This window comes from Coregonus lavaretus, assembly GCF_964263955.1.
Source record: "Coregonus lavaretus genome assembly, chromosome: 5".
Taxonomy (NCBI): domain Eukaryota; kingdom Metazoa; phylum Chordata; class Actinopteri; order Salmoniformes; family Salmonidae; genus Coregonus; species Coregonus lavaretus.
In genome coordinates, this window is record NC_139992.1 from 19,608,578 (window position 1) to 19,750,164 (window position 141,587).

Consider the following 141,587-nt stretch of genomic DNA (forward strand, 5'->3'; position numbering starts at 1 on the left):
GCCAGCATGGAACAAAAGGGGGAGAAGGGTCATTCAAAACTCTGACTCAGTTGTCATGTCAACACATCCGTCAGTGCTGCTGTGAAACACATCCCAAAAGACATGCCAAACGGGAGATATATATATATATATATATATATATATATATATATATATATATATAAATGACATCAATGATGCAATTTCAATGTTGTTTGAGTTGCTTTTTGTGTCACCAAAATTGCTTAAGATGATTTTACTGCAACACTGCTCACTGCATCCATGTTGCTTGACATAGGTGTTTCAAAGAGCTGTCAGTCAAGGCGAACTAATTAATATAAGCTCACCACCCACTCAGCCTGTCTTTTTCAACTTCCTGGTAGTTACCCATGAGAGAAAAAGTACTTTTCAGAATGACTGTTCAGGACCTTTAAAACTCTGTTTTTTTTAAACTGGAGAATTTGCTGTGTGCTTAACCTTTCAGAACAACAAGAAACATAGATATTTGCAGGGCTGCTGTTTCAAAGGATATAATTCCATCAACACCCACCAGAGGTCAGAGTTAAGTCATGACAAAGTGAAGGACCATGTTACTGCCTATAGAGCTGTTCAATTGATACAGTTTAATTCAATCTGTACTTCTAGCTGTCCTCGTACCATGATTGATTGATTGATTGATTAATTAATGGCTGATGAATTATGTTGGTAAAGTCCATGCTACTTACCTCCTACTGCCTTGGCGCTGCCAGTGAGACAGAGGAGTGAGAAGAGTGAGAGCTGCAACATCTGACTCCAATCCATAGCTGAAACAAAGAGACACACAGAATCACTTGTGAGTTTTAGTCAGGCATTGCCATAATAGGCTCAAACAAACTATCAGAATCAAGGGTCACATCACACTATCCAAAATCTTCAGCAAAAGAAATGATCTCACACACACAAACGTATCATGCTTCTTTCTGACCATCCACTGAATCCCTTACTTGTCAACTGAATGTCTGTTTCCCACACAAACACACACCAGAGCTACACAGCAAATTATAGACTGAGAGTTTTAAATTAACACTGAAAGTGTGGACCCCTATAGACACTGGAAAGTGTTCAATTAACACACTGCTTGGTGTAAAGCCTTATTTTTTTCCCAGAGTGCCTTGCCTTTCAAGTGAATTGTAGAGTTACAGTACTATCCATGACTGTATTTGTTAGTGACAGAGACATGGTTGTTGCATTCATCCATTTTCAGTCCTAGGGACTTCACCAAGGGATATCCTGAGCAAAAATGTTATCATAAATGGTTTATTCTTTAACACAATACAATATGTAATTCATATGCTCTAATGTTAAGGGCCTACACTCTGAACATAACAATTAAATGTTGAATTAACACTCAATGTTGGTGTTAATAACCAGAGTTGAACCAAAACCACACCCATCATAATCATATTTCACAGCGTGCTCTATTTCAGGTTGATTTAAAAAACATAAAAGAAATGATATATCTATGTTTTTGCATGTACATTGATTAATTAATGTTATGCATCTCAGATATAAATGTCATACATATTCTAAACTAATCCGATATGTTACTTGGACTTATTTAGCCGTTACTGAAAAGGTTGTTCCAGTTTAGATGTTTTAGGTAGTCTCATATTTCACTTTTCCCAACCCTGGCAGGAATTCTAAATGCAAGTTGTGGGTGATATAAAATTCAAAAGGTTGGATATCCCCATTCCGGCTGGATTTCTATCAGAATTAGACATCACTTTGCAAGCCAGCATAATGTGACAGGTTGCATGAATAACCCAACATGTTGGGTTTTTCCGAGTATCCAAACATGGGTTAATTTAACCATCCATTGGGTTTTTATTCATTTTCTTTCTGGGTTGACCAAGCAGTTCTATCTTTTTTTATGTAATCCATAGCTTATTTTCAGGAGGTGTGGCTTATTATTATTATTAGGTGTGTGGCATTTAGATAGTTATTTTTGGCCATCCGTGAGAGTAAATGTCAGTCCTGTCGATCATGTTAATTTTGTAGACTGCAATGTCAAATTTCCCTTGAAAATTATTGCACGTCACATAATCTAATACAAAAATATGAACATTATTATTTACATATTACACTAAAGTGGTTACTATACCATTGGGGATATCACATTATGATTTGCATAGGCTTTTAAGGAACTCATATACTTTTTTTTTTTTTTTTTGGTATACTTCTGTAGGCTTAATTATAACTACAAATATGTAAGTGTTCAACCGTGACATGTGCTAACAATTAAACAGAACAGATTAACCGGAATTACATTTACTCCCATGGGTGGACAAAAATAACTTCCTGAAAGCCAGGCCCCTACTACGCCAAGCCTCCAGTCTTATTATGATTTGACCCCCTCTGTAAAATCACAATAACCCAGCATCACCAAACCAACCTTGCTCTTTTTAAAAAACAACCAAACTAAGTGACCCAATGCCTGCAACCCAGCAGTTGGGTCATCCAAACAACCCAGGATGTTTTAGAGTGTAAGCCCTCATGAGGCCTTAAGAAATACATATTGTATTGTGTTAAAGGTATTGAACAGTAATTCTGAAAAGTACTTTTTCTGTCATGGCTAACTACCAGGAAGTTTGAAAAGAGGCTGAGTGTGCAGGGAGCTTATATTCATGATCTCGCCTTGACTGACAGCTCTTTGAAACTCCCATGTCAAGCAACTTGGATGCAGTGAGCAGTGTTGCAGCAAAATCATCTCAAGCAAATTTGGTGATACACAAAGCAACTCAAACACTGAAATTGCATCAATGATATCAATTCTTTTTTATACATCTCTTGTTTGGCATGTCACTTGTGACGCAGTTCACAAGAGCACTGATGGATGTGTTGACTTGACAACTGCGTCAGCGTTTTGAATGACCCTTCCCCCCTTTGTTCCATGCTGGCTGAAAACCTAGCTAGCCAGTAGCAAGCTAACACCAGTCACAGATGAAAGGGGAAACATATAAGTATCTTTGCCATAGATAAACAGGGAAAACTTTTATTTATATTTGATGACACCCTAAAGTCAAATTCGGCACCAGTAGAGTAGCTTTCTGGCTATATAAACCACGTCCCTATGCAAACATGCCTTCACTCCGGAGCCAGAGCAATCCGCTTCACTGGGGTCCAGTCCAGCTCCGGTCAGCGGCTCCACTCCGGAGCCAGAGCAGTCCGCTCCACCGGTGCCTGATCCAGCTCCGGTCAGCGGCTCCAGTCCAGACCCAGACGTCAGCCCCTCTCCAGGTTCGGGGTCTCTCACACCAGGGTCCAGACAGGGCTTGGAGTATAGTGGGAGGAAGGAGAGGGGAAGCATGCGCCGAGGTCTAGACCAGACCAGGGGCGCAAATGGGAGGCGAAGAGTGAGAGGTCGTCATGGCCTGAGCCGGATCCGCCTCTGAGGCAGAATGCCCACCCGGCCCCTACCCTGTTATGTTTATGTTGTGCGGTCGGAGTCCGTACCTTTGGGGGGGGGTACTGTCACGCCCTGACTCAGGGGACGCTTATATGTTGAGTCAGGGTGTGTATATTCCTTGTTGTGTTTATTCTATGTTGTAGGATCTAGTATGTCTAGATCTATGTTGGCCGGTGTGGTTCCCAATAAGAGGCAGCTGTCGCTCGTTGTCTCTGATTGGGGACAATACTTAGGCAGCCTATTGGCACTAGTGGGTTGTGGGATCTTGTTCCGTGTGAGGTTTGTTGTGTGTACCGTAGAACGTCACGTATCGTTGGTTTATTGTTTTGTCGTTGTGTTTATTCATTTAATAAACATGTATGCATATCACGCTGCGCCTTGGTCTGACCCGTCTATGAACGAACGTGACATTCCCTCAGGAATTTCCCTGTATTTAGCGCCATTCATCATTCCTTTAATTCTGACCAGTTTCCCAGTCCCTGCCAATGAAAAACATCCCCACAGCATGATGCTGCCACCACCAGGGATGGTGGTCTCGAGGTGATAAGAGGTTTTGGGTTTGCGCCAGACATAGCATTTTCCTTGATGGCCAAAAAGCTCAATTTTAGTCTCATCTGAACAGAGTACCTTCATCCATATGTTTGGGGAGTCTCCCACATGTCTTTTGGTGAACACCAAACATGTTTGCTTATTTTTTTCTTTAAGCAATGGGGTTTTTTTCTGGTCACTCTTCCGTAAAATGGCTTAAAGTGGTCCTATGGACAGATACTCCAATCTCCGCTGTGGAGCTTTGCAGCTCTTTCAGGGTTATCTTTGGTCTCTTTGTTGCCTCTCTGATTAATGCCCTCCTTGCCTGGTCCGTGAGTTTTGGTGGGCGGGCGGCCCTCTCTTGGCAGGTTTGTTGTGGTGCCATATTCTTTAAACATTTTTATAATGGATTTAATGGTGCTCCGTGGGATGTTAAAAGTTTCTGATATTTTTTTATAACCCAACCCTGATCTGTACTTCTCCACAAATGTGTACCTGACCTGTTTGGAGAGCTACTTGGTCTTCATGGTGCCCCTTGCTTGGTGGTGCCCCTTGCTTAGTGGTGTTGCAGACTCTGGGGCCTTTCAGAACAGGTGTATATATACTGAGATCATGTGCCAGATCATGTGACAGATACAGTGAGGGAAAAAAGTATTTGATCCCCTGCTAATTTTGTATGTTTGCCCACTGACAAAGACATGATCAGTCTATAATTTTAATGGTAGGTTTATTTGAACAGTGAGAGACAGAATAACAACAAAAAAATCCAGAAGAACGCATGTCAAAAATGTTATGAATTGATTTGCATTTTAATGAGGGAAATAAGTATTTGACCCCCTCTCAATCAGAAAGATTTCTGGCTCCCATGACCAGCCTTTCAAAGCACTTCATGGCTACAGACGTGAGTGCTATGGGTCGGTAGTCATTTAGGCAGGTTACGTTAGTGTTCTTGGGCACAGTGACTATGGTGGTCTGCTTGAAACATGTTGGTATTACAGACACTTGCCAGTTGGTCAGCGCATGCTCGGAGTACATGTCCTGGTAATCCGTCTGGCCCTGCGGCCTTGTGAATGTTGACCAGTTTAAAAGGTATTACTCACATCGGCTATGGAGAGCGTGATCACACAGTCATTCGGAACAGCTGATGCTCTCATGCATGTTTCAGTGTTGCTTGCCTCGAAGTGAGCATAGAAGTGATTTAGCTCGTCTGGTAGGCTCGTGTCACTGGGCAGCTCGCGGCTGTGCATCCCTTTGTAGTGGAGGGCATAGCGGGATTTCTTATAAGCTTCCGGGTTAGAGTTCTACTCCTTGAAAGCGGCTGCTCTACCCTTTAGCTCAGTGCAGATGTTGCCTGTAATCCATGGCTTCTGATTGGCGTATGTACGTACAGTCACTGTGGGGACGACGTCATCAATGCACTTATTGATGAAGCCAGTGACTGATGTGGTGTACTCCTCAATGCCATCGGAAGAATCCCGGAAGACATTCCAGTCTGTGCTAGCAAAATAGTCCTGTAGCTTAGCATCTGCTTCATCTGACCACTTTTTTATTGACAGAGTCACTGGTGCTTCCTGCTTTAGTTTTTGCTTGTATGCAGGAATCAGGAGGATAGAATTATGGTCAGATTTTCCAAATGGAGGGCGAGGGAGAGCTTTGTACGCGTCTCTGTGTGTGAAGTAAAGGTGGTCTTGAGTGTTTTTCCCTCTGGTTGCACATTTAACATGCTGGTAGAAATTAGGAAAAACTGATTTAAGTTTCCCTGCATTAACGTTCCCAGCCACTAGGAGCGCTGCCTCTGGATGAGCGTTTTCCTGTTTGCTTATGGCCATATACAGTTAATTGAGTGCGGTCTTAGTGCCAGCATCGGTTTGTGGTGGTAAATAGACATCTACGAAGAATATAGATGAAAACTCTCTTGGTAGATAGTGTGGTCTACAGCTTATCATGAGATACTCTACCTCAGGCGAGCAAAACCTCGAGACTTCCTTAGATATCGTGCACCAGCTGTTGTTTACAAATATACATAGACCGCCACCCCTTGTCTTACCAGAGGCTGGTGTTCTATCCTGCCAATACAGTGTATAACACGCCAGCTGTATGTTATTCATGTCTTTGTTCAGCCACGACTTGGTGAAACATAAGATATTACAGTTTTTAATGTCCTGTTGGTAGGATATACGTGCCTGTAGTTCGTCCACTTTATTATCAAGCGATTGTAAATTGGCCAATAGTATCGCCGGCTCCTTACCAAGCACCCTCCTTCCGCGATATCTCCTTTTTTTCCTACTGCGAATGACGGGGATGAGGGCCCTGTCGGGTGTCTGGAGCGAATCCCTCTCAAAGACTCATTAAAGGAAAATTATTCATCCAGTTCAAGGTGAGTAATCGCTGTTCTGATGTCCAGAAGCTCTTTTCGGTCATATTAGATGGTAGCAGCAACATTATGTACAAAATAAGTTACAAACAATGTTGTATTCGGCGCATGTGACAAATAACATTTCATTCGATTTTTTATTCGATATCATTTGAGTTTCAAAAAACACAAAATGTGAACTGACTGAACCCTAGTCAACACTTTACTCTGCAGTCAACCACACACACCACTACACAAGACTGGAAATTCCACTCCTGGGGTTGAAGGTTGACCTTTTAGTAGGTTACTCTTTAGTCATCATGCAAGGCCACAGCTCTGCACACTCTCTCTGTAACACGTGCATGGCCCACGCATTTTACACCATGATCATACAGAGTAGTAACCAGCAATAACTAACACATTCTTAACACTATAACACATGGTAAGACAGAAAACGTTAATATTTCTGTCACTTGCACACATAGCACAACTTCCTGACTGAGGAAAGGAGGAATTAATTTGTGGAGGGTGTCCAAACCTTCAAAACAATGCTCTCTAATTCCTGACTGTCAAACAACTCAATTTCCCCGATAATAAAAAAAAAATATATATATTTGCTTGTAATACAATTCTTCAACCACTAGAAGTTGTGCGTACCCGTGGTCTGAGATTTGCGTGGTGATACGCGTACTTTCCTGTCAAGTTCAAATTTGAGAAACACATTTTTGCGGGAAAAGTGGTGCATGCAATGATTATAATATTTTTTGTGCATATGCACTTTGATAAATGAGGCACCAGGACAGTGAGTTCCTCAAAATCCTGAAACCTCAAAGAATATGGATTTTACAAGAAAATAATGGTTAAAGCTGGAATCCTTAGTTGCTACATCCATTTTTTGATGTATAAATTAATGATATACACCCATTGATTGTTGAAGAATAACTCAAATTAACTTTTAAGAAGGCACACCTGTTAATTGAACTGCATTCCAGGTGACTACCTCATCGAGCTGGTTGAGAGAATGCCAAGAGTGTGCAAAGCTGTCATCAAGGCAAAGGGTGGCTATTTGAATATATTTTGATTTGTTTAGCACTTTTTTGGTAACTACATGATTCCATGTGTGTTATTTCATAGTTTTGATATCTTCACTATTATTCTACAATGTAGAAAATAGTAAAAATAAAGAAAAACTCTGGAATGAGTAGGTGTGTCCAAACTTTTGACTGGTACTGTATATCAGTATATATAAAAAATGTCATCCACGGGCCAAATTCGGCCAGCGGGCCGCCAGTTGGGGAACCATGATAAACACACACACACACACACACTACACTGACACACATAACACACACACACACCTATACCGACAACACAAACACACCTATACCGACACAACACAAACACACACACACACACACTTTCACACTCATTCTATGCTGCTGCTACTCTATTCTTTATTTTACTCTCTATCCTGATGCCTAGCCACTCTACTCTGTCTTCATGTAAATATCTACCTCAATTACCTCATACCCCTGCACATTGATCTGGTACCGGTACTCCCTGTGTATAGCTTCATTGTAGGGACCACAAACCTTACTATTAGCCTGTTACCAACCCTTAGTAAACTATTGGAAAAAAATTGTGTTTGACCGGATACAATTTTACTGTAAACAAATTGACAGCAAACTTTCAGCATGCTTATAGAGAAGGACGTTAGACTTTAGTGCAGCTTTTGACATTATCGATCATAGTCTGCTGCTGGAAAACTTATGGGTTATGGCTGTACACCCCCTGCTATAATGTGGATAAAGAGTTACTTGTCTAACAGAACACAGGAGGGTGTTCTTTAATGGAAGCCTTTCAAACAAAATCCAGGTAGGATCAGGAATTCCCCAGGGCAGCTGTCTAGACCCCTTGCTTTTTTCCATCTTTACTAACGACATGCCACTGGCTTTGAGTAAAGCCAGTGTGTCTATGTATGCGGATGACTGAACACTATACACGTCAGCTACTACAGCAACTGAAATAACTGCAACACTTAACAAAGAGTTGCAGTTAGTTTCGGAATGGGTGGCAAGGAATAAGTTAGTCCTGAATATTTCCAAAACTAAAAGCATTGTATTTGGGTCAAATCATTCACTAAACCCTAAACCTCAACTACATCTCATAATGAATAATGTGGAAATTGAGGTGACTAAACTGCTTGGAGTAACCCTGGATTGTAGACTGTCATGGTCAAAGCATATTGATACAACAGTATTTAAATGGGGAGAAGTATGTCCATAATTAAGCGCTGCTCTGCCTTCTTAACAACATTATCAACAAGGCAGGTCCTACAGGCCCTAGTTTTGTCGCACCTAGACTAATGTTCAGTAGTGTGGTCAGGTGCCACAAAGAGGGACTTGGGAAAATTGCAGTTGGCTCAGAACAGGGCAGCAAGGCTGGCCCTTAAAAGTACATGGAGAGCTAACATTAATGACATGCATGTCAGTCTCTCCTGGCTCAGAGTGGAAGAGAGATTGACTTCATCACTGCTTGTTTTTGTAAGAGGTGTCGACAAGCTGAATGTACCGAGCTGTCTGTTTGGAATACTGGCACACAGCTCGGACACCCATGCATACCCCACAAGACATGCCACCAGAGTTCTCTTCACAGTCCCCAAGTCCAGAACAGACTATGGGAGGTGCACAGTACTGCATAGAGCCATGACTACATGGAACTCTATTCCACACTACATTTTAGCCATTTAGCAGACGCTCTTATATAATTGTTTTCACATCAGGTAACTGATGCAAAAAGTAGAATCCGATTTAAAAAAACAGGTACAAATAAACCTTATGGAACAACGGGGACTGTGAAGAGACACACACAAGGGTAGACACATGCATACGCAAACATTGTGATATTGTTGTATGGTGGTATTAAACATTTTGTATTGTAGATAGGTAGTGGTGTAATAATGTCATATGATGTACTGTTTTATATATAATGTAAATGCTTTAATATGTGTCGACCCCAGGAAGAGTAGGTGCTGCCTTGGCAGCAGCTAATGGGGATCCCTAATAAATACAAATACTACAGACAGTCTGTTGTGGTAGCCAGGTAAGCCTCATGACATAGCTGCTGGACCATTCTGGAAAACGTTTTACTCTATTATCAGAACTAACTTGAAACCTGCTGTTAATCCTTCCTAATGGCTACATACATAATAAGCACAAGTGTACCAACAGTTTGCAGTAACAATTGCAATACTTATATTAATTAATTTACCTTCTTAGAGATGATAAACCCAAGGTGCACCTCTTCACGCCGTGAGTATGGTTTCAGGCTCGCTGAAGTGTGATTTTAAGGAATACTATTCAGGTTGACAAGACAATGCGGTGGGTTGTTTTCTTGAGGTGTGAAACCTCAGCTGGATTTGAGAATCCCCAGTCCTAACCAAGCAGAGGTACAGGAGTGAGTCAGAATATGCATGATACCCCTGCATTCTAGGGGCCCTGCCCTGCTTCTGTTCTGGAGCTAGGAAGTGGCTTCTCCCACAGAGATTCACAGTAACATAAAGGCACTTCTTGGAACCTATCGTGCAGTCACACAACCACAGGTGCACACAAACTCTTGCTCAAACACACAACGGTTAATACTCAGGTGGGGGGGGGTACTATGCAACCACCAACTTTCTCTTATTCGTCTCTCATTTTGGTTTGATTTTAGTCTTGCTGATCTCAAGGGAAATAGGTCAACTTAAATTTATGAAACCAACAATAAATAAGATACTACATGTAATGAATAGTCAGGGAGAAAAAGGGTGTAGATTCACGCGCAGAGCGCGGCAGGTGTTTATTTCGCCTTCACAAAAGGCAGGAATCGTGTTCACAGGCAGGCAATGGTCATACACAGGTAGGCTAACAGGCAGGAGAATCCAAAACTAGGACTGAAGGCTATAACTGGTTGTCACAAACGAACTAGGAAAAGGTTTAGTAGAGTCAAAATGAACAATACCTCACAAGGCACAAACAGAATGAACTGAACTAAATAAGGAGCTAATGAGACCAGGTGAGTAACAAACACAGGTGAAATCAATGAACAAAAATGAAAGACAGGGCTACGTTCAAGAACACAGAGAAACATGGCTACATTCAAGAACAAAAGGTTGACTAAGAAAATAAATACAGAACCTTACACTACACAAATAAAGTTTGTATATGGGTGGTTCTGCAACTACTGGCACTTTTGGCTTTTTTTTTTTTTTTTAGTTTCTTGAAAGAAACTTGTATTTACATAAATAATGTTCTACTTTTGTCAGGAACCATAAACTGGTATTGACTGTGGCCATTTTATTCAACAAGACATGGATTTATGTAACGGAGACGCAGGGAGAGAGGAAGCAGGTGCAGTAGTGAGTTTCATGATTAAGAACATGGACAGATCGAAAACAAGGGAAGCGTATGGACAAGAAAACATAACCAATACTGCCTGACCCGATGAGTGCTACAGTGCTTTGCAAAAGTATTCATCCCCCTTGCCGTTTTTCCTGTTTTGTTGCATTACAACCTGTAATTTAAATGGATTTTTATTTGGATTTCATGTAATGGACATAAGGCTGTAGTGGTCTAAGGCTGTGCCACTAGAGATCCTGGTTCGAATCCAGGCTCTGTCGTAGCCGGCCGTGACCGGGAGACCCATGGGGCGGCGCACAATTGGCCCAGCTTCGTCCAGGGTAGGGGAGGGAATGGCCGGCAGGGATGTAGCTCAGTTGGTAGAGCATGGCGTTTGCAACGCCAGGGTTGTGGGTTCGATTCCCACGGGGGGACAGAGGTGCAGCGCTTTATTGGCTTTGCCAACTACTATCGGAGGTTTATCCGGGGCTTTGGCAAAGTCGCAGCTCCCATTACATCTCTGTTGAAGAGTGGGCCGTCCCGACTCCGCTGGTCTGCTGAGGCTGACAGGGCCTTCAGTAACCTGAGGGTTCTGTTCACCTCAGCCCCGGTACTGGCCCATCCCGAACCATCACTAACGTTGGTAGTGGAGGTGGATGCGTCCGAGGTTGGGATAGGCGCTGTCCTATCTCAACGCTCGGGCACGCCACCCAAGCTCCGCCCCTATGCCTTCTTCTCCAAGAAGCTCAGCCCGGCGGAGCAGAACTACGACGTTGGTGATCGGGAGCTGTTCGCTGTTGTCCGAGCCCTGAACGTGTGGAGGCACTGGCTCAAGGGGAGCGAAACACCCTTTCCTCGTCTGGACGGACCACCATAACCTGGAGTACATCTGGGCAGCGAGGAGGCTGAACCCTAGCCAGGCCAGGTGGGCCCTATTCTTCACCCGGTTTGATTTTACTCTATCATACATTCCGGGTACGAAGAACGTGAAGGCAGACGCACTGTCACGGCTGTACGACACAGAGGAGAGGCCCATAGACAACATCCCCATACTCCCGGCCTCCTGTATTGTGGCGCCGGTAGTATAGGTGATGGACGCGGACATAGAGCGGGCATTACACACAGAGCCATCTCCACCTCAGTGTCCAGCTGGGTTGCAGTACGTGCCTTCTCTTGTCCGTGACCGTCTGATCTATTGGGCACACACTACCCCCTCCTCTGGTCACCCAGGTATCGGTCATACAGTGCGCTGTCTGAACGGAAAGTACTTGTAGCTGTCACGATCGTCTGAAGAAGCGGACCAATACGCAGCGCGTGGAGTGAACATGATGACTTTATTTAATAAAGCAACCACGAAAAACAACAAATGACGATAGTGAAGTCCTCTGTAACACTGACAGAAACATGGAACAAAAACCCACAAACCAAGGAGAAACCACACAGTTTAAATATGGCTCCCAATCAGAGATAACGAGCCGAACAGCTGACACTCGTTACCTCCGATTGGGAGTCATATGACTAATCAAACACAATCACCCAACATAGAAATGAACAACTAGAATCCCCAACATAGAAATACACCCAAACAATGAAAATGAACAACCCTGGCTCAATAATCAAAGTCCATGGAGCCAGAGTGTCACAGTACCCCCCCCTAAAGGTGCGCACTCCGGGCGCACCAGCATACAGTCTAGGGGAGGGTCTGGGTGGGCGTCTGTCCATGGTGGCGGCTCTGGCCCAGGTCGTGGTCCCCACCCCACCTTAGTCACTATCCGCTTCCGTAGCCCCCTCCACCTGACCACCCCCCAACTAAACCCCACTGGATTAAGGGGCGGCACCGGACTAAGGGGCAGCACCGGACTAAGGGGCAGCACCGGACTAAGGGACAGTACCTGACTAAGGGGCAGCACCGGCCTGAGGGGCAGCACCGGACTGAATGGCGGATCCTGGCTGGCTGGCTCTGGCGGATCCTGGCTGGACGGCTCTGGCGGATCCTGGCTGGCGGAAGGCTCTGGCTGATCCTGTCTGGCAGAAGGCTCTGGCAGATCCTGTCTGGCGGAAGGCTCTGGCTGATCCTGTCTGGCGGAAGGCTCTGGCTGATCCTGTCTGGCGGAAGGCTCTGGCTGATCCTGTCTGGCGGAAGGCTCTGGCTGATCCTGTCTGGCGGAAGGCTCTGGCTGCTCCTGTCTGGCGGAAGGCTCTGGCTGATCCTGTCTGGCGGAAGGCTCTGGCTGCTCCTGTCTGGCGGAGAGCTCTAGCGGCTCCGATCTGGCGGACGGCTCTGAAGGCTCATGGCAGACGGGCGGCTTTGCAGGCTCAGTACAGACGGGCAGTTCCTGCGGCGCTTGGCAGACGGACAGTTCAGACGGCGTTGGGCAGACGGGCAGTTCAGACAGCGTTGGGCAGACGGGCAGTTCAGACGGCGTTGGGCAGACGGACAGTTCAGACGGCGTTGGGCAGACGGCAGACTCTGGCCGTCTGAGGCGCATCGTAGGCCTGGTGCGTGGTGCCGGAACAGGAGGTACCGGGCTGAAGACACGCATCTCAGGGCTAGTGCGGGGAGAAGCAACAGGGCATGCTGGACCCTGGGGACGCACCGTAGGCCTGATGCGTGGTGCCGGAACTGGAGGTACCGGGCTGAGGACACGCATCTCAGGGCTAGTGCGGGGAGAAGCAACAGGGCATGCTGGACCCTGGGGACGCACCGTAGGCCTGATGCGTGGTGCCGGAACTGGAGGTACCGGGCTGAGGACACGCATCTCAGGGCTAGTGCGGGGAGAAGCAACAGGGCATGCTGGACCCTGGGAACGCACATAAGGGCTAGTGCGGAGAGCCGGAACAGGGCATGCTGGACCCTGGGGACTCACATTAAGCCTAGTGCGGAGAGCAGCAACAGGACGCACAGAACTCGGGAGACACACAGGAGGCTTGGGGCGTGGTGTAGGCACTGGTGGGAAAGGGCTGGCGACGCGCACCGTATCCCTGGTGCGAGTGGCCGGAACAGGCCGGGCCGGGCTGGCGAAGCGCACCGTATCCCTGGTGCGAGTGGCCGGAACAGGCCGGGCTGGGCTGGCGAAGCGCACCGTATCCCTGGTGCGAGTGGCCGGAACAGGCCGGGCTGGGCTGGCGAAGCGCACCGTATCCCTGGTGCGAGGGGTCGTAACAGGCCGGACCGTACTGGAGGCACACACCACTGGCTCTACCCCGGGAACTGGAACGGGCCGGACCGGACTGGATACACACCTCAGTCTCTCACGCCGTGCCTCTACATCTCCTTTCCCTACTCTGGCCAGTGACCCCCGTAACCTGGTTGCCTCTTGAATTCGCCCCTTCTCTGCCTCCGTCAGCCCTGTGGCAGCCTCCTGCTGCCCAGCCGCCCAAGCCATGTGCCCCCCCCAAAAAACTTTTTGGGGTTGCCTCTCGACCTTCCGACGATGGCCCTGCTGACGCCGTTGCTCCTCTCGCCGTCGCCTCTCCACCGTTTCGCTCCATGGACGGCGATCCATCCCATCCAGGATCTCCTCCCAAGTCCAGGACCCCTTTCCGTCCAAAATCTCCTCCCATGTCCAGGAAGCCTTTGGAGCTGGGTCCTGTTGCCGCTTGACACGCTGCTTGGTCCTTTGATGGTGGGTTTTTCTGTCACGATCGTCTGAAGAAGCGGACCAATACGCAGCGCGTGGAGTGAACATGATGACTTTATTTAATAAAGCAACCACGAAAAACAACAAATGACGATAGTGAAGTCCTCTGTAACACTGACAGAAACATGGAACAAAAACCCACAAACCAAGGAGAAACCACACAGTTTAAATATGGCTCCCAATCAGAGATAACGAGCCGAACAGCTGACACTCGTTACCTCCGATTGGGAGTCATATGACTAATCAAACACAATCACCCAACATAGAAATGAACAACTAGAATCCCCAACATAGAAATACACCCAAACAATGAAAATGAACAACCCTGGCTCAATAATCAAAGTCCATGGAGCCAGAGTGTCACAGTAGCCTACCTTGGCTAAGGACGTGATGGTGTATGTCTCCTCCTGCTCAGTGTGCGCCCAGAGTAAGGCACCTAGGCACCTCCCAGCAGGTAAGTTACAGCCCTTACCAGTTCCACAACGGCCATGGTCACACTTGTGTATTGACTTCCTTACTGATCTTCCCCTCTGTCAAGTTAACACCACCATCCTGGTCGTTGTGGACCGCTTTTCCAAAGCCTGCCGCCTCCATCTGCTGCCCGGTCTCCCCACGGCCCTGCAGACTGCGGAGGCCCTGTTTACACACGTCTATCGGCACTATGGGGTTTCCAGAGGACATAGTGTCTGACCCGGGGTCCCCAGTTCACATCCAGGGTCTGGAAGGCGTTCATGGAACGTCTGGGGGTCTCAGTCAGCCTGACTTCCGGTTTTCACCCCGAGTCTAATGGGCAGGTGGAACGGGTGAACCAGGATGTGGGTAGGTCCTACTGCCTGGAGCGGCCAGGGGAGTGGTCGGTGTTCTTGCCATGGGCCGAATATGCCCAGAACTCTCTCCGTCACTCCTCCACTAACCTAATGCCATTTCAATGTGTTTTAGGTTATCAGCCGGTTCTGGCACCGTGGCATCAGAGCCAGACCGAGGCTCCTGCGGTGGATGACTGGTTTCAGCGCTTTGAGGGGACGTGGAACGCTGCTCATGTCCACCTCCAACGCGCCATGCGTTGCCAGAAGGCCAATGCTGACCGCCACCGCAGTGAGGTCCCGGTCTTTGTACCGGGTGATTGGGTATGGTCTCGACCCGGAATCTACCCCTCCGCCTACCCTGCCAGAAGCTGAGCCCACGGATTGTGGGGCCGTTCAAAGTCTTGAGGAGAATAAACGAGGTTACTTGTATGTCATTACGCCCTCCAGATTACCGTATTAAAATCCATGTGTCTGAGGTGCGGGAGGTCCCTCCGCCCCCTCTGGACAGCGAGGGGGTCCCGGCGTACTCCGTCCGTTCCATCCTGGAATCGAGGCGTCGGGTGGGGGGCCTTCAGTACCTTGTGGATTGGGAGGGGTACGGTCCGGAGGCGCGGTGATGGGTCCCGGTGAGAGATATCCTCGATCCCTCCCTGTTGCAGGATTTCCACCGTCGCCATCCGGCTCGCCCTGCTCCGCGTCTTCCTGGTCGTCCCCGAGGCCGGTGTCGACGCGCTGCTGGAGTTGCGCGTCAAGGGGGGGGGGGTACTGTCACGACTTCCTCCGAGGCTGCCTCCTCTCCTTATTTGGGCAGGCTTCGGTGTTCGTCGTCACCGGCCTTCTAGCCACTGCCACTCCTCATCTCATCATTCCATTTGTTTTGTCTTGTTTATTACACAAAACTGGTTCATATCCCCTCATCAGTACCTGTACAAGTATTCCCTCTGCCCACTTGTCTTTGTGTGTGATTGTTTATTGTGAGGATAGTGAAGCTCGGTGGAGCTCCTTGTATTTTGTATCGCCAGGTTATTTTCCCCATGTGCCTTGTTGGTTCCAGTGCACCTGTTTTGCGCACAGGACAGTTTTGACGCTTTACTGCGTAACTCTGTATTCCGGAATAAATCCTGTTATTCTGTGATTTACCCTCCTGCGCCTGACTCCTTCAAATCACCCATCACATCCAGATTGTAAGGCAACAAAATAGGAAAAATGCCAAGGGGGGTGAATACTTTCGCAAGCCACTGTAGATAAATGGGGAGTAATCAAGGTAGTGATGAAGTCCAGGTGTGATGAAGTCCCCCCTGACGCGCGGTTCCAGCCACAGGGGGACGGCGGCCAGGGGGACGGCCCCGAGGGCGAGGAGCGGGCCGGTCCGGACAGCGAAGAAGGAAATATCTGATGATGTTGGGATCTAGAATGTCGTCCACCGGGACCCAACACCGCTCCTCTGGACTGTACCCCTCCCAGTCCACCAGGTACTGGAGCCGACCCCCACGACGTCGGGAGCCCAGGAGGGATTTGACGGCATAGGCGGGGCACCCCTCGAGGAATCGGGCCCACTCCCCCTGTCGGTCCTTTCGACGTATCGGTGGTGGGGGCTCCCATCTGATGGGCGAAATAGAGGGAGCACTGGAGTAGGAAGCCACGGCATTTAGATGGAGTCCCATCATATTTGTCCGGGAGGGACAATCGGACATCGTTGACCTGGGAGGACTGCTGGATGGGCTGGGGTGCTAGCTCGCTGGGTCGACTCGTGGTAGAGAATCCTCCGCTAGTTGGAGGTGACGCCCCTTGGGTAATGTCGAGGTGTTGAAGAACGCGGAGGACCTCATCTATAGTCGTCCCCAGTTGCGCCAGCTGGTCGTGGTGTTGGCAAAGTAGGCGTCCCTGTTCACCTACCATCTGGGAGATGTCTTGATTACCTGCTGCTTCCATTTGTAGAGGCAGAATTCCGTAACGGAGACGCAGGGAGTCAGGAAACAGGTGCAGTAAGTGAGTTTAATGATAACGTACATGGAGAGATATAAAACAAATTTACTTGGATAATATGATCAGTTATCATTTGATGAATTCCAAACACAACATGTTGAGACATATTCTTTTAAATAGAAGCAATTCCAGATGAGTTATAGCCGTTGCGGCAATGACGCAGAATATTCTCTTATCTTGACATATTCAAAGTTACTTTTCTTGAAGGTGGTGATAAATCCAGCCTGGTCACCCGTCATACAAGTCAGAATTTGACGTCCCTCCATGTCTGAGGACATCAGGAGATGACGTGGAAACCGGCCACTAGGGGCAACAGTGAGCGCTGTTACCTTCAAGCAGGTTTTGCTACAGCATTGTGGACAGGGATGGCGGACGGGTGTAAGCATCTGCCTCTGTTCCAAAGGTTGTAAATTTGAATCCAGCGATAGAAAGTTGTTTTTGTTTTATTTATTTTTGTTTTAAGCCTATCCCAAACCTTAACCCTTACCTTAAACATTCTGAGTTAAACATTTGGAGTTAACGCCTAAACCTAACCTTTGAAATTTGACGTTTGGAACAACTTCTAAATTCTATGTTTGAGAAACATGGATGAACGTCTAATTCTGATGTGAGACTGTGAGAGCTGGTAGGATATATCAGACACAATATGCACAATATCATACTTCAAATTAGTGTATTAGTGTATAAAATCAAGCACACAGCCATGCAATCTCCATAGACAAACATTGGCAGTAGAATGGCCTTACTGAAGAGCTCAGTGACTTTCAACGTGGCACCATCATAGGATGCCACCTTTCCAACAAGTCAGTTAGTCCAATTTCTGTCCTGCTAGAGCTGCCCCGGTCAACTGTAAGTGCTGTTATTGTGAAGTGGAAATGTCTAGGAGCAACAACGGCTCAGCGGCGAAGTGGTAGGCCACACAAGCTCACAGAAAGGGACCGGCGAGTGCTGAAATGCGTAGCTGAAACTACTGAGTTCCAAACTGCCTCTGGAAGCAACGTCAGCAAAATAACTGTTCGTCGGAAGCTTAATGAAATGGGTTCCATGGCTGAGCAGCCTAAGATCACCATGCACAATGCCAAGAGTCGGCTGGAGTGGTGTAAAGCTCACCGCCATTAGACTCTGAAGCAGTGGAATTGTATTCTCTGGAGTGATGTGTCACGCTTCACCATCTGGCAGTCCGACAGACGAACGCTACCTGCCCCAATGCATAGTGCCAACTGTAAAGTTTGGTGGAGGAGGAATAATGATCTGGGGCTGTTTTTCATGATTCGGGCTAGGCCCCTTAGTTCCAGTGAAGAGAAATCTTAACGCTAAAGCATACATTGACATTCTAGATGATTCTGTGCTTCCAACTTCGTGGCAACAGTTTGGGGAAGGCCCTTTTCTGTTTCAGCATGACAATGCCACCGTGCACAAAGCGAAGTCCATACAGAAATGTTTTGTCTAGATCGGTGTGGCATTCACGGAGCCCTGACCTCAACCCCATCGAACACCTTTGGGATGAATTGGAACACTGACTGAGAGCCAGGCCTAATCGCCCAACATCAGTGCCAAACCTCACTAATGCTCTTGTGGCTGAATGGAATCAAGTCCCTGCAGCAATGTTCCAACATCTAGTGGAAAGCCTTCCCAGAAGAGAAGCATGCTAGCAGATACCCATAGACGTCCAGTCATTGCGCTAACGCTAGTTAGCATTGGCTTGCGAAACTACCTCTAACTTCCTTCATACTGGACACATAAAAATGATATCCACAAGTTCATCTGACTCTGGGGAAGTAGATAAAGGGCCTCATTGCCAAAATCCTGATGTATCCATTTAAGGCCTGCAGTGTGAACAAGGCTTTAGAGGGCCTCCAGGCAGAGCTGCATGGTGGGGACTAGTTAAAGAGCCAGTGCAATTGAGACAACATGAGCCCCATGGTGGAGTTGCTTCTCCGTGGGGACCACAAACCTTACTGAAGACAGTGTGTTGTGGTAGCCAGGTGGACCTCATGACATACAGTACATTCGTAAAGTATTCAGATCACTTGACTTTTTCCACATTTCGTTACATTACAGCCTTATTCTAAAATAGATTAAAATGTATTTTTAGAAAACAATAGAAAACATGAAAACATAGACAGTATAAAAAACATTAGCTGTAAGCAAAACATCATTCACATTAAACACCTTGCGTTTCTATAAAACACAAAGGGCATATTTTACTTGCCGTTGCAATAAGAAATAGATTTCACACGAAGTTATAGAAAATAAGTATTAACAGGTGTGATGATGATGACCCTTAGGATTCCTACCACATCCTGTATTAGGAGGAAACTCACAAAAAAATAATTGTCTGCAAGACAATAATATTCAATCATCCTATTGGCAAGGTAATCATTCAGAATCCTTTAAGAGTGACCAGCTGTTCCACACCGGTATCAGTCACACATAAATAACTGGATTCAATAATTTTTCATGAAAATGTGTTGAGAGAGTCAGGTACCAGAAGTCCTTTCATTCAACAGATTTCCTCGTTATGTCTAACACTGTCCTCTCCAAAGCCCATCCATCCCATCACAACTTCATCAGGCTGTTCTTCTCTGGTCACCTCGTCCTCGTGCCCCTCACTGGCATATAATACCTCAGTTCCTTCCAGAAGCGTGAGGACAAGGAAAGAGAGGGTGAGGAGAGAGGGGACGAAGCCAGCTCCCCTCTCTTCTCCTCCACCTCCTCCTCTTCTCCCCACCTCCCACACCTCAACCCTCTGCTACTCTTCCACCAGCAGACGGCGCCCTGGCGCTCCCGGAGGTGGCGCACCGACTCGGGGAAGAGGGTCAGCTGTGTGGGGGAGACCTCCTCCAGCTCCACAAGGACCACCTTAAGGGAGCCCTCCAACAGGGCACAGTGCAAGGCCGTCTGCCTCTCGAAGCTCTGCCAGGCCTCCAGGACACCACTGCTGCTGTCACTGTGGCTTCCACTGCAGAACGTAGAGCCAGAGTAGACCAGGAGGAGACGCCGGCTTGCCAGCATGCTCTCCTCCACTGCATCTACTATGGCTAGAGAGGGAGGAGGGAGGAGAAGAGGGGGAAAGGGAGGAGGGAGGAGAAGAGGGGGAAAGGGAGGAGAGAGGAGGGAGGAGAAGAGGGGGAAAGGGAGGAGGGAGGAGAAGAGGGGGTCAGGGAGCAGGGGAAATTGTTATTAAAACATTGTTCTACCATTGAAATGGTTTCTGAAGGTCTTTATGATTTCAGAAAGGTTTCACATATTTCATCATCATGCTACTTATGTACTAATGCCAAGGCTAACTTAGTCTTCTGGAACCTGGAGCCTCAGGGTCGAGCTGAGATGTCATACCTTCCCCTGGTAGGCTGTCCCGGCCCAGTATGAACAGCCTGTAGCCACACCTCCCCTCCAGAACCTGGGGCAACATGTGGAGGGCAAACATCTCTGCCTCCCCACAGGCTCCGCCCCCATCCCCAAACAGACGGGGGTATGCCACGTATGCATCATACAACTTCCCATCAGAGTCTGCCACATGCAGGATAGGGACAGGTAAAACAAAATAGATGTGTTAGTGCTGGGCTAGAGCAAAAGCCTCCACAAACCTGCCTAACAGAGGAGGCTTGGTTATTTATGACACCATAGTTGCTTGTGTTTTATGGTTACATGGCCTATTTAGTGCCTTGTATCAAACTTCCTCTCTGTTTCCTCTGAGTCATGGAAAATGCTGTGCTTGCATAGCTGTGGGATGTGCTACAATACATTGCTACACTTGCTACTGATTTTACTTGTGGTCAGGTGGGGAGTGGGAAACAAGTGTTGGATTCTAGCTTGGAATATACTTATTCATGTTACCATATTAGAACCGGGTGTATGGAAAGTTACTGAGTGAGAAAGGGGAGTGCAGAGCTTACATTCTGTTGGAAAATTTTATTCTTAAATCTCATGTACCCTATAGAGAGAGGCAAAGGGCAACAGTCTGGTTTCAGTCACTGCTAAGGTAGGACAGCCGTGGAGTAGGGAGGAGTGAGGAATTCGGCCCGAGGTCAGGTCAGATGAAGTGAGGAGGAACAGTCAGTCCTGTCACACACATACAGTTGAAGTCGGAAGTTTACATACCCCTTAGCCAAATACATTTAAACTCAGTTTTTCACAATTCCTGACATTTAATCCTAGTAAAAATTCCCTGTTTTAGGTCAGTTAGGATCACCACTTTATTTTAAGAATGTGAAATGTCAGAATAATAGTAAAGAGAATGATTTATTCAGCTTTTATTTATTTCATCACATTCCCAGTGGGTCAGAAGTTTACATACACTCAATTAGTATTTGGTAGCATTGCCTTTAAATTGTTTAACTTGGGTCAAACGTTTCGGGTAGCCTTCCACAAGCTTCCCACAATAAGTTGGATGACTTTTGGTCCATTCCTCCTGACAGAGCTGGTGTAAGAGGCCTCCTTGCTCGCACACGCTTTTTCAGTTCTGCCCATAATGTTCTATAGGATTGAGGTCAGGGCTTTGTGGTGGCCACTCCAATACCTTGACGTTGTTGTCCTTAAGTCATTTTGCCACAACTTTGGAAGTATGCTTGGGGTCATTGTCCATTTGGAAGACCCATTTGCGACCAAGCTTAAACTTCCTGACTGATGTCTTAAGATGTTGCTTCAATACATCCACATAATTTTCCTTCCTCATGATGCTATCTACTTTGTGAAGTGCACCAGTCCCTCCTGCAGCAAAGCACCCTCACAGCATGATGCTGCCACCCCCGTGCTTCACAGTTGGGATGGTGTTCTTCAGCTTGCAAGCCAACTTTAAAGGCACGGTCAACTTAGTGTATGTAGACTTCTGACCCACTGTAATTGCTGTGAATTATATGTGAAATAATCTGTCTGTAAACAATTGTTGGAAAAATTACTTGTGTCATGCACAAAGTAGATGTCCTAACCGACTTGCCAAAACTATAGTTTGTTAAAAAGAAATTTGTGGAGTGGTTGAAAAACAAGTTTTAATGACTGTATGTAAACTTCCAACTTCAACTGTATATTTCCATGCCCATGAAGGTTCTAGCAGGAGGCTACACCAATGAGAGGAACCAAATACGTTCCTGACTAGCAACAGAGATGTATTGGCTGTCTAGATATGCAAGGGGTTGACTCCGCCTAGTAGGAAGGTATAAATATATGTGATTGTGTAAACATCTTTGTCTTTGCAGCTGTATGACCCAGTGGGTGAATAAACTTTGTTTGAGCTTTTTCTAGTTGTCCGTTTGAGTTTTTACTCAGTTTGTTCAGAACCTAACACAAGCAATGCAACATGCGTGTGTGTGTGGGTTTAAGTGTGGGCCTGGGGGTTTGTGGGGAGACATGCTGTATGTGCATTTCTGTCTGTATCTGGTGTAGGAATGTATATTTATGTTAGTGCGAGTTTCCATTTCGTGAAAGCACAGTATGCAATGAGTCTGCAGATAGTGTGTGTGTGTGCATGAGTGTGTGCATGTCTGCGTGTGCGCGCTCAGGCATGTTTCTATTAATGTTTCCATGAGTGTGCTTGCGCAGTATATGTGCGGTAAAGTGTCTCTCATTGCGTACCTGTGTTTGTGTAGAGAAGCGGGAACATCCTCCTGAGCGACAGCACTGGTCAGTAGTACCCCAATAGGGAGCAGGTAGTTTGGATCTGTGCAGAAAAAGAGAGAAGATAGCATTTATAACAGTTTTTTCAAAAGTGGTGAGGTTGCAGTTGTTATAATACACTATCAAAACAAGGGTAAAGGGACAGGATAATATGTGTGTGATCTCTTTTGAAACACCTTTATGTTATCCTCCAGACAGTATTGTCTAACGTGTAGGCTGTAGTATGAAGAAGGCTAAAGAAATGCCTCTGTCACTGGAAACCAAACACGTGTAGTTGATGTAAAAGTCTTCCTCTTCCACCATCAAGAAATTCAAATGACGCTCCAACCATACACCCTCCTCCTCTTCTTCTCTCCACTCCCTGCTCTGGGGGGGAGACAGACAAGTTCCCCCTTGTGAACGCACAATCAAACCATCATGGCAACAGTTAACATAACATACACTGTTATTGGCGCCTGAGGGGATGGGTGCCGTTTTACAGGCTCCTAACCAACTGTGCTATTTTGTGTGGTTTTTTCCATTGTTTGTAACCTTTTTTGTACATAATGTTGCTGCTACCGTCTCTTATGACCGAAAATAGTTTCTGGATATCAGAACAGTGATTATTCACCTCGAACTGCACAAAGATTTTTTTATTTAATGAGTCTTACAGAAGGGATATACTGTTTCTCCGAGACCAGGCCCAAATCCCGTCATTCGTGTGAAGAAAAGACAGAGGTACAGGGGGCGGAGATCGGGTGCCTTGTGAGAATTTTTCGGAACCCGCCTCTACCATCCGTTCTATTGGCCAACGTGCAATCACTGGAGAATAAACTGGATGAGCTCCGTTCTAGACTATCCTACCAACGGGACATTAATAACTGTAATAGCTTATGTTTCACCAAGTCGTGGCTGAACGACGACACGGATAATATACAGTTGGCTGGATTTCCGTGCATCGGCAGGACAGAAGCGGTGCTCCTAGTGGCCAGGAACTTTAATGCAGGCAAACTTAAATCCATTTTACCTCATTTCTACCAGCATATCACATCTGCAACCAGAGGGAAAAAAAACCTAGACCACTTTTACTCCACACACAGTGACGCATACAAAGCTCTCCTTCGCCCTCCATTTGGCAAATCTGACCATAATTCTATCCTGCTGATTCCTGCTTTCAAGCAAAAACTAAAGCAGGAAGCACCAGTGACTCTGTCAATAAAAAAGTGGTCAGATGAAGCAGATGCTAAGCTACAGGACTATTTTGCTAGCACAGACTGGAATGTCTTCCGGGATTCTTCCGATGGCATTGAGGAGTACACCACATCAGTCACTGGCTGTCACTGTTTTGCTAGCACAGACTGGAAGAAATCCCGCTATGCCATCAGACTAACCATCAAACAGGCAAAGCGTCAATACAGGACTAGGATTGAATTCTACTACACCGGCTCTGATACTCGTCAGATGTGGCAGGGCTTGCAAACTATTACGGATTACAAAGGGAAACCCAGCAGCGAGCTGCCCAGTGACGCGAGCCTATTAGATGGGCTAAATGCCTTTTATGCTCGCTTCGGGGCAAGCAACACTGAAGCATGCATGAGAGCACCAGCTGTTCCAGACGACTGTGTGATCACGCTCTCCGTAGCCTTTAAACAGGTCAACATTCACAAGGCCGCGGGGCCAGACGGATTACCAGGACGTGTACTCAGATCCTGCATGGACAAACTGGCAAGTGTCTTCACTGACATTTTCAACCTTTCCCTGAGCAAGTCTGTAACACCTACATGTTTCAAGCAGGCCACCATAGTCCCTGTGCCCAGAAAAGCGAAGGTAACCTGCCTAAATGACTACCGTCCCGTAGCACGTCGGTAGCCATGAAGTTCTTTGAAAGGCTGGTCATGGCTCACATCAACACCATCATCCCGGAAACCCTAGACCCACTCCAATTTGCATACCGCCCCCATGGATCAACAGATGACGCAATCTCAATCGCACTCCACACTGCCCTTTCCCACCTGGACAAAAGGAACACCTATGTGAGAATGCTGTTCATTGACTACAGTTCAGCGTTCAACACCATAGTGCCTACAAAGTTCATCACTAAGCTAAGGACCCTGGGACTAAACACCTCCTTCTGCAACTGGATCTTGGACTTCCTGACGGGCCGCCCCCAGGTGGTAAGGGTAGGCAACAACACATCTGCCAAGCTGATCCTCAACACTGGGGCCCCTCAGGGGTGCATGCTTAGTCCCCTCCTGTACTCCCTGTTCACCCATGACTGCGTGGCCAAGCACGACTCCAACACCATCATTAAGTTTGCTGACGACACAACAGTGGTAGGCCTGATCACCGACAACGATGAGACAGCCTAAAGGGAGGAGGTCAGAGACCTGGCAGTGTGGTGCCAGGACAACAACCTCTCCCTCAACGTGATCAAGACAAAGGAGCTATCGTGGACTACAGGAAAAGGAGGGCCAAACACGCTCCTATTCACATCGACAGGGCTGTAGTGGAGCTGGTCGAGAGTTTCAAGTTCCTTTGTGTCAACATTAATCAAATGGCCACCTGGACTATCTACATTGACACCCCGCCCTCCCTTTGTTTTTACACTGCTGCTACTCGCTGTTTATTATCTATGCATAGTCACTTTACCCCTACCTACATGTACAAATTACTTCGACTAACCTGTACCCCCGCTGATTGACCTGGTACTGGTACACCCTGTATTTAGCCTCGTTATTGTTATTTTATTGTTACTTTTTATTTGATTTTTTACTTTATTTTATTTAGTAAATATTTTCTTAACTCTATTTCTTGAACTGCATTGTTGGTTAAGGGCTTGTAAGTAAGCATTTCACGGTAAGGTCTACACCTGTTGTATTCGACGCATGTGACAAATAAAATGTGATTTGATTTGATTTTGTGAAGTTCCAAAGTTTCAAAGCAAGCACTATGTATTAAGGTATATGGAGCCTATCTTAATCTCAGTGGTATACCTGATACGATACCAACAGTTTAGATACTATACAGTAGAACATCCATCTGGATGACACAGAATACAGGCATATACAGTGCCGTGAAAAAGTATTTTCTCCTTTCTGATTTTCTCTATTTTTGCATATTTTTTATACTGAATGTTATCAGATCTTCAACCAAAACCTAATATTAGATAAAGGAACCTGAGTGTACAAATAACAAACCCAAAAATTATACTTATTTTATTTATTTAATTAACAAAGTTATGCAAGTGTGAAAAAGTAACTGCCCCCTTACACTCAATAACTGGTTGTGCCACCTTTAGCTGCAATGACTGCAACCAAATGCTTCCTGTAGTTGTTGATCAGTCTCTCACATCACTGTGGAGGAATTTGGCCCACTCTTGCATGCAACATTTTTGGGTTTTCAAGCATGAACTGCTAGTTTCAAGTCCTACCACAACATCTCAATTGGAATTAGGTCTGGACTTTGACTAGTAAATTACAAAACTTCAAATGTGTTGCTTTTTAACCATTTTCAAGTAAACTTGAATATGTGTTTTGGATCATTGTCTTGCTGCATGACCCAGCTGTGCTTCAGCTTCAGCTCACAGACAGATGGCCTTACATTCTCCTGTAGAACGTAATGGGACCCATGTCGTCCAAAAAGTTATACTTTTGACTCATCTGTCCATAGAACATTCTTCAAAGAGTCTTGATGATTCAGGTGCTTTTTGGCAAACTTGAGTCAACTTTTTGGATGAGATGGGTCCCATTATGTCTGGCGAAAAGCAAACACTGCATTACACAGTAAGAACTTCATACTGTAAGTCAAGCATGGTGGTGGTATTGTGATGGTTTGGGGATGCTTTGCTGCCTCAGGACCTGGACGACTTGACTTAATAGAAGGAACCATGAATTCTGCTCTGTATCAGAGAATTCTACAGGAGAATGTCATGCCATCCGTCTGTGAGCTGAAGCTGAAGCGCAGCTGGGTCATGCAGCAAGACAATGATCCAAAACACACTTATCTCCCTCACTAACTTTAAGCATCAGTTGTCAGAGCACCTTACCGATCACTGCACCTGTACACAACCCATCTGAAATTAGCCCGCCCAACTACCTCATCCCTATATTGTTATTTATTTTGCTCATTTGTACCCCAGTATCTCTATTTGCACATCATCTCTTGCACATCTATCATTCCAGTGTTAATACTAATTGTAATTATTTTGCACTATAGCCTATTTATTGCCTTACCTCCATAACTTGCTACATTTGCACACACTGTATATGTATTTATTTCTGTTGTATTTTTGACTTTGTTTTGTTTTACCCCATATGTAACTCTGTGTTGTTGTTTTTATCGCACTGCTTTGCTTTATCTTGGCCAGGTCGCAGTTGTAAATGAGAACTTGTTCTCAACTGGTTTACCTGGTTAAATAAAGGTGAAAAAAAAATCAAGTCTACATGAAAATGGTTAAAAAGCAACACATTTGTAGAATTCTTACAGTGTGTATTGCGATACTGTTGTGTTGTCTCAACCTACCTTTGTGATTCCTGAAAGATGCGCTCTGAGACAATTTTGGAAATGGAGTTATTGCTAGCTTTCCAATTCAAATCCGTGCAACATTTATTCCCCACACTCGGCACAAACACCCGACACATCTTACTGAAGGAAGAACCTAGGGGGCAAACATTGAATTCTTTATTTGGATCATGAATGAAAATAAATAATAAACTCACGCACGCACGCGCACACACACACACACACACACACACACACACACACAACACACACAAACACACACACACGTTCTCTAGTGGTTTACTCACCCAGATCTGCTTTGATGATCTCATTGGCAGGTTCAACCACTTTGGGCTCCAGGCAATACTGCACTGAAATTATGACAATGATTCATAAACATCATAGAAAGACACAGAAATATTCAGTCACCTGACCCTATAGAAAACAACCCTTTCTAAGCTCTCAAAGAGCAAAGTTTCAAAGCAGCCTCTATGAACTCATAACCTCTGATTCAGGGTCATATACGGTGCCTTCAGAAAGTATTCACACACCTTGACTTTTTCCACGTTTTGTTGTGTTACAGCTTGAATTTGAAATTGATGCAATTTAGATTTTTGTATCAATGGCCTACACACAATACCCCATAATGTCAAAGTGGAATGTTTTTAGAAATGTTTACAAATTAATTAAAAATGATGAAATGTCTTGAGTCAAGAAGTATTCAATGCCTTAGTAATGGCAGGCCTAAACAAGTTCAGGAGTAAAATGTTGCTTAACAAGTCACATTATAAGTTGCATGGACTCACTCTGTGTCACGCCCTGGCTCTAGGGACTCTTTTATGTTGAGCCAGGGTGTGTAGAGTCTATGTTTTGTGTTCATTGTTTCAGTATCTAGTTCATGTGTTTCTGTGTTGGCCAGGGTGGTTCTCAATCAGAGGCAACGAGAATCAGCTGTTGCTTGTTGTCTCTGATTGGGACCCATACTTAGGCAGACGTTTGGCAGTTGTGTTTTGTGGGATCTTGTTCCGTGTTGGTTTGTGTTTGTTACCAAGGACTTCACGTATCGTTTTGTTGTTTTTGTTCGTGTGGTGAATATAAATAAAGTATGATTGCATTCCACGCTGCGCCTTGGTCCGCTCCTTTTGACGATCGTGACAGAAGATCCCACCATAACAGGACCAAGCAGCGTGTCCAGGAGCAGACAGCCTGGACTTGGGAGGAGATATTGGACGGGAAAGGGTCCTGGACTTGGGAGGAGATCCAGGCCGGTATGGATCGCCGTCCGTGGGAGGAGACGGTGGAGGCGCGCCGTAGAGAGGAGCAGCGGCGCCAACCGGGCCGACGTCGGACACGCAAGAGGCAACCCCAATAAATTTTTAGGGGGGGGCACACGGCATGGACGACGGAGCTGCTGGAGGCAGCTACAGGGCGAGGTTGGGGATTAGGAGAGTAGGCCACCGGGTTTGGGGGGCCGGAAGGGAGGTTGGCGGAGCCTAGAGGTAGAGCAGAGCCAACTCCCCGTACTCAGGCTAGGCAGCGTGAGACTGGGCAGGTTCCGAGATATGCGGAGCTGCGTACAGTCCGGTACGTCCTGTGCGAGCACCACGCACGTGTCGTGCTAAGGTGGGCATGCAGCCAGGACGGAGTGTGCCGGCTCAACGCTCGTGGCCTCCAGTACCACTCCTCGGTCCCGGATATCCTGCGCCAGTGTCACGTGCTGTTGTGCCAGTACGTGTACACAGCCCTGTACGTCCTGTGCTGATGCCTCACACAGAGTGTGTTAAGATAGGCATTCAGCCAGGACGGGTTGTGTCAGCTCTTCGTTCCAGACCTCCAGTCCGTCTCCACAGCCCGGTCCGGCCTGTTCCTGCCCCTCGTACCAAGACTGTGGTGCGTGTCGCCAGCCCGGCCCGGCCCATTCCTGCTCCCCGCACCAAGTCAGTGGTGCGCGTCGTCAGCCCGGCCCGGCCCGTTCCTGCTCCCCGCACCAAGCCAATGGTGCGCGTTGCCAGCCCGGCCCGGCCTGTTCCTGCCCCTCGCACTAAGCCTATGGTGCGCGTCGCCAGCCCGGTCCGACCTGTTCCTGCTCCCCGCACCAAGCCTATGGTGCGCTTCGTCAGCCCGGCCCGGCCCGTTCCTGCTCCCCGCACCAAGCCAGGGGTGCGCGTCTTCAGCCCGGTCCGGCCCGTTCCTGCTCCCCGCACCAAGTCAGGGGTGCGCGTCGTCAGCCCGGTCCGGCCCATTCCTGCTCCCCGCACCAAGCCTGTGGTGCGCGTCGTCAGTCCGGCACAGCCCGTGCCCATTTCACCGGTGCCTGGTCAGGTACCGGTCAGCTGCTCCACACCGGAGCCTAAGCAATCCGCTCCACCGGTGTCCAGTCCAGCTCCAGCCAGCGGGGCCAGACCAGACCAGGGGCACTACGGGGGGGTTATTAGAGGGTGGTGGTCACGCCCGGAGCCGGATCCGCCTCCGATGAAGAATGCCCACCCGGCCCTCCCCTGCTCGGTTTATGTTGGCGCGGTCGCAGTCCGCGCCTTTGGGGGGGGGGGGGTACTGTCACGCCCTGGCTCTAGGGACTCTTTTATGTTGAGCCAGGGTGTGTAGAGTCTATGTTTTTTGTTCATTATTTCAGTATCTAGTTCATGTGTTTCTGTGATGGCCGGGGTGGTTCTCAATCAGAGGCAACGAGAATCAGCTGTTGCTTGTTGTCTCTGATTGGGACCCATACTTAGGCAGACGTTTGGCAGTTGTGTTTTGTGGGATCTTGTTCCGTGTTGGTTTGTGTTTGTTACCAAGGACTTCACGTATCGTTTTGTTGTTTTTGTTCGTGTGGTGAATATAAATAATGTATGTTCGCATTCCACGCTGCACCTTGGTCCGCTCCTTTTGACGATCGTGACACTCTGTGTGCAATAACAGTGTTTCAAATGATTTTTGAATGACTACCTCATGTCTGTACCCCACACATACAGTACAATTATATGTAAGGTCCCTAAGTCAAGCAGTGAATTTCAAACACAGATTCAACAACGAAGACCAGGGAGGAAAACCTGGTTCCGTCTGCTTTCCACCAGGTACTGGGAGATGAATTCACCATTCAGCAGGTCAATAACCTTAAACACAAGGCCAAATCTACACTGAAGTTGCTTACGAAGAATACAGTGAATGTTCCTGAGTGGCCGAGTTACAGTTTAGACTTAAATCTGCTTGAAAATCTATGGCAAGACCTGAAAATGGTTGTCTAGCAATGATCAACAACCAACTTGACAGACCTTGAAGAATTTTGAAAAGAATAATGGGGAAATGTTGCACAATCCAGGTGTGGAAAGCTCTTAGACACTTACCCAGAAATACTCACAGCTGTAATCTCTGCCAAAGGTGATTCTAACATATATTGACTCAGGGAGTTGAATACTTATGTAATCAGATATATTAGTGTTCTATTTTTTCTATTTTTATATTTTTTTAATGTTAGACTTTTTCTTACACTTTGACATTACAGGGTATTTTGTGTAGATTGTTAACAAAAAATGACTATTAAATCCCTTTTAATCCCACTATGTAACACAACAAGATGTGGAGAAAGTCAACTGGTGTGAATACTTTCTGAAGGCACTGTATCTCTGTAATGGCTGTGGTAAGGATTGGGGGTATATGGTAATAATCTGTGGTTAGGGACAACCTTTATGAGCTGTGCCAAAAAAACTCACCGTCCACCATACCGTTGATGGTCTCTGAGATCCTGCCGCTGAGCCCTTCCAAGTTAAAGGTCATGGTGCAGGTGTAGAACGCATGGTCCTCAGGAATGACCGCTTCTTCTCGGAGTAACTCCGTAACACTGTTATTGACATAGCTAAACCTGTTCCACAATGGGTCATCTTTCACAATGGGTTCACAGCCCTGAAAGGTTTAAAGTAGAAATCCACACTGAAAGGTAGTGGTAATGGAATGGAATATCATAGTAATGGAATATGGCTAATAAAACAAAATGAATACACAATTACAGATAAGTTGTGATAATGTCTTACCTTAGAAGACCTACTCTCAGAACAATTCAATGCAGTACAATGTGTGAGAGCAATGAACAATGTAAAGAGTATATACCGTATCTGATGGAACATTGTTCAAATGTAGTCACTAGTAGTAATAACCCCACATTCCTATAGTTTTAAACACAAATTAAGAATACATAGAGACAGACTGAATGACTGAAAAGAAAGAGTTCAAACAGGCTTTCCAGCACTGTCAGGCAGGGGCAGACTGGGACCAGAAATCCGCCCTGGCATTTCTGACACACCAGACCATTTTTCCCTTGAGGCCCCGACATTGGCCCATTTTCTTTCCTTGAGGCCCCCAAAAGGCCCATTTTTGTCACTGTGGACCCCGTTATTACATTTACATTTTTTACATTTTAGTCATTTAGAAGACGCTCTTATCCAGAGTGACTTACAGTTAGTGAGTGCATACATTTTCATACTGGCCCCCCGTGGGGAACGAACCCACAACCCTGGCGTTGCAAGCGCCATGCTCTACCAACTGAGCTACAGGGGACTACATCATGTCCAAATGTATCTCAAATTGATTTGAACATGATTACATTTTACGTTTTAGTCATTTAGCAGATGCTCTTATCCAGAGTGACTTACAGTTAGTGAGTGCATACATTTTTCATACTGATGCGCGACAAATGCCAATATCGGTCAAATGACTTGAATGAGATTTGTGCCACAAATGCCAAAACGCTTCCATGTGACAACAGTGCAAGGGAAACCAAACCAAAGCACGTTGTTGTTATACCTTGTCCATAGACTGGCCTACAGGGTAAGGAAACCAATGTCATTGTAATTTGGGTGAACTAATTTGGTTATTAGCCAGATAATTATAATTATGTAAAAAAATAAATAAAAAAAAGACAATCCCATTGGGCTAAAAATTTACCAGCCCATCCGGCATGGCCAGTCCACCCCTGCTGTCAGGCGTTCCCTCTCAACACTCTCCCATTGCACTGCACTGTCTGTTTACCCCATAGGACTCACCTTGTACCACTGAATGGAGTAATTGTCCACTTCCCTGATATGGTCACTCAATGGGCAGTTCAGAAAACCGGTGGCTTTGTTGGTCAGGACCTGGTCGGCCTTTTCTGGTCGACCGCATTCTTCTGGGTTGGTGTGGTTCACAATCAGTAAGGCCGATTTCTTATAGCACTGGGAGGGTAGTCTGTTTATCAAAGGTAACAGGAAAGATTTACAGCACACACACACACACACACACACACACACACACACACACACACACACACACACAGCAGACAAAAGTATTGCCCCTACCTCACAACACACTCATAGTTTCCAGCATCCTCCATCGCGATGTTAAAAATCCACAGTGTCTTTCCCCGCGGCAGAGTCTTTCTTGTCTCCCTGGTCAGCTCTCTCCCAGTCCTTGGGTCATACCATGAGATGTTATAGGGGATACTGCTGTTGTCAAACACATTGAGGTCCACCAGGGTGGATGTTAACATGGCAGCATCACCGGAAACTGAAAACACCTGCTCAACCTCTCGTCCTTTGTCCTCACAGAGATCTGCACACAAAGAGTATATAAAGTAAAGTAAAGACAAACATGCGGCACAGGGACTGTTTGCGGACCACCATCTTTTTTATTGAGGCCACCTCTTAAAGAAAAACACATGTTGGAGAAATGATGCACGGCAAAGAAATTATGCAATTATTACGCGTCATGTAGTATGCATAGACAGAGTCTTTACAGAGATGGTCCCTTCAAAATATATCTCTTCACAACAAATTCTCCAGTAAAAAAAATAATAACTAAGAACACTGATGGTGTTAAATCAATACTGAAAGTGTTGAGTCTGTGGACCCATATAGACACCAGAACAGTGTTAAATTAACACACTGATTAGTGTAAAGCCTTTTTCAAATATTCCCACAGTGCCTTTCAAGCAAATTGTAGAGTTACCACCACTGTATTTGTAAGTGACAGAGACATGGTTGTTGCATTCATCAATTTTTGGTCCTACGGACTTCAAAAAGTGAGATCCTAAATGAGTATGTTGTCATAAAATATATATATATATATTTAACACAATGCCATACAGTGCATTCGGAAAGTATTCAGACCCCTTACATTTTACATTTTACATTTTAGTCATTTAGCAGACGCGACTTACAGTTAGTGAGTGCATACATTCTTTAATTTTTTTTCAAATTTTTTTATTTGTATTCTTTTTTTATATATATATATATTTTTTTTTCATACTGCCACCCCCGTGGGAATCGAACCCACAACCCTGGCGTTGCAAACGCCATGCTCTACCAACTGAGCTACATCCCTGCCGGCCATTCCCTCCCCTACCCTGGACGACGCTGTGCCAATTGTACGCCGCCCCATGGGTCTCCCGGTCGCGGCCGGCTACGACAGAGCCTGGATTCGAACCAGGATCTCTAGTGGCACAGCTAGCATTGCGATGCAGTGCCTTAGACCACTGCGCCACTCGGGAGATGCCACTCCCTTCACTTGTTCCACATTTTGTTACGTTACACCCTTAAATAAATGTGTTTTTTTCCTTATCAATCTACACACAATACCCCATATTGACAAAGCAAAAACAGGTTTTACATTTTTTTTGCAAATCAATTAAAAATTAAAAACTGAAATATTACATTTACATAAATATTCAGACCCTTTACTCAGTACTTTGTTGAAGCACCTTTGGCAGCGATTACAGCCTCGAGTCTTCTTGGGTATGATGCCACAAGCTTGGCACACCTGTATTTGGGGAGTTTCTCCCATTCCTCTCTGCAGATCCTGTCAAGCTCTGTAAGGTTACATGGGGAGCATCGCTGCACAGCTATTTTCAGGTCTCTCCAGAGCTGTTCGATCGGGTTCATGTCCGGGCTCTGGCTGGGCCACTCAAGGACATTCAGAGGCCTGTCCCGAAGCCACTCCTGCGTTGTCTTGGCTGTGTGCTTAGGGTCGTTGTCCTGTTGGAAGGTGAACCATCGCCCCAGTCTGAGGTCTGGAGCAGGTTTTCATCAAGGATCTCTCTTCTGTACTTTTCTCCGTTCACCTTTCCACATCAAGATGCTGCCACCACCATGCTTCACCGTAGGGATGGTATTGGCCAGGTGATGAGTGGTGCCTGGTTTCCTCCAGACGGGACGCTTGGCATTCAGGCCAAAGAGTTCAATCTTGGTTTCATTAGACCAGAGAATCTTGTTTCTCTTGGTCTGAGAGTCCTTAGGTGCCTTTTGGCAAACTCCCGAGTGGCGCAGTGGTCTAAGGCACTGCATCGCAGTGCTAGCTGTGCCACTAGAGATCCTGGTTTGAATCCAGGCTCTGTCGTAGCCGGCCGCGACCGGGAGACCCATGGGGCGGCGCACAATTGGCCCAGCGTCGTGCAGGGTAGGGGAGGGAATGGCCGGCAGGGATGTAGCTCAGTTGGTAGAGCATGGCGTTTGCAACGCCAGGGTTGTGGGATTGATTCCCACGGGGGGCCAGTATTATCTTTTATTTTTTTTATTAACTGTAAGTCGCTCTGGCTAAGAGCGTCTGCTAAATGACTAAAATGTAAAATGTAAACGTAAGCGGGCTGTCATGTGCCTTTTACTGAGGAGTGGCTTCCGTCTGGCCTCTCTACCATAAAGGCCTGATTGGTGGAGTGCTGCAGAGATGGTTGTCCTTCTGGAAGGTTCTCCCATCTCCATAGAGGACCAAGCCTGTGGTGCGCATCGTCAGCCCGGTCCGGCCCGTTCCTGCTCCCCGCACCATGCCAGGGGTGCGTATCGTCAGCCCGGTCCGGCCCGTTCCTGCTCCCCGCACCAAGTCAGGGGTGCGCGTCGTCAGCCCGGTCCGGCCCATTCCTGCTCCCCGCACCAAGCCTGTGGTGCGCGTCGTCATTCCGGCACAGCCCGTGCCCGTTTCACCGGTGCCTGGTCAGGTACCGGTCAGCTGCTCCACACCGGAGCATAAGCAATCCGCTCCACCGATGTCCAGTCCAGCTCCAGCCAGCGGGACCAGACCAGGGGCACTACGGGGGGGTTATTAGAGGGTGGTGGTCACGCCTGGAGCCGGATCCGCCTCCGAGGAGGAATGCCCACCCGGCCCTCCCCTGTTCGGTTTATGTTGGCGCGGTCGCAGTCCGCGCCTTTGGGGGGGGGTACTGTCACGCCCTGGCTCTAGGGACTCTTTTATGTTGAGCCAGGGTGTGTAGAGTCTATGTTTTATGTTCATTGTTTCAGTATCTAGTTCATGTGTTTCTGTGTTGGCCGGGGTGGTTCTCAATCAGAGGCAACGAGAATCAGCTGTTGCTTGTTGTCTCTGATTGGGACCCATACTTAGGCAGCCGTTTGGCAGTTGTGTTTTGTGGGATCTTGTTCCGTGTTGGTTTGTGTTTGTTACCAAGGACTTCACGTATCGTTTTGTTGTTTTTGTTCGTGTGGTGAATATAAATAAAGTATGTTCGCATTCCACGCTGCGCCTTGGTCCGCTCCTTTTGACGATCGTGACACTGTGTGCAATAACAGTGTTTCAAATGATTTTTGAATGACTACCTCATGTCTGTACCCCACACATACAGTACAATTATATGTAAGTCCCTAAGTCAAGCAGTGAATTTCAAACACAGATTCAACCACGAAGACCAGGGAGGAAAACCTGGTTCCGTCTGCTTTCCACCAGGCACTGGGAGATGAATTCACCATTCAGCAGGTCAACAACCTTAAACACAAGGCCAAATCTACACTGAAGTTGCTTACGAAGAATACAGTGAATGTTCCTGAGTGGCCGAGTTACAGTTTAGACTTAAATCTGCTTGAAAATCTATGGCAAGACCTGAAAATGGTTGTCTAGCAATGATCAACAACCAACTTGACAGACCTTGAAGAATTTTGAAAAGAATAATGGGGAAATGTTGCACAATCCAGGTGTGGAAAGCTCTTAGACACTTACCCAGAAATACTCACAGCTGTAATCTCTGCCAAAGGTGATTCTAACATATATTGACTCAGGGAGTTGAATACTTATGTAATCAGATATATTAGTGTTCTATTTTTCTATTTTTTTCTATTTTTAATGTTAGGCTTTTTCTTACACTTTGACATTACAGGGTATTTTGTGTAGATTGTTAACAAAAAATGACTATTAAATCCCTTTTAATCCCACTATGTAACACAACAAGATGTGGAGAAAGTCAACGGGTGTGAATAATTTCTGAAGGCACTGTATCTCTGTAATGGCTGTGGTAAGGATTGGTGGTATATGGTAATAATCTGTGGTTAGGGACAACTTTTATGAGCTGTGCCAACAAAACTCACCGTCCACCATACCGTTGATGGTCTCTGAGATCCTGCCGCTGAGCCCTTCCAAGTTAAAGGTCATGGTGCAGGTGTAGAACGCATGGTCCTCAGGGATGACCGCTTTTACATGGAGTAACTCCGTAACACTGTTATTGACATAGCTAAACCTGTTCCACAATGGGTCATCTTTCACAATGGTTTCACAGCCCTGAAAGGTTTAAAGTAGAAATCCACACTGAAAGGTAGTGGTAATGGAATGGAATATCATAGTAATGGAATATGGCTAATAAAACAAAATGAATACACAATTACAGATAAGTTGTGATAATGTCTTACCTTAGAAGACCTACTCTCAGAACAATTCAATGCAGTACAATGTGTGAGAGCAATGAACAATGTAAAGAGTATATACCGTATCTGATGGAACATTGTTCAAATGTAGTCACTAGTAGTAATAACCCCACATTCCTATAGTTTTAAACAGAAATTAAGAATACATAGAGACAGACTGAATGACTGAAAAGAGTTCAAACAGGCTTTCCAGCACTGTCAGGCAGGGGCAGACTGGGACCAGAAATCCGCCCTGGCATTTCTGACACACCAGACCATTTTTCCCTTGAGGCCCCGACATTGGCCCATTTTCTTTCCTTGAGGCCCCCAAAAGGCCCATTTTTGTCACTGTGGACCCCGTTATTACATTTACATTTTTTACATTTTAGTCATTTAGCAGACGCTCTTATCCAGAGTGACTTACAGTTAGTGAGTGCATACATTTTCATACTGGCCCCCCGTGGGGAACGAACCCACAACCCTGGCGTTGCAAGCGCCATGCTCTACCAACTGAGCTACAGGGGACTACATCATGTCCAAATGTATCTCAAATTGATTTGAACATGATTACATTTTACGTTTTAGTCATTTAGCAGATGCTCTTATCCAGAGTGACTTACAGTTAGTGAGTGCATACATTTTTCATACTGATGCGCGACAAATGCCAATATCGGTCAAATTACTTGAATGAGATTTGTGCCACAAATGCCAAAACGCTTCCATGTGACAACAGTGCAAGGGAAACCAAACCAAAGCACGTTGTTGTTATACCTTGTCCATAGACTGGCCTACAGGGTAAGGAAACCAATGTCATTGTAATTTGGGTGAACTAATTTGGTTATTAGCCAGATAATTATAATTATGTAAAAAAATAAATAAAAAAAAGACAATCCCATTGGGCTAAAAATTTACCAGCCCATCCGGCATGGCCAGTCCACCCCTGCTGTCAGGCGTTCCCTCTCAACACTCTCCCATTGCACTGCACTGTCTGTTTACCCCATAGGACTCACCTTGTACCACTGAATGGAGTAATTGTCCACTTCCCTGATATGGTCACTCAATGGGCAGTTCAGAAAATCGGTGGCTTTGTTGGTCAGGACCTGGTCGGCCTTTTCTGGTCGACCGCATTCTTCTGGGTTGGTGTGGTTCACAATCAGTAAGGCCGATTTCTTATAGCACTGGGAGGGTAGTCTGTTTATCAAAGGTAACAGGAAAGATTTACAGCACACACACACACACACACACACACACACACACACACACAGCAGACAAAAGTATTGCCCCTACCTCACAACACACTCATAGTTTCCAGCATCCTCCATCGCGATGTTAAAAATCCACAGTGTCTTTCCCCGCGGCAGAGTCTTTCTTGTCTCCCTGGTCAGCTCTCTCCCAGTCCTTGGGTCATACCATGAGATGTTATAGGGGATGCTGCGGTAGTCAAACACATTGAGGTCCACCAGGGTGGATGTTAACATGGCAGCATCACCGGAAACTGAAAACACCCGCTCAACCTCTCGTCCTTTGTCCTCACAGAGATCTGCACACAAAGAGTATATAAAGTAAAGTAAAGACAAACATGCGGCACAGGGACTGTTTGCGGACCACCATCTTTTTTATTGAGGCCACCACTTAAAGAAAAACACATGTTGGAGAAATGATGCACGGCAAAGAAATTATGCAATTATTACGCGTGTCATGTAGTATGCATAGACAGAGTCTTTACAGAGATGGTCCCTTCAAAATATATCTCTTCACAACAAATTCTCCAGTAAAAAAAATAATAACTAAGAACACTGATGGTGTTAAATCAATACTGAAAGTGTTGAGTCTGTGGACCCATATAGACACCAGAACAGTGTTAAATTAACACACTGATTAGTGTAAAGCCTTTTCCAAATATTCCCACAGTGCCTTGCCTTTCAAGCAAATTGTAGAGTTACCACCACTGTAAGTGACAGAGACATGGTTGTTGCATTCATCCATTTTTGGTCCTACGGACTTCAAAAAGTGAGATCCTAAATGAATATGTTGTCATAAAATATATATATATATATATTTAACACAATGCCATACAGTGCATTCGGAAAGTATTCAGACCCCTTCACTTGTTCCACATTTTGTTACGTTACAGCCTTAAATAAATGTATTTTTTTCCTTATCAATCTACACAAAATACCCCATATTGACAAAGCAAAAACAGGTTTTACATTTTTTTTGCAAATCAATTAAAAATTAAAAACTGAAATATCACATTTACATAAATATTCAGACCCTTTACTCAGTACTTTGTTGAAGCACCTTTGGCAGCGATTACAGCCTCGAGTCTTCTTGGGTATGATGCCACAAGCTTGGCACACCTGTATTTGGGGAGTTTCTCCCATTCCTCTCTGCAGATCCTGTCAAGCTCTGTAAGGTTACATGGGGAGCATCGCTGCACAGCTATTTTCAGGTCTCTCCAGAGCTGTTCGATCGGGTTCATGTCCGGGCTCTGGCTGGGCCACTCAAGGACATTCAGAGGCCTGTCCCGAAGCCACTCCTGCGTTGTCTTGGCTGTGTGCTTAGGGTCGTTGTCCTGTTGGAAGGTGAACCATCGCCCCAGTCTGAGGTCTGGAGCAGGTTTTCATCAAGGATCTCTCTTCTGTACTTTGCTCCGTTCACCTTTCCACATCAAGATGCTGCCACCACCATGCTTCACCGTAGGGATGGTATTGGCCAGGTGATGAGTGGTGCCTGGTTTCCTCCAGACGGGACGCTTGGCATTCAGGCCAAAGAGTTCAATCTTGGTTTCATTAGACCAGAGAATCTTGTTTCTCTTGGTCTGTGAGTCCTTAGGTGCCTTTTGGCAAACTCCCGAGTGGCGCAGTGGTCTAAGGCACTGCATCGCAGTGCTAGCTGTGCCACTAGAGATCCTGGTTCGAATCCAGGCTCTGTCGTAGCCGGCCGCGACCGGGAGACCCATGGGGCGGCGCACAATTGGCCCAGCGTCGTGCAGGGTAGGGGAGGGAATGGCCGGCAGGGATGTAGCTCAGTTGGTAGAGCATGGCGTTTGCAACGCCAGGGTTGTGGGATTGATTCCCACGGGGGGCCAGTATTATTATATATATTTTTTATTAACTGTAAGTCGCTCTGGCTAAGAGCGTCTGCTAAATGACTAAAATGTAAAATGTAAACGTAAGCGGGCTGTCATGTGCCTTTTACTGAGGAGTGGATTCCGTCTGGCCTCTCTACCATAAAGGCCTGATTGGTGGAGTGCTGCAGAGATGGTTGTCCTTCTGGAAGGTTCTCCCATCTCCATAGAGGACCTCTGGAGCTCTGTCAGAGTGACCATCAGGTTCTTGGTCACCTCCCTAACCAAGAACCTTCTCCCCTGATTGCTCAGTTTGGCCAGACTGCAAGCTATAGTAATAGTCTTGTGGTTCCAAACTTCTTCCATTTATGAATGATGGAGGGCACTGTGTTCTTGGGGACCTTCAATGCTGCAGAAAGGTTTTGTTACCCTTCTCCATATCTGTGCCTCGACAGAATCCTTTCTTGGAGCTCAACGGACAATTCCTTTGACCTCATGGCTTGGTTTTTGCTCTGACATGCACTGTCAACTGTGGGACAGGTGTGTGCCTTTCCAAATCATGTCCAATCAATTGAATTTACCACAGGTGGACTCCAATCAAGTTGTAGAAACATCTCAAGGATGATCAATGGAAATAGGATGCACCGGAGCTCAATTTCGAGTCTCATAGCAAAGGGTCTGAATATTTATGTAAATACTTGTTTATTTTTTTTGGTAAACATTTCTAAAAACCTGTTTTCTCACTTCGTCATTATGGGGTATTTTGTGTAGATTGATGAGGAAAAATGTGCATTTAATCAATTTTAGAATAAGGCTGTAACGTAACAAAATGTGGAAAAGGTGAAGGGGTCTGAATAGTTGTGCACTGTATTTATTTCATAAGGCTTTATTTTGTGGGCATAGTTTTAACCAAATAAAGGAGCCTGAAACTCATGCACGTCACTTTGAACTAAAACCATGCCCATCATTATCATATTTCCCAGCTTGCTCTATCGCAGGATGATTGTTTTTAGAATTGTTTGTTTCAATATCTATATTTGTGCAGGTGCATTGATTGATTGATTAATATTATGCTACACAAAGATAAATAAGTGTTTGTCTCCCTTTAGTCACAAATGTAAACCTTTTATTCTGAGATTGTAACACAAGGGCCTGAAACCCATGGTTTACAAGCCACATCAGGCCTGCAAGTCACATTATGCTAGCTTGCAAGGTGACATGTAATTCCTATTGGAATCCAATCAGTGGGTGGAGATCCAACAGTTGGAATAATTATTCACCTGAAATCTGCATTCAGAATGACTGCCTGGGTTAGGAACATTAGGAACTAACTGATTTGAACTAACTAATTGGATTAGTTTATAAAAATGTATGTCATTTATCTTTGTGTAGCACAAGATTAATCAGTCAATCAATGTATGTGCACAAACATAGATATTGAAACAAACAATTCTGAAATATCAACCTGCAATAGAGCCTGCTGGGAAATATGATAATAATGACGTGGTTTTAGTTCAAAGTTATATGTATGAGTTTCAGGCCCCTAAAAAAGGGTAAAACTAGGCCCTCAAAATGGCGTGTGGTATTGTGTTAAACATATATATTTTTAATGATAACATTCACTTAGGATCTCACTTAATACTGGGTGAAGTCCATAGGACCGAAAATGGATGAATACATCATCCATGTCTCTGTCAATAACAAATATAGTCATTGGTGATAACTCTACAATTTACTCAAAAGGCAAGGCACTCTGGGAAATATTTGAATAAGGCTTTACACTAATCCGTAAGTTAATTTAACACTGTTCCGGTGTTTATATGGGGTCCATAGACAACACTTTCAGTGTTGATTTAAAGGTCATGAATAGTTAAAATGATGTTTTTCATGAAATGTGATGATATTTGAAGGAAACCAGATCAAAGTATGATGACTAAAGTATGATAAGTTATACATTGATAAAGTTTGATTATAAAGTTACTGGTCCCCTCCCCCATGTCAAACACTTGGATTCATTATTTAGGGGACAACGTGACATCACCTTAACTCTCATTTTAACACACCACTGGTACTGTAACATGATATTCTCTTACCTAACTTAAATAAGTACCGCCTTTTAACCAACATCGGGGCAGAGGGGCGTGGTTTATACATCTAGATAGCTACTCTACTGGCGCCAAAATGTGACTGAATGGTGTCAGCAAATATAATTACAAGTTTACCCTATCAATCTATGGCAAATATTCGTATATGTTTCCCCTTTCATCTGTGTCTGGTGTTAGCTAGTTACTGGCTAGCGAGGTCTTCAGCCAGCATGGAACAAAAGGGGGAGAAGGGTCATTCAAAACTCTGACTCAGTTGTCATGTCAACACATCCGTCAGTGCTGCTGTGAAACACATCACAAAAGACATGCCAAACGGGAGATATATATATATATAAATGACATCAATGATGCAATTTCAATGTTGTTTGAGTTGCTTTTTGTGTCACCAAATTTGCTTAAGATGATTTTACTGCAACACTGCTCACTGCATCCAAGTTGCTTGACATAGGTGTTTCAAAGAGCTGTCAGTCAAGGCGAACTAATTAATATAAGCTCACCACCCACTCAGCCTGTCTTTTTCAACTTCCTGGTAGTTACCCATGAGAGAAAAAGTACTTTTCAGAATGACTGTTCAGGACCTTTAAAACTCTGTTTTTTTTAAACTGGAGAATTTGCTGTGTGCTTAACCTTTCAGAACAACAAGAAACATAGATATTTGCAGGGCTGCTGTTTCAAAGGATTTAATTCCATCAACACCCACCAGAGGTCAGAGTTAAGTCATGACAAAGTGAAGGACCATGTTTCTGCCTATAGAGCTGTTCAATTGATACAGTTTAATTCAATCTGTACTTCTAGCTGTCCTCGTAACATGATTGATTGATTGATTGATTAATTAATGGCTGATGAATTATGTTGGTAAAGTCCATGCTACTTACCTCCTACTGCCTTGGCGCTGCCAGTGAGACAGAGGAGTGAGAAGAGTGAGAGCTGCAACATCTGACTCCAATCCATAGCTGAAACAAAGAGACACACAGAATCACTTGTGAGTTTTAGTCAGGCATTGCCATAATAGGCTCAAACAAACTATCAGAATCAAGGGTCACATCACACTATCCAAAATCTTCAGCAAAATAAATGATCTCACACACACAAACGTATCATGCTTCTTTCTGACCATCCACTGAATCCCTTACTTGTCAACTGAATGTCTGTTTCCCACACAAACACACACCAGAGCTACACAGCAAATTATAGACTGAGAGTTTTAAATTAACACTGAAAGTGTGGACCCCTATAGACACTGGAAAGTGTTCAATTAACACACTGCTTGGTGTAAAGCCTTATTTTTTTCCCAGAGTGCCTTGCCTTTCAAGTGAATTGTAGAGTTACAGTACTATCCATGACTGTATTTGTTAGTGACAGAGACATGGTTGTTGCATTCATCCATTTTCAGTCCTAGGGACTTCACCAAGTGATATCCTGAGCAAAAATGTTATCATATATGGTTTATTCTTTAACACAATACAATATGTAATTCATATGCTCTAATGTTAAGGGCCTACACTCTGAACATAACAATTAAATGTTGAATTAACACTCAATGTTGGTGTTAATAACCAGAGTTAATACTCAGGTGGGGGGGGGGGTACTATGCAACCACCAACTTTCTCTTATTCGTCTCTCATTTTGGTTTGATTTTAGTCTTGCTGATCTCAAGGGAAATAGGTCAACTTAAATTTATGAAACCAACAATAAATAAGATACTACATGTAATGAATAGTCAGGGAGAAAAAGGGTGTAGATTCACGCGCAGAGCGCGGCAGGTGTTTATTTCGCCTTCACAAAAGGCAGGAATCATGTTCACAGGCAGGCAATGGTCATACACAGGCAGGAGAATCCAAAATTAGGACTGAAGGCTATAACTGGTTGTCACAAACGAACTAGGAAAAGGTTTAGTAGAGTCAAAATGAACAATACCTCACAAGAAACAAACAGAATGAACTGAACTAAATAAGGAGCTAATGAGACCAGGTGAGTAACAAACACAGGTGAAATCAATGAACAAAAATGAAAGACAGGGCTATGTTCAAGAACACAGAGAAACATGGCTACATTCAAGAACAAAAGGTTGACTAAGAAAATAAATACAGAACCTTACACTACACAAATAAAGTTTGTATATGGGTGGTTCTGCAACTACTGGCACTTTTGGCTTTTTTTTTTATTATTTTTTTCTTGAAAGAAACTTGTATTTACATAAATAATGTTCTACTTTTGTCAGGAACCATAAACTGGTATTGACTGTGGCCATTTTATACAACAAGACATGGATTTATGTAACGGAGACGCAGGGAGAGAGGAAGCAGGTGCAGTAGTGAGTTTCATGATTAAGAACATGGACAGATCGAAAACAAGGGAAGCGTATGGACAAGAAAACATAACCAATACTGCCTGACCCGATGAGTGCTACAGTGCTTTGCAAAACTATTCATCCCCCTTGCCGTTTTTCCTGTTTTGTTGCATTACAACCTGTAATTTAATTGGATTTTTATTTGGATTTCATGTAATGGACAAAAGGCTGTAGTGGTCTAAGGCTGTGCCACTAGAGATCCTGGTTCGAATCCAGGCTCTGTCGTAGCCGGCCGTGACCGGGAGACCCATGGGGCGGCGCACAATTGGCCCAGCTTCGTCCAGGGTAGGGGAGGGAATGGCCCACCGTTGGAATCGAACCCACAACCCTGGCATTGCAAACGCCATGCTCTACCAACTGAGCTACATCCCTGCCGGCCATTCCCTCCCCTACCCTGGACGACGCTGGGCCAATTGTGCACCTCCCCATGGGTCTCATGGTCGCGGCCGGGTACGACAGAGCCTGGATTCGAACCAGGATCTCTAGTGGCACAGCTAGCACTGCGATGCAGTGCCTTAGACCACTGCACCACTCGGGAGGTACTGCGCCACTCGGGAGGTACTCTGGTCAGATGAGACTAAAATTGAGCTCTTTGGCCATCAAGGAAAACGCTATGTCAGGCGCAAACCAACCACCTCTCATCACCCCAAGAACACCATCCCCACAGTGAAGCATGGTGGTGGCAGCATCATGCTGTGGGGATGTTTTTCTTCGGCAGGGACTTGGAAACTGGTCAGAATTGAAGGAATGATGGATGGCGCTAAATACAGGGACATTCTTGAGGGAAACCTGTTTCAGTCTTCTAGAGATTTGAGACTGGGATGGAGGTTCACATTCCAGGAGGACAATGACCCTAAGCATACTGCTAAAGCAACACTCGAGTGGTTTAAGGGCAAACATTTAAATGTCTTGGAATGGCCTAGTCAAAGCCCAGACCTCAATCCAATTGAGAATCTGTGGTATGACTTAAAGATTGTTGTACACCAGTGGAACCCATCCAACTTGAAGGATCTGGAGCAGTTTTGCCTTGAAGAATGGGCAAAGCTCCCAGGGGCTAGATGTGCCAAGCTTATAGAGACATACCCCAAGAGACTTGCAGCTGTAATTGCTGCAAAAGGTGGCTCTACAAAGTATTGACTTTGGGGGGGTGAATAGTTATGCACGCTCAAGTTTTCCGTTTTTTTTTTCTTCTTTCTTGTTCGTTTCACAAGAAAAAATATTTTTGCATCTTCAAAGTGGTAGGCATGTTGTGTAAATCAAATGATACAAACCCCCCAAAAACCCATTTTAATTCCAGTGTCACGACTTCATCCGAGGCTGCCCCCTCTCTTTGTTCGGGCAGGCGTCGGTGTTCGTCGTCACCAGCCTTCTAGCCACTGCCGCTCCTCATCTCATCATTCTATTTTTTTTCTTGTTTATTACACACACCTGGTTCATATCCCCTCATCAGTACCTGTATAAGTGTTCCCTCTGCCCCCTTGTATTTGTGTGTGATTGTTTATTGTGAGGATAGTGAAGCTCGTGGTACTCCTTGTATTTTGTATCAGATCCAGCCACCCACATCCCAGCACCCAGAGGGATCCATATATTCCGACCACGGGATTTAGACGGGACAGCTGCCAGGGACTCCTCCTACAACTGGAGCTATATTATTCTACCATCATCCCGGCCCCATCGGAGCGGGAGAAGGTGTCTGCCCTCGTCTCCTGCCTCTAGGGGAAAGCCCTGGAGTGGGCCAATGCAGTCTGGAGTGAAAGAGGAGCCTCGTTGGACAACTACGGGGAGTTCACTTGCATCTTTCGGTCCGTCTTCGATCACCCGCCCGAAGGTAGTGAGGCGGGCAAGCGGCTGGTCCACCTGAGGCAGGGGACAAGGACCGCGCAGGACCCCGGCTGGGCCTGTGTGGAACGAGCAGGCCCTCATTGACCACTTCTGGTGCCATCTACGAGAGGACATCCGAAGGGAGCTAGCCTGCCGGGACACCATGTTGTCCTTTAATCAACTGGTGGACATGGCCATCCAGTTGGACAACCTGCTGGCTGCTAGAGGACGTCCTGGAAGGGGCCTGCCCGTTCCACCCCCCCAACCCGGATCACGAGCTGATGGAGCTGGGTGGAGCGGCGATCCGGGAAAGCGGAGGATGACAGCCCCAGTGTCCCTCTAGTGGAACGAGAGGACTTTCTCCTGCACGCTGTCGTGGCGTTCTTTTGGGTCTTGAGGCGGCAGGCAGGGCACTCTCGCGTCACCCCAGGTATCGAACACCCACACTCGTTCAGAGCCCTCTGCTGCACACTCTACCCTACCCATGCACTTTCCTGATTACATTGTAGTTCCCCAGTGTAAGGCGCTGGTCGATTCAGGCGCAGCTGGGAACTTTATGGACAGGTCATTTGCACATAGTCTAGGCATTACATTGGTTCCCCTATCCATTCCACTCCCCATCAGAGCACTTGACAGTCGACCACTAGGGTCCGGGTTCGTTAGGGAAGTTACAGCACCAGTCACTATGGTTACGCACAAGACCCATAGCGAGCAAGTCACCTTTTTTATTATTGAGTCTCCTGATTTCCCTGTTGTGTTAGGTCTTCCCTGGTTAGTACTACACAACCCCACCTTTTCATGGCTGCAGAGGGTTCTCACGTGGTGGGCGTGAGAGTGTCAGGGTAGGTGTCTAGGTGTTTCCATTGGTGCAACCACGGTGGACAGTCCAGACACTACCTCCACTGTGCGCATTACCCCCGAATACCTCGATTTGGTGTACGCATTTTCCAAAACGCAGGCGACCAAATTACCACCTCTTCGGGCGGGGGATTGCGCGGTAAACCTCCGGGTAGATGCTGTGCCTCCCAGGAGTCATGTGTATCCCCTGTCGCAGTCTGAAACGGAGGCGATGGAGACATACGTCTCCGAGTCCCTGCGTCAGGGGTTCATACGTCCCTCCACTTCGCCCGCCTCAAGTTTCTTTTTTGTGAAGAAGAAAGACGGAGGTCTGCGCCCTTGCCTTGATTACCGAGCACTGAACAAGGGGACTATACTTCATAGTTATCCTCTACCCCTCATTCCATCTATGATCGAGTCAATGCATGGGGCACGCTTCTTCACAAAATTAGATCTCCGGAGTGCGTACAACCTGGTGCGTGTCCGAGAGGGGGACGAGTGGAAGACAGCATTCAGCACAACCACGGGGCATTACGAATACCTGGTGATGCCGTACGGTTTGATGAATGCTCCATTTGTCTTCCAGTCCTTTGTGAACGAGGTGTTTCAGGACATGCTTGGTCGTGGTCTAGTGGTCTACATCAATGACATTCTGGTGTATTCCGATACGCGCAGCGAACATGTGTCCCTTTTTCGCAAAGTGCTGGCCCGACTGTTGGAACATGACCTTTATGCCAAGGCAGAACAGTGTCTGTTTTTCCAACAGTCCGTCTCCTTTATCGGATACTGCATTACCACCTCAGGTGTGGAGATGGAGGGAGATCGCATTTCAGCCGGGCGTATTTGGCAGACTCCAACCACGGTTAAGGAGGTGCAGCGCTTTATTGGCTTTGCCAACTACTATCGGAGGTTTATCCGGGGCTTTGGCAAAGTCGCAGCTCCCATTACATCTCTGTTGAAGAGTGGGCCGTCCCGACTCCGCTGGTCTGCTGAGGCTGACAGGGCCTTCAGTAACCTGAGGGTTCTGTTCACCTCAGCCCCGGTACTGGCCCATCCCGAACCATCACTAACGTTGGTAGTGGAGGTGGATGCGTCCGAGGTTGGGATAGGCGCTGTCCTATCTCAACGCTCGGGCACGCCACCCAAGCTCCGCCCCTATGCCTTCTTCTCCAAGAAGCTCAGCCCGGAGGAGCAGAACTACGACGTTGGTGATCGGGAGCTGTTCGCTGTTGTCCGAGCCCTGAACGTGTGGAGGCACTGGCTCAAGGGGAGCGAAACACCCTTTCCTCGTCTGGACGGACCACCATAACCTGGAGTACATCTGGGCAGCGAGGAGGCTGAACCCTAGCCAGGCCAGGTGGGCCCTATTCTTCACCCGGTTTGATTTTACTCTATCATACATTCCGGGTACGAAGAACGTGAAGGCAGACGCACTGTCACGGCTGTACGACACAGAGGAGAGGCCCATAGACAACACCCCCATACTCCCGGCCTCCTGTATTGTGGCGCCGGTAGTATAGGTGATGGACGCGGACATAGAGCGGGCATTACACACAGAGCCATCTCCACCTCAGTGTCCAGCTGGGTTGCAGTACGTGCCTTCTCTTGTCCGTGACCGTCTGATCTATTGGGCACACACTACCCCCTCCTCTGGTCACCCAGGTATCGGTCATACAGTGCGCTGTCTGAACGGAAAGTACTTGTAGCCTACCTTGGCTAAGGACGTGATGGTGTATGTCTCCTCCTGCTCAGTGTGCGCCCAGAGTAAGGCACCTAGGCACCTCCCAGCAGGTAAGTTACAGCCCTTACCAGTTCCACAACGGCCATGGTCACACTTGTGTATTGACTTCCTTACTGATCTTCCCCTCTGTCAAGTTAACACCACCATCCTGGTCGTTGTGGACCGCTTTTCCAAAGCCTGCCGCCTCCATCTGCTGCCCGGTCTCCCCACGGCCCTGCAGACTGCGGAGGCCCTGTTTACACACGTCTATCGGCACTATGGGGTTTCCAGAGGACATAGTGTCTGACCCGGGGTCCCCAGTTCACATCCAGGGTCTGGAAGGCGTTCATGGAACGTCTGGGGGTCTCAGTCAGCCTGACTTCCGGTTTTGACCCCGAGTCTAATGGGCAGGTGGAACGGGTGAACCAGGATGTGGGTAGGTCCTACTGCCTGGAGCGGCCAGGGGAGTGGTCGGTGTTCTTGCCATGGGCCGAATATGCCCAGAACTCTCTCCGTCACTCCTCCACTAACCTAATGCCATTTCAATGTGTTTTAGGTTATCAGCCGGTTCTGGCACCGTGGCATCAAAGCCAGACCGAGGCTCCTGCGGTGGATGACTGGTTTCAGCGCTTTGAGGGGACGTGGAACGCTGCTCATGTCCACCTCCAACGCGCCATGCGTTGCCAGAAGGCCAACGCTGACCGCCACCGCAGTGAGGTCCCGGTCTTTGTACCGGGTGATTGGGTATGGCTCTCGACCCGGAATCTACCCCTCCGCCTACCCTGCCAGAAGCTGAGCCCACGGATTGTGGGGCCGTTCAAAGTCTTGAGGAGAATAAACGAGGTTACTTGTATGTCATTACGCCCTCCAGATTACCGTATTAAAATCCATGTGTCTGAGGTGCGGGAGGTCCCTCCGCCCCCTCTGGACAGCGAGGGGGTCCCGGCGTACTCCGTCCGTTCCATCCTGGAATCGAGGCGTCGGGTAAGGGGCCTTCAGTACCTTGTGGATTGGGAGGGGTACGGTCCGGAGGCGCGGTGATGGGTCCCGGTGAGAGATATCCTCGATCCCTCCCTGTTGCAGGATTTCCACCGTCGCCATCCGGCTCGCCCTGCTCCGCGTCTTCCTGGTCGTCCCCGAGGCCGGTGTCGACGCGCTGCTGGAGTTGCGCGTCAAGGGGGGGGGGGGGTACTGTCACGACTTCCTCCGAGGCTGCCTCCTCTCCTTATTTGGGCAGGCTTCGGCGTTCGTCGTCACCGGCCTTCTAGCCACTGCCACTCCTCATCTCATCATTCCATTTGTTTTGTCTTGTTTATTACACAAAACTGGTTCATATCCCCTCATCAGTACCTGTACAAGTATTCCCTCTGCCCACTTGTCTTTGTGTGTGATTGTTTATTGTGAGGATAGTGAAGCTCGGTGGAGCTCCTTGTATTTTGTATCGCCAGGTTATTTTCCCCATGTGCCTTGTTGGTTCCAGTGCACCTGTTTTGCGCACAGGACAGTTTTGACGCTTTACTGCGTAACTCTGTATTCCGGAATAAATCCTGTTATTCTGTGATTTACCCTCCTGCGCCTGACTCCTTCAAATCACCCATCACATCCAGATTGTAAGGCAACAAAATAGGAAAAATGCCAAGGGGGGTGAATACTTTCGCAAGCCACTGTAGATAAATGGGGAGTAATCAAGGTAGTGATGAAGTCCAGGTGTGATGAAGTCCCCCCTGACGCGCGGTTCCAGCCACAGGGGGACGGCGGCCAGGGGGACGGCCCCGAGGGCGAGGAGCGGGCCGGTCCGGACAGCGAAGAAGGAAATATCTGATGATGTTGGGATCTAGAATGTCGTCCACCGGGACCCAACACCGCTCCTCTGGACTGTACCCCTCCCAGTCCACCAGGTACTGGAGCCGACCCCCACGACGTCGGGAGCCCAGGAGGGATTTGACGGCATAGGCGGGGCACCCCTCGAGGAATCGGGCCCACTCCCCCTGTCGGTCCTTTCGACGTATCGGTGGTGGGGGCTCCCATCTGATGGGCGAAATAGAGGGAGCACTGGAGTAGGAAGCCACGGCATTTAGATGGAGTCCCATCATATTTGTCCGGGAGGGACAATCGGACATCGTTGACCTGGGAGGACTGCTGGATGGGCTGGGGTGCTAGCTCGCTGGGTCGACTCGTGGTAGAGAATCCTCCGCTAGTTGGAGGTGACGCCCCTTGGGTAATGTCGAGGTGTTGAAGAACGCGGAGGACCTCATCTATAGTCGTCCCCAGTTGCGGCAGCTGGTCGTGGTGTTTGCAAAGTAGGCGTCCCTGTTCACCTACCATCTGGGAGATGTCTTGATTACCTGCTGCTTCCATTTGTAGAGGCAGTATTCCGTAACGGAGACGCAGGGAGTCAGGAAACAGGTGCAGTAAGTGAGTTTAATGATAACGTACATGGAGAGATACAAAACAAATTTACTTGGTTAATATGATCAGTTATCATTTGATGAATTCCAAACACAACATGTTGAGACGTATTCTTTTAAATAGAAGCAATTCCAGATGAGTTATAGCCGTTGCGGTAATGACGCAGAATATTCTCTTATCTTGACATATTCAAAGTTACTTTTCTTGAAGGTGGTGATAAATCCAGCCTGGTCACCCGTCATACAAGTCAGTATTTGACGTCCCTCCATGTCTGAGGACATCAGGAGATGACGTGGAAACCGGCCACTAGGGGCAACAGTGAGCGCTGTTACCTTCAAGAGTCGGCTGGAGTGGTGTAAAGCTCACCTCCATTAGACTCTGAAGCAGTGGAATTGTGTTCTCTGGAGTGATGTGTCACGCTTCACCATCTGGCAGTCCGACAGACGAACGCTACCTGCCCCAATGCATAGTGTCCAACTGTAAAGTTTGGTGGAGGAGGAATAATATTCTGGGGCTGTTTTTCATGATTCGGGCTAGGCCCCTTAGTTCCAGTGAAGAGAAATCTTAACGCTAAAGCATACATTGACATTCTAGATGATTCTGTGCTTCCAACTTCGTGGCAACTGAAGACAGTGTGTTGTGGTAGCCAGGTGGACCTCATGACATACAGTACATTCGTAAAGTATTCAGATCACTTGAATTTTTCCACATTTCGTTACATTACAGCCTTATTCTAAAATAGATTAAAATGTATTTTTAGAAAACAATAGAAAACATGAAAACATAGACAGTATAAAAAACATTAGCTGTAAGCAAAACATCATTCACATTAAACACCTTGCGTTTCTATAAAACACAAAGGGCATATTTTACTTGCCGTTGCAATAAGAAATAGATTTCACACAAAGTTATAGAAAATAAGTATTAACAGGTGTGATGATGATGATGACCCTTACGATTCCTACCACATCCTGTATTAGGAGGAAACTCACACTAAAAAATAATTGTCTGCAAGACAATAATATTCAATCATCCTATTGGCAAGGTAATCATTCAGAATCCTTTAAGAGTGACCAGCTGTTCCACACCGGTATCAGTCACACATAAATAACTGGATTCAATAATTTTTCATGAAAATGTGTTGAGAGAGTCAGGTACCAGAAGTCCTTTCATTCAACAGATTTCCTCGTTATGTCTAACACTGTCCTCTCCAAAGCCCATCCATCCCATCACAACTTCATCAGGCTGTTCTTCTCTGGTCACCTCGTCCTCGTGCCCCTCACTGGCATATAATACCTCAGTTCCTTCCAGAAGCGTGAGGACAAGGAAAGAGAGGGTGAGGAGAGAGGGGACGAAGCCAGCTCCCCTCTCTTCTCCTCCACCTCCTCCTCTTCTCCCCACCTCCCACACCTCAACCCTCTGCTACTCTTCCACCAGCAGACGGCGCCCTGGCGCTCCCGGAGGTGGCGCACCGACTCGGGGAAGAGGGTCAGCTGTGTGGGGGAGACCTCCTCCAGCTCCACAAGGACCACCTTAAGGGAGCCCTCCAACAGGGCACGGTGCATGGCCGTCTGCCTCTCGAAGCTCTGCCAGGCCTCCAGGACACCACTGCTGCTGTCACTGTGGCTTCCACTGCAGAACGTAGAGCCAGAGTAGACCAGGAGGAGACGCCGGCTTGCCAGCATGCTCTCCTCCACTGCATCTACTATGGCTAGAGAGGGAGGAGGGAGGAGAAGAGGGGGAAAGGGAGGAGGGAGGAGAAGAGGGGGAAAGGGAGGAGAGAGGAGGGAGGAGAAGAGGGGGAAAGGGAGGAGGGAGGAGAAGAGGGGGTCAGGGAGCAGGGAAAATTGTTATTAAAACATTGTTCTACCATTGAAATGGTTTCTGAAGGTCTTTATGATTTCAGAAAGGTTTCACATATTTCATCATCATGCTACTTATGTACTAATGCCAAGGCTAACTTAGTCTTCTGGAACCTGGAGCCTCAGGGTCGAGCTGAGATGTCATACCTTCCCCTGGTAGGCTGTCCCGGCCCAGTATGAACAGCCTGTAGCCACACCTCCCCTCCAGAACCTGGGGCAACATGTGGAGGGCAAACATCTCTGCCTCCCCACAGGCTCCGCCCCCATCCCCAAACAGACGGGGGTATGCCACGTACGCATCATACAACTTCCCATCAGAGTCTGCCACATGCAGGATAGGGACAGGTAAAACAAAATAGATGTGTTAGTGCTGGGCTAGAGCAAAAGCCTCCACAAACCTGCCTAACAGAGGAGGCTTGGTTATTTATGACACCATAGTTGCTTGTGTTTTATGGTTACATGGCCTATTTAGTGCCTTGTATCAAACTTCCTCTCTGTTTCCTCTGAGTCATGGAAAATGCTGTGCTTGCATAGCTGTGGGATGTGCTACAATACATTGCTACACTTGCTACTGATTTTACTTGTGGTCAGGTGGGGAGTGGGAAACAAGTGTTGGATTCTAGCTTGGAATATACTTATTCATGTTACCATATTAGAACCGGGTGTATGGAAAGTTACTGAGTGAGAAAGGGGAGTGCAGAGCTTACATTCTGTTGGAAAATGTTATTCTTAAATCTCATGTACCCTATGGAGAGAGGCAAAGGGCAACAGTCTGGTTTCAGTCACTGCTAAGGTAGGACAGCCGTGGAGTAGGGAGGAGTGAGGAATTCGGCCCGAGGTCAGGTCAGATGAAGTGAGGAGGAACAGTCAGTCCTGTCACACACATACAGTTGAAGTCGGAAGTTTACATACCCCTTAGCCAAATACATTTAAACTCAGTTTTTCACAATTCCTGACATTTAATCCTAGTAAAAATTCCCTGTCTTAGGTCAGTTAGGATCACCACTTTATTTTAAGAATGTGAAATGTCAGAATAATAGTAAAGAGAATGATTTATTCAGCTTTTATTTATTTCATCACATTCCCAGTGGGTCAGAAGTTTACATACACTCAATTAGTATTTGGTAGCATTGCCTTTAAATTGTTTAACTTGGGTCAAACGTTTCGGGTAGCCTTCCACAAGCTTCCCACAATAAGTTGGATGACTTTTGGTCCATTCCTCCTGACAGAGCTGGTGTAAGAGGCCTCCTTGCTCGCACACGCTTTTTCAGTTCTGCCCATAATGTTCTATAGGATTGAGGTCAGGGCTTTGTGGTGGCCACTCCAATACCTTGACGTTGTTGTCCTTAAGCCATTTTGCCACAACTTTGGAAGTATGCTTGGGGTCATTGTCCATTTGGAAGACCCATTTGCGACCAAGCTTAAACTTCCTGACTGATGTCTTAAGATGTTGCTTCAATACATCCACATAATTTTCCTTCCTCATGATGCTATCTACTTTGTGAAGTGCACCAGTCCCTCCTGCAGCAAAGCACCCTCACAGCATGATGCTGCCACCCCCGTGCTTCACAGTTGGGATGGTGTTCTTCAGCTTGCAAGCCAACTTTAAAGGCACAGTCAACTTAGTGTATGTAGACTTCTGACCCACTGGAATTGCTGTGAATTATATGTGAAATAATCTGTCTGTAAACAATTGTTGGAAAAATTACTTGTGTCATGCACAAAGTAGATGTCCTAACCGACTTGCCAAAACTATAGTTTGTTAAAAAGAAATTTGTGGAGTGGTTGTAAAACAAGTTTTAATGACTGTATGTAAACTTCCAACTTCAACTGTATATTTCCATGCCCATGAAGGTTCTAGCAGGAGGCTACACCAATGAGAGGAACCAAATACGTTCCTGACTAGTAACAGAGATGTATTGGCTGTCTAGATATGCAAGGGGTTGACTCCGCCTAGTAGGAAGGTATAAATATATGTGATTGTGTAAACATCTTTGTCTTTGCAGCTATATGACCCAGTGGGTGAATAAACTTTGTTTGAGCTTTTTCTAGTTGTCCGTTTGAGTTTTTACTCAGTTTGTTCAGAACCTAACACAAGCAATGCAACATGCGTGTGTGTGTGGGATTAAGTGTGGGCCTGGGGGTTTGTGGGGAGACATGCTGTATGTGCATTTCTGTCTTTATCTGGTGTAGGAATGTATATTTATGTTAGTGCGAGTTTCCATTTCGTGAAAGCACAGTATGCAATGAGTCTGCAGATAGTGTGTGTGTGTGCATGAGTGTGTGCATGTCTACGTGTGCGCGCTCAGGCATGTTTCTATTAATTTTCCATGAGTGTGCTTGCGCAGTATATGTGCGGTAAAGTGTCTCTCATTGCGTACCTGTGTTTGTGTAGAGAAGCGGGAACATCCTCCTGAGCGACAGCACGATGTCGATCTTGAAGCGATGGTAAATAACAACACTAACAGTAAACACCAATACAAGACTGGTCAGTAGTACCCCAATAGGGAGCAGATAGTTTGGATCTGTGCAGAAAAAGAGAGAAGATAGCATTTATAACAGTTTTTTCAAAAGTGGTGAGGTTGCAGTTGTTATAATACACTATCAAAACAACGGTAAAGGGACAGGATAATATGTGTGTGATCTCTTTTGAAACACCTTTATGTTATCCTCCAGACAGTATTGTCTAACCTGTAGGCTGTAGTATGAAGAAGGCTAAAGAAATGCCTCTGTCACTGGAAACCAAACACGTGTAGTTGATGTAAAAGTCTTCCTCTTCCACCATCAAGAAATTCAAATGACGCTCCAACCATACACCCTTCTCCTCTTCTTCTCTCCACTCCCTGGTTTGGGGGGGGGGGGGGGGGGGGGAAGACAGACAAGTTCCCCCTTGTGAACGCACAATCAAACCATCATGGCAACAGTTAACATAACATACACTGTTATTGGCGCCTGAGGGGATGGGTGCCGTTTTACAGGCTCCTAACCAACTGTGCTATTTTGTGTGGTTTTTTGCATTGTTTGTAACCTTTTTTGTACATAATGTTGCTGCTACCGTCTCTTATGACCGAAAATAGTTTCTGGATATCAGAACAGTGATTATTCACCTCAAACTGCACAAATATATTTTTTTTAATGAGTCTTACAGAAGGGATATACTGTTTCTCCGAGACCAGGCCCAAATCCCGTCATTCGTGTGAAGAAAAGACAGAGGTACAGGGGGCGGAGATCGGGTGCCTTGTGAGAATTATTCGGCGAGTGGGGAACCCGCCTCTACCTTCCGTTCTATTGGCCAACGTGCAATCACTGGAGAATAAACTGGATGAGCTCCGTTCTAGACTATCCTACCAACGGGACATTAAAAACTGTAATAGCTTATGTTTCACCAAGTTGTGGCTGAACGACGACACGGATAATATACAGTTGGCTGGATTTCCGTGCATCGGCAGGACAGAAGCGGCGCTCCTAGTGGCCAGGAACTTTAATGCAGGCAAACTTAAATCCATTTTACCTCATTTCTACCAGCATATCACATCTGCAACCAGAGGGAAAAAACCCTAGACCACTTTTACTCCACACACAGTGATGCATACAAAGCTCTCCTTTGCCCTCCATTTGGCAAATCTGACCATAATGCTATCCTGCTGATTCCTGCTTTCAAGCAAAAACTAAAGCAGGAAGTACCAGTGACTCGCTCAATATCAGAAGACGCGGATGCTACGCTACAGGACTGTTTTGCTAGCACAGACTGGAAGAAATCCCGCTATGCCATCAGACTAACCATCAAACAGGCAAAGCGTCAATACAGGACTAGGATTGAATCCTACTACACCGGCTCTGATACTCGTCAGATGTGGCAGGGCTTGCAAACTATTACGGATTACAAAGGGAAACCCAGCAGCGAGCTGCCCAGTGACGCGAGCCTATTAGATGGGCTAAATGCCTTTTATGCTCGCTTCGGGGCAAGCAACACTGAAGCATGCATGAGAGCACCAGCTGTTCCGGACGACTGTGTGATCACGCTCTCCGTAGCCTTTAAACAGGTCAACATTCACAAGGCCGCGGGGCCAGACGGATTACCAGGACGTGTACTCAGATCCTGCGTGGACAAACTGGCAAGTGTCTTCACTGACATTTTCAACCTTTCCCTGAGCAAGTCTGTAACACCTACATGTTTCAAGCAGACCACCATAGTCCCTGTGCCCAGAAAAGCGAAGGTAACCTGCCTAAATGACTACCGTCCCGTAGCACGTCGGTAGCCATGATGTTCTTTGAAAGGCTGGTCATGGCTCACATCAACACCATCATCCCGGAAACCCTAGACCCACTCAAATTTGCATCCCGCCCCCATGGATCCACAGATGACGCAATCTCAATCGCACTCCACACTGCCCTTTCCCACCTGGACAAAAGGAACACCTATGTGAGAATGCTGTTCATTGACTACAGTTCAGCGTTCAACACCATAGTGCCTACAAAGTTCATCACTAAGCTAAGGACCCTGGGACTAAACACCTCCCTCTGCAACTGGATCTTGGACTTCCTGACGGGCCGCCCCCAGGTGGTAAGGGTAGGCAACAACACATCTGCCAAGCTGATCCTCAACACTGGGGCCCCTCAGGGGTGCATGCTTAGTCCCCTCCTGTACTCCCTGTTCACCCATGACTGCGTGGCCAAGCACGACTCCAACACCATCATTAAGTTTGCTGACGACACAACAGTGGTAGGCCTGATCACCGACAACGATGAGACAGCCTAAAGGGAGGAGGTCAGAGACCTGGCAGTGTGGTGCCAGGACAACAACCTCTCCCTCAACGTGATCAAGACAAAGGAGCTATCGTGGACTACAGGAAAAGGAGGGCCAAACACGCTCCTATTCACATCGACAGGGCTGTAGTGGAGCTGGTCGAGAGTTTCAAGTTCATTTGTGTCAACATTAATCAAATGGCCACCTGGACTATCTACATTGACACCCCCCTCCCTTTGTTTTTACACTGCTGCTACTCGCTGTTTATTATCTATGCATAGTCACTTTACCCCTACCTACATGTACAAATTACTTCGACTAACCTGTACCCCCGCACATTGACTCGGTACCGGTACACCCTGTATTTAGCCTCGTTATTGTTATTTTATTGTGTTACTTGTTATTTGATTTTTTACTTTATTTTATTTAGTAAATATTTTCTTAACTCTATTTCTTGAACTGCATTGTTGGTTAAGGGCCTGTAAGTAAGCATTTCACGGTAAGGTCTACACCTGTTGTATTCGACGCATGTGACAAATAAAATGTGATTCGATTAGATTTTGTGAAGTTCCAAAGTTTCAAAGCAAGCACTATGTATTAAGGTATATGGAGCCTATCTTAATCTCAGTAGTATACCTGATACGATACCAACAGTTTAGATACTATACAGTAGAACATCCATCTGGATGACACAGAATACAGGCATATACAGTGCCGTGAAAAAGTATTTTCTCCTTTCTGATTTTCTCTATTTTTGCATATTTTTTATACTGAATGTTATCAGATCTTCAACCAAAACCTAATATTAGATAAAGGAACCTGAGTGTACAAATAACAAACCCAAAAATTATACTTATTTTATTTATTTAATTAACAAAGTTATGCAAGTGTGAAAAAGTAACTGCCCCCTTACACTCAACAACTGGTTGTGCCACCTTTAGCTGCAATGACTGCAACCAAATGCTTCCTGTAGTTGTTGATCAGTCTCTCACATCGCTGTGGAGGAATTTGGCCAACTCTTGCATGCAACATTTTTGGGTTTTCAAGCGTGAACTGCTAGTTTCAAGTCCTACCACAACATCTCAATTGGAATTGGGTCTGGACTTTGACTAGTAAATTACAAAACTTCAAATGTGTTGCTTTTTAACCATTTTCAAGTAAACTTGATTATGTGTTTTGGATCATTGTCTTGCTACATGACCCAGCTGTGCTTCAGCTTCAGCTCACAGACAGATGGCCTTCCATTCTCCTGTAGAACGTAATGGGACCCATGTCGTCCAAAAAGCTATACTTTTGACTCATCTGTCCATAGAACATTCTTCAAATAGTCTTGATGATTCAGGTGCTTTTTGGCAAACTTGAGTCAACTTTTTGGATGAGATGGGTCCCATTATGTCTGGCGAAAAGCTAACACTGCATTACACAGTAAGAACTTCATACTGTAAGTCAAGCATGGTGGTGGTATTGTGATGGTTTGGGGATGCTTTGCTGCCTCAGGACCTGGACGACTTGCCTTAATAGAAAGAACCATGAATTCTGCTCTGTATCAGAGAATTCTACAGGAGAATGTCATGCCATCCGTCTGTGAGCTGAAGCTGAAGCGCAGCTGGGTCATGCAGCAAGACAATGATCCAAAACACACAATCAAGTCTACATGTAAATGGTTAAAAAGCAACACATTTGTAGAATTCTTACAGTGTGTATTGCGATACTGTTGTGTTGTCTCAACCTACCTTTGTGATTCCTGAAAGATGCGTTCTGAGACAATTTTGGAAATTGAGTTTTTGCTAGCTTTCCAATTCAAATCCGTGCAACTTTTATTCCCCACACTCGGCACAAACACCCGACACATCTTACTGAAGGAAGAACCTAGGGGGCAAACATTGAATTCTTTATTTGGATCATGAATGAAAATAAATAATAAACTCACGCACGCACGCACGCACGCGCACACACACACACACACACACACACACACACACATTCTCTAGTGGTTTACTCACCCAGATCTGCTTTGATGATCTCATTGGCAGGTTCAACCACTTTGGGCTCCAGGCAATACTGCACTGAAATTATGACAATGATTCATAAACATCATAGAAAGACACAGAAATATTCAGTCACCTGACCCTATAGAAAACAACCCTTTCTAAGCTCTCAAAGAGCAAAGTTTCAAAGCAGCCTCCATGAACTCATAACCTCTGATTCAGGGTCATATACAGTGCCTTCAGAAAGTATTCACACTCCTTGACTTTTTCCACGTTTTGTTGTGTTACAGCTTGAATTTGAAATTGATGCAATTTAGATTTTTGTATCAATGGCCTACACACAATACCCCATAATGTCAAAGTGGAATGTTTTTAGAAATGTTTACAAATTAATTAAAAATGATGAAATGTCTTGAGTCAAGAAGTATTCAATGCCTTAGTTATGGCAGGCCTAAATAAGTTCAGGAGTAAAATGTTGCTTAACAAGTCACATAAGTTGCATGGACTCACTCTGTGTCACGCCCTGGCTCTAGGGACTCTTTTATGTTGAGCCAGGGTGTGTAGAGTCTATGTTTTGTGTTCATTGTTTCAGTATCTAGTTCATGTGTTTCTGTGTTGGCCGGGGTGGTTCTCAATCAGAGGCAACGGGAATCAGCTGTTGCTTGTTGTCTCTGATTGGGACCCATACATAGGCAGCCATTTGGCAGTTGTGTTTTGTGGGATCTTGTTCCGTGTTGGTTTGTGTTTGTTACCAAGGACTTCACGTATCGTTTTGTTGTTTTTGTTCGTGTGGTGAATATAAATAAAGTATGTTCGCATTCCATGCTGCACCTTCCAGGAGCAGGAGCAGACAGCCTGGACTTGGGAGGAGATCCAGGCCGGTATGGATCGCCGTCCGTGGGAGGAGACGGTGGAGGCGCGCCGTAGAGAGTAGCAGCGGCGCCAACCGGGCCGACGTCGGACACGCAAGAGGCAACCCCAATACATTTTTAGGGGGGGCACACGGCATGGACGATGGGGCTGCTGGAGGCAGCTACAGGGCGAGGTTGGGGATTAGGAGAGGAGGCCACCGGGTTTGGGGGGCCGGAAGGGAGGTTGGCGGAAACTAGAGGTAGAGCAGAGCCAACTCCCCGTACTAAGGCTAGGCAGTGTGAGACAGGGCAGGTTCCGAGATATGCGGAGCTGCGTACTGTGCCGCGAGTGGTCCGGCACAGTCCGGTTCGTCCTGTGCGAGCACCACGCACGTGTCGTGCTAAGGTGGGCATGCAGCCAGGACGGAGTGTGCCGGCTCAACGCTCGTGGCTTCCAGTACCCCTCCTCGGTCCCGGATATCCTGCGCCAGTGTCACGTGTTGTTGTGCCAGTACGTGTACACAGCCCTGTACGTCCTGTGCTGATGCCTCACACAGAGTGTGTTAAGATAGGCATTCAGCCAGGACGGGTTGTGTCAGCTCTTCGCTCCAGACCTCCAGTCCGTCTCCACAGCCCGGTCCGGCCTGTTCCTGCCCCTCGTACCAAGACTGTGGTGCGCGTCGCTAGCCCGGCCCGGCCCATTCCTGCTCCCCGCACCAAGACAGTGGTGCGCGTCGTCAGCCCGGCCCGGCCGGTTCCTGCTCCCCGCACCAAGCCAATGGTGCGCGTTGCCAGCCCGGCCCGGCCTGTTCCTGCCCCTCGCACCAAGCCTGTGGTGCGCGCCGCCAGCCCGGTACGGCATGTTCCTGCTCCCCGCACCAAGCCTATGGTGCGCGTCGCCAGCCCGGCCCGGCCCGTTCCTGCTCCCCGCACCAAGTCAGTGGTGCGCGTCGCCAGCCCGGCCCGGCCCGTTCCTGCTCCCCGCACCAAGCCTGTGGTGCTCATCGTCAGCCCGGTCCGGCCCGTTCCTGCTCCCCGCACCAAGTCAGTGGTGCGCGTCATCAGCCCGGTCCTGCCCGTTCCTGCTCCCCGCACCAAGTCAGGGGTGCGCGTCGTCAGCCCGGTCCGGCCCATTCCTGCTCCCCGCACCAAGCCTGTGGTGCGCGTCGTCAGTCCGGCACAGCCCGTGCCCGTTTCACCGGTGCCTGGTCAGGTACCGGTCAGCTGCTCCACACCGGAGCCTAAGCAATCCGCTCCACCGATGTCCAGTCCAGCTCCAGCCAGCGGGGCCAGACCAGACCAGGGGCACTACGGGGGGGTTATTAGAGGGTGGTGGTCACGCCTGGAGCCGGATCCGCCTCCGAGGAGGAATGCCCACCCGGCCCTCCCCTGTTCGGTTTATGTTGGCGCGGTCGCAGTCCGCGCCTTTGGGGGTGGGTACTGTCACGCCCTGGCTCTAGGGACTCTTTTATGTTGAGCCAGGGTGTGTAGAGTCTATGTTTTGTGTTCATTGTTTCAGTATCTAGTTCATGTGTTTCTGTGTTGGCCGGGGTGGTTCTCAATCAGAGGCAACGAGAATCAGCTGTTGCTTGTTGTCTCTGATTGGGACCCATACTTAGGCAGCCGTTTGGCAGTTGTGTTTTGTGGGATCTTGTTCCGTGTTGGTTTGTGTTTGTTACCAAGGACTTCACGTATCGTTTTGTTGTTTTTGTTCGTGTGGTGAATATAAATAAAGTATGTTCGCATTCCACGCTGCGCCTTGGTCCGCTCCTTTTGACGATCGTGACACTCTGTGTGCAATAACAGTGTTTCAAATGATTTTTGAATGACTACCTCATGTCTGTACCCCACACATACAGTACAATTATATGTAAGGTCCCTAAGTCAAGCAGTGAATTTCAAACACAGATTCAACCACGAAGACCAGGGAGGAAAACCTGGTTCCGTCTGCTTTCCACCAGGCACTGGGAGATGAATTCACCATTCAGCAGGTCAACAACCTTAAACACAAGGCCAAATCTACACTGAAGTTGCTTACGAAGAATACAGTGAATGTTCCTGAGTGGCCGAGTTACAGTTTAGACTTAAATCTGCTTGAAAATCTATGGCAAGACCTGAAAATGGTTGTCTAGCAATGATCAACAACCAACTTGACAGATCTTGAAGAATTTTGAAAAGAATAATGGGGAAATGTTGCACAATCCAGGTGTGGAAAGCTCTTAGACACTTACCCAGAAATACTCACAGCTGTAATCTCTGCCAAAGGTGATTCTAACATATATTGACTCAGGGAGTTGAATACTTATGTAATCAGATATATTAGTGTTCTATTTTTCTATTTTTTTCTATTTTTAATGTTAGACTTTTTCTTACACTTTGACATTACAGGGTATTTTGTGTAGATTGTTAACAAAAAATGACTATTAAATCCCTTTTAATCCCACTATGTAACACAACAAGATGTGGAGAAAGTCAACGGGTGTGAATACTTTCTGAAGGCACTGTATCTCTGTAATGGCTGTGGTAAGGATTGGGGGTATATGGTAATAATCTGTGGTTAGGGACAACTTTTATGAGCTGTGCCAACAAAACTCACCGTCCACCATACCGTTGATGGTCTCTGAGATCCTGCCGCTGAGCCCTTCCAAGTTAAAGGTCATGGTGCAGGTGTAGAACGCATGGTCCTCAGGGATGACCGCTTTTACTAGGAGTAACTCCGTAACACTGTTATTGACATAGCTAAACCTGTTCCACAATGGGTCATCTTTCACAATGGGTTCACAGCCCTGAAAGGTTTAAAGTAGAAATCCACACTGAAAGGTAGTGGTAATGGAATGGAATATCATAGTAATGGAATATGGCTAATAAAACAAAATGAATACACAATTACAGATAAGTTGTGATAATGTCTTACCTTAGAAGACCTACTCTCAGAACAATTCAATGCAGTACAATGTGTGAGAGCAATGAACAATGTAAAGAGTATATACCGTATCTGATGGAACATTGTTCAAATGTAGTCACTAGTAGTAATAACCCCATATTCCTATAGTTTTAAACACAAATTAAGAATACATAGAGACAGACTGAATGACTGAAAAGAAAGAGTTCAAACAGGCTTTCCAGCACTGTCAGGCAGGGGCAGACTGGGACCAGAAATCCGCCCTGGCATTTCTGACACACCAGACCATTTTTCCCTTGAGGCCCCGACATTGGCCCATTTTCTTTCATTGAGGCCCCCAAAAGGCCCATTTTTGTCACTGTGGACCCCGTTATTACATTTAAATTTTTTACATTTTAGTCATTTAGCAGACGCTCTTATCCAGAGTGACTTACAGTTAGTGAGTGCATACATTTTCATACTGGCCCCCCGTGGGGAACGAACCCACAACCCTGGCGTTGCAAGCGCCATGCTCTACCAACTGAGCTACAGGGGACTACATCATGTCCAAATGTATCTCAAATTGATTTGAACATGATTACATTTTACGTTTTAGTCATTTAGCAGACGCTCTTATCCAGAGCGACTTACAGTTAGTGAGTGCATACATTTTTCATACTGATGCGCGACAAATGCCAATATCGGTCAAATGACTTGAATGAGATTTGTGCCACAAATGCCAAAACGCTTCCATGTGACAACAGTGCAAGGGAAACCAAACCAAAGCACGTTGTTGTTATACCTTGTCCATAGACTGGCCTACAGGGTAAGGAAACCAATGTCATTGTAATTTGGGTGAACTTTGGGTGAACTAATTTGGTTATTAGCCAGATAATTATAATTATGTAAAAAAATTAAATAAATGACAATCCCATTGGGCTAAAAATGTATCAGCCCATCCGGCATGGCCAGTCCACCCCTGCTGTCAGGCGTTCCCTCTCAACACTCTCCCATTGCACTGCACTGTCTGTTTACCCCATAGGACTCACCTTGTACCACTGAATGGAGTAATTGTCCACTTCCCTGATATGGTCACTCAATGGGCAGTTCAGAAAACCGGTGTCTTTGTTGGTCAGGACCTGGTCGGCCTTTTCTGGTCGACCGCATTCTTCTGGGTTGGTGTGGTTCACAATCAGTAAGGCCGATTTCTTATAGCACTGGGAGGGTAGTCTGTTTATCAAAGGTAACAGGAAAGATTTACAGCACACACACACACACACACACACACAGCAGACAAAAGTATTGCCCCTACCTCACAACACACTCATAGTTTCCAGCATCCTCCATCGCGATGTTAAAAATCCACAGTGTCTTTCCCCGCGGCAGAGTCTTTCTTGTCTCCCTGGTCAGCTCTCTCCCAGTCCTTGGGTCATACCATGAGATGTTATAGGGGATGCTGCGGTAGTCAAACACATTGAGGTCCACCAGGGTGGATGTTAACATGGCAGCATCACCGGAAACTGAAAACACCCGCTCAACCTCTCGTCCTTTGTCCTCACAGAGATCTGCACACAAAGAGTATATAAAGTAAAGTAAAGACAAACATGCGGCACAGGGACTGTTTGCGGACCACCATCTTTTTTATTGAGGCCACCTCTTAAAGAAAAACACATGTTGGAGAAATGATGCACGGCAAAGAAATTATGCAATTATTCCGCGTGTCATGTAGTATGCATAGACAGAGTCTTTACAGAGATGGTCCCTTCAAAATATATCTCTTCACAACAAATTCTCCAGTAAAACAAATAATAACTAAGAACACTGATGGTGTTAAATCAATACTGAAAGTGTTGAGTCTGTGGACCCATATAGACACCAGAACAGTGTTAAATTAACACACTGATTAGTGTAAAGCCTTTTCCAAATATTCCCACAGTGCCTTGCCTTTCAAGCAAATTGTAGAGTTACCACCACTGTAAGTGACAGAGACATGGTTGTTGCATTCATCCATTTTTGGACCTACGGACTTCAAAAAGTGAGATCCTAAATGAATATGTTGTCATAAAATATATATATACATATATATATATTTAACACAATGCCATACAGTGCATTCGGAAAGTATTCAGACCCCTTCACTTGTTCCACATTTTGTTACGTTACAGCCTTAAATAAATGTGTTTTTTCCCTTATCAATCTACACACAATACCCCATATTGACAAAGCAAAAACAGGTTTTAAATTTTTTTTGCAAATCAATTAAAAATTAAAAACTGAAATATTACATTTACATAAATATTCAGACCCTTTACTCAGTACTTTGTTGAAGCACCTTTGGCAGCGATTACAGCCTCGAGTCTTCTTGGGTATGATGCCACAAGCTTGGCACACCTGTATTTGGGGAGTTTCTCCCATTCCACTCTGCAGATCCTGTCAAGCTCTGTAAGGTTACATGGGGAGCATCGCTGCACAGCTATTTTCAGGTCTCTCCAGAGCTGTTCGATCGGGTTCATGTCCGGGCTCTGGCTGGGCCACTCAAGGACATTCAGAGGCCTGTCCCGAAGCCACTCCTGCGTTGTCTTGGCTGTGTGCTTAGGGTCGTTGTCCTGTTGGATGGTGAACCATCGCCCCAGTCTGAGGTCTGGAGCAGGTTTTCATCAAGGATCTCTCTTCTGTACTTTGCTCCGTTCACCTTTCCACATCAAGATGCTGCCACCACCATGCTTCACCGTAGGGATGGTATTGGCCAGGTGATGAGTGGTGCCTGGTTTCCTCCAGACGGGACGCTTGGCATTCAGGCCAAAGAGTTCAATCTTGGTTTCATTAGACCAGAGAATCTTGTTTCTCTTGGTCTGTGAGTCCTTAGGTGCCTTTTGGCAAACTCCCGAGTGGCGCAGTGGTCTAAGGCACTGCATCGCAGTGCTAGCTGTGCCACTAGAGATCCTGGTTTGAATCCAGGCTCTGTCGTAGCCGGCCGCGACCGGGAGACCCATGGGGCGGCGCACAATTGGCCCAGCGTCGTGCAGGGTAGGGGAGGGAATGGCCGGCAGGGATGTAGCTCAGTTGGTAGAGCATGGCGTTTGCAACGCCAGGGTTGTGGGATTGATTCCCACGGGGGGCCAAAATCGAGCTCTTTGGGATCAACTCAACTCGCCTTGTTTGGAGGAGGAGGAATGCTGCCTATGACCCCAAGAACACCATCCCGACCGTCAAACATGGAGGTGGAAACATTATGCTTTCTGGGTGTTTTTCTGCTAAGTGTCACGGATTCTGCCGAGGCTGCTCCTCCTCCTTGCTCGGCAGGCTTCGGCGTTCGTCGTCCCCGGAGTACTAGCTACCACCGTTAGATGTTTCGATGTTTGATTGGTTTGGTCTGTCTGTTGCACCTGTGTCCGTTTGTGTCTGATTATGTGTCCTATAAGTTTCCTGCTTTGTGTTTGTTAGTTTGTGTGTTATTTTCCGCCTGTCAGTTGGTGTCGCTTGTGCTGTACTCTGGACTTTGTGTATAGTGACGCACTGTATTTGCGTTGTCGCTCGCCTCCTTGTTGTTGAGGTCCTTTATTTTGTATTGTTATACAGTTAGTAAAGTCTTGTTTGACTCAGCCTATGCGTCCTGCGTCTGACTCCTCAACCGCATCCACATCAACGCTGACACTAAGGGGACAGGACAATTTCACCACATCAAAGGGACGATGGACGGGGCCATGTACCGTCAAATCTTGGGTGAGAACCTCCTTCCCTCAGCCAGGGCATTGAAAATGGGTTGTGGATGGGTATTCCAGCATGACAATGACCCAAAACACACGGCCAAGGCAACAAAGGAGTGGCTCAAGAAGAAGCACATTAAGGTCCTGGAGTGGCCTAGCCAGTCTCCAGACCTTAATCCCATAGAAAATCTGTGGAGGGAGCTGAAGGTTCGAGTTGCCAAACGTCAGCCTCGAAACCTTAATGACTTGGAGAAGATCTGCAAAGAGGAGTGGGACAAAATCCCTCCTGAGATGTGTGCAAACCTGGTGGCCAACTACAAGAAACATCTGACCTCTGTGATTGCCAACAAGGGTTTTGCCACCAAATACTAAGTCATGTTTTGCAGAGGGGTCAAATACTTATTTCCCTCATTAAAATGCAAATCAATTTATAACATTTTTTACATGCATTTTTCTGGATTTTATTGTTGTTATTCTGTCTCTCACTGTTCAAATAAACCTACCATTAAAATGATAGACTGATCATGTCTTTGTCAGTGGGCAAACGTACAAAATCAGCAGGGGATCAAATACTTTTTTCCCTCACTGTAGATTGCACACAGGTGGACTTTTTTAACTAATTATGCGACTTCTGAAGGTAATTGGTTGCACCAGATCTTATTTAGGGCCTTCATAGCAAAGGGGGTGAATACATATGCACGCACCACTTTTCCGTTATTTATTTTTTAGAATTTTTTGAAACAAGTTATTTTTTTCATTTCACTTCACCAATTTGGACTATTTTGTGTATGGCCATTATATGAAATCCAAATAAAAATCCATTTAAATTACAGGTTGTAATGCAACAAAATAGGAAAAACGCCAAGGGGGATGAATACTTTTGCAAGGCACTGTACTTTGGTCATCATACTTTGATCTGCTTTCCTTCAAATATCATCAAATTTCATGAAAAACATGATTTTGAATAGTCTTAAATAGTTACATTTGAATGATAACATGTTCACTTAGGATCTCACTTGGTGAAGTCCATAGGGGAATTTGCTGTGTAGAGGCAATCTGGGGCAGGCCTTTAAGGAAAACAAATTATATTTGACTACAGGAGTCACCACGGTAGTCAACAACCACAGCCCGTGGCAGGCAGGCAGGCAGGCTAATACCTCATACCTCATACCTGGAACAGGGCCAGACACATTCCCCATTCCACCACAGAAAGACTGACTGACATCTCCAGGGCTCTGGTGTTAACTGGATGACTAAAAGGTAAAACATAAAACAACTGTAACGGAGAGAGAAAATGATCACCCGGGGTGAGCAACACTAACCCGGGAGAACTACCCTGCTGCATTCAAACCCTTAACAAGAACACCTGATTCTACTAGATGCTCACCAATATATTGATTAGTTGAATCAAAAAAATCTAATCAAAGTTTATTGCTCGCATACACAGTTTAGCAGATGTTATAGTGGGCGCAGCGAAATGCTTGCATTACTAGATCCTAACAGTTCAGTAAAATGTCAAACATCAGGTGTGTTATAGCAAAAGTGCATACTCAGTAGCTGTCCAGGAGCAGGGTTGGCCATCCCTGGAGTGATGATACTGTGCAGCACAAGAGTCTTGAGGTCAGTGTTTTGAAAGCTAAGATTCCTGTTCCCAGCTGGTCTGGATTGACTCACTGCATGACTTGAGTCTTGGAGTTTTCAATTCCCTCCTTCAATACAAGCTTGGCTCTTTATCAAGGGGGGATGTTTGGTTGACTGGCCAGTTTATACTAAGTCTGACAGACACACTTCACAGTGGAGGTGTATAACTGTTTAACTGTATAACAGCTGTTATTACAACTAAGTTATCAACTGTGAGGTGTCACACTACCTTTGTCCACTTGTAATGAGAGTGATATCAAAAGTACATTCTGCTACTACATGGAGTTTAGTTCGATATCTTTGCTTTATATTGGGTAACATCATAGTGTCTATTCTGGATGATGTGCCATTGACGATATGCATTTAAAAATATATATTTTAGACATTTAGCAGACACTCTTATCCAGAGCAATTAGGGCTAAGTGCCTTGCTCAAGGGCACATCAACAAATGTTTCACCTAGCCGGCTCAGGGATTCGAACCAGCGATCTTTCAGTTACTGGCCCAGCGCTGTTAACTGCTAGGCTACAGTGATAAGGATGTGCCTTGACAGAAGCACTAAAGGATGTGGAAACAAGAGTGCTAGTAGGCGCCAGAATGAAATCTACATCTGTGCTCTAATTTGCCCATGGTTATGACGCCCATCAAACAAGAGTGCTAGTAGGCGCCAGAATCGGATTGATGTTGAGTCGACTATAATGACTGCTTGTGCGATACAGGAAATGATCTCTCTACTTCTCAGCACAACCACCACATCAAAACACACTGATGGAGAGATTAAAACAAAGTGACAGAAAGATAAAGATAGAGAAAGGTGTTCACTAAGATTAAAAATGAATGGTGCCAACAAACGGAGAGAAAGAGGATGGATTAATTAAGTTAGATGTTGGTATTATAATGTGTGCTTTATTATATCTCGATGTGGTCCAATTTGTAGCTACAACTCAGAGCAGTCTCCTTGAAAAACATATATCCTTAGTAGGCCTACATCTGTGCTCCCATTTGCCCATGTTTCTTGGAGATCATTTGTATGGTAACATTTTATGATACTCAACTCATCCTGTGGTATAAGCACATTCATCCAGTAACTGTTTCATAACACCTCAAATTAATGTCACTATACTGAAGGTGTCTGTGCACACTTTGTAAAGCCATATGACATGGTTATGGCGCTCATTATTTAATTAAATAATGTGACACAGAGGTTGGTAAATGACATAAAATTTTATAACATCTGGTTATTTGTAGCATGTAATAACATATGACATAAGTTGTCATGCAGACTGTGTAACAGTTGACATTAGAGCATATGACAACAGTCCACAGTCATCTCCTTTTTCTTGATCAAATTGAGGGAGAGGTTGTTGTCCTGGCACCACACGGCCAGGTCTCTGACCTCCTCCCTATAGGCTGTCTCGTCGTTGTCGGTGATCAGGCCTACCACTGTTGTGTCATCGGCAAACTTAATGATGGTGTTGGAGTCTTGCCTGGCCATTCAGTCATGAGTGAACAGTGAGTACAGGAGGGGACTAAGCACGCACTCCTGAGGGACCCCCGTGTTGAGGATCAGCGTGGCGGATGTGTTGTTACCTACCCTTACCACCTGGGGGCGGCCCATCAGGAAGTCCAGGATCCAGTTGCAGAGGGAAGTGTTTAGTCCCAGGGTCCTTAGCTTAGTGATGAGCTTTGAGGGCACTATAGTGTTGAACGCTGAACTGTAGTCAATGAATAGCATTCGCACATAGGTGTTCCTTTTGTCCAGGTGTGAAAGGGAAGTGTGGAGCGCAATAGAGATTGCATCATCTGTGGATCTGTTGGGGCGGTATGCAAATTGGAGTGGGTCTAGGGTTTCTGGAATAATGGTGTTGATGTGCACCATGACCAGCCTTTCAAAGCACTTCATGGCTACAGACGTGAGTGCTATGGGTCGGTAGTCATTTAGGTAGGTTACGTTAGTGTTCTTGGGCACAGGGACTATGGTGGTCTGCTTGAAACATGTTGGTATTACAGACTCAGACAGGGAGAGGTTGAAAATGTCAGTGAAGACACTTGCCAGTTGGTCAGCGCATGCTCGGAGTACACGTCCTGGTAATCCGTCTGGCCCTGCGGCCTTGTGAATGTTGACCAGTTTAAAAGGTATTACTCACATCGGCTATGGAGAGCGTGATCACACAGTCATTCGGAACAGCTGATGCTCTCATGCATGTTTCAGTGTTGCTTGCCTCGAAGCGAGCATAGAAGTGATTTAGCTCGTCTGGTAGGCTCGTGTCACTGGGCAGCTCGCGGCTGTGCATCCCTTTGTAGTGGAGGGCATAGCGGGATTTCTTATAAGCTTCCGGGTTAGAGTTCTACTCCTTGAAAGCGGCTGCTCTACCCTTTAGCTCAGTGCGGATGTTGCCTGTAATCCATGGCTTCTGATTGCCGTATGTACGTACAGTCACTGTGGGGACGACAGAACACAGGAGGATGTTCTTTAATGGAAGCCTTTCAAACAAAATCCATGTAGGATCAGGAATTCCCCAGGGCAGCTGTCTAGACCCCTTGCTTTTTTCCATCTTTACTAACGACATGCCACTGGCTTTGAGTAAAGCCAGTGTGTCTATGTATGCGGATGACTGCGTATTCATATACTGACTCCAGTCGTGTGGAGAGGCAGAACATTGTTGGCGGAGGTACTTCCCTATTTCTTGGTTCAGGCGTTCCGTCTGCCCGTTGTTCTGGGGATGGTACCCGGAGGAGAGGCTGAGGGCGATCCCCAGTCGGTCACAGAAGGCTCGCCACACCCGGGAGACAAACTGGGACCCGCGGTCAGAAACTATGTCCTCCAGAATCCCATACAGACGGAACACCTGCTGGAACATACACTCAGCCAATTCCATGGTGTTAGGTAAATGAGGAAGAGGAACCAGACACATTTTTGAAAAACGGTCTACTATGACAAGGATGGTGGTGTTACCAGAGGATTCAGGAAGGTCTGTGATGAAGTCAACAGCTATAAAAGGTTGAAGCTTACCAGGGAGATGACGAGGGCTTTTGGTTTGGGCGCAGACTGGACAGGAGAGTACGTAATCCCTTACGTCGGATGCCAGTGAGGACCACCAGAACTTACGGGCTAGAAGTTCGGTGGTTAATGTAATGCCCGGATGTCCTGACCCCAAGGACGTGTGACACCATTGCATCAGTTGGGGTCTAACAGCTGCTGGTACGTAAGTCTTCCCAGCTGGTGTCTCAGGAGGAGCCGGGTCTGAGGTTAGGGCTTCTTGTATAGCAGAGTGAACCTCCCACTGTACCGGTTCCATAATGCAAGAGGATGGAAAAATGGGTGTAGGGTCTGAGTTACTGGTCGGAAGGTCAAACTGGCGGGAGAGAGCATCAGCTTTTACGTTTTTCTTTCCAGGGATGTAAGTAACATGAAAATGGAAGCTTGTGAAGAGAGCCCAGCTGGCTTGTCTGGAGTTTAACCTCTTGGCCAGTTTTATATATTCCAGATAATGATGATCTGTTTAGGATGTTGTGCGCCCTACAACCAGTGGCGCCATTCCTCGAGGGCCAGCTTGATGGCGAGGAGTTCTGTTCCCCAAATCGTAATTCCTCTCAGCGGCGGATAACTTCCTGGAGAAGAAGGCACTGGGATGTGATTTGGGAGGTGTTGCCACCCACTGAGAGAGTATGGCTCCTACTACTTTGGAGGCATCCACCTCCAGGGTGAAAGGAAGGGTCGGATCATGTTGGCGAAGGAGAGGAGCTGAGGTGAAGAGGCATTTCAAGTTGTTGAAAGCAGTCAGGGCGGTATCAGTCGTTTGAAGAGTCCGGGTCTTTTGGCTGGTAAGGGCAGTGAGGGGAGCGGCAGTAGAACTGAAGTTCCGAATGAACTGGCGATAGAAGTTGGAGAACCCAATGAAACGTTGGAGTCCCTTAACAGTGGTGGATTTGGGCCAGTTATTGACAGCGGTGACTTTGTTCTCATCCATGCGGACCCCTCCAGGTGTCAGTACGAAACCGAGGAAGTTTACATGGAAGGTGCTCTTTTCAGAATTCACATAAAGGTTATGGTCAAGGAGCCGTTGAAGAACCTTTTGTACATGCTGTATGTGTTCCTTCAGGGAGTAAATCAGGATGTAATAAATGTAGACGATGAGAAAGCGGTTGATCATATCCTGGAAAATATGTTGTATAGATGTTGGCGTGGCCCACTTGTTCAAGGGTCGCTGGGATCAAAGGAAGAGGGAAACGGTTCTTGACCGTGACGTCATTCAGGGAACGGTAATCAATACATGGACGGAGACCACCGTCCTTTTTTCCAACGAAGAAGAAGCTGGACGCAGCCGGGGAAGAAGGACGAATTAAACCATTTTCGAGTGCTTCATCAATGTAGTTCTCCATTGCCTCATTTTCCGGGATAGATAGGGGGTAAACATGGCCCGTCGGTGGGGACACTCCAGGGAGTAAGTCAATAGCACAGTCCACTGGGCGATGTGGTGGCAGAGTGGAGGCCTTGATTTTGCTGAAGACATTGCTGTACTGGGCGTATTCAGATGGTATAGTGGGTGGCACTGCAGAGTCCTCAATGGTGGTGTTTCTGCAGGGTAGGCTGAGACAACTGGTGATGCAGGTAGAAGACCAGGACAGTAGTTCACCTTGTCACCACGAGATAGCAGGGTCGTGACGGCAAAGCCAGGGGTGTCCGAGGATGAGTGGCTGTTTGGGGAATGATAGTTCCATGAGTTGAATGGTTTCGGTGTGGAAGACTCCAATCTGGAGGGTGACGCTCTGTGTCAGGTGCGTAATGAAGCCCGTGCCCAATGGCTGCCCGTCCAGGGCGTTAATCCTTAAGAGAGGGGTGACAGGTGTAAGATCAATGTCAAGCTCTTGTACTAGCTGGTGATCAATAAAATTACCTGCTGCGCCCGAATCTATCAAGCCCTCTACGTACTTAGTAACCCCCTTTGCGGTTATCAACACTGGGATGGAGAATTGCTTCTGGGAGATATTTAGAAATAAGGACACGCCTACCTGCATGGCAGCGGAGGGACCCTTATCATCTCTCCGTGGGGGGCGAACAGGGCAATGGCTGAGTAGATTATCTTTCCCTCCACAGTATAGGCAGAGCCCTTCTTGGATCCGCCTTTGACGTTTGATACGCGGGAGAGGAGCATGGCCCAACTGCATGGGCTCTGGAAGACTGGAACGGGATGACGGAACCATGGAAAGAGAAGGTTTCAGGTTCCTGGGTGTCAGAGTTCTTCGACGGTCGGCGACGAGGTGGTCGATGGAGATACGAATGTATTGATTTAAATCCTGAAGGTCACCTCTACAGGCCAACTCCGCCTGAAGTTCCCTGTTGAGCCCTCTTCAGTAGACGTAAGTAAAGCAGCCTCACTCCATCCACTCCCTGCAGCCATGGTGCGGAACTCGAGGGTATACTCGGCAGCTGAATTGAGTCCTTGTTGAAGTTCTATGAGGAGGTCTCCTGGAAGGAGCGTGATCGAATACCTCTTTGAAGAGGGTGTGGAAATGGGTCTCGGATCTGAGTTCTGTGCTGTTGGCAGTCCATATGGCGGTGGCCCAATCCAGGGCTTTGCCTGTGAGCAGAGACACAAAATCCACCCTGCTCTTGTCGGTGGCAAAGTTAGTGGGGTTGTGCTCAATGTATTTGCTGCATTGCATCAGAAATCCCTGACATTTCCCAGGTGAACCGTCATACTTTCCAGGCATGGATATGAATGAAGGAGGGCTATGGGTTACGATACCTGGCATCGGAAGAGTAGGGATAGGCTGATGGAGAAGATGGCAGATTTCCTCCATACATTCCTCTTGCTGGGTTAGGCGCTGCTGTAGCTCCGCTGAATCCGTTCAATTTTTTGGTGAAGTATTCTGTAATGAATAGTCAGGGAGAAAAAGGGTGTAGATTCACGCGCAGAGCGCGGCAGGTGTTTATTTCGCCTTCACAAAAGGCAGGAATCGTGTTCGCAGGCAATGGTCATACACAGGTAGGCTAACAGGCAGGAGAATCCAAAACTAGGACTGAAGGCTATAACTGGTTGTCACAAACGAACTAAGAAAAGGTTTAGTAGAGTCAAAATGAACAATACCTCACAAGGCACAAACAGAATGAACTGAACTAAATAAGGAGCTAATGAGACCAGGTGAGTAACAAACACAGGTGAAATCAATGAACAAAAATGAAAGACAGGGCTACGTTCAAGAACACAGAGAAACATGGCTACATTCAAGAACACAAGGTTGACTAAGAAAATAAATACAGAACCTTACACTACACAAATAAAGTTTGTATATGGGTGGTTCTGCAACTACTGGCACTTTTGGCATTTTTTTTTTTTTGTTTGTTTCTTGAAAGAAACTTGAATTTATATAAATAATGTTCTACTTTTGTCAGGAACCATAAACTGGTATTGACTGTGGCCATTTTATTCAACAAGACATGGATTTATGTAACGGAGACGCAGGGAGAGGAAGCAGGTGCAGTAGTGAGTTTCATGATTAAGAACATGGACAGATCGAAAACAAGGGAAGCGTATGGACAAGAAAACATAACCAATACTGCCTGACCCGATGAGTGCTACAGTGCTTTGCAAAAGTATTCATCCCCCTTGCCGTTTTTCCTATTTTGTTGCATTACAACCTGTAATTTAAATGGATTTTTATTTGGATTTCATGTAATGGACATAAGGCTGTCGTGGTCTAAGGCTGTGCCACTAGAGATCCTGGTTCGAATCCAGGCTCTGTCGTAGCCGGCCGTGACCGGGAGACCCATGGGGCGGCGCACAATTGGCCCAGCTTCGTCCAGGGTAGGGAAGGGAATGGCCGGCAGGGATGTAGCTCAGTTGGTAGAGCATGGCGTTTGCAACGCCAGGGTTGTGGGTTCGATTCCCACGGGGGGACAGTATGATTTTTTTTTTATGTATGCACTCACTAACTGTAAATCGCTCTGGATAAGAGAGTCTGCTAAATGACTAAAATGTCAAATGTAATACACATGTAACCCTCTCACCAGGCTCGAATTTGACTCTCAAGATATTACCTTATTTAGAATATTTGAACAGCATGGGATATTAGGTGAGAAGGACATCTCCAATAAGAATCCCTATTGTAAACTTGCTAGGGTGAATGACAAATAGGGTATTAACTTCAGATAGAATGATTATAGACTTGGTTATTGGTATAAGGATATGCTTTCCCATGCATTAAATGAAACTGAAACAGTAAATGACTCCACCAATACAACAGACACAAGGTTCAAGATCTATATTAATCAAATGTTCAATGTATCACATCAAAAGAAATACAAATTATAAACCCCAATGATTTTTCCACAACCCATGTCCAAATTATTTGCAAGCTTGCTTAAACCCTTGGCGCGCGTTGGAGCTCAAAAAAATGACGACATACATAAAGTCCCGAAGTCCACCACACATTTGTAGTTACTCACTACTTGTAGATAATGCCTCAGCAAAATATAGTAGTTCCGTGCAGGTGTCCTCACAAGATCCACAGCGAACACAGCTATCAATGCAGCCAGTAATCCGTAGCAGCAACAGACATCCGTTTGAAACCCGAACTGATCGTCACAAGCAATTCTCTCCAAGTCTTGAACGATGCTAGGCTAACCTCTAGGATGTCGAATGTCTCCACAATGTGACGGCAGCTTCAGTCTCTACTAGGTCTTTCTTAACGAACTAATAAACACTCTCTTATAGAAATAAAATCAGGATTTCCCTTTAAAACAAACTCTGTAGGTATGGTTTTGTTTTCTCTATCGTTTCCTTGGGTCATTTTTCCTTCACCAACCCCACTAACGTCTCTCCTCTCTCTCCTTTCAACCTTTCCTTCTCTTCTCTTTCCCAGCAACCAGTCCACTCTCCCATTGGCCACAACTTAACAAGTTACCTCATTGGTCAAAACTTTAACGAGATACGTGGGAAATTTAAACTTAAAAATTTTTTTTTAAACATTGCTTCAAAAGAAATGCATTAATGACATTACAAATCAGGAGCTATTCGATCACCTTTTAAATCTAATACCAATTAATTATAACAAATAAACTCTATACTTGGTTTTAGCAAGGTATTACACACAAAATAGTCCAAATTGGTGAAGTGAAATGAAAAAAAGAACTTCTTTCAGAAATTCTAAAAATAAATAACGGAAAAGTGGTGCGTGCATATGTATTCACCCCCTTTGCTATTAAGCCCCTAAATAAGATCTGGTGCAACAAATTACCTTCAGAAGTCACATAATTAGTTAAATAAAGTCCACCTGCGTGCAATCTAAGTGTCACATGATCTGTCACATGATCTCAGTATATATACACCTATTCTGAAAGGCCCCAGAGTCTGCAACACCACTAACCAAAACTCACGCACCAGGCAAGGAGGGCATTAATCAGAGAGGCAACAAAGATACCAAAGATAACCCTGAAGGAGCTGCAAAGCTCCACAGTGGAGATTGGAGTATCTGTCCATAGGACCACTTTAAGCCGTATACTTCACAGAGCTGGGCTTTACAGAAGAGTGGCCAGAAAAAAAGCCATTGCTTAAAGAAAAAAATAAGCAAACATGTTTGGTGTTCGCCAAAAGGCATGTGGGAGACTCCCCAAACATTACATTTACATTTTAGTCATTTAGCAGACGCTCTTATCCAGAGCGACTTACAGTTAGTGAGTGCAAACATTATTTTTTATTTATTTTTTTCATACTGGCCCACCGTTGGAATCGAACCCACAACTCTGGCATTGCAAACGCCATGCTCTACCAACTGAGCTACATCCCTGCCGGCCATTCCCTCCCCTACCCTGGACGACGCTGGGCCAATTGTGCACCTCCCCATGGGTCTCATGGTCACGGCCGGCTACGACAGAGCCTGGATTCGAACCAGGATCTCTAGTGGCACAGCTAGCACTGCGATGCAGTGCCTTAGACCACTGCACCACTCGGGAGGTACTGCGCCACTCGGGAGGTACTCTGGTCAGATGAGACTAAAATTGAGCTCTTTGGCCATCAAGGAAAACGCTATGTCAGGCGCAAACCAACCACCTCTCATCACCCCAAGAACACCATCCCCACAGTGAAGCATGGTGGTGGCAGCATCATGCTGTGGGGATGTTTTTCTTCGGCAGGGACTTGGAAACTGGTCAGAATTGAAGGAATGATGGATGGCGCTAAATACAGGGACATTCTTGAGGGAAACCTGTTTCAGTCTTCTAGAGATTTGAGACTGGGATGGAGGTTCACATTCCAGGAGGACAATGACCCTAAGCATACTGCTAAAGCAACACTCGAGTGGTTTAAGGGCAAACATTTAAATGTCTTGGAATGGCCTAGTCAAAGCCCAGACCTCAATCCAATTGAGAATCTGTGGTATGACTTAAAGATTGCTGTACACCAGTGGAACCCATCCAACTTGAAGGATCTGGAGCAGTTTTGCCTTGAAGAATGGGCAAAGCTCCCAGTGGCTAGATGTGCCAAGCTTATAGAGACATACCCCAAGAGACTTGCAGCTGTAATTGCTGCAAAAGGTGGCTCTACAAAGTATTCTTCTTTCTTGTTCATTTCACAAGAAAAAATATTTTTGCATCTTCAAAGTGGTAGGCATGTTGTGTAAATCAAATGATACAAACCCCCCAAAAATCCATTTTAATTCCAGTGTCACGACTTCATCCGAGGCTGCCTCCTCTCTTTGTTCGGGCAGGCTTCGGTGTTCGTCGTCACCAGCCTTCTAGCCACTGCCGCTCCTCATCTCATCATTCTATTTTTTTTCTTGTTTATTACACACACCTGGTTCATATCCCCTCATCAGTACCTGTATAAGTGTTCCCTCTGCCCCCTTGTCTTTGTGTGTGATTGTTTATTGTGAGGATAGTGAAGCTCGTGGTACTCCTTGTATTTTGTATCAGATCCAGCCACCCACATCCCAGCACCCAGAGGGATCCATATATTCCGACCACGGGATTTAGACGGGACAGCTGCCAGGGACTCCTCCTACAACTGGAGCTATATTATTCTACCATCATCCCGGCCCCATCGGAGCGGGAGAAGGTGTCTGCCCTCGTCTCCTGCCTCTAGGGGAAAGCCCTGGAGTGGGCCAATGCAGTCTGGAGTGAAAGAGGAGCCGCGTTGGACAACTTCGGGGAGTTCACTCGCCTCTTTCGGTCCGTCTTCGATCACCCGCCCGAAGGTAGTGAGGCGGGCAAGTGGCTGGTCCACCTGAGGCAGGGGACAAGGACCGCGCAGGACCCCGGCTGGGCCTGGGTGGAACGAGCAGGCCCTCATTGACCACTTCTGGTGCCATCTACGAGAGGATGTCCGAAGGGAGCTAGCCTGCCGGGACACCATGTTGTCCTTTAATCAACTGGTGGACATGGCCATCCGGTTGGACAACCTGCTGGCTGCTAGAGGACGTCCTGGAAGGGGCCTGCCCGTTCCACCCCCCCAACCCGGATCACGAGCTGATGGAGCTGGGTGGAGCGGCGATCCGGGAAAGCGGAGGACGACAGCCCCAGTGTCCCTCTAGTGGAACGAGAGGACTTTCTCCTGCACGCTGTCGTGGGCTTTCTTTTGGGTCTTGAGGCGGCAGGCAGGGCACTCTCGCGTCACCCCAGGTATCGAACACCCACACTCGTTCAGAGCCCTCTGCTGCACACTCTACCCTACCCATGCACTTTCCTGATTACATTGTAGTTCCCCAGTGTAAGGCGCTGGTCGATTCAGGCGCAGCTGGGAACTTTATGGACAGGTCATTTGCACATAGTCTAGGCATTACATTGGTTCCCCTATCCATTCCACTCCCCATCAGAGCACTTGACAGTCGACCACTAGGGTCCGGGTTCGTTAGGGAAGTTACAGCACCAGTCACTATGGTTACGCACAAGACCCATAGCGAGCAAGTCACCTTTTTTATTATTGAGTCTCCTGATTTCCCTGTTGTGTTAGGTCTTCCCTGGTTAGTACTACACAACCCCACCTTTTCATGGCTGCAGAGGGTTCTCACGTGGTGGGCGTGAGAGTGTCAGGGTAGGTGTCTAGGTGTTTCCATTGGTGCAACCACGGTGGACAGTCCAGACACTACCTCCACCGTGCGCATTCCCCCCCGAATACCTCGATTTGGCGTACCCATTTTCCAAAACGCAGGCGACCAAATTACCACCTCATCGGGCGGAGGATTGCGCGGTAAACCTCCGGGTAGACGCTGTGCCTCCCAGGAGTCATGTGTATCCCCTGTCGCAGTCTGAAACGGAGGCGATGGAGACATACGTCTCCGAGTCCCTGCGTCAGGGGTTCATACGTCCCTCCACTTCGCCCGCCTCAAGTTTATTTTTTGTGAAGAAGAAAGACGGAGGTCTGCGCCCTTGCCTTGATTACCGAGCACTGAACAAGGGGACTATACTTCATAGTTATCCTCTATCCCTCATTCCATCTATGATCGAGTCAATGCATGGGGCACGTTTCTTCATAAAATTAGATCTCCGGAGTGCGTACAACCTGGTGTGTGTCCGAGAGGGGGACGAGTGGAAGACAGCATTCAGCACAACCACGGGGCATTACGAATACCTGGTGATGCCGTACGGTTTGATGAATGCTCCATTTGTCTTCCAGTCCTTTGTGAACGAGGTGTTTCAGGACATGCTTGGTCGTGGTGTAGTGGTCTACATCAATGACATTCTGGTGTATTCCGCTACGCGCAGCGAACATGTGTCCCTGGTTCGCAAAGTGCTGGCCCGACTGTTGGAACATGACCTTTATGCCAAGGCAGAACAGTGTCTGTTTTTCCGACAGCCGTCTCCTTTATCGGATACTGCATTACCACCTCAGGTGTGGAGATGGAGGGAGATCGCATTTCAGCCGGGCGTATTTGGCAGACTCCAACCACGGTTAAGGAGGTGCAGCGCTTTATTGGCTTTGCCAACTACTATCGGAGGTTTATCCGGGGCTTTGGCAAAGTCGCAGCTCCCATTACATCTCTGTTGAAGGGTGGGCCGTCCCGACTCCGCTGGTCTGCTGAGACTGACAGGGCCTTCAGTAACCTGAGGGTTCTGTTCACCTCAGCCCCGGTACTGGCCCATCCCGAACCATCACTAACGTTGGTAGTGGAGGTGGATGCGTCCGAGGTTGGGATAGGCGCTGTCCTATCTCAACGCTCGGGCACACCACCCAAGCTCCGCCCCTATGCCTTCTTCTCCAAGAAGCTCAGCCCGGCGGAGCAGAACTACGACGTTGGTGATCGGGAGCTGTTCGCTGTTGTCCGAGCCCTGAACGTGTGGAGGCACTGGCTCAAGGGGAGCGAAACATCCCTTTCCTCGTCTGGACGGACCACCATAACCTGGAGTACATCTGGGCAGCGAGGAGGCTGAATCCTCGCCAGGCCAGGTGGGCCCTATTCTTCACCCGGTTTGATTTGACTCTATCATACATTCCGGGTACGAAGAACGTGAAGGCAGACGCACTGTCACGGCTGTACGACACAGAGGAGAGGCCCATAGACAACACCCCCATACTCCCGGCCTCCTGTATTGTGGCGCCGGTAGTATAGGTGATGGACGCGGACATAGAGCGGGCATTACACACAGAGCCATCTCCACCTCAGTGTCCAGCTGGGTTGCAGTACGTGCCTTCTCTTGTCCGTGACCGTCTGATCTATTGGGCACACACTACCCCCTCCTCTGGTCACCCAGGTATCGGTCATACAGTGCGCTGTCTGAACGGAAAGTACTGGTAGCCTACCTTGGCTAAGGACGTGATGGTGTATGTCTCCTCCTGCTCAGTGTGCGCCCAGAGTAAGGCACCTAGGCACCTCCCAGCAGGTAAGTTACAGCCCTTACCAGTTCCACAACGGCCATGGTTACACTTGTGTATTGACTTCCTTACTGATCTTCCCCTCTGTTAAGTTAACAACACCATCCTGGTCGTTGTGGACCACTTTTCCAAAGCCTGCCACCTCCATCTGCTGCCCGGTCTCCCCACGGCCCTGCAGACTGCGGAGGCACTGTTTACACACGTCTATCGGCACTATGGGGTTTCCAGAGGATATGAGGATACATCCAGGGTCTGGAAGGCGTTCATGGAACGTCTGGGGGTCTCAGTCAGCCTGACTTCCGGTTTTCACCCCGAGTCTAATGGGCAGGTGGAACGGGTGAACCAGGATGTGGGTAGGTCCTACTGCCTGGAGCGGCCAGGGGAATGGTCGGTGTTCTTGCCATGGGCCAAATATGCCCAGAACTCTCTCCGCCACTCCTCCACTAACCTAATGCCATTTCAATGTGTTTTAGGTTATCAGCCGGTTCTGGCACCGTGGCATCAGAGCCAGACCGAGGCTCCTGTGGTGGATGACTGGTTTCAGCGCGCGGAGGAGACGTGGAACGCTGCTCATGTCCACCTCCAACGCTCCATGCGTTGCCAGAAGGCCAACGCTGACCGCCACCGCAGTGAGGTCCCGGTCTTTGTACCGGATGATTTGGTATGGCTCTCGACCCGGAATCTACCCCTCCGCCTACCCTGCCAGAAGCTGAGCCCACGGATTGTGGGGCCGTTCAAAGTCTTGAGGAGAATAAACGAGGTTACTTGTATGTCATTACTCCCTCCAGATTACCGTATTAAAATCCATGTGTCTGAGGTGCGGGAGGTCCCTCCGCCCCCTCTGGACAGCGAGGGGGTCCCGGCGTACTCCGTCCGTTCCATACTGGAATCGAGGCGTCGGGTGGGGGGCCTTCAGTACCTTGTGGATTGGGAGGGGTACGGTCCGGAGGCGCGGTGATGGGTCCCGGTGAGAGATATCCTCGATCCCTCCCTGTTGCAGGATTTCCACCGTCGCCATCCGGCTCGCCCTGCTCCGCGTCTTCCTGGTCGTCCCCGAGGCCGGTGTCGACGCGCTGCTGGAGTTGCGCGTCAAGGGGGGGGTACTGTCACGACTTCCTCCGAGGCTGCCTCCTCTCCTTATTTGGGCAGGCTTCGGCGTTCGTCGTCACCGGCCTTCTAGCCACTGCCACTCCTCATCTCATCATTCCATTTGTTTTGTCTTGTTTATTACACAAAACTGGTTCATATCCCCTCATCAGTACCTGTACAAGTATTCCCTCTGCCCACTTGTCTTTGTGTGTGATTGTTTATTGTGAGGATAGTGAAGCTCGGTGGAGCTCCTTGTATTTTGTATCGCCAGGTTATTTTCCCCATGTGCCTTGTTGGTTCCAGTGCACCTGTTTTGCGCACAGGACAGTTTTGACGCTTTACTGTGTAACTCTGTATTCCGGAATAAATCCTGTTATTGTGTGATTTACCCTCCTGCGCCTGACTCCTTCAAATCACCCATCACATCCAGATTGTAAGGCAACAAAATAGGAAAAATGCCAAGGAGGGTGAATACTTTCGCAAGCCACTGTAGATAAATGGGGAGTAATCAAGGTAGTGATGAAGTCCAGGTGTGATGAAGTCCCCCCTGACGCGCGGTTCCAGCCACAGGGGGACGGCGGCCAGGGGGACGGCCCCGAGGGCGAGGAGCGGGCCGGTCCGGACAGCGAAGAAGGAAATATCTGATGATGTTGGGATCTAGAATGTCGTCCACCGGGACCCAACACCGCTCCTCTGGACTGTACCCCTCCCAGTCCACCAGGTACTGGAGCCGACCCCCACGACGTCGGGAGCCCAGGAGGGATTTGACGGCATAGGCGGGGCACCCCTCGAGGAATCGGGCCCACTCCCCCTGTCGGTCCTTTCGACGTATCGGTGGTGGGGGCTCCCATCTGATGGGCTAAATAGAGGGAGCACTGGAGTAGGAAGCCACGGCATTTAGATGGAGTCCCATCATATTTGTCCGGGAGGGACAATCGGACATCGTTGACCTGGGAGGACTGCTGGATGGGCTGGGGTGCTAGCTCGCTGGGTCGACTCGTGGTAGAGAATCCTCCGCTAGTTGGAGGTGACGCCCCTTGGGTAATGTCGAGGTGTTGAAGAACGCGGAGGACCTCATCTATAGTCGTCCCCAGTTGCGTCAGCTGGTCGTGGTGTTTGCAAAGTAGGCGTCCCTGTTCACCTACCATCTGGGAGATGTCTTGATTACCTGCTGCTTCCATTTGTAGAGGCAGTATTCCGTAACAGAGACGCAGGGAGTCAGGAAACAGGTGCAGTAAGTGAGTTTAATGATAACGTACATGGAGAGATACAAAACAAATTTACTTGGTTAATATGATCAGTTATCATTTGATGAATTCCAAACACAACATGTTGAGACGTATTCTTTTAAATAGAAGCAATTCCAGATGAGTTATAGCCGTTGCGGTAATGACGCAGAATATTCTCTTATCTTGACATATTCAAAGTTACTTTTCTTGAAGGTGGTGATAAATCCAGCCTGGTCACCCGTCATACAATTCAGTATTTGACGTCCCTCCATGTCTGAGGACATCAGGAGATGACGTGGAAACCGGCCACTAGGGGCAACAGTGAGCGCTGTTACCTTCAAGAGTCGGCTGGAGTGGTGTAAAGCTCACCTCCATTAGACTCTGAAGCAGTGGAATTGTGTTCTCTGGAGTGATGTGTCACGCTTCACCATCTGGCAGTCCGACAGACGAATGCTACCTGCCCCAATGCATAGTGTCCAACTGTAAATTTTGGTGGAGGAGGAATAATATTCTGGGGCTGTTTTTCATGATTCGGGCTAGGCCCCTTACTTACTTACTTACTTACTTACTTTATTGTCCCCATGGGGAAATTTTGTTGCAGTGTCATGTACACATTTAAAGTGGCGTTAAATACAAAACAAGATTGACAATACAACTTTCAATAACAGTCACGCACCAATGAAAATAAGAAATAAAACATTTAAAACATTTAAAACAAAGACTAGCCTGCTGGCCTTACGGGGTCAATGGGAACATTTGCCCGAGCTATTTAAGAGGGATATCACACCTAGCACAAATGATTGTCTCGTTCTATTTTTCCTACTGAGGGGTGCCCTATACCTACGCCCAGAGGGGAGTAATTCAAAGTCCAGGTACAGGGGGTGACTTGGGTCTAAAATGATTTTGTGAGCCTTACGGAGGGCCCTGACCTTAAAGATCTCATCCAGGCCTGTCTGTTTGACTCCATGTACCTTACTTGCTGTGGTAATAATCCTTCTCAGCATGTTTCTCTGACTGACAGTGGCATTGCCAAACCAACAAACAATACAAAAAGTTAAAATACTCTCAATAAAGGATTTGTAAAACAGAGTCAATATAGTACAGTCTATATTAAAAGAACCCAACTTTTTTAGAAAGTACAGTCTCTGTTGGCTCTTTTTGTAGATCTGGTCTGTACATTTACTCCACTGAAGCTTACTGTCCAAAAAGACACCCAGATATTTATATTCCTCTACAATTTCTATATTCTGGCCTCTGATAGATGTTGCAGAGGTAGGTGTTGTACGCTACCTGAAGTCTATGCACATCTCTTTGGTCTTGTTAGTATTGAGGACCAAGTGTGATTCCTCACACCACTCTACAAAGTCATCTAGGACCGGGCCATGATGTTCCTCGTCATCATGCAACAGGCTGATCAAGGCAGTGTCATCAGCGAACTTAACGAGGTGTCTGTCAGTATGGGAACTAGTACAACTATTAGTGTACAAGATGTACAGAAGTGGGGACAAAACACATCCCTGAGGAGAGCCTGTGTTGGTATTGCGTATATCCGACACATGGGGACCTATTTTGACTCGCTGTGAGCGTTGGCTCAGGAAGTCCAACAGCCACAAAACCAGCCCCCCATCTAAGGAAAAGTCCCGAATGAGTCTCTGTGCCAGAATGTAAGGCTGGTTAGTTCCAGTGAAGAGAAATCTTAACGCTAAAGCATACATTGACATTCTAGATGATTCTGTGCTTCCAACTTTGTGGCAACTGAAGACAGTGTGTTGTGGTAGCCAGGTGGACCTCATGACATACAGTACATTCGTAAAGTATTCAGATCACTTGACTTTTTCCACATTTCGTTACATTACAGCCTTATTCTAAAATAGATTAAAATGTATTTTTAGAAAACAATAGAAAACATGAAAACATAGACAGTATAAAAAACATTAGCTGTAAGCAAAACATCATTCACATTAAACACCTTGCGTTTCTATAAAACACAAAGGGCATATTATACTTGCCGTTGCAATAAGAAATAGATTTCACACGAAGTTATAGAAAATAAGTATTAACAGGTGTGATGATGATGACCCTTAGGATTCCTACCACATCCTGTATTAGGAGGAAACTCACACAAAAAAATAATTGTCTGTAAGACAATAATATTCAATCATCCTATTGGCAAGGTAATCATTCAGAATCCTTTAAGAGTGACCAGCTGTTCCACACCGGTATCAGTCACACATAAATAACTGGATTCAATAATTTTTCATGAAAATGTGTTGAGAGAGTCAGGTACCAGAAGTCCTTTCATTCAACAGATTTCCTCGTTATGTCTAACACTGTCCTCTCCAAAGCCCATCCATCCCATCACAACTTCATCAGGCTGTTCTTCTCTGGTCACCTCGTCCTCGTGCCCCTCACTGGCATATAATACCTCAGTTCCTTCCAGAAGCGTGAGGACAAGGAAAGAGAGGGTGAGGAGAGAGGGGACGAAGCCAGCTCCCCTCTCTTCTCCTCCACCTCCTCCTCTTCTCCCCACCTCCCACACCTCAACCCTCTGCTACTCTTCCACCAGCAGACGGCGCCCTGGCGCTCCCGGAGGTGGCGCACCGACTCGGGGAAGAGGGTCAGCTGTGTGGGGGAGACCTCCTCCAGCTCCACAAGGACCACCTTAAGGGAGCCCTCCAACAGGGCACGGTGCATGGCCGTCTGCCTCTCGAAGCTCTGCCAGGCCTCCAGGACACCACTGCTGCTGTCACTGTGGCTTCCACTGCAGAACGTAGAGCCAGAGTAGACCAGGAGGAGACGCCGGCTTGCCAGCATGCTCTCCTCCACTGCATCTACTATGGCTAGAGAGGGAGGAGGGAGGAGAAGAGGGGGAAAGGGAGGAGAGAGGAGGGAGGAGAAGAGGGGGAAAGGGAGGAGGGAGGAGAAGAGGGGGTCAGGGAGCAGGGAAAATTGTTATTAAAACATTGTTCTACCATTTAAATGGTTTCTGAAGGTCTTTATGATTTCAGAAAGGTTTCACATATTTCATCATCATGCTACTTATGTACTAATGCCAAGGCTAACTTAGTCTTCTGGAACCTGGAGCCTCAGGGTCGAGCTGAGATGTCATACCTTCCCCTGGTAGGCTGTCCCGGCCCAGTATGAACAGCCTGTAGCCACACCTCCCCTCCAGAACCTGGGGCAACATGTGGAGGGCAAACATCTCTGCCTCCCCACAGGCTCCGCCCCCATCCCCAAACAGACGGGGGTATGCCACGTACGCATCATACAACTTCCCATCAGAGTCTGCCACATGCAGGATAGGGACAGGTAAAACAAAATAGATGTGTTAGTGCTGGGCTAGAGCAAAAGCCTCCACAAACCTGCCTAACAGAGGAGGCTTGGTTATTTATGACACCATAGTTGCTTGTGTTTTATGGTTACATGGCCTATTTAGTGCCTTGTATCAAACTTCCTCTCTGTTTCCTCTGAGTCATGGAAAATGCTGTGCTTGCATAGCTGTGGGATGTGCTACAATACATTGCTACACTTGCTACTGATTTTACTTGTGGTCAGGTGGGGAGTGGGAAACAAGTGTTGGATTCTAGCTTGGAATATACTTATTCATGTTACCATATTAGAACCGGGTGTATGGAAAGTTACTGAGTGAGAAAGGGGAGTGCAGAGCTTACATTCTGTTGGAAAATGTTATTCTTAAATCTCATGTACCCTATGGAGAGAGGCAAAGGGCAACAGTCTGGTTTCAGTCACTGCTAAGGTAGGACAGCCGTGGAGTAGGGAGGAGTGAGGAATTCGGCCCGAGGTCAGGTCAGATGAAGTGAGGAGGAACAGTCAGTCCTGTCACACACATACAGTTGAAGTCGGAAGTTTACATACCCCTTAGCCAAATACATTTAAACTCAGTTTTTCACAATTCCTGACATTTAATCCTAGTAAAAATTCCCTGTCTTAGGTCAGTTAGGATCACCACTTTATTTTAAGAATGTGAAATGTCAGAATAATAGTAAAGAGAATGATTTATTCAGCTTTTATTTATTTCATCACATTCCCAGTGGGTCAGAAGTTTACATACACTCAATTAGTATTTGGTAGCATTGCCTTTAAATTGTTTAACTTGGGTCAAACGTTTCGGGTAGCCTTCCACAAGCTTCCCACAATAAGTTGGATGACTTTTGGTCCATTCCTCCTGACAGAGCTGGTGTAAGAGGCCTCCTTGCTCGCACACGCTTTTTCAGTTCTGCCCATAATGTTCTATAGGATTGAGGTCAGGGCTTTGTGGTGGCCACTCCAATACCTTGACGTTGTTGTCCTTAAGCCATTTTGCCACAACTTTGGAAGTATGCTTGGGGTCATTGTCCATTTGGAAGACCCATTTGCGACCAAGCTTAAACTTCCTGACTGATGTCTTAAGATGTTGCTTCAATACATCCACATAATTTTCCTTCCTCATGATGCTATCTACTTTGTGAAGTGCACCAGTCCCTCCTGCAGCAAAGCACCCTCACAGCATGATGCTGCCACCCCCGTGCTTCACAGTTGGGATGGTGTTCTTCAGCTTGCAAGCCAACTTTAAAGGCACAGTCAACTTAGTGTATGTAGACTTCTGACCCACTGGAATTGCTGTGAATTATATGTGAAATAATCTGTCTGTAAACAATTGTTGGAAAAATTACTTGTGTCATGCACAAAGTAGATGTCCTAACCGACTTGCCAAAACTATAGTTTGTTAAAAAGAAATTTGTGGAGTGGTTGAAAAACAAGTTTTAATGACTGTATGTAAACTTCCAACTTCAACTGTATATTTCCATGCCCATGAAGGTTCTAGCAGGAGGCTACACCAATGAGAGGAACCAAATACGTTCCTGACTAGCAACAGAGATGTATTGGCTGTCTAAATATGCAAGGGGTTGACTCCGCCTAGTAGGAAGGTATAAATATATGTGATTGTGTAAACATCTTTGTCTTTGCAGCTGTATGACCCAGTGGGTGAATAAACTTTGTTTGAGCTTTTTCTAGTTGTCCGTTTGAGTTTTTACTCAGTTTGTTCAGAACCTAACACAAGCAATGCAACATGCGTGTGTGTGTGGGTTTAAGTGTGGGCCTGGGGGTTTGTGGGGAGACATGCTGTATGTGCATTTCTGTCTGTATCTGGTGTAGGAATGTATATTTATGTTAGTGCGAGTTTCCATTTCATGAAAGCACAGTATGCAATGAGTCTGCAGATAGTGTGTGTGTGCATGAGTGTGTGCATGTCTGCGTGTGCGCGCTCAGGCATGTTTCTATTAATGTTTCCATGAGTGTGCTTGCGCAGTATATGTGCGGTAAAGTGTCTCTCATTGCGTACCTGTGTTTGTGTAGAGAAGCGGGAACATCCTCCTGAGCGACAGCACGATGTCGATCTTGAAGCGATGGTAAATAACAACACTAACAGTAAACACCAATACCAGACTGGTCAGTAGTACCCCAATACGGAGCAGATAGTTTGGATCTGTGCAGAAAAAGAGAGAAGATAGCATTTATAACAGTTTTTTCAAAAGTGGTGAGCTTGCAGTTGTTATAATACACTATCAAAACAAGGGTAAAGGGACAGGATAATATGTGTGTGATCTCTTTTGAAACACCTTTATGTTATCCTCCAGACAGTATTGTCTAACCTGTAGGCTGTAGTATGAAGGAGGCTAAAGAATTGCCTCTGTCACTGGAAACCCAACACGTGTAGTTGATGTAAAAGTCTTCCTCTTCCACCATCAAGAAATTCAAATGACGCTCCAACCATACACCCTTCTCCTCTTCTTCTCTCCACTCCCTGGTTTGGGGGGGAGGGAGGGGGGGGGGGGGTGGAGACAGACAAGTTCCCCCTTGTGAACGCACAATCAAACCATCATGGCAACAGTTAACATAACATACACTGTTATTGGCGCCTGAGGGGATGGGTGCCGTTTTACAGGCTCCTAACCAACTGTGCTATTTTGTGTGGTTTTTTGCATTGTTTGTAACCTTTTTTGTACATAATGTTGCTGCTACCGTCTCTTATGACCGAAAATAGTTTCTGGATATCAGAACAGTGATTATTCACCTCGAACTGCACAAATATTTTTTTATTTAATGAGTCTTACAGAAGGGATATACTGTTTCTCCGAGACCAGGCCCAAATCCCGTCATTCGTGTGAAGAAAAGACAGAGGTACAGGGGGCGGAGATCGGGTGCCTTGTGAGAATTTTTCGGCGAGTGGGGAACCCGCCTCTACCATCCGTTCTATTGGCCAACATGCAATCACTGGAGAATAAACTGGATGAGCTCCGTTCTAGACTATCCTACCAACGGGACATTAAAAACTGTAATATCTTATGTTTCACCAAGTCGTGGCTAAACGACGACACGGATAATATACAGTTGGCTGGATTTCCGTGCATCGGCAGGACAGAAGCGGCGCTCATAGTGGCCAGGAACTTTAATGCAGGCAAACTTAAATCCATTTTACCTCATTTCTACCAGCATATCACATCTGCAACCAGAGGGAAAAAAACCCTAGACCACTTTTACTCCACACACAGTGACGCATACAAAGCTCTCCTTCGCCCTCCATTTGGCAAATCTGACCATAATTCTATCCTGCTGATTCCTGCTTTCAAGCAAAAACTAAAGCAGGAAGTACCAGTGACTCGCTCAATATCAGAAGACGCGGATGCTACGCTACAGGACTGTTTTGCTAGCACAGACTGGAAGAAATCCCGCTATGCCATCAGACTAACCATCAAACAGGCAAAGCGTCAATACAGGACTAGGATTGAATCCTACTACACCGGCTCTGATACTCGTCAGATGTGGCAGGGCTTGCAAACTATTACGGATTACAAAGGGAAACCCAGCAGCGAGCTGCCCAGTGACGCGAGCCTATTAGATGGGCTAAATGCCTTTTATGCTCGCTTCGGGGCAAGCAACACTGAAGCATGCATGAGAGCACCAGCTGTTCCAGACGACTGTGTGATCACGCTCTCCGTAGCCTTTAAACAGGTCAACATTCACAAGGCCGCGGGGCCAGACGGATTACCAGGACGTGTACTCAGATCCTGCATGGACAAACTGGCAAGTGTCTTCACTGACATTTTCAAACTTTCCCTGAGCAAGTCTGTAACACCTACATGTTTCAAGCAGACCACCATAGTCCCTGTGCCCAGAAAAGCGAAGGTAACCTGCCTAAATGACTACCGTCCCGTAGCACGTCGGTAGCCATGAAGTTCTTTGAAAGGCTAGTCATGGCTCACATCAACACCATCATCCCGGAAACCCTAGACCCACTCCAATTTTCATACCGCCCCCATGGATCAACAGATGATGCAATCTCAATCGCACTCCACACTGCCCTTTCCCACCTGGACAAAAGGAACACCTATGTGAGAATGCTGTTCATTGACTACAGTTCAGCGTTCAACACCATAGTGCCTACAAAGTTCATCACTAAGCTAAGGACCCTGGGACTAAACACCTCCCTCTGCAACTGGATCTTGGACTTCCTGACGGGCCGCCCCCAGGTGGTAAGGGTAGGCAACAACACATCTGCCAAGCTGATCCTCAACACTGGGGCCCCTCAGGGGTGCATGCTTAGTCCCCTCCTGTACTCCCTGTTCACCCATGACTGCGTGGCCAAGCACGACTCCAACACCATCATTAAGTTTGCTGACGACACAACAGTGGTAGGCCTGATCACCGACAACGATGAGACAGCCTAAAGGGAGGAGGTCAGAGACCTGGCAGTGTGGTGCCAGGACAACAACCTCTCCCTCAACGTGATCAAGACAAAGGAGCTATCGTGGACTACAGGAAAAGGAGGGCCAAACACGCTCCTATTCACATCGACAGGGCTGTAGTGGAGCTGGTCGAGAGTTTCAAGTTCCTTTGTGTCAACATTAATCAAATGGCCACCTGGACTATCTACATTGACACCCCGCCCTCCCTTTGTTTTTACACTGCTGCTACTCACTGTTTATTATTTTACATTTTTAGTCATTTAGCAGACGCTCTTATCCAGAGCGACTTACAGGAGCAATTAGGGTTAAGTGCCTTGCTCAAGGGCACATCGACAGATTTTTCACCTAGTCGGCTCGGGGATTAGAACCAGCGACTTTTCGGTTACTGGCACAACGGTCTTACCCACTAAGCTACCTGCCACCCTGCATATTATCTATGCATAGTCACTTTACCCCTACCTACATGTACAAATTACTTCGACTAACCTGTACCCCCGCTGATTGACCTGGTACCGGTACACCCTGTATTTAGCCTCGTTATTGTTATTTTATTGTTACTTTTTATTTGATTTTTTACTTTATTTTATTTAGTAAATATTTTCTTAACTCTATTTCTTGAACTGCATTGTTGGTTAAGGGCTTGTAAGTAAGCGTCGAATACCTGTTGTATTCGACGCATGTGACAAATAAAATGTGATTTGATTTGTGATTGATTTTGTGAAGTTCCAAAGTTTCAAAGCAAGCACTATGTATTAAGGTATATGGAGCCTATCTTAATCTCAGTGGTATACCTGATACGATACCAACAGTTTAGATACTATACAGTAGAACATCCATCTGGATGACACAGAATAGAGGCATATACAGTGCCGTGAAAAAGTATTTTCTCCTTTCTGATTTTCTCTATTTTTGCATATTTTTTATACTGAATGTTATCAGATCTTCAACCAAAACCTAATATTAGATAAAGGAACCTGAGTGTACAAATAACAAACCCAAAAATTATACTTATTTTATTTATTTAATTAACAAAGTTATGCAAGTGTGAAAAAGTAACCGCCCCCTTACACTCAATAACTGGTTGTGCCACCTTTAGCTGCAATGACTGCAACCAAATGCTTCCTGTAGTTGTTGATCAGTCTCTCACATCACTGTGGAGGAATTTGGCCCACTCTTGCATGCAACATTTTTGGGTTTTCAAGCATGAACTGCTAGTTTCAAGTCCTACCACAACATCTCAATTGGAATTAGGTCTGGACTTTGACTAGTAAATTACAAAACTTCAAATGTGTTGCTTTTTAACCATTTTCAAGTAAACTTGAATATGTGTTTTGGATCATTGTCTTGCTACATGACCCAGCTGTGCTTCAGCTTCGGCTCACAGACAGATGGCCTTACATTCTCCTGTAGAACGTAATGGGACCCATGTCGTCCAAAAAGTTATACTTTTGACTCATCTGTCCATAGAACATTCTTCAAATAGTCTTGATGATTCAGGTACTTTTTGGCAAACTTGAGTCAACTTTTTGGATGAGATGGGTCCCATTATGTCTGGCGAAAAGCTAACACTGCATTACACAGTAAGAACTTCATACTGTAAGTCAAGCATGGTGGTGGTATTGTGATGGTTTGGGGATGCTTTGCTGCCTCAGGACCTGGACGACTTGCCTTAATAGAAGGAACCATGAATTCTGCTCTGTATCAGAGAATTCTACAGGAGAATGTCATGCCATCCGTCTGTGAGCTGAAGCTGAAGCGCAGCTGGGTCATGCAGCAAGACAATGATCCAAAACACACAATCAAGTCTACATGAAAATGGTTAAAAAGCAACACATTTGTAGAATTCTTACAGTGTGTATTGCGATACTGTTGTGTTGTCTCAACCTACCTTTGTGATTCCTGAAAGATGCGTTCAGAGACAATTTCGGAAATGGAGTTTTTGCTAGCTTTCCAATTCAAATCCGTGCAACTTTTATTCCCCACACTCGGCACAAACACCCGACACATCTTACTGAAGGAAGAACCTAGGGGGCAAACATTGAATTCTTTATTTGGATCATGAATGAAAATAAATAATAAACTCACGCACGCACGCGCACACACACACACACACACACACACACACACACACACACACACACACATTCTCTAGTGGTTTACTCACCCAGATCTGCTTTGATGATCTCATTGGCAGGTTCAACCACTTTGGGCTCCAGGCAATACTGCACTGAAATTATGACAATGATTCATAAACATCATAGAAAGACACAGAAATATTCAGTCACCTGACCCTATAGAAAACAACACTTTCTAAGCTCTCAAAGAGCAAAGTTTCAAAGCAGCCTCTATGAACTCATAACCTCTGATTCAGGGTCATATACAGTGCCTTCAGAAAGTATTCACACTCCTTGACTTTTTCCACGTTTTGTTGTGTTACAACTTGAATTTGAAATTGATGCAATTTAGATTTTTGTATCAATGGCCTACACACAATACCCCATAATGTCAAAGTGGAATGTTTTTAGAAATGTTTACAAATTCATTAAAAATGATGAAATGTCTTGAGTCAAGAAGTATTCAATGACTTAGTTATGGCAGGCCTAAATAAGTTCAGGAGTAAAATGTTGCTTAACAAGTCACATTATAAGTTGCATGGACTCACTCTGTGTCACGCCCTGGCTCTAGGGACTCTTTTATGTTGAGCCAGGGAGTGTAGAGTCTATGTTTTGTGTTCATTGTTTCAGTATCTAGTTCATGTGTTTCTGTGTTGGCTGGGGTGGTTCTCAATCAGAGACAACGGGAATCAGCTGTTGCTTGTTGTCTCTTATTGGGAACCATACATAGGCAGCCGTTTGGCAGTTGTGTTTTGTGGGATCTTGTTCCGTGTTGGTTTGTGTTTGTTACCAAGGACTTCACGTATCGTTTTGTTGTTCTTGTTCGTGTGGTGAATATAAATAAAGTATGTTCGCATTCCACGCTGCGCCTTGGTCCGCTCCTTTTGACGATCGTGACAGAAGATCTCACCATAACAGGACCAAGCAGCGTGTCCAGGAGCAGACAGCCTGGACTTGGGAGGAGATCCAGGCCGGTATGGATCGCCGTCCGTGGGAGGAGACGGTGGAGGCGCGCCGTAGAGAGGAGCAGCGGCGCCAACCGGGCCGACGTCGGAGACACGCAAGAGGCAACCCCAAGAAATGTTTAGGGGGGGGGGGGCACACGGCATGGACGACGGGGCTGCTGGAGGCAGCTACAGGGCGAGGTTGGGGATTAGGAGAGGAGGCCACCGGGTTTGGGGGGCCGGAAGTGAGGTTGGCGGAGCCTAGAGGTAGAGCAGAGCCAACTCCCCATACTCAGGCTAGGCAGCGTGAGACTGGGCAGGTTCCGAGATATGCGGAGCTGCGTACTGTGCCGCGAGTGGTCCGGCACAGTCCGGTTCGTCCTGTGCGAGCACCACGCACGTGTCGTGCTAAGGTGGGCATGCAGCCAGGACGGAGTGTGCCGGCTCCATGCTCGTGGCCTCCAGTACCCCTCCTCGGTCCCGGATATCCTGCGCCAGTGTCACGTGCTGTTGTGCCAGTACGTGTACACAGCCCTGTACGTCCTGTGCTGATGCCTCACACAGAGTGTGTTAAGATAGGCATTCAGCCAGGACGGGTTGTGTCAGCTCTTCGCTCCAGACCTCCAGTCCGTCTCCACAGCCCGGTCCGGCCTGTTCCTGCCCCTCGTACCAAGACTGTGGTGCGCGTCGCTAGCCCGGCCCGGCCCGTTCCTGCTCCCCGCACCAAGTCAGTGGTGCGCGTCGTCAGCCCGGCCCGGCCCGTTCCTGCTCCCCGCACCAAACCAATGGTGCGCGTTGCCAGCCCGGCCCGGCCTGTTCCTGCCCCTCGCACCAAGCCTATGGTGCGCGCCGCCAGCCCGGTCCGGCCTGTTCCTGCTCCCCGCACCAAGCCTATGCTGCGCGTCGCCAGCCCGGCCCGGCCCGTTCCTGCTCCCCGCACCAAGACAGTGGTGCGCGTCGTCAGCCCGGCCCGGCCCGTTCCTGCTCCCCGCACCAAGCCAGTGGTGCGCTTCGTCAGCCCGGCCCGGCCCGTTCCTGCTCCCCGCACCAAGCCTGTGGTGCGCATCGTCAGCCCGGTCCGGCCCGTTACTGCTCCCCGCACCAAGCCAGGGGTGCGCGTCGTCAGCCCGTTCCGGCCCGTTCCTGCTCCCCGCACCAAGTCAGGGGTGCGCGTCGTCAGCCCGGTCCGGCCCATTCCTGCTCCCCGCACCAAGCCTGTGCTGCGCGTCGTCAGTCCGGCACAGCCCGTGCCCGTTTCACCGGTGCCTGGTCAGGTACCGGTCAGCTGCTCCACACCAGAGCCTAAGCAATCCGCTCCAACGATGTCCAGTCCAGCTCCAGCCAGCGGGGCCAGACCAGACCAGGGGCACTACGGGGGGGTTATTAGAGGGTGGTGGTCACGCCTGGAGCCGGATCCGCCTCCGAGGAAGAATGCCCACCCGGCCCTCCCCTGTTCGGTTTATGTTGGCGCGGTCGCAGTCCGCGCCTATGGGGGGGGGGGTACTGTCACGCCCTGGCTCTAGGGACTCTTTTATGTTGAGCCAGGGTGTGTAGAGTCTATGTTTTGTGTTCATTGTTTCAGTATCTAGTTCATGTGTTTCTGTGTTGGCTGGGGTGGTTCTCAATCAGAGGCAACGAGAATCAGCTGTTGCTTGTTGTCTCTGATTGGGAACCATACTTAGGCAGCCGTTTGGCAGTTGTGTTTTGTGGGATCTTGTTCCGTGTTGGTTTGTGTTTGTTACCAAGGACTTCACGTATCGTTTTGTTGTTTTTGTTCGTGTGGTGAATATAAATAAAGTATGTTTGCATTCCACGCTGCGCCTTGGTCCGCTCCTTTTGACGATCGTGACACTCTGTGTGCAATAACAGTGTTTCAAATGATTTTTGAATGACTACCTCATGTCTGTACCCCACACATACAGTACAATTATATGTAAGGTCCCTAAGTCAAGCAGTGAATTTCAAACACAGATTCAACCACGAAGACCAGGGAGGAAAACCTGGTTCCGTCTGCTTTCCACCAGGCACTGGGAGATGAATTCACCATTCAGCAGGTCAACAACCTTAAACACAAGGCCAAATCTACACTGAAGTTGCTTACGAAGAATACAGTGAATGTTCCTGAGTGGCCGAGTTACAGTTTAGACTTAAATCTGCTTGAAAATCTATGGCAAGACCTGAAAATGGTTGTCTAGCAATGATCAACAACCAACTTGACAGACCTTGAAGAATTTTGAAAAGAATAATGGGGAAATGTTGCACAATCCAGGTGTGGAAAGCTCTTAGACACTTACCCAGAAATACTCACAGCTGTAATCTCTGCCAAAGGTGATTCTAACATATATTGACTCAGGGAGTTGAATACTTATGTAATCAGATATATTAGTGTTCTATTTTTCTATTTTTTTCTATTTTTAATGTTAGACTTTTTCTTACACTTTGACATTACAGGGTATTTTGTGTAGATTGTTAACAAAAAATGACTATTAAATCCCTTTTAATCCCACTATGTAACACAACAAGATGTGGAGAAAGTCAACGGGTGTGAATACTTTCTGAAGGCACTGTATCTCTGTAATGGCTGTGGTAAGGATTGGGGGTATATGGTAATAATCTGTGGTTAGGGACAACTTTTATGAGCTGTGCCAACAAAACTCACCGTCCACCATACCGTTGATGGTCTCTGAGATCCTGCCGCTGAGCCCTTCCAAGTTAAAGGTCATGGTGCAGGTGTAGAACGCATGGTCCTCAGGAATGACCGCGTCTACTCGGAGTAACTCCGTAACACTGCTATTGACATAGCTAAACCTGTTCCACAATGGGTCATCTTTCACAATGGGTTGACAGCCCTGAAAGGTTTAAAGTAGAAATCCACACTGAAAGGTAGTGGTAATGGAATGGAATATCATAGTAATGGAATATGGCTAATAAAACAAAATGAATACACAATTACAGATAAGTTGTGATAATGTCTTACCTTAGAAGACCTACTCTCAGAACAATTCAATGCAGTACAATGTGTGAGAGCAATGAACAATGTAAAGAGTATATACCGTATCTGATGGAACATTGTTCAAATGTAGTCACTAGTAGTAATAACCCCACATTCCTATAGTTTTAAACAGAAATTAAGAATACATAGAGACAGACTGAATGACTGAAAAGAAAGAGTTCAAACAGGCTTTCCAGCACTGTCAGGCAGGGGCAGACTGGGACCAGAAATCCGCCCTGGCATTTCTGACACACCAGACCATTTTTCCCTTGAGGCCCCGACATTGGCCCATTTTCTTTCATTGAGGCCCCCAAAAGGCCCATTTTTGTCACTGTGGACCCCGTTATTACATTTACATTTTTTACATTTTAGTCATTTAGCAGACGCTCTTATCCAGAGTGACTTACAGTTAGTGAGTGCATACATTTTCATACTGGCCCCCCGTGGGGAACGAACCCACAACCCTGGCGCTGCAAGCGCCATGCTCTACCAACTGAGCTACAGGGGACTACATCATGTCCAAATGTATCTCAAATTGATTTGAACATGATTACATTTTACGTTTTAGTCATTTAGCAGACGCTCTTATCCAGAGCGACTTACAGTTAGTGAGTGCATACATTTTTCATACTGATGCGCGACAAATGCCAATATCGGTCAAATGACTTGAATGAGATTTGTGCCACAAATGCCAAAACGCTTCCATGTGACAACAGTGCAAGGGAAACCAAACCAAAGCACGTTGTTGTTATACCTTGTCCATAGACTGGCCTACAGGGTAAGGAAACCAATGTCATTGTAATTTGGGTGAACTTTGGGTGAACTAATTTGGTTATTAGCCAGATAATTATAATTATGTAAAAAAAATATAAAAAAAAGACAATCCCATTGGGCTAAAAATGTACCAGCCCATCCGGCATGGCCAGTCCACCCCTGCTGTCAGGCGTTCCCTCTCAACACTCTCCCATTGCACTGCACTGTCTGTTTACCCCATAGGACTCACCTTGTACCACTGAATGGAGTAATTGTCCACTTCCCTGATATGGTCACTCAATGGGCAGTTCAGAAAACCGGTGGCTTTGTTGGTCAGGACCTGGTCGGCCTTTTCTGGTCGACCGCATTCTTCTGGGTTGGTGTGGTTCACAATCAGTAAGGCCGATTTCTTATAGCACTGGGAGGGTAGTCTGTTTATCAAAGGTAACAGGAAAGATTTACAGCACACACACACACACACACACACACACACACACACACACACACACACACAGCAGACAAAAGTATTGCCCCTACCTCACAACACACTCATAGTTTCCAGCATCCTCCATCGCGATGTTAAAAATCCACAGTGTCTTTCCCCGCGGCAGAGTCTTTCTTGTCTCCCTGGTCAGCTCTCTCCCAGTCCTTGGGTCATACCATGAGATGTTATAGGGGATGCTGCGGTAGTCAAACACATTGAGGTCCACCAGGGTGGATGTTAACATGGCAGCATCACCGGAAACTGAAAACACCCGCTCAACCTCTCGTCCTTTGTCCTCACAGAGATCTGCACACAAAGAGTATATAAAGTAAAGTAAAGACAAACATGCGGCACAGGGACTGTTTGCGGACCACCATCTTTTTTATTGAGGCCACCTCTTAAAGAAAAACACATGTTGGAGAAATGATGCACGGCAAAGAAATTATGCAATTATTACGCGTGTCATGTAGTATGCATAGACAGAGTCTTTACAGAGATGGTCCCTTCAAAATATATCTCTTCACAACAAATTCTCCAGTAAAAAAAATTATAACTAAGAACACTGATGGTGTTAAATCAATACTGAAAGTGTTGAGTCTGTGGACCCATATAGATACCAGAACAGTGTTAAATTAACACACTGATTAGTGTAAAGCCTTTTCCAAATATTCCCTCATTGTTTCAGTATCTAGTTCATGTGTTTCTGTGTTGGCCGGGGTGGTTCTCAATCAGAGGCAACGAGAATCAGCTGTTGCTTGTTGTCTCTGATTGGTAACCATACTTAGGCAGCCGTTTGGCAGTTGTGTTTTGTGGGATCTTGTTCCGTGTTGGTTTGTGTTTGTTACCAAGGACTTCACGTATCGTTTTGTTGTTTTTGTTCGTGTGGTGAATATAAATAAAGTATGTTCGCATTCCACGCTGCGCCTTGGTCCGCTCCTTTTGACGATCGTGACACTCTGTGTGCAATAACAGTGTTTCAAATGATTTTTGAATGACTACCTCATGTCTGTACCCCACACATACAGTACAATTATATGTAAGGTCCCTAAGTCAAGCAGTGAATTTCAAACACAGATTCAACCACGAAGACCAGGGAGGAAAATCTGGTTCCGTCTGCTTTCCACCAGGCACTGGGAGATGAATTCACCATTCAGCAGGTCAACAACCTTAAACACAAGGCCAAATCTACACTGAAGTTGCTTACGAAGAATACAGTGAATGTTCCTGAGTGGCCGAGTTACAGTTTAGACTTAAATCTGCTTGAAAATCTATGGCAAGACCTAAAAATGGTTGTCTAGCAATGATCAACAACCAACTTGACAGACCTTGAAGAATTTTGAAAAGAATAATGGGGAAATGTTGCACAATCCAGGTGTGGAAAGCTCTTAGACACTTACCCAGAAATACTCACAGCTGTAATCTCTGCCAAAGGTGATTCTAACATATATTGACTCAGGGAGTTGAATACTTATGTAATCAGATATATTAGTGTTCTATATTTCTATTTTTTTCTATTTTTAATGTTAGACTTTTTCTTACACTTTGACATTACAGGGTATTTTGTGTAGATTGTTAACAAAAAATGACTATTAAATCCCTTTTAATCCCACTATGTAACACAACAAGATGTGGAGAAAGTCAACGGGTGTGAATACTTTCTGAAGGCACTGTATCTCTGTAATGGCTGTGGTAAGGATTGGGGGTATATGGTAATAATCTGTGGTTAGGGACAACTTTTATGAGCTGTGCCAACAAAACTCACCGTCCACCATACCGTTGATGGTCTCTGAGATCCTGCCGCTGAGCCCTTCCAAGTTAAAGGTCATGGTGCAGGTGTAGAACGCATGGTCCTCAGGAATGACCGCGTCTACTCGGAGTAACTCCGTAACACTGCTATTGACATAGCTAAACCTGTTCCACAATGGGTCATCTTTCACAATGGGTTGACAGCCCTGAAAGGTTTAAAGTAGAAATCCACACTGAAAGGTAGTGGTAATGGAATGGAATATCATAGTAATGGAATATGGCTAATAAAACAAAATGAATACACAATTACAGATAAGTTGTGATAATGTCTTACCTTAGAAGACCTACTCTCAGAACAATTCAATGCAGTACAATGTGTGAGAGCAATGAACAATGTAAAGAGTATATACCGTATCTGATGGAACATTGTTCAAATGTAGTCACTAGTAGAAATAACCCCACATTCCTATAGTTTTAAACAGAAATTAAGAATACATAGAGACAGACTGAATGACTGAAAAGAAAGAGTTCAAACAGGCTTTCCAGCACTGTCAGGCAGGGGCAGACTGGGACCAGAAATCCGCCCTGGCATTTCTGACACACCAGACCATTTTTCCCTTGAGGCCCCGACATTGGCCCATTTTCTTTCATTGAGGCCCCCAAAAGGCCCATTTTTGTCACTGTGGACCCCGTTATTACATTTACATTTTTTACATTTTAGTCATTTAGCAGACGCTCTTATCCAGAGTGACTTACAGTTAGTGAGTGCATACATTTTCATACTGGCCCCCCGTGGGGAACGAACCCACAACCCTGGCGTTGCAAGCGCCATGCTCTACCAACTGAGCTACAGGGGACTACATCATGTCCAAATGTATCTCAAATTGATTTGAACATGATTACATTTTACGTTTTAGTCATTTAGCAGACGCTCTTATCCAGAGCGACTTACAGTTAGTGAGTGCATAAATTTTTCATACTGATGCGCGACAAATGCCAATATCGGTCAAATGACTTGAATGAGATTTGTGCCACAAATGCCAAAACGCTTCCATGTGACAACAGTGCAAGGGAAACCAAACCAAAGCACGTTGTTGTTATACCTTGTCCATAGACTGGCCTACAGGGTAAGGAAACCAATGTCATTGTAATTTGGGTGAACTTTGGGTGAACTAATTTGGTTATTAGCCAGATAATTATAATTATGTAAAAAAATAAAATAAAATGACAATCCCATTGGGCTAAAAATGTATCAGCCCATCCGGCATGGCCAGTCCACCCCTGCTGTCAGGCGTTCCCTCTCAACACTCTCCCATTGCACTGCACTGTCTGTTTACCCCATAGGACTCACCTTGTACCACTGAATGGAGTAATTGTCCACTTCCCTGATATGGTCACTCAATGGGCAGTTCAGAAAACCGGTGGCTTTGTTGGTCAGGACCTGGTCGGCCTTTTCTGGTCGACCGCATTCTTCTGGGTTGGTGTGGTTCACAATCAGTAAGGCCGATTTCTTATAGCACTGGGAGGGTAGTCTGTTTATCAAAGGTAACAGGAAAGATTTACAGCACACACACACACACACACACACACACACACACACACACACACACACACACACACACACACACACACACACACACACACACACACACACACACACACACTCACAGCAGACAAAAGTATTGCCCCTACCTCACAACACACTCATAGTTTCCAGCATCCTCCATCGCGATGTTAAAAATCCACAGTGTCTTTCCCCGCGGCAGAGTCTTTCTTGTCTCCCTGGTCAGCTCTCTCCCAGTCCTTGGGTCATACCATGAGATGTTATAGGGGATGCTGCGGTAGTCAAACACATTGAGGTCCAGCAGGGTGGATGTTAACATGGCAGCATCACCGGAAACTGAAAACACCCGCTCAACCTCTCGTCCTTTGTCCTCACAGAGATCTGCACACAAAGAGTAAATAAAGTAAAGTAAAGACAAACATGCGGCACAGGGACTGTTTGCGGACCACCATCTTTTTTATTGAGGCCACCTCTTAAAGAAAAACACGTTGGAGAAATGATGCACGGCAAAGAAATTATGCAATTATTACGCGTGTCATGTAGTATGCATAGACAGAGTCTTTACAGAGATGGTCCCTTCAAAATATATCTCTTCACAACAAATTCTCCAGTAAAACAAATTATAACTAAGAACACTGATGGTGTTAAATCAATACTGAAAGTGTTGAGTCTGTGGACCCATATAGACACCAGAACAGTGTTAAATTAACACACTGATTAGTGTAAAGCCTTTTCCAAATATTCCCACAGTGCCTTGCCTTTCAAGCAAATTGTAGAGTTACCACCACTGTAAGTGACAGAGACATGGTTGTTGCATTCATCCATTTTTGGTCCTACGGACTTCAAAAAGTGAGATCCTAAATGAATATGTTGTCATAAAATATATATATATATATATTTAACACAATGCCATACAGTGCATTCGGAAAGTATTCAGACCCCTTCACTTGTTCCACATTTTGTTACGTTACAGCCTTAAATAAATGTGTTTTTTTCCTTATCAATCTACACAAAATACCCCATATTGACAAAGCAAAAACAGGTTTTACATTTTTTTTGCAAATCAATTAAAAATTAAAAACTGAAATATCACATTTACATAAATATTCAGACCCTTTACTCAGTACTTTGTTGAAGCACCTTTGGCAGCGATTACAGCCTCGAGTCTTCTTGGGTATGATGCCACAAGCTTGGCACACCTGTATTTGGGTAGTTTCTCCCATTCCTCTCTGCAGATCCTGTCAAGCTCTGTAAGGTTACATGGGGAGCATCGCTGCACAGCTATTTTTAGGTCTCTCCAGTGCTGTTCGATCGGGTTCATGTCCGGGCTCTGGCTGGGCCACTCAAGGACATTCAGAGGCCTGTCCCGAAGCCACTCCTCCGTTGTCTTGGCTGTGTGCTTAGGGTCGTTGTCCTGTTGGAAGGTGAACCATCGCCCCAGTCTGAGGTGTGGAGCAGGTTTTCATCAAGGATCTCTCTTCTGTACTTTGCTCCGTTCACCTTTCCACATCAAGATGCTGCCACCACCATGCTTCACCGTAGGGATGGTATTGGCCAGGTGATGAGTGGTGCCTGGTTTCCTCCAGACGGGACGCTTGGCATTCAGGCCAAAGAGTTCAATCTTGGTTTCATTAGACCAGAGAATCTTGTTTCTCTTGGTCTGTGAGTCCTTAGGTGCCTTTTGGCAAACTCCCGAGTGGCGCAGTGGTCTAAGGCACTGCATCGCAGTGAAAGCTGTGCCACTAGAGATCCTGGTTCGAATCCAGGCTCTGTCGTAGCCGGCCACGACCGGGAGACCCATGGGGCGGCGCACAATTGGCCCAGCGTCGTGCAGGGTAGGGGAGGGAATGGCCGGCAGGGATGTAGCTCAGTTGGTAGAGCATGGCGTTTGCAACGCCAGGGTTGTGGGATTGATTCCCACGGGGGGCCAGTATTATTATATATATATTTTTTTAACTGTAAGTCGCTCTGGCTAAGAGCGTCTGCTAAATGACTCAAATGTAAAATGTAAACGTAAGCGGGCTGTCATGTGCCTTTTACTGAGGAGTGGCTTCCGTCTGGCCTCTCTACCATAAAGGCCTGATTGGTGGAGTGCTGCAGAGATGGTTGTCCTTCTGGAAGGTTCTCCCATCTCCATAGAGGACCTCTGGAGCTCTGTCAGAGTGACCATCAGGTTCTTGGTCACCTCCCTAACCAAGAACCTTCTCCCCTGATTGCTCAGTTTGGCCAGACTGCAAGCTATAGTAATAGTCTTGTGGTTCCAAACTTCTTCCATTTCTGAATGATGGAGGGCACTGTGTTCTTGGGGACCTTCAATGCTGCAGAAAGGTTTTGGTACCCTTCTCCATATCTGTGCCTCGACAGAATCCTTTCTTGGAGCTCAACGGACAATTCCTTTGACCTCATGGCTTGGTTTTTGCTCTGACATGCACTGTCAACTGTGGGACAGGTGTGTGCCTTTCCAAATCATGTCCAATCAATTGAATTTACCACAGGTGGACTCCAATCAAGTTGTAGAAACATCTCAAGGATGATCAATGGAAATAGGATGCACCTGAGCTCAATTTCGAGTCTCATAGCAAAGGGTCTGAATATTTATGTAAATACTTGTTTATTTTTTTTGGTAAACATTTCTAAAAACCTGTTTTCTCACTTCGTCATTATGGGGTATTTTGTGTAGATTGATGAGGAAAAATGTGCATTTAATCAATTTTAGAATAAGGCTGTAACGTAACAAAATGTGGAAAAGGTGAAGGGGTCTGAATAGTTGTGCACTGTATTTATTTCATAAGGCTTTATTTTGTGGGCATAGTTTTAACCAAATAAAGGAGCCTGAAACTCATGCACGTCACTTTGAACTAAAACCATGCCCATCATTATCATATTTCCCAGCTTGCTCTATCGCAGGATGATTGTTTTTAGAATTGTTTGTTTCAATATCTATATTTGTGCAGGTGCATTGATTGATTGATTAATATTATGCTACACAAAGAGAAATAAGTGTTTGTCTCCCTTTAGTCACAAATGTAAACCTTTTATTCTGAGATTGTAACACAAGGGCCTGAAACCCATGGTTTACAAGCCACATCAGGCCTGCAAGTCACATTATGCTAGCTTGCAAGGTGACATGTAATTCCTATTGGAATCCAATCAGTGGGTGGAGATCCAACAGTTGGAATAATTATTCACCTGAAATCTGCATTCAGAATGACTGCCTGGGTTAGGAACATTAGGAACTAACTGATTTGAACTAACTAATTGGATTAGTTTATAAAAATGTATGTCATTTATCTTTGTGTAGCACAAGATTAATCAGTCAATCAATGTATGTGCACAAACATAGATATTGAAACAAACAATTCTGAAATATCAACCTGCAATAGAGCCTGCTGGGAAATATGATAATAATGACGTGGTTTTAGTTCAAAGTTATATGTATGAGTTTCAGGCCCCTAAAAAAGGGTAAAACTAGGCCCTCAAAATGGCGTGTGGTATTGTGTTAAACATATATATTTTTAATGATAACATTCACTTAGGATCTCACTTAATACTGGGTGAAGTCCATAGGACCGAAAATGGATGAATACATCATCCATGTCTCTGTCAATAACAAATATAGTCATTGGTGATAACTCTACAATTTACTCAAAAGGCAAGGCACTCTGGGAAATATTTGAATAAGGCTTTACACTAATCCGTAAGTTAATTTAACACTGTTCCGGTGTTTATATGGGGTCCATAGACAACACTTTCAGTGTTGATTTAAAGGTCATGAATAGTTAAAATGATGTTTTTCATGAAATGTGATGATATTTGAAGGAAACCAGATCAAAGTATGATGACTAAAGTATGATAAGTTATACATTGATAAAGTTTGATCATAAAGTTACTGGTCCCCTCCCCCATGTCAAACACTTGGATTCATTATTTAGGGGACAACGTGACATCACCTTAACTCTCATTTTAATACACCACTGGTACTGTAACATGATATTCTCTTACCTAACTTAAATAAGTACCGCCTTTTAACCAACATCGGGGCAGAGGGGCGTGGTTTATACATCTAGATAGCTACTCTATTGGCGCCAAAATGTGACTGAATGGTGTCAGCAAATATAATTACAAGTTTACCCTATCAATCTATGGCAAATATTCTTATATGTTTCCCCTTTCATCTGTGTCTGGTGTTAGCTAGTTACTGGCTAGCGAGGTCTTCAGCCAGCATGGAACAAAAGGGGGAGAAGGGTCATTCAAAACTCTGACTCAGTTGTCATGTTAACACATCCGTCAGTGCTGCTGTGAAACACATCACAAAAGACATGCCAAACGGGAGATATATATATATATATATATATATATATATATATATATATATATATATATATATAAATGACATCAATGATGCAATTTCAATGTTGTTTGAGTTGCTTTTTGTGTCACCAAATTTGCTTAAGATGATTTTACTGCAACACTGCTCACTGCATCCAAGTTGCTTGACATAGGTGTTTCAAAGAGCTGTCAGTCAAGGCGAACTAATTAATATAAGCTCACCACCCACTCAGCCTGTCTTTTTCAACTTCCTGGTAGTTACCCATGAGAGAAAAAGTACTTTTCAGAATGACTGTTCAGGACCTTTAAAACTCTGTTTTTTTTTAAACTGGAGAATTTGCTGTGTGCTTAACCTTTCAGAACAACAAGAAACATAGATATTTGCAGGGCTGCTGTTTCAAAGGATTTAATTCCATCAACACCCACCAGAGGTCAGAGTTAAGTCATGACAAAGTGAAGGACCATGTTTCTGCCTATAGAGCTGTTCAATTGATACAGTTTAATTCAATCTGTACTTCTAGCTGTCCTCGTAACATGATTGATTGATTGATTGATTAATTAATGGCTGATGAATTATGTTGGTAAAGTCCATGCTACTTACCTCCTACTGCCTTGGCGCTGCCAGTGAGACAGAGGAGTGAGAAGAGTGAGAGCTGCAACATCTGACTCCAATCCATAGCTGAAACAAAGAGACACACAGAATCACTTGTGAGTTTTAGTCAGGCATTGCCATAATAGGCTCAAACAAACTATCAGAATCAAGGGTCACATCACACTATCCAAAATCTTCAGCAAAATAAATGATCTCACACACACAAACGTATCATGCTTCTTTCTGACCATCCACTGAATCCCTTACTTGTCAACTGAATGTCTGTTTCCCACACAAACACACACCAGAGCTACACAGCAAATTATAGACTGAGAGTTTTAAATTAACACTGAAAGTGTGGACCCCTATAGACACTGGAAAGTGTTTAATTAACACACTGCTTGGTGTAAAGCCTTATTTTTTTCCCAGAGTGCCTTGCCTTTCAAGTGAATTGTAGAGTTACAGTACTATCCATGACTGTATTTGTTAGTGACAGAGACATGGTTGTTGCATTCATCCATTTTCAGTCCTAGGGACTTCACCAAGTGATATCCTGAGCAAAAATGTTATCATATATGGTTTATTCTTTAACACAATACAATATGTAATTCATATGCTCTAATGTTAAGTGCCTACACTCTGAACATAACAATTACATGTTGAATTAACACTCAATGTTGGTGTTAATAACCAGAGTTGAACCAAAACCACACCCATCATAATCATATTTCACAGCGTGCTCTATTTCAGGTTGATTTAAAAAACATAAAAGAAATGATATATCTATGTTTTTGCATGTACATTGATTAATTAATGTTATGCATCTCAGATATAAATGTCATACATATTCTAAACTAATCCGATATGTTACTTGGACTTATTTAGCCGTTACTGAAAAGGTTGTTCCAGTTTAGATGTTTTAGGTAGTCTCATATTTCACTTTTCCCAACCCTGGCAGGAAATCTAAATGCAAGTTGTGGGTGATATAAAATTCAAAAGGTTGGATATCCCCATTCCGGCTGGATTTCTATCAGAATTAGACATCACTTTGCAAGCCAGCATAATGTGACAGGTTGCATGAATAACCCAACATGTTGGGTTTTTCCGAGTATCCAAACATGGGTTAATTTAACCATCCATTGGGTTTTTATTCATTTTCTTTCTGGGTTGACCAAGCAGTTCTATCTTTTTTTATGTAATCCATAGCTTATTTTCAGGAGGTGTGGCTTATTAGGTGTGTGGCATTTAGATAGTTATTTTTGGCCATCCGTGAGAGTAAATGTCAGTCCTGTCGATCATGTTGATTTTGTAGACTGCAATGTCAAATTTTCCTTGAAAATTATTGCACGTCACAAAATCTAATACAAAAATATGAACATTATTATTTACATATTACACTAAAGTGGTTACTATACCATTGGGGATATCACATTATGATTTGCATAGGCTTTTAAGGAACTCATATACTTTTTTTTTTTTTTTTGGTATACTTCTGTAGGCTTAATTATAACTACAAATCTGTAAGTCTTCAACTGTGACATGTGCTAACAATTCAACAGATCAGATTAACCGGAATTACATTTACTCCAATGGGTGGACAAAAATAACTTCCTGAAAGCCACGCCCCTACTACGCCAAGCCTCCAGTCTTATTATGATTTGACCCCCTCTGTAAAATCACAATAACCCAGCATCACCAAACCAACCTTGCTCTTTTTTAAAAAACAACCAAACTAAGTGACCCAATGCCTGCAACCCAGCAGTTGGGTCATCCAAACAACCCAGGATGTTTTAGAGTGTAAGCCCTCATGAGGCCTTAAGAAATACATATTGTTTGTGTTAAAGGTATTGAACAGTAATTCTGAAAAGTACTTTTTCTGTCATGGCTAACTACCAGGAAGTTTGAAAAGAGGCTGAGTGTGCAGGGAGCTTATATTCATGATCTCGCCTTGACTGACAGCTCTTTGAAACTCCCATGTCAAGCAACTTGGATGCAGTGAGCAGTGTTGCAGCAAAATCATCTCAAGCAAATTTGGTGATACACAAAGCAACTCAAACACTGAAATTGCATCAATGATATCAATTCTTTTTTATACATCTCTTGTTTGGCATGTCACTTGTGACGCAGTTCACAAGAGCACTGATGGATGTGTTGACTTGACAACTGCGTCAGCGTTTTGAATGACCCTTCCCCCCTTTGTTCCATGCTGGCTGAAAACCTAGCTAGCCAGTAGCAAGCTAACACCAGTCACAGATGAAAGGGGAAACATATAAGTATCTTTGCCATAGATAAACAGGGAAAACTTTTATTTATATTTGATGACACCCTAAAGTCAAATTTGGCACCAGTAGAGTAGCTTTCTGGCTATATAAACCACGTCCCTATGCAAACATGCCTTCACACCGGAGCCAGAGCAATCCGCTTCACTGGGGTCAAGTCCAGCTCCGGTCAGCGGCTCCACTCCGGAGCCAGAGCAGTCCGCTCCACCGGTGCCTGATCCAGCTCCGGTCAGCGGCTCCAGTCCGGAGCCTGAGCAGTCCGCTCCACCGGTGCCCGGTCCAGCTCCGGTCAGCGGCTCCAGTCCAGACCCAGACGTCAGCCCCTCTCCAGGTTCGGGGTCTCTCACACCAGGGTCCAGACAGGGCTTGGAGTATAGTGGGAGGAAGGAGAGGGGAAGCAACGCGCCGAGGTCTAGACCAGACCAGGGGCGCAAATGGGAGGTGAAGAGTGAGAGGTCGTCATGGCCTGAGCCGGATCCACCTCTGAGGCGGAATGCCCACCCGGCCCCTACCCTGTTATGTTTATGTTGTGCGGTCGGAGTCCGTACCTTTGGGGGGGGGTACTGTCACGCCCTGACTCAGGGGACGCTTATATGTTGAGTCAGGGTGTGTATATTCCTTGTTGTGTTTATTCTATGTTGTAGGATCTAGTATGTCTAGATCTATGTTGGCCGGTGTGGTTCCCAATCAGAGGCAGCTGTCGCTCGTTGTCTCTGATTGGGGACCATACTTAGGCAGCCTATTGGCACTAGTGGGTTGTGGGATCTTGTTCCGTGTGAGGTTTGTTGTGTGTACCGTAGAACGTCACGTATCGTTGGTTTATTGTTTTGTCGTTGTGTTTATTCATTTAATAAACATGTATGCATATCACGCTGCGCCTTGGTCTGACCCGTCTATGAACGAACGTGACATTCCCTCAGGAATTTCCCTGTATTTAGCGCCATTCATCATTCCTTTAATTCTGACCAGTTTCCCAGTCCCTGCCAATGAAAAACATCCCCACAGCATGATGCTGCCACCACCAGGGATGGTGGTCTCGAGGTGATAAGAGGTTTTGGGTTTGCGCCAGACATAGCATTTTCCTTGATGGCCAAAAAGCTCAATTTTAGTCTCATCTGAACAGAGTACCTTCATCCATATGTTTGGGGAGTCTCCCACATGTCTTTTGGTGAACACCAAACATGTTTGCTTATTTTTTTCTTTAAGCAATGGTTTTTTTTCTGGTCACTCTTCCGTAAAACGGCTTAAAGTGGTCCTATGGACAGATACTCCAATCTCCGCTGTGGAGCTTTGCAGCTCTTTCAGGGTTATCTTTGGTCTCTTTGTTGCCTCTCTGATTAATGCCCTCCTTGCCTGGTCCGTGAGTTTTGGTGGGCGGGCGGCCCTCTCTTGGCAGGTTTGTTGTGGTGCCATATTCTTTAAACATTTTTATAATGGATTTAATGGTGCTCCGTGGGATGTTAAAAGTTTCTGATATTTTTTTATAACCCAACCCTGATCTGTACTTCTCCACAAATGTGTACCTGACCTGTTTGGAGAGCTACTTGGTCTTCATGGTGCCCCTTGCTTGGTGGTGCCCCTTGCTTAGTGGTGTTGCAGACTCTGGGGCCTTTCAGAACAGGTGTATATATACTGAGATCATGTGCCAGATCATGTGACAGATACAGTGAGGGAAAAAAGTATTTGATCCCCTGCTAATTTTGTACGTTTGCCCACTGACAAAGACATGATCAGTCTATAATTTTAATGGTAGGTTTATTTGAACAGTGAGAGACAGAATATCAACAAAAAAATCCAGAAGAACGCATGTCAAAAATGTTATGAATTGATTTGCATTTTAATGAGGGAAATAATTATTTGACCCCCTCTCAATCAGAAAGATTTCTGGCTCCCATGACCAGCCTTTCAAAGCACTTCATGGCTACAGACGTGAGTGCTATGGGTCGGTAGTCATTTAGGCAGGTTACGTTAGTGTTCTTGGGCACAGTGACTATGGTGGTCTGCTTGAAACATGTTGGTATTACAGACACTTGCCAGTTGGTCAGCGCATGCTCGGAGTACATGTCCTGGTAATCCGTCTGGCCCTGCGGCCTTGTGAATGTTGACCAGTTTAAAAGGTATTACTCACATCGGCTATGGAGAGCGTGATCACACAGTCATTCGGAACAGCTGATGCTCTCATGCATGTTTCAGTGTTGCTTGCCTCGAAGTGAGCATAGAAGTGATTTAGCTCGTCTGGTAGGCTCGTGTCACTGGGCAGCTCGCGGCTGTGCATCCCTTTGTAGTGGAGGGCATAGCGGGATTTCTTATAAGCTTCCGGGTTAGAGTTCTACTCCTTGAAAGCGGCTGCTCTACCCTTTAGCTCAGTGAGGATGTTGCCTGTAATCCATGGCTTCTGATTGGCGTATGTACGTACAGTCACTGTGGGGACGACGTCATCAATGCACTTATTGATGAAGCCAGTGACTGATGTGGTGTACTCCTCAATGCCATCGGAAGAATCCCGGAAGACATTCCAGTCTGTGCTAGCAAAATAGTCCTGTAGCTTAGCATCTGCTTCATCTGACCACTTTTTTATTGACAGAGTCACTGGTGCTTCCTGCTTTAGTTTTTGCTTGTATGCAGGAATCAGGAGGATAGAATTATGGTCAGATTTTCCAAATGGAGGGCGAGGGAGAGCTTTGTACGCGTCTCTGTGTGTGAAGTAAAGGTGGTCTTGAGTGTTTTTCCCTCTGGTTGCACATTTAACATGCTGGTAGAAATTAGGAAAAACTGATTTAAGTTTCCCTGCATTAACGTTCCCAGCCACTAGGAGCGCTGCCTCTGGATGAGCGTTTTCCTGTTTGCTTATGGCCGTATACAGTTAATTGAGTGTGGTCTTAGTGCCAGCATCGGTTTGTGGTGGTAAATAGACATCTACGAAGAATATAGATGAAAACTCTCTTGGTAGATAGTGTGGTCTACAGCTTATCATGAGATACTCTACCTCAGGCGAGCAAAACCTCGAGACTTCCTTAGATATCGTGCACCAGCTGTTGTTTACAAATATACATAGACCGCCACCCCTTGTCTTACCAGAGGCTGGTGTTCTATCCTGCCAATACAGTGTATAACACGCCAGCTGTATGTTATTCATGTCTTTGTTCAGCCACGACTTGGTGAAACATAAGATATTACAGTTTTTAATGTCCTGTTGGTAGGATATACGTGCCTGTAGTTCGTCCACTTTATTATCAAGCGATTGTAAATTGGCCAATAGTATCGCCGGCTCCTTACCAAGCACCCTCCTTCCGCGATATCTCATTTTTTTCCTACTGCGAATCACGGGGATGAGGGCCCTGTCGGGTGTCTGGAGCGAATCCCTCTCAAAGACTCATTAAAGGAAAATTATTCATCCAGTTCAAGGTGAGTAATCGCTGTTCTGATGTCCAGAAGCTCTTTTCGGTCATATTAGATGGTAGCAGCAACATTATGTACAAAATAAGTTACAAACAATGTTGTATTCGGCGCATGTGACAAATAACGTTTCATTAGATTTTTTATTTGATATCATTTGAGTTTCAAAAAACACAAAATGTGAACTGACTGAACCCTAGTCAACACTTTACTCTGAAGTCAACCACACACACCACTACACAAGACTGGAAATTCCACTCCTGGGGTTGAAGGTTGACCTTTTAGTAGGTTACTCTTTAGTCATCATGCAAGGCCACAGCTCTGCACACTCTGTCTGTAACACGTGCATGGCCCACGCATTTTACACCATGATCATACAGAGTAGTAACCAGCAATAACTAACACATTCTTAACACTATAACACATGGTGAGACAGAAAACGTTAATATTTATGTCACTTGCACACATAGCACAACTTCCTGACTGAGGAAAGGAGGAATTAATTTGTGGAGGGTGTCCAAACCTTCAAAACAATGCTCTCTAATTCCTGACTGTCAAACAACTCAATTTCCCCGATAATAAAAAAAAAAAAATATATTTGCTTGTAATACAATTCTTCAACCACTAGAAGTTGTGCGTACCTGTGGTCTGAGATTTGCGTGGTGATACGCGTACTTTCCTGTCAAGTTCAAATTTGAGAAACACATTTTTGCGGGAAAAGTGGTGCATGCAATGATTATAATATTTTTTGTGCATATGCACTTTGATAAATGAGGCACCAGGACAGTCAGTTCCTCAAAATCCTGAAACCTCAAAGAATATGGATTTTACAAGAAAATAATGGTTAAAGATGGAATCCTTAGTTGCTACATCCATTTTTTGATGTATAAATTAATGATATACACCCATTGATTGTTGAAGAATAACTCAAATTAACTTTTAAGAAGGCACACCTGTTAATTGAACTGCATTCCAGGTGACTACCTCATGAAGCTGGTTGAGAGAATGCCAAGAGTGTGCAAAGCTGTCATCAAGGCAAAGGGTGGCTATTTGAATATATTTTGATTTGTTTAGCACTTTTTTGGTAACTACATGATTCCATGTGTGTTATTTCATAGTTTTGATATCTTCACTATTATTCTACAATGTAGAAAATAGTAAAAATTAAGAAAAACTCTGGAATGAGTAGGTGTGTCCAAACTTTTGACTGGTACTACTGTATATCAGTATATATAAAAAATGTCATCCACGGGCCAAATTCGGCCAGCGGGCCGCCAGTTGGGGAACCATGATAAACACACACACACTACACTGACACACACACACCTATACCGACACAACACAAACACACATACACACACACACACACACTTTCACACTCATTCTATGCTGCTGCTACTCTATTCTTTATTTTACTCTCTATCCTGATGCCTAGCCACTCTACTCTGTCTTCATGTAAATATCTACCTCAATTACCTCATACCCCTGCACATTGATCTGGTACCGGTACTCCCTGTGTATAGCTTCATTGTAGGGACCACAAACCTTACTATTAGCCTGTTACCAACCCTTAGTAAACTATTGGAAACATTTGTGTTTGACCAGATACAATTTTACTGTAAACAAATTGACAGCAAACTTTCAGCATGCTTATAGAGAAGGACGTTAGACTTTAGTGCAGCTTTTTACATTATCGATCATAGTCTGCTGCTGGAAAACGTATGGGTTATGGCTGTACACCCCCTGCTATAATGTGGATAAAGTGTTACTTGTCTAACAGAACACAGGAGGGTGTTCTTTAATGGAAGCCTTTCAAACAAAATCCAGGTAGGATCAGGAATTCCCCAGGGCAGCTGTCTAGACCCCTTGCTTTTTTCCATCTTTACTAACGACATGCCACTGGCTTTGAGTAAAGCCAGTGTGTCTATGTATGCGGATGACTGAACACTATACACGTCAGCTACTACAGCAACTGAAATAACTGCAACACTTAACAAAGAGTTGCAGTTAGTTTCGGAATGGGTGGCAAGGAATAAGTTAGTCCTGAATATTTCCAAAACTAAAAGCATTGTATTTGGGTCAAATCATTCACTAAACCTCAACTACATCTCATAATGAATAATGTGGAAATTGAGGTGACTAAACTGCTTGGAGTAACCCTGGATTGTAGACTGTCATGGTCAAAGCATATTGATACAACAGTATTTAAAATGGGGAGAAGTATGTCCATAATTAAGCGCTGCTCTGCCTTCTTAACAACATTATCAACAAGGCAGGTCCTACAGGCCCTAGTTTTGTCGCACCTAGACTAATGTTCAGTAGTGTGGTCAGGTGCCACAAAGAGGGACTTGGGAAAATTGCAGTTGGCTCAGAACAGGGCAGCAAGGCTGGCCCTTAAAAGTACATGGAGAGCTAACATTAATGACATGCATGTCAGTCTCTCCTGGCTCAGAGTGGAAGAGAGATTGACTTCATCACTGCTTGTTTTTGTAAGAGGTGTCGACAAGCTGAATGTACCGAGCTGTCTGTTTGGAATACTGGCACGGACACCCATGCATACCCCACAAGACATGCCACCAGAGTTCTCTTCACAGTCCCGAAGTCCAGAACAGACTATGGGAGGTGCACAGTACTGCATAGAGCCATGATTACATGGTACTCTATTCCACATTACATTTTAGCCATTTAGCAGACGCTCTTATTTAATTGTTTTCACATCAGGTAACTGATGCAAAAAGTAGAATCCGATTTCAAAAAACAGGTACAAATAAACCTTATGGAACAACAGGGACTGTGAAGAGACACACACAAGGGTAGACACATGCATACGCAAACATTGTGATATTGTTGTATGGTGGTATTAAACATTTTGTATTGTAGATAGGTAGTGGTGTAATAATGTCATATGATGTACTGTTTTATATATAATGTAAATGCTTTAATATGTGTCGACCCCAGGAAGAGTAGGTGCTGCCTTGGCAGCAGCTAATGGGGATCGCTAATAAATACAAATACTACAGACAGTCTGTTGTGGTAGCCAGGTTGGGCCTCATGACATAGCTGCTGGACCATTCTGGAAAACGTTTTACTCTATTATCAGAACTAACTTGAAACCTGCTGTTAATCCTTCCTAATGGCTACATACATAATAAGCACAAGTGTACCAACAGTTTGCAGTAACAATTGCAATACTTATATAATTAATTTACCTTCTTAGAGATGATAAACCCAAGGTGCACCTCTTCACGCCGTGAGTATGGTTTCAGGCTCGCTGAAGTGTGATTTTAAGGAATACTATTCAGGTTGACAAGACAATGCGGTGGGTTGTTTTCTTGAGGTGTGAAACCTCGACTGGGGATTCTCAAATCCAGCTCTAACCAAGCAGAGGTACAGGAGTGAGTCAGAGTATGTATGATACCCCTGCATTTTAGGGGCCCTGCCCTGCTTCTGTCCTGGAGCTAGGAAGTGGCTTCTCCCACAGAGATTCACAGTAACATAGAGGCACTTCTTGGAACCTATCGTGCAGTCACACAACCACAGGTGCACACAAACTCTTGCTCAAACACACAACGGTTAATACTCAGGTGGGGGGGGGTACTATGCAACCACCAACTTCCTCTTATTCGTCTCTCATTTTGGTTTGATTTTAGTCTTGCTGATCTCAAGGGAAATAGGTCAACTTAAATTTATGAAACCAACAATAAATAAGATACTACATGTAATGAATAGTCAGGGAGAAAAAGGTGTAGATTCACGCACAGAGCGCGGCAGGTGTTTATTTCACCTTCGCAAAAGGTAGGAATTGTGTTCACAGGCAGACAATGGTCATACACAGGTAGGCAAACAAGCAGGAGAATCAAAAACTAGGACTGAAGGCTATAACTGGTTCTAAACAAACGAACTAGGAAAAGGCTTAGTAGAGTCAAAACGAACAATACCTCACAAGGCACAAACAGAATGAACTGAACTTAATAAGGATATAATGAGAGGTGAGTAAACACATGTGAAATCAATGAAAGACAGGGCTACGTTCAAGAACAAAAAGGTTAACTAAGAAAATAAATACAGAACCGGATGTCTCTGGTAGAGAGCCACACATGCTGTCCGGGGTGAAAGAGTGGCGTAGGTTGGCGGCATCTGTCGGCAAAACGTTTCTGGGTATTAGAGGCTTCTTGCAGATGCCGGTGAGCGGTCTCCCGTACCCGCTCACTATGCAGAAACCAGTCGTCGACAGCTGGGACAGTACCAGGCTCCGCCTCCCAGGGAAACATGGGGGGTTGGTAACCAAGTACACACTGAAACGGAGTAAGGCGAAGGGATGAATGCATGAGTGAGTTCTGAGCGTATTCATATACCGACTCCAGTCGTGTGGAGAGGCAGAACATTGTTGGCGGAGGTACTTCCCTATTTCTTGGTTCAGGCGTTCCGTCTGCCCGTTGTTCTGGGGATGGTACCCGGAGGAGAGGCTGAGGGCGATCCCCAGTCGGTCACAGAAGGCTCGCCACACCCGGGAGACAAACTGGGACCCGCGGTCAGAAACTATGTCCTCCAGAATCCCATACAGACGGAACACCTGCTGGAACATACACTCAGCCAATTCCATGGTGTTAGGTAAATGAGGAAGAGGAACCAGACACATTTTTGAAAAACGGTCTACTATGACAAGGATGGTGGTGTTACCAGAGGATTCAGGAAGGTCTGTGATGAAGTCAACAGCTATAAAAGGTTGAAGCTTACCAGGGAGATGACGAGGGCTTTTGGTTTGGGCACAGACTGGACAGGAGAGTACGTAATCCCTTACGTCGGATGCCAGTGAGGACCACCAGAACTTACGGGCTAGATGTTCGGTGGTTAATGTAATGCCCGGATGTCCTGACCCCAAGGACGTGTGACACCATTGCATCAGTTGGGGTCTAACAGCTGCTGGTACGCAAGTCTTCCCAGCTGGTGTCTCAGGAGGAGCCGGGTCTGAGGTTAGGGCTTCTTGTATAGCAGAGTGAACCTCCCACTGTACCGGTTCCATAATGCAAGAGGAAGGAAAAATGGGTGTAGGGTCTGAGTTACTGGTCGGAAGGTCAAACTGGCGGGAGAGAGCATCAGCTTTTACGTTTTTCTTTCCAGGGATGTAAGTAACATGAAAATGGAAGCTTGTGAAGAGAGCCCAGCTGGCTTGTCTGGAGTTTAACCTCTTGGCCCATCTGATATATTCCAGATAACGATGATCTGTTTAGGATGTTGTGCGCCCTACAACCAGTGGCGCCATTCCTCGAGGGCCAGCTTGATGGCGAGGAGTTCTGTTCCCCAAATCGTAATTCCTCTCAGCGGCGGATAACTTCCTGGAGAAGAAGGCACTGGGATGTGATTTGGGAGGTGTTGCAACCCACTGAGAGAGTATGGCTCCTACTACTTTGGAGGCATCCACCTCCAGGGTGAAAGGAAGGGTCGGATCAGGTTGGCGAAGGAGAGGAGCTGAGGTGAAGAGGCATTTCAAGTTGTTGAAAGCAGTCAGGGCGGTATCAGTCATTTGAAGAGTCCGGGTCTTTTGGCTGGTAAGGGCAGTGAGGGGAGCGGCAGTAGAACTGAAGTTCCGAATGAACTGGCGATAGAAGTTGGAGAACCCAATGAAACGTTGGAGTCCCTTAACATTGGTGGGTTTGGGCCAGTTATTGACAGTGGTGACTTTGTTCTCATCCATGCGGACCCCTCCAGGTGTCAGTACGAAACCGAGGAAGTTTACATGGAAGGTGCTCTTTTCAGAATTCACATAAAGGTTATGGTCAAGGAGCCGTTGAAGAACCTTTTGTACATGCTGTATGTGTTCCTTCAGGGAGTGGGAGTAAATCAGGATGTAATCAATGTAGACGATGAGAAAGCGGTTGATCATATCCTGGAAAAGATGTTGTATAGATGTTGGCGTGGCCCACTTGTTCAAGGGTCGCTGGGATCAAAGGAAGAGGGAAACGGTTCTTGACCGTGACGTCATTCAGGGAACGGTAATCAATACATGGACGGAGACCACCGTCCTTTTTTCCAACGAAGAAGAAGCTGGACGCAGCCGGGGAAGAAGGACGAATTAAACCATTTTCGAGTGCTTCATCAATGTAGTTCTCCATTGCCTCATTTTCCGGGATAGATAGGGGGTAAACATGGCCCTTCGGTGGGGACACTCCAGGGAGTAAGTCAATAGCACAGTCCACTGGGCGATGTGGTGGCAGAGTGGAGGCCTTGATTTTGCTGTACTGGGCGTATTCAGATGGTATAGTGGGTGGCACTGCAGAGTCCTCAATGGTGGTGTTTCTGCAGGGTAGGCTGAGACAACTGGTGATGCAGGTAGAAGACCAGGACAGTAGTTCACCTTGTCACCACGAGATAGCAGGGTCGTGACGGCAAAGCCAGGGGTGTCCGAGGATGAGTGGCTGTTTGGGGAATGATAGTTCCATGAGTTGAATGGTTTCGGTGTGGAAGACTCCAATCTGGAGGGTGACGCTCTGTGTCAGGTGCGTAATGAAGCCCGTGCCCAATGGCTGCCCGTCCAGGGCGTTAATCCTTAAGAGAGGGGTGACAGGTGTAAGATCAATGTCAAGCTCTTGTACTAGCTGGTGATCAATAAAATTACCTGCTGCGCCCGAATCTATCAAGCCCTCTACGTACTTAGTAACCCCCTTTGCGGTTATCAACACTGGGATGGAGAATTGCTTCTGGGAGATATTTAGAAACAAGGACACGCCTACCTGCATGGCAGCGGAGGGACCCTTATCATCTCTCCGTGGGGGGCGAACAGGGCAATGGCTGAGTAGATTATCTTTCCCTCCACAGTATAGGCAGAGCCCTTCTTGGATCCGCCTTTGACGTTTGATACGCGGGAGAGGAGCATGGCCCAACTGCATGGGCTCTGGAAGACTGGAACGGGATGACGGAACCATGGAAAGAGAAGGTTTCAGGTTCCTGGGTGTCAGAGTTCTTCGACGAGGTGGTCGATGGAGATACGAATGTATTGATTTAAATCCTGAAGGTCACCTCTACAGGCCAACTCCGCCTGAAGTTCCCTGTTGAGCCCTCTTCGGTAGACGTAAGTAAAGCAGCCTCACTCCATCCACTCCCTGCAGCCATGGTGAGGAAATCGAGGGTATACTCGGCAGCTGAATTGAGTCCTTGTTGAAGTTCTATGAGGAGGTCTCCTGGAAGGAGCGTGATCGAATACCTCTTTGAAGAGGGTTTGGAAATGGGTCTCGGATCTGAGTTCTGTGCTGTTGGCAGTCCATATGGCGGTGGCCCAATCCAGGGCTTTGCCTGTGAGCAGAGACACAAAATCCACCCTGCTCTTGTCGGTGGCAAAGTTAGTGGGGTTGTGCTCAATGTATTTGCTGCATTGCATCAGAAATCCCTGACATTTCCCAGGTGAACCGTCATACTTTCCAGGCATGGATATGAATGAAGGAGGGCTATGGGTTACGATATCTGGCATCGGAAGAGTAGGGATAGGCTGATGGAGAAGATGGCAGATTTCCTCCATACATTCCTCTTGCTGGGTTAGGCGCTTCTGTAGCTCCGCTGAATCCGTTCAATTTTTTGGTGAAGTATTCTGTAATGAATAGTCAGGGAGAAAAAGGGTGTAGATTCACGCGCAGAGCGCGGCAGGTGTTTATTTCGCCTTCACAAAAGGCAGGAATCGTGTTCACAGGCAGGCAATGGTCATACACAGGTAGGCTAACAGGCAGGAGAATCCAAAACTAGGACTGAAGGCTATAACTGGTTGTCACAAACGAACTAGGAAAAGGTTTAGTAGAGTCAAAATGAACAATACCTCACAAGGCACAAACAGAATGAACTGAACTAAATAAGGAGCTAATGAGACCAGGTGAGTAACAAACACAGGTGAAATCAATGAACAAAAATGAAAGACAGGGCTACGTTCAAGAACACAGAGAAACATGGCTACATTCAAGAACACAAGGTTGACTAAGAAAATAAATACAGAACCTTACACTACACAAATAAAGTTTGTATATGGGTGGTTCTGCAACTACTGGTACTTTTGGCATTTTTTTTTTTTTTTAGTTTCTTGAAAGAAACTTGAATTTACATAAATAATGTTCTACTTTTGTCAGGAACCATAAACTGGTATTGACTGTGGCCATTTTATTCAACAAGACATGGATTTATGTAACGGAGACGCAGGGAGAGAGGAAGCAGGTGCAGTAGTGAGTTTCATGATTAAGAACATGGACAGATCGAAAACAAGGGAAGCGTATGGACAAGAAAACATAACCAATACTGCCTGACCCGATGAGTGCTACAGTGCTTTGCAAAAGTATTCATCCCCCTTGCCGTTTTTCCTATTTTGTTGCATTACAACCTGTAATTTAAATGGATTTTTATTTGGATTTCATGTAATGGACATAAGGCTGTCGTGGTCTAAGGCTGTGCCACTAGAGATCCTGGTTCGAATCCAGGCTCTGTCGTAGCCGGCCGTGACCGGGAGACCCATGGGGCGGCGCACAATTGGCCCAGCTTCGTCCAGGGTAGGGGAGGGAATGGCCGGCATTGATGTAGCTCAGTTGGTAGAGCATGGCGTTTGCAACGCCAGGGTTGTGGGTTCGATTCCCACGCGGGGACAATATGAATTTTTTAAAATGTATGCACTCACTAACTGTAAATCGCTCTGGATAAGAGCGTCTGCTAAATGACTAAAATGTCAAATGTAATACACAAAATAGTCCAAATTGGTGAAGTGAAATGAAAAAAAGAACTTCTTTCAGAAAATTCTAAAAATAAATAACGGAAAAGTGGTGCGTGCATATGTATTCACCCCCTTTGCTATTAAGCCCCTAAATAAGATCTGGTGCAACAAATTACCTTCAGAAGTCACATAATTAGTTAAATAAAGTCCACCTGCGTGCAATCTAAGTGTCACATGATCTGTCACATGATCTCAGTATATATACACCTATTCTGAAAGGCCCCAGAGTCTGCAACACCACTAACCAAAACTCACGGACCAGGGAAGGAGGGCATTAATCAGAGAGGCAACAAAGATACCAAAGATAACCCTGAAGGAGCTGCAAAGCTCCACAGTGGAGATTGGAGTATCTGTCCATAGGACCACTTTAAGCTGTATACTTCACAGAGCTGGGCTTTACAGAAGAGTGGCCAGAAAAAAAGCCATTGCTTAAAGAAAAAAATAAGCAAACATGTTTGGTGTTCGCCAAAAGGCATGTGGGAGACTCCCCAAACATTACATTTACATTTTAGTCATGTAGCAGACACTCTTATCCAGAGCGACTTACAGTTAGTGAGTGCAAACATTATTTTTTTTTTTTTTTTTTCATACTGGCCCACCGTTGGAATCGAACCCACAACCCTGGCATTGCAAACGCCATGCTCTACCATCTGAGCTACATCCCTGCCGGCCATTCCCTCCCCTAACCTGGACGACGCTGGGCCAATTGTGCACCTCCCCATGGGTCTCATGGTCACGGCCGGCTACGACAGAGCCTGGATTCGAACCAGGATCTCTAGTGGCACAGCTAGCACTGCGATGCAGTGCCTTAGACCACTGCGCCACTCGGGAGGTACTGCGCCACTCTGGAGGTACTCTGGTCAGATGAGACTAAAATTGAGCTCTTTGGCCATCAAGGAAAACGCTATGTCAGGCGCAAACCAACCACCTCTCATCACCCCAAGAACACCATCCCCACAGTGAAGCATGGTGGTGGCAGCATCATGCTGTGGGGATGTTTTTCTTCGGCAGGGACTTGGAAACTGGTCAGAATTGAAGGAATGATGGATGGCGTTAAATACAGGGACATTCTTGAGGGAAACCTGTTTCAGTCTTCTAGAGATTTGAGACTGGGATAGAGGTTCACATTCCAGGAGGACAATGACCCTAAGCATACTGCTAAAGCAACACTCGAGTGGTTTAAGGGCAAACATTTAAATGTCTTGGAATGGCCTAGTCAAAGCCCAGACCTCAATCCAATTGAGAATCTGTGGTATGACTTAAAGATTGCTGTACACCAGTGGAACCCATCCAACTTGAAGGATCTGGAGCAGTTTTGCTTTGAAGAATGGGCAAAGCTCCCAGTGGCTAGATGTGCCAAGCTTATAGAGACATACCCCAAGAGACTTGCAGCTGTAATTGCTGCAAAAGGTGGCTCTACAAAGTATTGACTTTGGGGGGGTGAATAGTTATGCACGCTCAAGTTTTCCTTTTTTTTTTTCTTCTTTCTTGTTCGTTTCACAAGAAAAAATATTTTTGCATCTTCAAAGTGGTAGGCATGTTGTGTAAATCAAATAATACAAACCCCCCCAAAATCCATTTTAATTCCAGTGTCACGACTTCATCCGAGGCTGCCTCCTCTCTTTGTTCGGGCAGGCTTCGGTGTTCGTCGTCACCAGCCTTCTAGCCACTGCCGCTCCTCATCTCATCATTCTATTTTTTTTCTTGTTTATTACACACACCTGGTTCATATCCCCTCATCAGTACCTGTATAAGTGTTCCCTCTGCCCCCTTGTCTTTGTGTGTGATTGTTTATTGTGAGGATAGTGAAGCGCGTGGTACTCCTTGTATTTTGTATCAGATCCAGCCACCCACATCCCAGCACCCAGAGGGATCCATATATTCCGACCACGGGATTTAGACGGGACAGCTGCCAGGGACTCCTCCTACAACTGGAGCTATATTATTCTACCATCATCCCGGCCCCATCGGAGCGGGAGAAGGTGTCTGCCCTCGTCTCCTGCCTCTAGGGGAAAGCCCTGGAGTGGGCCAATGCAGTCTGGAGTGAAAGAGGAGCCGCGTTGGACAACTACGGGGAGTTCACTCGCCTCTTTCGGTCCGTCTTCGATCACCCGCCCGAAGGTAGTGAGGCGGGCAAGCGGCTGGTCCACCTGAGGCAGGGGACAAGGACCGCGCAGGACCCCGGCTGGGCCTGGGTGGAACGAGCAGGCCCTCATTGACCACTTCTGGTTCCATCTACGAGAGGACGTCCGAAGGGAGCTAGCCTGCTGGGACACCATGTTGTCCTTTAATCAACTGGTGGACTTGGCCATCCGGTTGGACAACCTGCTGGCTGCTAGAGGACGTCCTGGAAGGGGCCTGCCCGTTCCACCCCCCCAACCCGGATCACGAGCTGATGGAGCTGGGTGGAGCGGCGATCCGGGAAAGTGGAGGACGACAGCCCCAGTGTCCCTCTAGTGGAACGAGAGGACTTTCTCCTGCACGCTGTCGTGGGCTTTCTTTTGGGTCTTGAGGCGGCAGGCAGGGCACTCTCGCCTCACCCCAGGTATCGAACAGCCACACTCGTTCAGAGCCCTCTGCTGCACACTCTACCCTACCCATGCACTTTCCTGATTACATTGTAGTTCCCCAGTGTAAGGCGCTGGTCGATTCAGGCGCAGCTGGGAACTTTATGGACAGGTCATTTGCACATATTCTAGGCATTACATTGGTTCCCCTATCCATTCCACTCCCCATCAGAGCACTTGACAGTCGACCACTAGGGTCCGGGTTTGTTAGGGAAGTTACAGCACCAGTCACTATGGTTACGCACAAGACCCATAGCGAGCAAGTCACCTTTTTTATTATTGAGTCTCCTGATTTCCCTGTTGTGTTAGGTCTTCCCTGGTTAGTACTACACAACCCCACCTTTTCATGGCTGCAGAGGGTTCTCACGTGGTGGGCGTGAGAGTGTCAGGGTAGGTGTCTAGGTGTTTCCATTGGTGCAACCACGGTGGACAGTCCAGACACTACCTCCACCGTGCGCATTCACCCCCGAATACCTCGATTTGGCGTACGCATTTTCCAAAACGCAGGCGACCAAATTACCACCTCATCGGGCGGGGGATTGCGCGGTAAACCTCCGGGTAGATGCTGTGCCTCCCAGGAGTCATGTGTATCTCCTGTCGCAGTCTGAAACGGAGGCGATGGAGACATACGTCTCCGAGTCCCTGCGTCAGGGGTTCATACGTCCCTCCACTTCGCCCGCCTCAAGTTTCTTTTTTGTGAAGAAGAAAGACGGAGGTCTGCGCCCTTGCCTTGATTACCGAGCACTGAACAAGGGGACTATACTTCATAGTTATCCTCTACCCCTCATTCCATCTATGATCGAGTCAATGCATGGGGCACGTTTCTTCATAAAATTAGATCTCCGGAGTGCGTACAACCTGGTGTGTGTCCGAGAGGGGGACGAGTGGAAGACAGCATTCAGCACAACCACGGGGCATTACGAATACCTGGTGATGCCGTACGGTTTGATGAATGCTCCAATTGTCTTCCAGTCCTTTGTGAACGAGGTGTTTCAGGACATGCTTGGTTGTGGTGTAGTGGTCTACATCAATGACATTCTGGTGTATTCCGCTACGCGCAGCGAACATGTGTCCCTGGTTCGCAAAGTGCTAGCCCGACTGTTGGAACATGACCTTTATGCCAAGGCAGAACAGTGTCTGTTTTTCCAACAGTCCGTCTCCTTTATCGGATACTGCATTACCACCTCAGGTGTGGAGATGGAGGGAGATCGCATTTCAGCCGGGCGTATTTGGCAGACTCCAACCACGGTTAAGGAGGTGCAGCGCTTTATTGGCTTTGCCAACTACTATCGGAGGTTTATCCGGGGCTTTGGCAAAGTCGCAGCTCCCATTACATCTCTGTTGAAGGGTGGGCCGTCCCGACTCCGCTGGTCTGCTGAGGCTGACAGGGCCTTCAGTAACCTGAGGGTTCTGTTCATCTCAACCCCGGTACTGGCCCATCCCGAACCATCACTAACGTTGGTAGTGGAGGTGGATGCGTCCGAGGTTGGGATAGGCGCTGTCCTATCTCAACGCTCGGGCACGCCACCCAAGCTCCGCCCCTATGCCTTCTTCTCCAAGAAGCTCAGCCCGGCGGAGCAGAACTACGACGTTGGTGATCGGGAGCTGTTCGCTGTTGTCCGAGCCCTGAACGTGTGGAGGCACTGGCTCAAGGGGAGCGAAACACCCTTTCCTCGTCTGGATGGACCACCATAACCTGGAGTACATCTGGGCAGCGAGGAGGCTGAATCCTCGCCAGGCCAGGTGGGCCCTATTCTTCACCCGGTTTGATTTGACTCTATCATACATTCCGGGTACGAAGAACGTGAAGGCAGACGCACTGTCACGGCTGTACGACACAGAGGAGAGGCCCATAGACAACACCCCCATACTCCCGGCCTTCTGTATTGTGGCGCCGGTAGTATAGGTGATGGACGCGGACATAGAGCGGGCATTACACACAGAGCCATCTCCACCTCAGTGTCCAGCTGGGTTGCAGTACGTGCCTTCTCTTGTCCGTGACCGTCTGATCTATTGGGCACACACTACCCCCTCCTCTGGTCACCCAGGTATCGGTCATACAGTGCGCTGTCAGAACGGAAAGTACTGGTAGCCTACCTTGGCTAAGGACGTGATGGTGTATGTCTCATCCTGCTCAGTGTGCGCCCAGAGTAAGGCACCTAGGCACCTCCCAGCAGGTAAGTTACAGCCCTTACCAGTTCCACAACGGCCATGGTCACACTTGTGTATTGACTTCCTTACTGATCTTCCCCTCTGTCAAGTTAACACCACCATCCTGGTCGTTGTGGACCGCTTTTCCAAAGCCTGCCGCCTCCATCTGCTGCCCGGTCTCCCCACGGCCCTGCAGACTGCGGAGGCCCTGTTTACACACGTCTATCGGCACTATGGGGTTTCCAGAGGACATAGTGTCTGACCCGGGGTCCCCAGTTCACATCCATGGTCTGGAAGGCGTTTATGGAACGTCTGGGGGTCTCAGTCAGCCTGACTTCCGGTTTTCACCCCGAGTCTAATGGGCAGGTGGAACGGGTGAACCAGGATGTGGGTAGGTCCTACTGCCTGGAGCGGCCAGGGGAATGGTCGGTGTTCTTGCCATGGGCCAAATATGCCCAGAACTCTCTCCGCCACTCCTCCACTAACCTAATGCCATTTCAATGTGTTTTAGGTTATCAGCCGGTTCTGGCACCGTGGCATCAGAGCCAGACCGAGGCTCCTGCGGTGGATGACTGGTTTCAGCGCACGGAGGAGACGTGGAACGCTGCTCATGTCCACCTCCAACGCGCCATGCGTTGCCAGAAGGCCAACGCTGACCGCCACCGCAGTGAGGTCCCGGTCTTTGTACCGGGTGATTGGGTATGGCTCTCTACACGGAATCTAACCCTCCGCCTACCCTGCCAGAAGCTGAGCCCACGGATTGTGGGGCCGTTCAAAGTCTTGAGGAGAATAAACGAGGTTACTTGTATGTCATTACTCCCTCCAGATTACCGTATTAAAATCCATTTGTCTGAGGTGCGGGAGGTCCCTCCGCCCCCTCTGGACAGCGAGGGGGTCCCGGCGTACTCCGTCCGTTCCATCCTGGAATCGAGGCGTCGGGTGGGGGGCCTTCAGTACCTTGTGGATTGGGAGGGGTACGGTCCGGAGGCGCGGTGATGGGTCCCGGTGAGAGATATCCTCGATCCCTCCCTGTTGCAGGATTTCCACCGTCGCCATCCGGCTCGCCCTGCTCCGCGTCTTCCTGGTCGTCCCAGAGGCCGGTGTCGACGCGCTGCTGGAGTTGCGCGTCAAGGGGGGGGTACTGTCACGACTTCCTCCGAGGCTGCCTCCTCTCCTTATTTGGGCAGGCTTCGGCGTTCGTCGTCACCGGCCTTCTAGCCACTGCCACTCCTCATCTCATCATTCCATTTGTTTTGTCTTGTTTATTACACAAAACTGGTTCATATCCCCTCATCAGTACCTGTACAAGTATTCCCTCTGCCCACTTGTCTTTGTGTGTGATTGTTTATTGTGAGGATAGTGAAGCTCGGTGGAGCTCCTTGTATTTTGTATCGCCAGGTTATTTTCCCCATGTGCCTTGTTGGTTCCAGTGCACCTGTTTTGCGCACAGGACAGTTTTGACGCTTTACTGCGTAACTCTGTATTCCGGAATAAATCCTGTTATTCTGTGATTTACCCTCCTGCGCCTGACTCCTTCAAATCACCCATCACATCCAGATTGTAAGGCAACAAAATAGGAAAAATGCCAAGGGGGGTGAATACTTTCGCAAGCCACTGTAGATAAATGGGGAGTAATCAAGGTAGTGATGAAGTCCAGGTGTGATGAAGTCCCCCCTGACGCGCGGTTCCAGCCACAGGGGGACGGCGGCCAGGGGGACGGCCCCGAGGGCGAGGAGCGGGCCGGTCCGGACAGCGAAGAAGGAAATATCTGATGATGTTGGGATCTAGAATGTCGTCCACCGGGACCCAACACCGCTCCTCTGGACTGTACCCCTCCCAGTCCACCAGGTACTGGAGCCGACCCCCACGACGTCGGGAGCCCAGGAGGGATTTGACGGCATAGGCGGGGCACCCCTCGAGGAATCGGGCCCACTCCCCCTGTCGGTCCTTTCAACGTATCGGTGGTGGGGGCTCCCATCTGATGGGCGAAATAGAGGGAGCACTGGAGTAGGAAGCCACGGCATTTAGATGGAGTCCCATCATATTTGTCCGGGAGGGACAATCGGACATCGTTGACCTGGGAGGACTGCTGGATGGGCTGGGGTGCTAGCTCGCTGGGTCGACTCGTGGTAGAGAATCCTCCGCTAGTTGGAGGTGACGCCCCTTGGCTAATGTCGAGGTGTTGAAGAACGCGGAGGACCTCATCTATAGTCGTCCCCAGTTGCGTCAGCTGGTCGTGGTGTTTGCAAAGTAGGCGTCCCTGTTCACCTACCATCTGGGAGATGTCTTGATTACCTGCTGCTTCCATTTGTAGAGGCAGTATTCCGTAACGGAGACGCAGGGAGTCAGGAAACAGGTGCAGTAAGTGAGTTTAATGATAACGTACATGGAGAGATACAAAACAAATTTACTTGGTTAATATGATCAGTTATCATTTGATGAATTCCAAACACAACATGTTGAGACGTATTCTTTTAAATAGAAGCAATTCCAGATGAGTTATAGCCATTGCGGTAATGACGCAGAATATTCTCTTATCTTGACATATTCAAAGTTACTTTTCTTGAAGGTGGTGATAAATCCAGCCTGGTCACCCGTCATACAAGTCAGAATTTGACGTCCCTCCATGTCTGAGGACATCAGGAGATGACGTGGAAACCGGCCACTAGGGGCAACAGTGAGCGCTGTTACCTTCAAGCAGGTTTTGCTACAGCATTGTGGACAGGGATGGCGGACGGGTGTAAGCATCTGCCTCTGTTCCAAAGGTTGTAAATTTGAATCCAGCGATAGAAAGTTGTTTTTGTTTTATTTATTTCTGTTTTAAGCCTATCCCAAACCTTAACCCTTACCTTAAACATTCTGAGTTAAACATTTGGAGTTAACGCCTAAACCTAACCTTTGAAATTTGACGTTTGAGAAACATGGATGAACGTCTAATTCTGATGTGAGACTGTGAGAGCTGGTAGGATATATCAGACACAATATGCACAATATCACACTTCAAATTAGTGTATTAGTGTATAAAATCAAGCACACAGCCATGCAATCTCCATAGACAAACATTGGCAGTAGAATGGCCTTACTGAAGAGCTCAGTGACTTTCAACGTGGCACCATCATAGGATGCCACCTTTCCAACAAGTCAGTTAGTCCAATTTCTGTCCTGCTAGAGCTGCCCCGGTCAACTGTAAGTGCTGTTATTGTGAAGTGGAAATGTCTAGGAGCAACAACGGCTCAGCGGCGAAGTGGTAGGCCACACAAGCTCACAGAAAGGGACCGGCGAGTGCTGAAATGCGTAGCTGAAACTACTGAGTTCCAAACTGCCTCTGGAAGCAACGTCAGCACAATAACTGTTCGTCGGAAGCTTAATGAAATGGGTTCCATGGCTGAGCAGCCTAAGATCACCATGCACAATGCCAAGAGTCGGCTGGAGTGGTGTAAAGCTCACCGCCATTAGACTCTGAAGCAGTGGAATTGTGTTCTCTGGAGTGATGTGTCACGCTTCACCATCTGGCAGTCCGACAGACGAACGCTACCTGCCCCAATGCATAGTGCCAACTGTAAAGTTTGGTGGAGGAGGAATAATGATCTGGGGCTGTTTTTCATGATTCGGGCTAGGCCCCTTAGTTCCAGTGAAGAGAAATCTTAACGCTAAAGCATACATTGACATTCTAGATGATTCTGTGCTTCCAACTTCGTGGCAACAGTTTGGGGAAGGCCCTTTTCTGTTTCAGCATGACAATGCCACCGTGCACAAAGCGAAGTCCATACAGAAATGTTTTGTCTAGATCGGTGTGGCATTCACGGAGCCCTGACCTCAACCCCATCGAACACCTTTGGGATGAATTGGAACACTGACTGAGAGCCAGGCCTAATCGCCCAACATCAGTGCCAAACCTCACTAATGCTCTTGTGGCTGAATGGAATCAAGTCCCTGCAGCAATGTTCCAACATCTAGTGGAAAGCTTTCCCAGAAGAGAAGCATGCTAGCAGATACCCATAGACGTCCAGTCATTGCGCTAACGCTAGTTAGCATTGGCTTGCGAAACTACCTCTAACTTCCTTCATACTGGACACATAAAAATGATATCCACAAGTTAATCTGACTCTGGGGAAGTAGATAAAGGGCCTCATTGCCAAAATCCTGATGTATCCTTTTAAGGCCTGCAGTGTGAACAAGGCTTTAGAGGGCCTCCAGGCAGAGCTGCATGGTGGGGACTAGTTAAAGAGCCAGTGCAATTGAGACAACATGAGCCCCATGGTGGAGTTGCTTCTCCGTGGGGACCACAAACCTTACTGAAGACAGTGTGTTGTGGTAGCCAGGTGGACCTCATGACATACAGTACATTCGTAAAGTATTCAGATCACTTGACTTTTTCCACATTTCGTTACATTACAGCCTTATTCTAAAATAGATTAAAATGTATTTTTAGAAAACAATAGAAAACATGAAAACATAGACAGTATAAAAAACATTAGCTGTAAGCAAAACATCATTCACATTAAACACCTTGCGTTTCTATAAAACACAAAGGGCATATTTTACTTGCCGTTGCAATAAGAAATAGATTTCACACAAAGTTATAGAAAATAAGTATTAACAGGTGTGATGATGATGACCCTTAGGATTCCTACCACATCCTGTATTAGGAGGAAGCTCACACAAAAAAATAATTGTCTGCAAGACAATAATATTCAATCATCCTATTGGCAAGGTAATCATTCAGAATCCTTTAAGAGTGACCAGCTGTTCCACACCGGTATCAGTCCCACATAAATAACTATTAGAGAGTATGTTCTGACAGCATGCCGGTGGTGAGGAATTCTTCTTCCATTCCACTGGTTGATAAGAACGTCTCTAATGAACACTTCACCAGTGATCTTGTATCGTTTCAGTTACAGGCCTTGGGTCAAGGTGTCAGGTTTTGGCCATGACTGTTCGGGTTTTGGTCACTAGATGTCCCCATTGCACCTTTTTTGTACCTTTTGTTTTTCTTGCTCTAATTATTGTTTGCACCTGTAGGTCATTCCCTTGTTAGTATTTAAACCCTGTGTGTTCCTCAGTTCCTTGCTCAGTGTTTGTAAGTTAGCACCCAGCCCCAGCCCAAGCCTTGTTTCATATAGATATTTCTCTGGTGGGATTTTCCAGAGGTTCTCTGGTTTAGTTCTTGTGTTTTGTTTGAGTAGTCTTTTGAGGTTTGTTTTTCCCTGCTGTTTTTTACCACTTTGTGGAGTTTCTTTTGTTTTTTGGAGGTTTTCCTCTTTGTGCCTCTTGGCTTTATTTTTGGACATTGTGGATTTAGTTTCTTTGCCTGAAGATTTTGTTCTTTAATTAAACCACCATCTCTAGTACTGCTGTGTCTGCCTCATCTTCTGGGTTCTGACAATTATTAGTGACTGTTTCTCGCACCGGGGCGTGACAGAAACACTGAGCCATTATTATGAACCCAGAGGCAGCCAGTACCCAGGATCTTTTTTCCATGCTGTCCCACCAGGAGGGGACTGTCCAACGCCACGAAGCTGCTCTGGTTCAGCAAGAGGCCTTAATGGCTAGACATTCTCAACTTCTGTCAGAGATGCTGACTTCCATAAAGCAGATTTCGGATCGACTTTCTCCGGCAACCGCTTCTGCTCCAGTTCATCCGATTCAAGGGCCCCTGGCAGTTAATCCCCTGGCTGAACCTCGTCTGCCGCCTCCCCAACGGTTCTCAGGGGACCCGAGTGTTTGTAAGGGGTTTTTCACCCAATGTTCTCTCTCCTTTGAGCTGCAACCATCGTCGTTTCCCACCGACCGGTCCAAGATAGCATATATCATCACCCTGCTGTCGGAAAGGGCCCTAGCCTGGGCTACTGCTGTGTGGGATGCCCAAAGTCCCTGCTGTGCCAGCTACTCTACCTTTGCTGAAGAATTCAAGCGAGTGTTTCAAGGTCCTACCAACGGCCCTGACTCAGCCAAACAGCTCCTGACTCTCCGCCAAGGTCGGCGCAGCGTGACGGACTATGCCATCCAGTTCCGCACTGTGGCAGCAGCAAGTGGCTGGAACGACGAGGCGCTCACAGTGTGTTTTTTGAAGGGTCTTTCTGACACCATCCAAGATGAACTGGCCACTCGGGAACCACCGGACAACCTCGAGTCCCTTATCAAGTTGGCTTCACGCATAGACCAGCTTCTGAGAGAGAGAGAACAAAACCATAGACCGCTCACCCTAGCTCCTATCGGTTCCAGCTCCGAGTCTCCACCTTTATCCTCGCTGGCTCCACCAGAACCCATGCAGGTTGGACGCATCTCCCAGGCTGAGAGAGACCGCCGGATGAGGGAGCGATGCTGTCTATATTGCGGCAAACCGGGCCATTTCCGCTCCACGTGTCCCGGGCTCCAGGGAAACGCACTCTCCCGTGCAGGCCTGGGAGGACTGTAACGGGAAACATAACCTCCTCCCATCCATCCAACTCCCGCCTGCTCATTCCTGTTACCCTTTCCTGGGACGACCACGAGTTTTCTCTTCAAGCCTTGGTAGACTCTGGAGCCGCAGGTAACTTCATGGATGGGATCTGGGCGAAGGAGAATGGCGTTCCTTCTGAACCTCTAAGTGACCCCATAAGGGTTACTACGTTGGATAGAAGTCCTTTGGGATCTGGACTTGTCACTCGTGCCACTACCCCCTTACGACTTTCAGTTTCCCAACACCAGGAAGTGATGAACTTTCATCTGATCTCCTGTTCCGAGTTTCCTCTCGTCCTTGGTTATCCCTGGCTTCACAGCCATAACCCTCACATCGACTGGTCTGTGGGCACTATCAAGCAGTGGGGTCCTACGTGCCAAGCCACTTGTATCTTCCCGAGTTCCCAGAGTTCTCCTTCCGAGTCTCTAGAATCCATCGACTTGTCCCAAGTTCCCGAGTGTTACCATGACCTCAAACTGGTATTTAGCAAACAGAGGGCCACCAAACTACCACCCCATAGACCTTACGATTGCACCATCGACCTGTTGCCGGGGACCTGCCCTCCCAGGGGTCGGATCTTTTCCCTTTCTCCTCCCGAACGAGCTGCTATGGATACCTACATCAAGGACGCTCTGACAGCAGGCCTCATGCGTCCATCTACCTCGCCGGCGGGAGCTGGGTTTTTCTTTGTGGCCAAGAAAGACGGTGGATTACGACCTTGCATCGACTACCGGGGACTCAATGCCATAACCGTCCGTAACCGCTACCCGCTACCCCTTATGGCCACAGCCTTTGAGCTGCTCCAGGAAGCAGTTGTCTTCACTAAGCTTGACCTGCGGAACGCATACCATCTTGTGCGGATCAAACCCGGGGACGAGTGGAAGACCGCTTTCAACACGCCTACTGGTCACTACGAATACTCGGTGATGCCCTTCGGCCTGACCAACGCTCCGGCTGTGTTCCAAGCGCTCATAAACGATGTGCTTAGGGATATGCTTAACATCTTTGTGTTTGTTTACTTGGATGACATCCTCATCTTTTCGAGCTCCCTTCAAGAACACACTAAGCATGTCAGACAAGTGCTCAAACGCCTCCTAGACAGCCATTTGTACGTTAAGCCGGAGAAGTGTGAATTCCATTCCTCTCGAGTACAATTCCTGGGATTTATAGTGGAACCCGGACGAGTCCAGATGGACCCCAAGAAGGTAGAGGCGGTAGCGGATTGGCCCACCCCCAAGTCCGTTAAGGAAGTTCAGCGTTTCCTGGGCTTCACCAACTTTTACCGCAAGTTCATCAAGAACTTCAGCTCGGTGGCAGCCCCTCTCTCGGCGGTAACCAAGGGTGGCAACACAAGGTTTCTGTGGGGAAGAGAAGCTGAGACGGCCTTCCAAGGACTCAAGCAGCGCATCCTCTCTGCTCCCATCCTGACACTACCAACGGCGGATGAACCTTTTGTGGTGGAGGTAGACGCATCAGAGGTTGGGGTTGGAGCTGTCCTGTCTCAGAGGGGTGAAGACAAGAAGCTTCATCCTTGCGCCTTCTTCTCTCACCGGCTTACCCCGGCCGAGAGGAATTACGATGTGGGGGATCGTGAACTCCTAGCGGTTAAGATGGCATTGAAGGAATGGAGACACTGGCTCGAGGGGGCTTCTCAACCGTTTCAAGTGCTTACGGACCACAAGAATCTGGAGTATATCCAGCAGGCGAAGCGGTTGAACGCCAGACAAGCTCGATGGTCTCTTTTCTTCAGCCGATTTCAGTTTATCCTCACCTATAGACCCGGGTCGAAGAATCTCAAACCGGACGCCTTGTCACGAATCTACTCTCCTGCCATTCGAGAAGATACTGACATGACTGTCCTTCCGGCCGCTAAGATCGTGGCTCCGATCTCGTGGCAAGTGGAGGATACCGTGTAACAAGCTCAAGCCATCGAACCGGGCCCTGGAGGAGGTCCTGCTAATCGGTTGTTTGTTCCCAAGGCAGCAAGGTCCCAAGTCCTTCGGTGGGGGCACTCCTCTCGCCTCACCTGTCACCCGGGCGTAGGCCGCACCTTGGAGTTCATCCAGCGTAAGTTCTGGTGGCCCACCATAAAAGACGACGTTGCCACTTTCATCAAGGCCTGTTCCGTGTGCTGCCAGGGCAAATCTTCTCACCTCCGCCCTCAAGGACTCCTTCACCCTCTATCTATTCCCCACCGACCCTGGTCCCATATCTCGTTGGACTTTATTACTGGCCTTCCTCCGTCCCATGGTAATACTACGATCCTAGTCATCATTGACAGGTTTTCTAAGGTGGACAGGTTTGTTCCTTTGACCAAATTACCTTCTGCCAAGGAAACAGCTGAGTTGGTGATTAACCATGTGTTCCGAGTCTTTGGGATTCCGCAAGATATGGTTTCCGACAGAGGTCCCCAGTTCGCCTCAAGGTTTTGGAAGGCCTTCTGCCAACTCATAGGGGCCACGGCCAGTTTATCTTCAGGGTACCATCCGGAGTCCAATGGCCAAACTGAGAGGATGAATCAGGAGCTGGAAACCACCCTCAGATGCATGGTTTCCAACAACCCGTCCACTTGGTCATCCTTCATTGTTTGGGCCGAGTACGCGCACAACACCTTGTGCTCCTCCTCCACTGGTATGTCCCCGCATGAGTGTCAGTTTGGCTATGCGCCTCTATTGTTCCCGGACCAGGAGGCAGAAGTCAGAGTGCCTTCAGCCTCGAGGTTCATCAGACGCTGTCGGCTTACGTGGAAGAAGGCACGTCTTAATCTTCTGCGTTCCTCTCAGCAGTACCAACGACAAGCCAACAGAGGTCGCCGTCCCAGTCCTACCCTGTACCCCGGCCAGAGAGTATGGCTCTCAACTAAGAACCTACCACTACGGGTGGAGTCTCGCAAGCTGTCCCAGAGGTTCATCGGTCCCTTTAAGATTGCCAGGAGAATCAATCCCGTTACTTTTCGCCTGCACTTACCCAGATCCCTTAAGATCAATCCAACATTTCACATTTCTTTATTAAAACCTGTTGTTTTTTCTCCCCTTATCCCGGCAGGCAGACCTCCCCCTCCGCCCCGTGTCATCGGTGGCCAGTCGGCTTATACCGTCCACCGGATACTGGATTCCCGCCGGGTGCAGCGGTCCTGGCAGTATCTGGTGGACTGGGAAGGCTACGGTCCCGAGGAGCGCTCCTGGGTTCCTGCCAAGGACATACTAGACCCTGACCTCATTCGTCAGTTCAGGGCCCTCCACCCTGAGAAGGCTGGTAGGAACGTCAGGAGCCGTTCCTAGGAGGGGGATTCTGTCAGGTTTTGGCCATGACTGTTCGGGTTTTGGTCACTAGATGTCCCCATTGCACCTTTTTTGTACCTTTTGTTTTTCTTGCTCTAATTATTGTTTGCACCTGTAGGTCATTCCCTTGTTAGTATTTAAACCCTGTGTGTTCCTCAGTTCCTTGCTCAGTGTTTGTAAGTTAGCACCCAGCCCCAGCCCAAGCCTTGTTTCATATAGATATTTCTCTGGTGGGATTTTCCAGAGGTTCTCTGGTTTAGTTCTTGTGTTTTGTTTGAGTAGTCTTTTGAGGTTTGTTTTTCCCTGCTGTTTTTTACCACTTTGTGGAGTTTCTTTTGTTTTTTGGAGGTTTTCCTCTTTGTGCCTCTTGGCTTTATTTTTGGACATTGTGGATTTAGTTTCTTTGCCTGAAGATTTTGTTCTTTAATTAAACCACCATCTCTAGTACTGCTGTGTCTGCCTCATCTTCTGGGTTCTGACAATTATTAGTGACTGTTTCTCGCACCGGGGCGTGACACAAGGGATATTGCTGCAGCTTCAGACGGTAGATTCTCATAACCTGTAACGAAGGAAAAAAAGTGAAAGTGTCCTGAAGATGTCCTGGTTTCAAGAGAAATTGATATTTCACTTATATTTCCCCAAGTAAGCATGTCCCAATTTTCAGGAAAAAGTGGATATTCCACCTATATATCCCTAATATGATGACTGCGGTGTACAACATAGAAGCTTCTTCACCCGAGATTGGCCCCCGACTGCTAATCAATCAGTTCTTTATTCTCCAGGCTCCGCTTTGTCATCAAAATGGACAACCTTACAATGAGTGACATGTGTAACAGTGTTGCTTCCGTCCCTCTCCTCGCCCCTACCTGGGCTTGAACCAGGGACCCTCTGCACACATCGACAACAGTCACCCTCGAAGCACCGTTACCAATCACTCCACAAAAGCCGCGGCCCTTGCAGAGCAAGGGAAACAACTACTTCAAGGTCTCAGAGCGAGTGATGTCACAGATTGAAATGCCTCTAGTGCGCACCGCTAACTAGCTTGCCATTTCACACCGGTTACGCATGTATCCATCGTGATTTGTCCTGTACTTTCACTGCTGACCTCGTTTTGAGCAAAATTTGATAAGGACCCTCCCATTTTGGCCCTAATGTGTCTGTTACATATTTTTTTACCATCACCCACTGTCCTGGCACTACGTCATGTCCCCCCTCGGGAGTTATTCCCCACGCCTCTTTTACTGTCTGCTTCCCTTACTGCATTAGAAAGTTGTATGCAATAGTTAAGCATTGTGTCACTCATAAAGTGTACGTCTGCCTTTCTCAAATCTAACGTGCCTGGTAGTGACATGGGTCGACCTGTGATGACCTCAAACGGACTGTGGTTTTGTTATGTAAGACCGTAGGCAATGCATCTGGCCATGCTATCCCTTCTTGATACATCTTTGAAAGTCTCTCTTTCACCACTTGATTTGTGCATTCTACCTGCCCACTCGATCGAGGATGGTAAGGGCAGTGTAGTTGCCAGTGTATGTTCAGAAGACGAGCTACCTCCTGACACACTTTTCCTGTGAAATGGGTGCCTTGGTCGGAATCTAATTGTTCCGGAAATCCCAATCTGGGAATGATTTCTCTAATCAGAATTTTAGCTGTGTGTTGTGTGGTTCCTTTCTTAGTAGGGTAGGCTTCAACTCATCGTGAGAAACGATCAACAACAACCAGCACATCTTCCTGTCCTTTACATTTGGGCAGCGTGATGTAGTCGAGCTGTAGATGTCTGAAGGGTCCTGGTGGGGCAGGCACTGGTCTGAAGGGTCCTGGTGGGGCAGGCGCTGGTCTGAAGGGTCCTGGTGGGGCAGGCGCTGGTCTGAAGGGTCCTGGTGGGGCAGGCACTGGTCATGTCTGTACTTACACTCATCCCTTGGTGTTGTTTTCCATACAAATGTTGCAATTCGCCACGACAGCCTCAGCCTCTTTCCGCACACCAGGATTCCACCATTTGCCCACAAAGCGATAAACTATCTTGTCCACACCAATGTGTCCCAAAGAGTGGATCTGTGTCACCAAGTAGGGTAAGAGTGCATTTGGCGCTACACATCTCAGGTTGTATTTCCACACACCTTCTTGATTGAGTTTGCACCCTGCAGCCATCTATTCCCACACTTCATATTTTGGTGCAGTGCTCTTCATGTCTCTAATGTGTTGCAATGTATCCAAGGTGTATTTCCTTATCAGTTTAGGTGACAGAGGTGTTCTCTTGGCAGCCGCCTTGGCATCTCTGTCAGCCAGGTTATTACTTTTACTCTCACCTGTAAAGATCTTTCCGCCACCTGTGCTGATGTTCCTGCAGGTAACGTGCCTGTCACTATCACATTGTCCATTGTAGTAACTGCCCAGCATGCCTTCCTCTCACCCCCCTCCACAATGCTTGAACCGTCTGTGTATAAGATAAACTCGGGGTTTTCCAACGGATTACTTTTAATAAACCCATCAGAGAGCTGATCCAAAACCAACTCACAACAGTCATGTTCAAGTAATGTGGTGTCTGCAGGAAGCATCAGAGTAGCTGGATTACATGGTGTGCCACGTTGTATGATGATGTTAGAAGCCTCCAACACAGTCGACCACAGCTGTGACCTGTGCAGCTCGATTCATTGTCAAAAGAGTACGAACAGCATGTGGACACTTGATGGTAAGATGTTGATCGAGAACAAGAGATGCCACCATCAACACAGCGACGTAAGTAGCCTACATAGCTCTGAGACAGGGACCCCATCCCAACGCCACATCATCCAGTTTCTTCTAATAGTAGCCTACAGGTTTCTGACAATCACCATGGTCTTGTGTCAGCACTGAGGTCATGTAGCCATCTCTTTCAGCCACAAAGAGGGTGAACGGTTGCCCAAAGCCGGCACTGATAACAGAGCTAGTTTAAGCTTGCCAAAAACCTATTTCTGTTCTTCTGTGAAAGCTACAGAGTCCATTCAATCAGGGTCTCCCTTGAGGAGGTCGTTAATTTCGGCGAAGGAGTCCACCCAGCATCTGTTGAAGTTGCACAAGCCCATGAAGGAGCGAAGTTCTTTAATAGTAATGGGCTCCTTGGCAGCTTGCATGGCAGCAGTACGACTTTGTGTCATCTCTCTTTTGCCGGTGAGACCAGCTGACTGAGATAGATAACCTGTGATTGCATTAGTTGGGCCTTATCAGGGCTGCCATTAGTTTTATCACTTCCAATGGTCGGTTGTTTATTTTCACCTCAATTGTTGGATCTTTTTCCGGTCCTGATGCTACCAGCTGACACCCCCCTTTCGGATCTTCTGGGCACCCCTAGAATCCTTGATCCGGGCCCCTATAAGGGTTTACCGGTCCTCCAGATGATCTTGACTGGCCCCTGTATCTTCCTCTGAAATTCCCTCTGGTGTTTCCTCCTGGCCCATTACACTCACGGGCAAAGTGACCAACCTGTCCACAATTATAACACACTTCTGAAGATTGCTGGAAGTATGGCTTAAATCTTCCTCCTCTTCCTCTTCCTAAGCCTTCTCGTCCTCTTACTCTCCAATTCCGTGTCTGTCCAGAAACTGGCTGTGGATATGAAACAACTGGTACCGCTATTGGTGGCTGGTACAATTGCGTTTGGAACTGGTCCGGTTGAAGCTGTGGCAGTGATTGTTGATTTGGTGCACACTGATTCTGCATAACCAAAGCTTGTTTCTTCTCCTTCTTATTCTCCACCAGTTGTATTTGATTGAGTTTTCTGAGAGTTTCTTGGTCCTGTTCTTTCTGGTTGTGTTCCTTTTTCCGGTACATATCCACTTGATGGGCTATATGATCTGTATAGACACCTTTTGTCATGCTTCCAAGTCCAACCACCTCTGCCAGTTTGCTCCTTACTGGTGAGGGCAGTCCCATCTGCAGTTTAGCTCTCAAAATTGACTGCTCAATTTGACTCACATCTGGATCATTTCCGGTAATATTTTTCCACACTTGATGAACTCTTGACACATAGGCTCTCGGATATTCTTGTTGTCCTAGTGGGTCAATCAGAATGTTGTCAGGATGCACATTTGTTGGAAACGTATCTTTCAGTGCTCTCCACAGCCGATTTCTACTTGCAGCCAACAATTCAGGATCATTCACCGCAGTCCCCACATATCTATTAAGTTCAGCTCTCTGAAAAATGTCTTCCATATCTGGAATCCCAAGGAGATTAGCCAAAAGTCTCTTAATGTCTCCTATGGCAGACTGTGTTCCCATCGTAATTTCTTCCAATTTTGAAATCCAAGGATATGCTCCATCTTGAAGAGTAGGCAGCTTCTCAAGTATATCTGACATATCGGTATTCTGCAAAGGCTTATACTCCAGGTTCTGTCCTTGAATTATCACTGGCATCATCTTCTTACTTGTGCTCCCTTTTCTTGGCCTCAATGTATACCTCTTCTCCAATTCTTGGGATCCTTTTCTCAGCAGTTTTTTCTTCTGTATCTTCAGCTTCTTGAGTTGTTCTTCCAGTTCTCTTACTTCTTCTAAATTGTTGGCCTTATCCAGGCATGATACGCATCGGTCTATATCTCTTTCTATTTCTTCTGGGCTAATCATTGTAGGATAAAATCCTCTTGAATATGAAGCACCTTTAATCTCCAAATCTTTATCGCTGTCTTCATCTTCACTTTCATCAGAACTCGAATCTCTTGTATTCTTCTTCTTCCAACTTCCATCACCCCTTCTTTCCGCTCTGGCCAACCTCCGTCTGATCACAGGGTCATATCCACCCATGATCTCTTCTGAATCACTCTGATCATCATCATCATCATCTTCAAGTTCCATCCTCCTGAACCTCACTCCACCCTTAGTTTCCAGACATCTCGTTTTCTTCTTACTTTTGGAGTTTGGATTCATCTTTATGGTCGTTTCTGCTTGTCCTCTCTCTATTATTCGTTCATCTTCATCTCTGATGCAATAATCACCCTCCTGAATGATCACTGGAAGCTGAGGATAGACGTCCTTAAACTCTACTTCTTCCTCGTAAGGTGGGGGTCTTTTTGCTGAATCCGTATGTGAGAAAGGTGTATTGACTTCTGCCATTAGTTTTTCTGTCACCTTCACCTCTTTTGCCATTTTCTCTATACCTCTGTTTCTTTTATCTTTGGTATCTTTTATCAGTTTTTGTCCTTCATTTTCAAACAGCTTAAGAACACCCAGCTCTCTTTGTCTCTTTTCTTTACGTTGTTCCCTTTTTTCCCCCTTCTTTTGATCTGCCTTATAAATCGACACAAGCACTTTCATTATGTTGATGACGTCAGGGTTAAGAGTCCCTTCCACTGGCCATGGTTGTTCAATGTCAGGCCAACGTTTATTCCATTTTCCAGATAACCTTGCAATACCATTAACTAGAGGATTACTATTTTCTACTACATCAACAGGAGTAATTACTTTCATAGTTTTGATGTCCTTTTTCCCCATTGTAACAACTCTTTTATATTCCTTTATTGTGAAT

At 46.5% G+C, this 141,587-nt stretch overlaps 3 protein-coding genes across 3 annotated transcripts; all 3 read right to left on the minus strand.

The window, feature by feature from the left end:
- Positions 1–19,527: 19,527 nt before the first annotated feature.
- LOC311128831 (interleukin-1 receptor type 1-like) lies at positions 19,528–76,649 on the minus strand. Its single transcript, XM_084161056.1, has 10 exons — positions 76,292–76,649; positions 42,904–42,981; positions 32,537–32,789; positions 32,246–32,426; positions 30,920–31,109; positions 27,518–27,580; positions 27,231–27,366; positions 22,940–23,091; positions 20,454–20,627; positions 19,528–20,155 (listed from the first exon to the last, which is right to left on the minus strand). Exons 2-10 carry the CDS (start codon positions 42,977–42,979, stop codon positions 19,704–19,706), a joined length of 1,677 nt encoding a protein of 558 aa, XP_084017182.1. The 5' UTR covers positions 42,980–42,981; positions 76,292–76,649; the 3' UTR covers positions 19,528–19,703.
- LOC311128832 (interleukin-1 receptor type 1-like) lies at positions 51,159–83,920 on the minus strand (the record flags this gene model as incomplete). Its single annotated transcript, XM_084161057.1, has 11 exons — positions 51,159–52,876; positions 53,175–53,348; positions 55,409–55,552; positions 55,719–55,870; positions 59,508–59,643; positions 59,778–59,840; positions 63,210–63,399; positions 64,544–64,724; positions 64,807–65,059; positions 81,723–81,863; positions 83,632–83,920. The coding sequence occupies 11 exons, from the start codon at positions 83,918–83,920 to the stop codon at positions 52,425–52,427; spliced, it is 2,175 nt and encodes a 724-aa protein (XP_084017183.1). The 3' UTR covers positions 51,159–52,424.
- Positions 83,921–86,180: 2,260 nt separating this feature from the next.
- Positions 86,181–116,201, minus strand: LOC311129164 (interleukin-1 receptor type 1-like). The gene is made up of 11 exons (XM_084161470.1): positions 116,119–116,201; positions 107,244–107,321; positions 102,442–102,694; positions 102,101–102,281; positions 100,766–100,955; positions 93,881–93,943; positions 93,605–93,740; positions 89,623–89,774; positions 89,313–89,456; positions 87,080–87,253; positions 86,181–86,808 (listed from the first exon to the last, which is right to left on the minus strand). The coding sequence occupies exons 2-11, from the start codon at positions 107,317–107,319 to the stop codon at positions 86,357–86,359; spliced, it is 1,821 nt and encodes a 606-aa protein (XP_084017596.1). The 5' UTR covers positions 107,320–107,321; positions 116,119–116,201; the 3' UTR covers positions 86,181–86,356.
- Between the last annotated feature and the right edge of the window lie 25,386 nt (positions 116,202–141,587).

What these genes read in the sequence shown, in the direction of transcription:
- LOC311128831 (XM_084161056.1), bottom strand. Translation starts at nt 42,979, where the DNA reads ATGGATTGGAGTCAGATGTTGCAGCTCTCACTCTTCTCACTCCTCTGT. An exon ending in AACTATGAGTGTGTTGTGAG is followed by an intron (nt 32,427 to 32,536) that starts GTAGGGGCAATA and finishes TTTGATAAACAG; the next exon opens with ACTACCCTCCCAGTGCTATA. An exon ending in GGACAGCCTACCAGGGGAAG is followed by an intron (nt 20,156 to 20,453) that starts GTATGACATCTC and finishes CTCCCTCTCTAG; the next exon opens with CCATAGTAGATGCAGTGGAG.
- LOC311129164 (XM_084161470.1), bottom strand. Translation starts at nt 107,319, where the DNA reads ATGGATTGGAGTCAGATGTTGCAGCTCTCACTCTTCTCACTCCTCTGT. An exon ending in CAGCGCCAAGGCAGTAGGAG is followed by an intron (nt 102,695 to 107,243) that starts GTAAGTAGCATG and finishes CTTTGTGTGCAG; the next exon opens with ATCTCTGTGAGGACAAAGGA. An exon ending in CATCAACGGTATGGTGGACG is followed by an intron (nt 93,944 to 100,765) that starts GTGAGTTTTGTT and finishes TCATAATTTCAG; the next exon opens with TGCAGTATTGCCTGGAGCCC.